At 40.0% G+C, this 144,179-nt stretch overlaps 3 protein-coding genes across 8 annotated transcripts; 1 reads left to right on the top strand and 2 right to left on the bottom strand.

Moving 5' to 3' along the window:
- Positions 1-18,074: 18,074 nt before the first annotated feature.
- On the bottom strand, positions 18,075-27,776 carry LOC119065523 (cytochrome P450 7A1). The gene is made up of 6 exons (XM_053660808.1): positions 27,614-27,776; positions 25,831-26,071; positions 23,934-24,502; positions 22,163-22,293; positions 19,743-19,918; positions 18,075-18,923 (listed from the first exon to the last, which is right to left on the bottom strand). Exons 1-6 carry the CDS (start codon positions 27,691-27,693, stop codon positions 18,624-18,626), a joined length of 1,497 nt encoding a protein of 498 aa, XP_053516783.1. The 5' UTR covers positions 27,694-27,776; the 3' UTR covers positions 18,075-18,623.
- Positions 27,777-62,157: 34,381 nt separating this feature from the next.
- Positions 62,158-84,301, top strand: SDCBP (syndecan binding protein). 2 transcript variants are annotated; one of them, XM_037167593.2, is made up of 9 exons: positions 62,158-62,267; positions 71,407-71,472; positions 75,103-75,181; positions 76,182-76,291; positions 78,303-78,461; positions 78,984-79,159; positions 80,336-80,507; positions 82,010-82,101; positions 83,116-84,301. In XM_037167593.2, the coding sequence occupies exons 2-9, from the start codon at positions 71,422-71,424 to the stop codon at positions 83,168-83,170; spliced, it is 894 nt and encodes a 297-aa protein (XP_037023488.2). In that variant the 5' UTR covers positions 62,158-62,267; positions 71,407-71,421; the 3' UTR covers positions 83,171-84,301. The 2 variants fall into 2 exon arrangements, with proteins under 2 accessions (XP_037023488.2, XP_037023484.2); XM_037167589.2 differs by having other exon boundaries at positions 78,300-78,461.
- A 629-nt stretch (positions 84,302-84,930) lies between these two features.
- On the bottom strand, positions 84,931-143,116 carry NSMAF (neutral sphingomyelinase activation associated factor). Of its 5 annotated transcripts, none has more exons than XM_037167544.2 (31): positions 142,784-143,113; positions 125,653-125,742; positions 123,326-123,404; positions 123,172-123,239; positions 123,055-123,091; positions 118,911-118,961; positions 116,334-116,405; positions 115,975-116,022; positions 115,818-115,870; positions 109,777-109,906; positions 108,139-108,210; positions 105,455-105,563; positions 104,318-104,494; positions 103,137-103,216; positions 102,490-102,580; positions 102,333-102,396; positions 99,396-99,447; positions 99,176-99,296; positions 98,691-98,822; positions 97,657-97,699; positions 97,187-97,350; positions 95,324-95,432; positions 94,157-94,215; positions 91,312-91,379; positions 90,456-90,523; positions 89,911-90,034; positions 88,985-89,068; positions 87,909-88,059; positions 87,270-87,372; positions 87,017-87,126; positions 84,931-85,609 (listed from the first exon to the last, which is right to left on the bottom strand). In XM_037167544.2, exons 1-31 carry the CDS (start codon positions 142,840-142,842, stop codon positions 85,515-85,517), a joined length of 2,763 nt encoding a protein of 920 aa, XP_037023439.2. In that variant the 5' UTR covers positions 142,843-143,113; the 3' UTR covers positions 84,931-85,514. The 5 variants fall into 5 exon arrangements, with proteins under 5 accessions (XP_037023439.2, XP_037023449.2, XP_037023474.2 ...); XM_037167554.2 differs by having other exon boundaries at positions 143,031-143,099; XM_037167579.2 differs by lacking the exon at positions 142,784-143,113 and adding an exon at positions 134,768-134,787.
- Positions 143,117-144,179: the final 1,063 nt, after the last annotated feature.

The raw sequence follows: 144,179 nt of genomic DNA, 5'->3' as shown, positions 1-144,179 counted from the left end.
ACAACCTGAGAAAAGCTGCTCCATCTTCTTAGAGCCACAGGTTACACAAACTTGCTTTGTCAGCTTTTTTAAAAAGATTTTATTTATTTATTTTTAGAGAGAGGAGAAGGGAGGGAGAAAGAGAGGGAGAGAAATATCAGTGTGTGGTTGCCTCTCAGGCAACCCCCTACTGGGGACACCTGGCCCGCAGCCCAGGTTTAGAACTGACTGGGAATAGACCTGACGATCCTTTGGTTCACAGGCCGGCACTCAGTCCACTGAACCACACCACCCATGGCAGGGCCTTTTCTTTTATATCCACTTATTTCTTCTCTGTCAGCTTCAGCCTTCTCTCTCTATGCATATCAGCCTTCTCAACATCGAAGAAAATAGAACAACTTCAGGACCTAACTGAACCTGAACGACCTTCAGGACCTGACTGGCCTTAACAGCAACAACCTTCCGGGAGCACAGACTCCCTGGAGTCCTCTTCAGATATGACCATGAGGACAGTGAACACCTGGTCAGAGGGTGGATCCAAGGCCCTCAGAAAATGTGCACAAAGGGTTTGCCACAGAGAGCCAGATCAAGGTCTGCTTGAGGGACTACACGCTCACTCACACCGCCGGGGCAGAAAGCCTGCTGATACCTGCCCTGTGAGAGTCCATCTTTGCTGTGCAGCAGCGACTGCTGTGTGGACTCTTATTCTGAAAGAACAAGACTTCTGGAAGTTTTTATTACAATCACCAAGACTTGTTTCACCATGTCCTCGGTGGGAATATAACACAAGTAGAATTGCTTTGCGGTCTCATCTTCTTACAGTGTTTTTTAACCATACAGCTCTGCAGACAGATGCTCCTTGACTTACAATAGGGTTACAACCCAATAAATGACTTGTGAGTTGAAAATATCAGTTGAAAATGCATTTAATTAACCTCCCAAACACCGTAGCTTAACCTAGCCAACCTTAAACATACTCAAAACACACATTAGCCTACAGTTGGGCAAAATCATCCAACACAGTGAATCCGCTGTAGAGTGTGTGTTGTTTACCTATGCGATCAGGTGTCTGACCAGGAGCTGCCAGCCTAGCCGATGTCCAACATCACTAGAATGTATCTTATATCTTACCAAATATCAAATATCGCTAGCTCAGGAAAGGTCAAAATTTTATGTTTTTCTGATCTTTTGTGAACTTTTTAAAGCATTCATTAGTTATATTTTATCTTTTCATTAAGTATTTTATTGTTCTATTGTGGTTGTCCCAATTTTTCCCCCTTTGCTCTCCTCCACCAAGCCTACCCTCACTCCCCCGCCATCAAGCCCCACCCCGTTGGCCATGTCCATGGGTCATTCGTGCATGTTCCTTGACTAGTCCCTTCCCTTTCTTTCCACCCTCATCTCCCTTCCCCCTCCCCTCTGGTGTCTGTCAGTCTATTCCTTGCTTCTATGCCTCTGGTTCTATTTTGCTCATTTGTTCATTTTGTTCATTAGCTTCCCCTTACAGGTGAGATCATATGGTGTGTCTCTTTCACTGCCTGGATTATTTCACTTAGCATAATATTCTCCAGATCCATGTTGTCACAAAGGGTAGAAGTTCCTTCTTTCTTTCTGCTGCATAGTATTCTATTGTGTAAATGTACCACAGTTTTTTGATCCCCTCATTTGACAAAAGAGGCAGGAGCATACAATGCAGTAAAAATTGCCTCTTCAATAAATGGTGTTGGGAGGTCTAGACTCTTATATGCAAAAAAAAATGAAACTAGACCACCAACTTACACCATACACAAAAATAAGCTTAAGGTGGATAAAAGACTTAAATATAAGTTGTGACACATAAAAGTCCTAGAGGAGAACACAGGCAGTACAACTTCAGACATCCCACGCAGCAATATTATTGCCAGTGCATCTGGTAGGGCAGGTAAGTAAAGAAAAAAATTAACAAATGGGCCTGCATCAAATTAAAAATTTCTGCATGGCTAAAGAAACCATCATCAAAATGAAAAGGAAACCAGCCATATGGGAAAACATATTTGCCAATGATACCTCAGACAAGGTTTTGATCTCTAACATATATAAAGAACTCACATGACTCCATACCAGGAAGACGAACATCCAATTAAAAAATGGGCAAAGGACTCAAATAGACACTTCCCCAGGATTATACAGAGGGCCCATAGACACATAAAAGGATACACAACATCACTAGCCATCAGAGATGCAAATTAACACCACAGTGAGATACCTGTCAGAATGGCCATCATTAACAAATCAACAAACAAGTGCTGGTGAGGATGCAGAGAAAAGCGAACCCTAGTGCACTGTGGTGGGAATGCAGACTGGTGCAGCCACTGTGGAAAATAGTATGGAATTTCCTCAAAAAAACTAAAAATGGAACTGCCTTTTGACCCAGCAATTCCACTGCTGGGATTATACCCTAAGGATCCTGAAACACCAATTCAAAAGAACCTAGGCACCCCTATGTTCATAACAGCATTATTTACAATAACCAAGTTCTAGCAATGGCCTAAGTGTCTACCAGTAAATGAGTGGATCAAAAGTTTGAATTCAAAGTAGGGTTTACACTGATTGTGTATCATTTTCACAACACTGTAAAGTCAAACTCATAAAGTGAACCACTGTTAGTTTGAAACTGTGCTTGACTCCTTTGTCCCAGTCTCCATTCCCTATATTGTTCCCCAGTTCTGTCCAGGGAGGGTCTGGGACAAGAACAAAAGACAGCACTCCCCCTTTCTTCCCATAAGTATTCTTGTCAAACCTTGCTGTACACCTCAGGTTTTTTCTCAGAAAGAATTCCTTCCCCATCTAATCAGTGGCTAGTGACTTAAGATGTAGCTCTTGGTTTTCCAATATCTTTGCATGTTAGTGCTGGTCTTTAGGGACCTGGTCTGCTGGGTGTCCTGACATTCCAAAGGCAAGAGTACATCCTCAGCGCAGGTCTTGCCTCTGAGAGAAAAGTGTTCATAGCCCCCAGCCAACTGTCACTGAACAGCTTCTGCTTTTCCCTTCATACCAACAACAGCAGAAGGGGATTGGGGCCCACAGGGTTCAGATCATTACCTAGCCATGAGTTGGATTATTTAACTTCTCCAAGTCTCGGTTTCCTCATCTGTAAAAAGACATAATACATCCATTAGAAGATGGTCATGAGGGTCAAATAGGACAGTCCATGACAGCCTTCCACACAGTGCCTAACACATAAGAATCGTGCAACAACTTTACTGTTGTTATGGGTCTCAGTTCAAAATACCAGATGAAATTATGCATTTGAGGCTTCCATCTGATTGAATAAATCAAGAGGTCTAATCTGTAAAAGTCTCAACAGAATTCCTATGTTGAGATTTCTGTCACTAAACCTCATTAATAACAGAGACTTCTGGTTGATTTGTATAAGCATTCTCCTGAGCCTGTGGATTGATGGATGGAGTGAAGTGTTTGTAAAATCTTTAAAGTTCTCATACTGCTGTAATTTGAAGAAGACATATTTTGGAAGGTGTAACTCTGTGCCTTCTGGGCCGATCCTTTTTAAGAAGCTGGGGATGGCTCTCTGACTTCCCCTGTTCCTATACTCTCAAGCCTGACAGATTGTTCTTCATGTTTTCCTTGTTGGCAATTGCATGGTTTTCTGGCCCGGCAGGGAGGCATGGCTGTAACCCTGGAGTCAATAGTGACTCGCAAAGACATATTTACTTTGGCTTTTGTTCTATCATGATTCTGTAACCTTGGGCTAAAATGAACATTTCTCAAACATATTCTTTCTGAAGGGCAAAGTCAAGAGGTTCCCCACCCCTCCCTCCCCCCTACAGAGTGAGAGAACCATCAGAAACAGGACAAAGCGTCTGCTTTTCAGATTCTGAGAGTTTAGATTTGCAGGAATTTGCACAATGACATTTTCGGTTCGTCCAGCCCAACGTTCCCTTTCCTCAGAGGCCTCTGCATGAGGGCAATCCTGGCTGCTCTCTGCTGGGGAGCAATGCAGAGGCTGCTGTTCTTGATGTTGAACCATTTCCTTGTCCTTCAGCCCCACCTGTCTGTGGATAATGCTTTGAACAAACAGAGTTCCACTATGTAAACTAGTACAGAATACAGAAAGCTCTCTCTTTTGTCCCTATAACATTCTGAAATCTAAAGCATGAAGTAAACATAATGAAATCTTCTACAAGACTTACTTAATACTATGCAATGTTTTAAGCCCTCACTGACTCCTAAGAGCTTTATGAGGTAAGGAAATCAAGGCAGAGAGAGATCAAGATCATGAGGCCAGTAAGTGGAAGAGCAGAGAAGTGAATGCAGGAATCACGGTTCCGAATCCAGGCTCCTAGCCACTGTGTCAGGCAGGTTCTAAGATGATCCCCAATGATCCCTGCCTTCTGGTACTCACGTCTTTATGCAGGAGATAAAATTTTTGACTTGCTTCTAACAGATTACAGCAGAAGTAACGGGATATTACTTCTGAGGCTAGGTTATAAAAAGACTGCAGGATCCATTTTGGCAACTCCCTCTTTCTGTCTTAGATGACTTACTCACCCCAGGGGTGGCCAATTTCTATGGTGAGAAGCAGCCCAGGGGAGACGCCCACACAACTGAACTTGGGTGTAGATTTCTCAAGTCTGCCAACAGCTACCTGAGTGAGCCTGGAGGCAGCTTCCTCAGTCCCAATCCAACCTTGAAATGACTACAGCCTCAGGCAAGACCCTGGGCCATAGGCACCCAGCAAAGTAGTCTGGACTCCTGGCCCACAGACACCCTGAGTTAATGTTTGTTCTTTTAAGACACTAAATGTTGGGGTAATTTATTATATAGCAACAATACAACTGCTAAACTATATGGCTAGGTATTTTGTTTATTTGTTTTAAACAATACATTACAATGAGAAGTTGCATTTCTTAAAAAAGCCTATAGTGTGTGAGAGCACTTCACTATTTGTGATACCAGTGTTGATTGATTATTTCAAGCAAGTTCCTTCTTCATGTTCAAGCAGAATTATTCCTGTAACAATTTCATGATGAATACTTTTTTTTTTTGAAACTTACCAAAGGCTTTGTGAAATTCTAAATACATTTCCTGCTTTGGTTATCCCTTTCCTCTCTGAAAGGCATTTATTTGTCATACACACCTCACTGGAATTATGTGGGCAACTTCTGTCTGATGAGGAGCGGTCGTGCCCTGTAGCACGGGCCCTGTGAGCTTGGGCAGCATGAAAGTGTCATCCAATAATTGCCCCCGCCTCCTTTCCCTCGCTGGTCCTGTCAGTGTCTTTGTTTCACTCTCTTCTTACTTTAATTTCTTTCTTCTTCAGGTGTGTGTGAGTGTGTGAGTACATCTGTGTGTGTTTGTGTATAGGAAATCCTTTTGTAGTCTTCTCATCTGACACAAATAAACATATTCTGACCAGAAATATTTCCTTAGATTCCTACAAAAATATCAAATTATTTTTATCTGGGTTAAGTCATTTTTTGAAATAATTATCAGTTTTACTTAGAAATATTAAAGAACTATCACATGATCTTGTCCATTCAGCTTGTATGTTTTATGAATAAATTTAAGCATAAGAACTTCTTTAATGTCCTGGCTGGTGTGGCTCAGTGGATTGAGTGCCGGCCTGTGAACTGAAAGGTCACTGGTTTGATTCCCAGTCAGGGCACATGCCTGGTTGTGGGCCAGATCCCAGTAGGGGGTGTATGAGAGGCAACCACACATTGATGTTTCTCTCCCTCTCCTTCTTGCTCCCTTCTCTTTCTCTAAATAAATAAATAAATAAAATCTTTAAAAACAGTTTTTTAAAGAACCTCTTTAAATCTTCCTCAATAAAAATAGAGGTCAAGGATGTATTTATTCTGTGAATCATCATCACCTTTTCCTCCTTAAGACATGGCTCCATCATTATGACAGGGATACAGAGAAACCTCTTCAAGCCTTTGCCAGCACAGTTTTGGATATTCAGAAAGGTTTCCCACCATCCATAACACTTAGTACTCTGTGGTCTGGCCACCTGACACTTGTGTACAGGGGCATGGAATTTACCCAGTGAGTCAACACCTGGCCATCAGCTCAAGGTCAACATCCTAACTTACTTCATTGTGGCAGGCATATTTTACGGAGGAATGATACATTACAGTTGCATTTATAAGGTTAGGTGGTTTTTAAAAACTTCTACGTGCCCAGGGCAAGAAGTTTTCATCTTTCATTGTTATTGCCCTCTTGCTTCTTCTTCTCAAAGTCCTTTGGCTTGCATCAGTTTTAGTTCTAAGGCCATGTAGTCTGAAGATTTTCCATGATTAAAAAAACACTTTTTCCACGCTCTTCTTTTGTATAAATACAAAGTGTTACTTAGATCCTGTGAGGGGAGAGGATGTTAAACATGCCACACTGGGGAAAGATTTCAGTTTTGTACACTCTTACCGATTAGCCTCACCACTGCCCTTAAATGACTTTAGATGCGAAGGCTGCCTGACTTGCCAGAGATACACCAATGAGTACAACATTTCACCAGAGGTAGTCAACATGCCAAGGTGAATACTTTGCAAACAACTGTTGACTCTAGATCTCCTGCCACAGTTTCAAACATTATGAATCAGCATTGGAAGACACCCAGTGAGAGTTTATAGTCTGGAGCACTGAGCACCAGGGTTGTTTTGCAGGAATCGTATGGCACATGAGAGCTGGTAAGCACAAGGGTTTTGAAAAATAAAGTAAACAGCTTCAAAAAAACAGCTCTGTTGTTTTGTAACTGAGCCATCAGGTAGAAAAGGCGACCACTGTGCCCCTGAATCAGGGCTCGTATCTAAAGTGCATTTGTCTCTGGACCTGACTGTGGCACCTTAGAAAGACACCCTTACTCTTTATAAATGTACCACCATCTGCCATTTAGATTCCTCTAATATAAAATGGAGTCTGTTTATTCTGCAATTAGAGATTACATTTTAAATACACGCCCCCCCACAAATGGTATCATGTTATTTTAAATTCATGCTTGGGTATACATGGTGTTGGAATTAGATCTTCCTGGATTTCTAAAATTGTTGAACTAGAATCTGAACTATTTATGTAGGAGATTACAAGTGGGGAGAGGTCTAGATATGTATAGGTAATTATGATATCTTTCTTATTCTTAGGTTAGAGTGAACAAATGAATAAGTTGACCACAAAGCAACAATGGTCAGGATCAGACCAGATCAAGTTGTTGCCTCTGTTCTCATAGAAGAGTTAAGCATTGAGTGGGAGAAAGAGCTGTTGCTGGAGGTTCTTAGTCTCTCTTTCATGGTTCTGAGCAGATCAGCCAGATCTTCTATTTTCCCATTTATTTCCCTAGAAAGCAATTGAATGGACAATAGCCATTTCTGGAATGTGCCCTTGAAGGTCTCACTCCTACCTCCACCACAAACAACCGATCAAAGAATTCCTGAGGTGAATTTTGGGAAATTCACTTTTCTTCATGTTCTTGAATTTCAGTGTTTTTGGTGACTCTCATGAACTGGCTACCAGTTGGACTTTGATTTTGATTCAGATGCAGTGGAGGGCAACATGGAGAAGCAGACTGAACTCTGGGAAGTATAAACTCAGGTCAGCTGCTTGTGAAAGGAAATTGTTCCAGAGTTTTGGAGAACAAGCTATGTAGTAGACTAGGAAAAGTGAGTTAGCACATGGGACTGGCTGGAATGTAAAAGAAAACTGTTTATGAAAGTAACTATCATGAATGATGAGAAAGAAAATAATCAAGGGAAGAATCTTTTTAAAAGTTAGGCAATTTCAGCACTAGAAAGGGCTATGTTATGCCAACATTTCAGTGACTTAACATAACACACATTTATTTCTCACTAATTGCAACATTCAGTGCAAGTCAGGCAGCCCTTCACCAATGCACACTTAGCTCCAGTATTGCGATACGGAATCACCATGGCAAAGAAAAAGACAAATGGCTTGTCTCGAAGTTTTTAAAGGCCAGCTGGGAGTGGCTTCCAGTTATGACTTCATCCTGTTAGTTAGAACCCAGTCATTTGACCCCAACCTAACTGCAAAAGGAGCCAAGACATGTAGTATTCTCATGTTTCCAGGATGAAGATGAGGAAATCGAAGTCACTGAACACATAGCATTATTTCTACAACAATCCACACTCTGATCACCTTGTAAAAAGTCCATTCACACTGAGAGAATACACTCACACTTTCCCAAGGGAGACCCCTAAGGAGCTGTGAGTCCTATATCCAGTTGAAAGTCTGGGGACTCTCTGGCATAGACTCCATCAAGTCAGCCTGCTCTGATCTGGAGATTTATGAACTGAAAATACTCACACTTGCCCCAGCCATGTGGCTCATTTGGCTGGAGCATTGTTACTGTGCACCAGGGTCATGTGTTTGATTCCTGGTCAGGGCACAGTGCAGAACCAACCAATGAATGTATAAATAAGTGGGACAAAAAAGATCAATGTCCGTCTCTCTCTCTCCCTCTCAAAAAAATCAATAAATTTTAAAATAACTTTAAAAATACACAATTCAACTGGTGAACCAGACTAAAATAAGGCAAGAAAATACTCTCATTTAGAACATGGAAGAGCAGGAAACACACAGTGGTCACTGCTCTGAAGCCATTCTGAAATTCCCCTGCAAAGCATGGGGAAGGCCTTCTGAGAGGTGGGCGAGTTCCTTGACTGGTCCTGTATCACGTGGCCTTGGAGGGGGTCCCCTGGCCATTGCTCTCTGCTGGCCACGTCTGAAATGTGCACTTGGCAGTATGCCCTCACTGGGGACTGCACAACCATTTTGGCCAGCTCCCTGCTCAAGATAAAAGTGTCCTTCGTGATAGCATTGGGTTTTAGGATCCCGCAGGAAAAAGTAAAATTCATGGGGATGAGAATTGAGGCTCTTTAGTCTTTAGCCTCTTTAGTTACCTCATGCAAAAGCTCTCAGCTCTCTTCTTCCCAACCACCGCTCTGTGCCTTGCCCTGTTCACACGGCTCACTGGCAGCACTTCAGCCTCTTTAATGTGCTTGTTTTCTTTCACTTTTATGAACCAAGTTGTGCTTCACTGAAAACTCATATGTCAAAACCCTAACTCAAAGTACCTTGGAATGTGATTTGGAGATAGGGACTTAAGAGGCAATTAAGGTTAAATGAGGTCACATACGTGGGCCATACCCCCATTTGACTGCTTCATTATGGGAAGAGGAAGAGGTACTAGTGATGTGCATGCACAGAGGAAGGGCTGTGTGAGGACAGCGTGCATATGGCCACCTGAAAGCCAAGGAGAGAGGCCTGAAGAAAAAGACCAAGAGGTCTGCCAACACCTTGATCTTGAACAGTTAATTTCTGTGGTTGAAGTCACCCAGACTATGGTGTTTCCTTATGGCAGCCCTAGCAAATTAATACATGGGCCTGTCCCACTGTCTCAAATTCTTCTTCACATGCCATTGGCCTTCTCCCCTCCACCATGTCACCTTTAGTAAGAAAAATAAATAAAATTAATGAGCTTTGAGGTAAAATTAGAAATAACCATCCGTTTCTTATTTTTCTCTGCTACAAAATAAGTATTAATAACTTGGAGACTACACAATTCTAAATCACCTCCTTTGAAAGAATCTAGATAACTCCTTCACAATCTTTTTTAAAAATGTATTTTATTGATTATGCTATTACAGTTGTCCCCATTTTCCCCTTCGCCCCCTCCATCCAGTAGCCATCCCCTGATTCCCTCCAGCAATCCCTCCCTTAGTTCAGGTCCATGGGTCATGCATATAAGTTCTTTAGCTATTCCATTTTCTATACCATTTTTAACATCCCCTGGCTATTCTTTACCTACAGATTTGTACTTCTTAATCCCTGCACCTCTTCCTCCATTCTCCCCCTCCTCCTCCCAATTGATAACCCTCCAAATGATCTTCATATCTATGATTTTGTTTCTGCTTGTTTAGTTGGTTTTTAGAGTCAGTTGTTGATTGTTGTGAATTTATTGCCATTTTAATGTGTTGTAGTTTTGATCTTCTTCTTTTTCTTAAATAAGTTCATTTAACATCTCATATAATAATGGCTTGGTGATGATGAACTACTTTAGCTTTAAGTTATCTGGGAAGTATTTTATCTACCCTTCCGTTCTAAATGATAACTTTGCTGTATAGAGTAATCTAGATTGCAGGTCCATGCTTTTCATCACTTTGAATACTTCTTGCCAATCCCTTCTAGCCTGCAAACTTTCTTTTGAGAAGTCAGCTGATAGTCTTATGGGAACTCCTTTGTAACTCTCTTCTATTTTCTTGATGCTTTTAAGATTCTGTCTTTATTTTAATCTTTTGCACTTTAATTATAACGTGTCTTGGTATGGTCCTCTTTGTGTCTATCTTGTTTGGGACTCTCTGTGCTTCATGGACTTGTATGTCTATTTCCTTAATCAAATTAGGAAAGTTTTCTTTCATTATTTCGCCAAGTAAGTTTTCAATTTCTTGCCCTTTCTCTTCTCCTTCCAGCACCCCTCTGATTTGAATGTTTGAATGTTGTTATGTTTGAAGTTGTCCCAGAGGTTCTTTAGCCTACCCATGTTGGGTTTTTTGGGGGGGGATTCTTTTTTTCTTCTTGCTTTTCTGATTGAATGCTTTTTTCTTCCTTGTATTCCAAATCATTGACCTGATTCTCAGCTCCTTCCACCCCATTGTTATTTCCCTGTAAATTTCCCTTTATTTCACTTAGTGTAAACTTCATTTCTTCCTGGGTCTTCTTCATGCTGTTGAAGTACTCAGTGAGTTCCTTGAACATCTTAATAACCAGTGTTTGGAACTATGCATCTTGTAGATTGCTTTTCTTCATTTTGTTTAGTTTTTCTGGAGTTTTCTTCTGTTCTTTCATTTGAGCCATATTTCTTTGCCTCCTCATTTTGGCAGCTTCCCTGTGTTTGTTTCTATGTGTTAGAGAGGGCTGCTTTGATTTCTTATCTTAGTAGCATGGCCTGTTGTAGAAAAGTGCACCAGTAAATTGTATGGGGTGGAGCCTTAGGTAATCGCCAGGGGAGGGCAATCTGTGTGAATCAGGCTGATGGAGTGTCTAATATGGTATTGCCACCCTGTGGCTCTGTTGGGGGAGGGCCCAGAAAGGAGATAATGACACTGCCTGGCCTCTGGAGTTTTGTCCAGGAGAGAGCTGTCCCCCAGAACTCACTCTGATGCCAAACTCTTCAATTTATTCCTATATGCTGCTGGTGTGCTTCAAGCTGCTGTAAGGGTGCTGAAGCCCAGAGGGAGTGAATCTGCCTAAGTCCTAAGTCCATTGTGGGCTCTTTAAGAAGATACTCGAGAATCCCATGGTTTCTTCCACCGCTCAAATATCCACTAGTTTTTACAGCCAGACTTATGAGGACCTGTCTTCCTAGTACTGGAACTCTGGGCTAGGTGATCTGGTACCCCAAGTAATCTATTACATGTGGGTGTGGGACCACATATCTGTACCTCTCCATCTCTCTGTGTGTCTCTACATCTCTGCCCCTCCTACATATCTGGATGAATGTGACTTCTTTAATTACTTGTTATCAGACTTCCATACAGCTCGATTTTCTGATGATTCTGGGCAATGTTTGTTTTGTAGTCTAGTTGTAATTTTTTTCTGTGGTTGTGCAAGGAGACAAGCCATGTTTACCTACTCCTCTATCTTGACCAGAAGTCACTCCTTCACAATCTTAATGTTTCATCTCCCACCTTTTCTTTAATCCTCTCCTAAGGATATGTTTATTGATTTTAGAAAGAGAGCGACACTGAGAGAGAAAGAAAGAGAGAAGCACTAATGTGAGAGAGAATGATCAATGGGTGCATCCTATATATGCCCTGACCAGGGATTGAACCAGCAACCTTTTGGTGTATAGGACAACACTCCAACCAAATGAGCCACCCAGCCAGGCCTCCCATCTCTTTTAAGACAACTGTTTTCAAGGTAAATTAAAATTATTTCTTAGTTGATTTAAAATATTTGCATTTCAATAGCATTTTCCCTCTTCTTTTGCATAGCAAAATTACTCAAAACAGAATGACCCATGTGATGTTATAAATTAAATTAGCTTTTATTTGTTACTCTGGGTATTTAAATTCCACTTAAAATGTAGTTTCTTCAGTAAAATATGTTCTGAATCCTTAATATTTTATTTACAAGTGAATACTTGGAACATATCACTTCCAAATTGGGACTCTCTAAACATGGTAGAATTGAATGAAGTCATAAATCTTGATGCTATTTGTCAATCCACTTTAGTTATTATGAGGAAAGTAGCTTGACCTCATTAGAATAAGACCAGAAATCTAAGAGAAGACTGACACCTCAGTTTCATCCTCCAGCCCCAGAAAACTGCACAATGAATGACTTCATTGTGTTACAAGCAAAGTCCTGGTTATAACCAAATGTAAGTCCAGACCCTCAGCAGGCTGAACATTTCTAAAACTTCATAACAAAATAGAGTATAAATGTAGAGTCTGCAGTACATTAATGAGTGAACAGGAGGAGAAAGAGTTCTGTCTCATGCTGGCTTAGCCTCGGCTCTGCTTCCTGTGTCTGTCACTGCCCACCTATCTTGGTCTCTCTGAGACCCATCAGCAGCCTGCTCCACTGTGCACAAAGCTCCCCTCCTGCACTCTATGTTAGTAGATAGTAAATGGGCCCTATCACGCCATGTGGGCCTGATTGAGCTCAGGCCAGCTGTGCTCTCAATCCTGTGCGTAACTCTTTCTCAATATTTTAAATAGCGTGGGAGATCAAATAGAGACAAAAGTCTGCCAGCAAACAGCCAGCAAAGCACTGACAACATGTTGGAGTCTGGACTGAGAAAAACAGAGACCACAGGGTGCAAAACACCTCCACACCACTCATTTATTTACTTCATGGCTGTCTTCAGATGTTTGGGCTCTTATTGTGTGTAAGACACCCATTAGGAGCTCTGGCGGGCTATAGTTGTGGGCTACAGCATTCACTCAACCGCACTTACTCTTGTGGGAAGCTGCTATTCCCTGAAATCACTCCAAAAAACCGATGAAGTAAGGGCACTTTCAACTACATTTCTGAGAAACTGCTGACCCTGTTTGACTGCCATGTTTTTCTGGCCAAAGCACAGACAGAGGCACCTGGCTTCATTCTTCAGGTGACTCAGGTAGCTCCCTCCTCAGGGACAGCCACCAGCCCTTGAAAGACACACCATGTTACTTGGAGCACTGAGCACCTCGGTTTGTGTTTTTCACCATGTTTCTTAGAACTTCTCCCTAACCACATTCTCACCAATGCACTCAAAAACAAAAACAAAAAACAAATGAAAAAACAACAACAAAAACCACCCTCTGGAGGAAAAGGCTTTCCTGTGCATATCTCCCTGCGTGTATATATTTTATGTTGTAAGAGAACTATTCCTGTTTTCAGGAAAGTTTAAGTGAATGTCACTTTTTTTTCCTGCCAGAAAAGTGAAAAAAATATGTTTAGATGTAGCATCAGGGACAGTGAGGAAAACTATCCCATCAGCATCTCCCTGGTTGCCTCAGCCCTTTCTCCGCTGCAAAGGTTTGGAGCAACCAGATAGAGCCCCAAATTGGGAAACTTAAAAGAAAAATACATAATGAGAAACTCTAACTAAAATCGCTTTTCAAACCATCTTTTGTCGTAAGAGTGAATGCGGTAACATGGGAACAATTGGTGGATTGAGATGAAAGTGAAGTATGTGTTGTGCTCTTTCACCTCCCAGGGTTGGAAATTTGGCAAAAGAGCAAGTGGGGACGTGGGTCACCCTTTCCCCTGCCAGCCCTCCCTTCTCTCATAAACTCTCTCTCACAGACTCTTAGAGTTCTTACAACTGCCCTCCCTTAACTCATGCTCAATTGCTCCAAGAAGGTTCAGTGTTGCATCTATATTCTAATTACCTTTGCAGCAGACTGCTGGGTAACTTTCACGTGGAAATGATACTTTGGCAAATGAAGTTGAGAACAGACAATGTCAGTATACTTTTTTCAATAAAGGTGGAGATTTGTAAATATATAGTAATGTTAACGTTTATGAAAGTGCTTTATATTTCTAAGCTCTTTTTCATATATAACTTGATAGCTGAAGAAATGGGCTTTGTGGAGTCTGTGAAACCTAATGCCCCTGGTTTAGAGGGTGAAGTTCTTAATGTTAAAAGTATACCAGTTAATTCAGCAGTTACTGCATTTGCTGTACAAATAGGAAGATTCAGACCTGTCCTGTAATTGGCTGTGCTAGCTGCTTAACAGAATCATTTCTTTCACCAGATGTGGGTTTCTAAGTCAAACGAGGCCTTAGACTAGAGGACTGTGAATGATCTGTGATGCTCCATGAAGCATCAGTGCTGCGAGATGACTTGATGTCACTAGAGGTCCAGTGTCTAAATTGGTGTCAGCCAATGTGGTGTGGAGAGCGGGCTGGTGAGTGTGATGCTGGTATTCTGTTATCTGTTTAGGAGACCAAACCCAGTGAGCCATAATCCCAACCAGGTCAAAGAAGTTGAACACTGATTATAGAACAGCACTTGTCAATTCCAGAATTAACCAATCTAAGCTATTGGTGAGTTAAAAGAATGCCTTTCTGTGTTGCGGGGGCAGAGGGACTGGGGATCATAATTTAACACTTCAAATTCTATGTGATTATACAGATGCTCCTCACAGGCTCACTGAGCCATTGCCAGGTGGGAGTCCTCAGCGTCCTGGTAGCCTTGGACAAGCTGAGCATGGCAGCTGTGGTGTCCTCGTCCTCTGGCTGGATGAGACTCCTGAACAGTAGAAACTATGGGACAGAAATGACACCATGGATTTTGTTTACCATAGACAACCTTCCATGACCTGAGTCAAGACAGTCTGTCACTTGGACTCGCTACAGAATGAAGAATGCTGGCTCTGGAGTCAGAACAACCTGGTTCCAACACTACCAGCTCTGCCACTTGCCAACAGTGTAACCCCAGGTCAGAGACTGACTTAACCTCACTGGTGTTCCCACTCTTCCCTCTGTAATATAGGGACGATCGTGACAGGCACCTCGGAAGACCTTTATGAGGGTCAAATGAGATGATGCTTGGGAAATGTTTAAGTCTGCACCTGGTTCACAGTAACTCTGAATACATTTAGCCATATATATAGTTGAGGCCTATTTGATCTTACAGCAGGTTATTATAATTTTTCCTTCATTGTAGGCCCTTATTTCAATAACGATCTCACCTAACTAAAATGATTTAGCCTTCAATAAAGTTCTAAGCTAAGATTGTTTACAAGAAAATCATATGTGTTGTATGTTTTAAATGTACTCCTCTCACATGCTTTTTTAAAGGTGAAAAAAGATCTCATGCACTGGTGCTTTTTTTTTTAAGTTGGTAAAAGTATAGCACAGAATAGGTTTTGAGATTACTGTACAACAGGGGTGGGCAAACTTTCCTGTAAAGGAACATGTAGTGAATAGTTGAGGCTCTTGCAGCACCGTGGCCTCCACTGCAGTTGCACTGTAAAAACAGCCCTAGCCGAGAGGACAAGTAAGAGGGTGTGCTTGTGTCCCCACGGAACTTTACTTCTAGTCGTGGAAATCTGAATTCATAGAATTTCCATATGTCAAGACATCTTCTTTAGATTTTTTTTTCCTTCAACCATCTAAAAATGTAAAAAGCAGGCCCTGGCCAAGTAGCTCATTTGGTGAGAGTGTTGTCAAGGTAGACCAAGGTTGTGAGTCCAATCCCCCGTCAGGGCACATACAAGAATCAACCAATAAATGCATAGATAAGTGGGACAACAAATTGATGTTCCTCTCTCTCTCCCTGCTCCTTCCTCTCTAAAATCAATAAATATAATTTTTTAAAGTAAACATAAAAATGTAAAAACCAATCTTGGCTTTCCAAAAACAGGTGGAGGGGCACCTTTGGCCTCCAGCTCCATCAAAGGCCACCCCGTGCTCTGCAGGAATAAAGAAACGCAAAGATGCGTGCGTGCCTCCGGCACGTTATGAAATAGATTAGGAAGCTACACCAGAAACTTAGTTTCAAATCATTTGCTATAAATAGAACTTCATTCATCTTAAACTACATCTAAATGAGTTTAATTTTCTTGATGTGAGAACCCATGTAAGTGGTAATTCCCTGACAATAGGAAAAGGCAAGGTAATGAATTTTATGAGATACAATGGGAATTTCTGAGTGAATGTATTTTGATTTTCTACGAAATGAATAATGAACAAAATTGTTGTAGTTTAGCATAGGAGAATATTTTTAACATTCTGAATATTTGAACATTTAAGACCAGGGCCAGTTCTGTCCTCAGCCGCAGTCTGCTGTTGCAGGTGAAGTCCTTCGCGCCAGCAGCACCCCTTCCCTGCAGCCAGCAGTGGCCCGGTCTTCATCAGCTTTGGATACCAGCTCTGCCCACCTTCCCGTGATTTCACCCAGCCAGTCCCCCATCCCCAGACAGAGGCCTCCTCCTTCTGGGGCTTTGCACCCTGTGCCCTCCCTCAATCACCCTCCCCAGGGAAAAACAGTCAGGGCAAGGTGTGGTGTGAGGAGTCCCAGGAACTCAGCTTCTTAACGTTTTCCCCTGGGCATTGAGAATCCCGCAGAGGGGCAAGGGACACTCCCCATTGCCATGGTGACTGCCATGGGCAGAGATGGAGCGACAGAAGCACAGGACTGACAACCCAGGGGGAAGACATGTCCTCCTGCCCCTGCACCCTCACCTGCCTAGAATAGCCGGGTAAAGGCTGCAGGGAGAGAGAGGGTGCACTTACAGTTCTAGAGAAACCCGAGATCCCAGCCATCACCACAGTTCTGTCAAGGTCTGAGGGGCCCCTTTGCATCCCATCCACCATCACCCCTAGGTTTGGAGAGGGTTCTCTGGGCTTGAGTTCCTCACTTGACCTATCTCTTGCTGAAGAAGGGGGTCTTTGCGTCCATCTTGTCTCCTGACTCCATCCATCCCTTCCCAGCCCCCACCACACTAGGGCGTGGGGAGATGAGTCCTTGGGTTTGTCTCACCTTCAGAGGGAAGCATTCTCAGCTTCCTGTTCTGGAATGATAGGATGCCAGAAGTGGGGCCCACCGTCACCGACTCCTCAACTCTCCTTGCTTTCCCTGGCTGGCTGCCCACACCAAATATACACATAGAGGGGAGAAGTGATGGGAGAAGCCGTCATAAGAAGGGGTCAGCAGAGGCCAAGGAGGGAGCCGGGGGCAGAGCCTAATCAGGAATGGAAGGACCCCTCCTCCTAGATATTCTGCTTGGTTCCAAAGGCGAGTCTGGGGATGGACCTGAGCTGTCTGGTCCTCCCCCTCGTTTTACATGCGCTCTGAACTCCTGCTCACGGATTCACCACCAAGGAGCTGGTGAGCACTGGCCTTTTCTGAGGAAATTTTCTAAGCACTCTGAAGTGGGGGTTGCAATAGCAATTTAGCCTACCTCCCAGGACACAGGTGAGAAACTGGATGGAACAGTCCTTAGGAGAAGAAACGTGCTATTAGGAAAGAGGAACATGCCATGATGAGGGGAACTGGAGGAGAGGCAGGTGTGGATGAGAACAGGAGGCCCAGTAGGGTGACCCACAGGCAGGTAAGGGACATTGAAGGGCTGTGAGAGGGAAGGAGTGGGGGGCAAACGTGTGCAGAGCTGGGGATGGGGCAGAGAAAGTGTCTTGGAGATTCGTCTTTGAACCCCCCAACACTGAGGAGGGGAAGGAATGTCCCTGGCAGCCTTGCCCCCTTCTCCAGGGTGGCCTTCAGTGACTCCACAGCCTATGTCACCCTGTTTAGGTTCTCCTCCTGTGCTCCAAGCTTCTTCAGCTTCCCGTGGTGGGCGGGGTAGGGCTGGCTGTGAGTGGGGAGGGCCCTCATCCTGTCCAGGTTGGCCGGCCTGCTCAGTGCACCCCTGGCTCCGCCCTTGTCTCCCCCTCCCTCGCCTTCATCCCTTCCCTAGGAAGGGGAGTGTGTGTGCATGTTAGTGACTCAGAGAGGTGGGGCCCATAAGTTGTGGTCCTGGTTAGTCCCAGACTCATAGTGTGACCTTGGACAAATGAAAGCATAAAGGGAAAGTGTTAAAACCATTTTAATATTTTCAGAATAACAGATCATCATTTTTACATCCCTAAAAACTGGATCTTAGGAAAACTGAACAATGTTTTCTTTTCATTAAAAAGCATAATTTAATCTTTTAAAATATCCTTAATAATATACATGTACACCTGAAGAGTTCTACATCTAGACAAAAATCCATGCGGTTTCACTAAAACGTGAATTTGTAACTCTTCCACAATTGCTGAGTGGTTTTTATAAAAATAAAGCAGTTTCCTTAGGAAAAAATATTCTTCCAATTGGAGTATCTTCATTCTGGAAAATAAAAGACTTTTCCCTCTGAAAATAATGAAATTTAGTCCCGAGCTCTATGAACATTCGTTGACTTATTCAAAGGAAAACACATTACAATGCTTCTAGAAACTAGTTATCTTCATGAACACAGTCCGAGAGAGCTTCTGGAAACCATCACCAAAGTGTTCAGATTCGCAAGCGCCTATCTGCAAACAGAACCGAGCCTGCGGAATCAGCTCCACTACCAATACACGCGTCTGCCAAAGGGACCAAGAAGTGGAGACATTCCACAATTTGTCACGTCAGCTAAGTTCCTCTTTTCCCAACCATGTATTCATGAACGTTTGAATTTATATTTAAACTCGACATCGTTTGACGGAGGTAAAATGCCCAAGCCGGCTCGGGACTGATCCAAAGGGGGGCATTGAACGTGACTCTCCACAAGCTCTAGTTCAAAGAGGGAAAGCATCAGAATCAAAAATTGCTTGATTTCCTGGACAGCGAATAATCTTCCAGGACATATTGTCACTCCTGACCCAAAAGGCATGTAGTAATATTTCAACCTAAGTCCATTGCTATAGAAGGTGGTCTTTGTCCTCCCGTTTTCATCAAGATAGCGATCGTATTTAAATGTCTGCAATGAAAATACAAAGAAAACAAACCTGGAAGTTAGTTTTAAATCAATGTATCTGTTCTTTGACCTGGAAGCTCCAAAGAATAATTTTCTTTTTTTTAAAATCTAATTTATTGGTAGTTGAACAAATACCCCACCATGAATCAAAAAGCAATGAGGAGCCCTGGCTGGTGTAGCTCAGTGGATTGAGCACGGGCCTGTGAACCAGAAAAACGAGGTTCGATTCCCAGTCAGGGCACATGCCTGGGTTGCAGGCCGGTTCCCTGCAGGTCAGTTCCCTGCAGGGAATGCACTAGAGGCAACCATACATTGATGTTTATCTCCTTCTTTCCTTCCCCTCTCAAGATAAATAAATAAAATCTTTTAAAAAATTAAAATTAAAAAAAAAAGCAATGAGGAACAGGAGCTTAACAAGAACTGATAGGAACAAGGGAGTTTTGAGCTGCCTCCTACTCTGCCCGGGTGACGAGTTTCTCAGTTCCGCAGAACTAGAAAAAAAGGTTCAGATAACACACTAGAAGCCTCTAATTTCCTGGGTTTTGGAGCAGGCACTTTTCAAGGAATAGGAAAGGCAGAAGCTTGATTATCATGACTGCAAATATAATCTAACAGAGATTATGTGATGGCAAATATCAGAGAAAATAATGAAAAGTTCAGACCATCGTCCAGATTGTCCAAAATATATGAATACTTGACATAATAAATGAGACGATTCCTATGACTTCAATAATCAAATCAATCCTGTCATGGTAAATTTCCTCTTTATTTCAGTCTGGCTAGATATCACCTGGATACTGACTTTGATGAACGGGCACTTACCAAAGGGTCCGGGTAGATTTCTGGATCTAAATGCATTAGCTGAGGATACAGAGCTATGATGTCGTCTTTGCGGATATTATAGGAACCGTCCTCGAGGTGCAAAGTGAAATCCTGTTTAGCGGTCCGGATGTTCAGGGAGGCGCTGGAGAGCCTCAGAGATTCCTTGATGATACTATCTAAATATTTGTAAAGGAGGAGAGGAGGGGAGGAAGGGCAGGAGAGGAGGGGACGGAGGAAGGGCCGGAGGGCAAGAGGAAGAACAAATTAAGTATTTAAAGGCCACATAATATAGAATCTGAAACACTTCTAGCAGCCCAGAACACAGAGCTGAGCAGGTTGTGGGAAGCTGGCTGAACATAAAGTTCCCAGCTTTTTTCTGTTACTACTATGCTGTGACCAACAACTCAGCTGTGTCTGAATGTATTTTTTAATCTGATAATCTGAGTTAATAATAATCTTTTGATAAAGTTATAATCTTCTCGGTCATCAATAGGAGCTAGACTTTCATAAATTTATGGGAAAATAATCTTCTTATTTACACACATCACTAGACATCTAATACAATTGGCAAAAACAGTAAATCAGTTTTATGTGAATTATTCAAAGTTTATCACTTTTGATACGCAATGTACTGATAATATTTGAGTATAGAACTATTTGGCCGGATGGTTAACGCAACTTCAGTTCAGTGCCGACAAGACCGGTTTTTTTTTTTTCATTATACTGCCTGGTGCCTCACGGCAAGGCCCCACTGCCTGGTAAAGACGTAAAGGGACAATATGAACAGTGAAAGGACAGCAAACTCACAGTTATAAACAACCACACCTAAAACAAAAGCAAACTAAGTGGACAGCTAGAGCAGGAGCTGAACCATAGAAATGGAGATCACATGGAGGGTTAGCAACAGGGGAGTGCGAGGAGGAGAAGGGGGAGAAGGTACAGAAATAAGTAGCATAGACAGTGGATAGAAAATAGATAGAGGGAGGGCAAGAATAGCATGGGAAATATAGAATCTAAAGAACTTGAGACACATGGACATGAACTAAAGGGGGAGGGGTATGCAGGGTGGAGGGGAATGAAGGGGGGGAAATGGGACAACTGTACTGGCATAATCAAAAAATATTTTTTAAAAAAGATGTAAAGGGACAAAAAGAATCACCCTGTGAGTAGCTGAAACATGACAACCTAGTGAGAAGGTCTAGCCTGTCCTTCCAGCCTCTATCCTTTTAAATTGTCATGTTTGGGGTGCTCCTCACGTGATTGTGTGTAAAGTGTTAGCACTTTATTTTACGAAGGAGAAAAGTAAGGCCCCCGGAAGTGGTGACATGTCTAAGGTCTCCCGGGACAGAGCACAACCTGGAACCTATGCTTCTGGACTCCTGGTCCCTCCTACTAACACACACTGTCCGTAAAAGCATACATTAGTTTCTCTCCTACAGTCAGAAATAACAAAGACAGCCCCGGCTGGTGTGGCTCAGTGGACTGAGTGCCATGCCAAAAGGTCGCTGGTTCGATTCCCAGACAGGGCACATGCCTGGGTTGCAGGCCAGGCCCTCAATAGCGGGCGCTCCAGAGGCAACCACACACTGATGTTTCTCTTCTCTTTCTCTCTCTCTTCCCCTCTCCAAAAATTGAAATCTTTTTAAAAATTACAAAAAGAAAAAAAACTCTTACAATAAAAACATACATTTTGTGTGTTTGTGTAAAATATTAAAAAAACAAAAATAAGAAAAAGCTTCAATTTCATTACCCAATTCATGCATCTAACTGTGATTTTTTAAAACGCGAAGTATTATTTTTAAATTTTTATTTATTTGATTTTAGACAGAGGGGAAGGGAATGAAAAAGAAAGAGAGAGAAGCATCTCTGTGTAAGAGAAACATCAACCAGTTAGTTGCCTCTCACACCCACAGCTGGGGACCAGGCTGGCAACCCAGGCACGTGTCCTGACCAGGAATTGAACCAGCGACCTCTTGGTTCACAGGCCAGCGCTCAATTCACTGAGCCACTCACCAGCCAGGGTTAATTGTGGTTTCTCGATGGTACTTTTTTCCCCCTTGTTTCATGAAAATGAATAATACGCTCCCAGTTAATTGTAGAATTCGTGTAAGAGTCATAACAAGAGAGACAGAGTAGGAAGTGCAGAGAAGTGGCTGAGACGTGGGGTCTGGAGGCCACGTTTATGTTTAGTTGGTTCTCCATCCGTGCGGGTCAGCAATTGAGCTTCCAAGTGTGGGTTTCCTGACTCGTTATAAAGAAATGGAAACAGTCCCTAATCATAGGTCGCTGTGAAGATCAAAAGAGATAACACATAGGAAATACTTAGCGTTATGCCTAAAACAAGCAAGTGCACAATATATACTGACAATTACTGTTAGCAGGAAGCAGTAAATGAAATGAATGCAGTCAGTTATGCATACCTAGTACTGGCATGTCATTCAGTTGCGCTTGATTCAAACAAATAGGTATGTCGTCAAAGCTGATTTTTTGACCAACATCTTCTAGTGTTTTATTCACTTCTTCAGTAGCTGCTTTCATTGCTTCAGGGCTCCTATTAAAAGTTAAGAGAAAAGAAAAGATGTACAGCAAATACATTTTTTCTGTACCAAAAAATTTGCAAATACATAGGCTTTCCCTCTATTTTGTAAATAGGTGGTCAAAACACCAGAGAAAAGGTGGAAAGGGTATATTTCCTTTCCTTTTTAAATTTTATTTTGTAATTGTGTGTAAGTCCTTGTGTATCAGCAAGAATAGCTACCTTAAAAGGGTCTTGCTATGTAGAAGTAAAACTGGCCAAAGTTTTATAAATGATTCTAGTAACGATTAAAAGGTCAAATTAGTAATTTACATAGTAACCGACAAGAAAAATTGCATCTAAAGTAACAATTGTATGGTACTGTCTAAGTTACAAATGGAAATTTAAATTTACTCCTAAAATCCATACCACGATTTCAGGTAGAATGACAGCTTTTCCATTTAAAATTGTTCTAGCACTTGACTTGCGAAATGATGCTACTTCCTTTCACAAGTCAAAGTAAACTTTAATGCATTGAAGTTTACTGGAGCCTCAATGCCACTGTGAGAAATCTATATCATGTGATTATAGGTCACTGATTCTCAGAAATGTTTGATATCTGATAAGTACTTATGTGATTACTGTAAAATGGCTACATGACATTAAATTGATGCTGCAACCTTACTGTAAATATGTGATTTTGTTCTGGACAGAGCTCTCTCAAGTAAAAACTCTGAAAGACATTGAGCATTTGAGACACATTGATGATGTTTTTTTAAAATCTGAAATTGTTTTGACAATAGTTTTTTATATTACAGGCGCAAAACTATCAGCTATCAAAGGAAATTTGCTGTTTTCAATCCCAGGAAATAGTGATTTTGTGTCTATGTGATACAAAATATCCAATTTAACTGTAATAATTCAATAAACTATTTGAATGTCAAATTTCCAAAACACTAACACTTTGGAAATAAATCATGTTTATGTAAAGTAACATGTTACATACAGTTTTTTTGTTTGTTTGTTTTTAGTGACATACAGTTGTAAAAGGCAAAATCTAGCTGAATCCAATCAAGAATAATGGATCCATAGCTATGATATTTGGTCCAATAGACAATAAGACAGAGGCCCTGGCCAGGTGGCTCAGTTGGTTAAAGTTATGTCCCCAAACGCCGCAGTTGTGGGTTTGATCCCTGATCAGGACACATACAAGAAGCAACCAGTGAATGCATAAATAAGTGAAAGAACAAACTGGCATTTTTCCTTCTCTTTCCTTCCTCTCTCTCTCTCTCTACAGATCAATAAAAAACATTTAAAAAAATAACAGTAAGACAAACAACTAATTGAGTGAAAACACATACTGTTAATGCACAAGTGAATAAGGCATAGACCCTGCCCCTTCGTTCTCCATAGTCATTAATCACTTGGATATATTTTAATGGTTACAAAGACCGAATTCATGGACTTAATTGGTGTCCTGATGAACAGCCTGGGGTTAGAGCAAAGGCGCTGAGCCCAGGGGGCCTGAATGGACCCTGCACCAGCGTGTTCCTTTCCCTGGGAAGTTCTGCTTCTGTAAGACACGTTTACCAGTCACGGCTGCTTATGACTGTTTTTAAGAGTTGAATTTCTGCCTTCTTCTGAAAGAAAGAAAGAACTGAATAAGTTGCTGTTACCTTATCATTTGAAATAAGCTCCAGAAAGTGGCCGGAATGGTGTTTGCTTGCGATGCCCACAAAACTGCGAGTTGCGTCTTGGCCTTGTCCATGTCATCTAAGGTGAAGAGCATGTCATTCAGGAACCTGACCAGGTCTGACCTGTGGTCTCTCTTTCCCAGGTTCTCGTCGCTCAAGCCCTCTGCCAGTTTTTCCCGGGCTCGGTGTGCGGTCTTGAACACATGAATGGGGAGCCCTGCTACCAGGGCCGGAAAGATTTTGTCAAATTGCTTGAAGTTGTCAAGTTTATTTAGAATGAGTGCGTCTTGTTCTGTAAGATCTCTGCCAAAGAGGGTTAAATACCCAGCTTCAAACATCACTCGGTAGCAGAAGGCATACATCCCTTCTGTCACCCAGGCAGGCCTCTCTGATTCAGAAGTGACTAGAGGTCTCAGGACTTGTTGGAGGTTTTTCATCATGGCTTCTGTGAGGGAACTCAAGGCATCGCCCTGCAGGTTTTTGACGAAAGCTTTGCTTATGTTCTCAGTGGTATTTCCATCGCTTGGGTCAATGCTTCTGTGCCCAAATACCTGACAGTAAACAAAACATGTGAAAAAAAGAAATTAAACTTGACCCAGTGCTAATAAATGGCTGAAAAACAAATTAGATACTTCGATAAGTGGAAAAGTTTCATTTAAAAAAAGTCTACTTGTTTAAAAAGAGGGATAGAAATTGCCCTTTCCACATTCAGTTTTGTAGCATTTTCTAATAAACGACCAAATTATACCCTTTCTTTATGGCCATGTTTAAACTCCAGCTCCTCAGTGAGACTTCCCTCACGTACTCTATTTGTCTGTTTATTTTTATTATGCTAAGGCATTTATTTCCATGTTAATTTGGCACTAATCAAAAATGGTTTTTAGTCATTAGTTCTCTTTTATATTCTTTGTAGATGTATTTTACCCAGATTTTAATTTACTTAGAGGCAGACACCATGTCTAATATCTCCTTGCAGAGACACTGTTAATGTTGGTTACCATATTTTGCCATGTATAATGTGCACCCAAGTTTTTGGCCCAAACTTTCAGGAAAAAATTTTTCATTTTCACTTTTTAATTCAATTAATTATTTATTTATACTTAGAGACTTTTTTTGTATTATAAAGGAATTGTAGCATTTATTTTTGAACACATGGATACCATTATTACTTTCTAGAGTTAACAATAAGCATAAATAAAAGACATTTTTGTACATTTTTTGCATTACCACTGGTTTGTACATTTTTGCATTACCACTGGTATGCCAATGTTAAAGATATGATTCTGCGATTAAAAACATTGATATAGATATGGAGTTAGTACTACCTGTGTATGATGTGCATCCTTATTTTTCCCTGAAAAAATGTGTGCATTATACACAGCAAAATACAGTAACAATTTTCTCTATAAAAGAGACTCTTAGATTACATATCAGTGATGCCAAAATATCTAGTCAATTCCTTAGTAAAATTAAACAAAGTTGTGGCATGGTGTGGAAAAACGATTGTTCCATATTAAGTTCTCACCATATGCACTCTGGGTGTTGTGTAGACATACGTGGCTGAATGAGTGAATTTGCACCTATCTCACTCATACAGTGTCATCTGACTCAGTAAAATACTTCATTTTGATTTCACCTTCATCAGCTGCTTAAGAAATAACAAACCTATATTTACTCTGACTTTTTTAATGATTAGTACCAAAAAGTTATGTCTAATTTGATTATATCCCCAAGAATGTTCATGCCAGGGTAACTCTCTTTCACATCTCTAAGTCAAAGTATCTCAAATATCTCAAAGTATCTCAGAATAACTAGGTAGACTGGCATATTTAAATAGCAGAAAATAAACAGAATGCTGCATAAATGCAAAAGCAGTTACCTTTGCAGAAGTAGTGAAATGAAATTTTTTCCAATCAAAGTATTTTCCATGGCACAACACTTTATGGTATGACAAGGGATTTGTGATGAAGTGGACATAGTTTCCCATTAGTTTGCAGGTGAAAACAGGACCATATTTCCTTTGATTGGCTCTGAGGAACTCGAGAGGATTGGCGCCAAACTGCAGAGCACATCCTAGGTACGGGATCAGCCCATTCTCCAGAGGCGGTTCACCCATTTTTCTTAAGACACAAACATATGGTAAATATGAAAAATTATACAGCTATATATTCATACCAGGTTTTTAAACTGTTACCATTGACTTCAGACTTCAAAACTCTATAGATTATAGATACTTTTTAGTTTTGATGGGGCCCTGATCTTTTACTAAAATAATGGGCTATATTAACCTAGTAAGATGTTGGTGAAAATGGTTACGATACCCACCCATCCTTCCATGGTTACTCTCTGTGGTACTTACTGAACGTCTGCCGTATGTCAGTCACTTTTCCCAATAATGAGGATGCAAGTATGAACAAGACCAACAAGATGTTTGCTCTCAATACAGAGATCAAAATACATTCTAGCATTAATATTTTCCTAAGCATAATTTGCCTAAGTAATTTATTGTTTTCCTTAAAGATATAGAATACTGAATAACGGGGGACTAGAGAATTGAAGTTTTCACAATCTTCATAGTTTAAAGATATGATTCTGCGATGATAGTTAAGGAGAATCTCATTTGAGAAATTAGCATATAAAATAAAATTAAGTATTGACAGAATCATCTACTGTAATTCAATACTCCTTCATGCAATTTTAAATGTTTTTTAAAAAATATAAACATTTATTTCCCAACATAAACTACTATCCTTCTTGATAGAATAACATAGCATACAATAATTATTTTTTATTTTCCTATTTCAAAGATAAGTAGTTTAATTAAAATTAGGGACCATCAGGTCTGAATTAAAACTTTTTAAGGGACAGAACATACTTGTAAAAGGTATACAACACATAACAATTTACATAATTGAAGATATGTTGTGGGTAATTCTATCCTTTGGAGATTGACGCCACAGAGAATATTTACATATTACCCGCCCCTTTCCCATGAATATTCTTTGAGCCAATCAAAAGTTAAACTATGTCTATATATCTGACTCTATTTGTATTTCTTGCTTTCTTTAACCAGCTATAAATAAATGACAAATACAAATAAAAGTGATGTCACACACATGTAGCAGTTTCCCAATTCATCATGGTCAAATGTCTTTAATTAAAAAAAACAATAGATTGATCAGTGCAGGCTCTCTGCTCTGGTCTACACTTAGGCTGAGTCTCTACCATGCACAAGAACTGGCTGAAGGAGAAAAATTATTTAGTCAGAACATCTACTTGATCCACATGATGGAAAGAAATTCATTTCATTGCAGATCCCACTTATCACTTGTATCTTTACTAATCCAGACTTCCTCTTTATATGGCCACACAAACATACACAGAGACCTCACAAATTTCCATCAGTTATGTTTAACAAGTTTGTACATTTTTGCATTACCACTGGTATGCCAATGCTAAAAAGAAAACTGCCATTATATCTTTTGTTAAATATAACTTAAAAGATACCACTTTACATTTTTAAAAATTTTTTAATTTGAGAAAAAAATTAAGAAAAATGTTAGTGTGAGTACAGAAAGCCAAATTTATTTTATAAGAATGAATGTAAAAAAAAAACATTAACTGAATGAACTTAGATTCAATTTAAAGATAATTTTTTTTACCTTCTCCTCATTCCAAGAATGAGCCACAAACAGCAGCACATCGCTATTACAATTCCCCAGATCAAAGATATGGTCATCATTCAGCAAATCTACTGCCAAACCTGAGGAGGAGAACATGAATAGAAAGGTAAGGATGTTGCTGACCAGAAACTGCAGCTAGACTTTTTATACATGGTAAGGTCTTGCATTTGAGTGACCAAAGCAAACAATTAACCATTTGTTCATCCTATTAAAAAAAAAAAAAAAAGCTGGCCTTGAACTAAGTCCACAGGTATCAGAAGACGTTCCAAAACAATCAGAGACTTGCAATACTCGATAAGTTGAAGGTCTTCCAAACACATGCTGACATAACATTCAGACCTGGGAATGACAGCCAACGTTACAAAGTTAGTATGTTTATAACACAAAAAGGAATAAACCTGTTCAGGATGAACACATTAAACAGAAATGCAAAATATAATAATTGAAAGAAAAATAAGCATAAGTTCTTACGAAGCTAATGATCTGATCTGTCACCTTTTGAAGAAGAAATCAATTTGAATGATTTATGAAGTGGTCAAGTTCAAAGGAACAAAAACTGGGTGAAATGTTTCTGGGGCTCCATGTTTTGGTGCTTATACAAAACCATAGCTATTTTACTGTATACAATAAAAAGTTACTAACTTAACACCCTGAAGAAAGTATCTCATATAAATGCATCTCTCAATTAAACTGCTTTATGTAAGCATCAACTTTGTCAATCAATTTTTCCAATTGAAAATATGTATATTGATTTTTCTCATTTCTCAAAGTAACATAATCTCATTTCAAATAACTTAAAACATATCTTGATAGAGAGTGAAAGTCAATTCATAATTTACCTTCCCTACAACATCCCACTCGAAGGTAACTGTTGTCAACCATTTGGTATATACCCTTTCCAACTTCATTTCTATGCAAACATTCACGTGTGCTTGCACACATGTTTGTACCTATTCTGTGTCTGCAGGAACTCTTCAAAGATGCTCTGGTTATAAGTGTTCATAAGATGGACAGATTCTCTAACGGAGGCTCTGTTTTAGAAGAGACAGGTAATGAAATATAGATGTTATGGGTACAATAAAATCAGGTGTACAGGGCTATTGGGGGATGAGAGCTACTTCAGACAAGGCAATCAAGAGAAAGCTCTCCACTGAAAGGACGGCTGAAATCTGGGTGACGAGAGGAAATTAGCCAAATAAAAATCAGAGAGAATAAAACTTTAGGAAGAGGGAGCACAGGATGCAAAGGTCCTGATCGAGAATGAACTTGGTTGTTATGTCTAGGAATGAGAAAAAGGGTTGAACTGAAGCAGACTGAGTGAGGGGAAACGTGGTTAGGATAGAAAGACAAAAGGCAGTAGAGAGATGAGTTCATGCATAGTAGTGCATTAGAGGGAGAAAGGTTAAAAATACTATTTTGGATATTTTAAATATCCAAATATCCTGGCTTTTATTCGAGAGATCTATTAGATATCCAAGGACCAGTATCAGATTGAGTGTTGAGCTTAAGAGTTTGAAGCTAGAGATAAAAGCCAGGATCGGAAATCAAATTCTCAAGTCATAAGCATTTGGATGGTATTTAAATCCCAAAGACCTTATGAGATCACCCAGGGAGACAATAAATCCTGAGAAAAAAAACGAGAGCCCAACACCAGGGCACAGAGCTTTCCATTTACTGAGAGCAGGAGAAGGGGGGATGGATAAGAAAGAATCAGAAGGAAAACTAAGAAAATGTGGTATCTTAGAAAGAAGTAGAGAATGCATTTACAGAAAATTGAGTGGTTAAATGCATCATATGCTTCTCTGAAGTCAAATAAGATGACAAAGAAAGGCCACTAGATTTGACAACACAGAAACAGATGGTAAGTCACACATACACACACACCTAGAAATAGATGGGGTGACATTAAAGATCTTTTTTATGGTACATAAAACAATGAATACACAGTGTGAACATTTCCTGTAACAACATATATCTATGTATTATATATGAATATGTTTACATACTTTCATTTTCAATGTGTGTATATCCTTCCATTGACTAAATATACTACAGTTTACTATAGTACTTTTTCTGATTTGTACTATACTTGATTTGTTTCCAATTTTTGGCTATAAAACCCATCAGTTTATTTCATGCCTTTTTGTTGCCTCCTTAAACAAAGAACACTAATTTTTTGTGTGTGTAATTCATGATCATTGTCATTAATATCAGTCCTTGTATGGCAGTACATAGATCTCCTGATCTATTTAGGTTTTCTGAGACTGTGTATATTAACCGCATTTAGTCTGATGTGCTTTTTTAAGTTGTTGTATCTGCTTTCTATATTAAAAGGTAAACCTTTTCATGGCCTGTCACAGTTGGGGAAAACACCAATCTACTATCCAAACAAACCTTTAGAGCCATCTCTCAAACAAATAAACAAGCCAAAAAAAGAAATCAAACACACACGAAAAGGAGTTGGTATAAGGGACCTCTAAGTACTATTCCTGGAACTTCCTGTGAATCTCTAATTACACTGAAATGAAAATATTTTCCAAATGGTAAAGGCAAAATACATTCACAGCCCCAGGAAAACTTCCTTAAGTCTTGTCTTTTTTGCCCCCTCTCAGAACACCATAAACTTCTTTCACATAGAGCCTGGTTGGTATTTCTCTCAATTTCCCTTACCCAGACCTATTCACACTTCACTTACTGCCTATCTTCTCCTTACTCCTCCATCTTACTCCTTCACTGACTGTCTATCTTCTACACGGCAAAAGCCCAGAAACACACATACACACAGTTTTCTTTGTGGGCTGAGGAAAAGCAGCAACTTGAATATTGATAATCATTTTTGTTACATATGGTTTATGTCTTCCTTCCAAAGATGTCACTTCTTGCTACTGTCCCATGTCCCTAAATGGCACTAACACATTCCTAATATTCTGCTTCTAATCTGGTGAGTAGGAGTTCAGATGTTTGCTATCATTGTCAAAACTTAATAGGCTGCCAGGAAATACCTAAAAGGTTCCCTAATAAGTCAAATGCATAAAGTTTCATACAAGGATTTTATGAAATCTCCATGTATTTATCATAGTGCTCAGAGTATCAGGTATTAAATAAATGCTGGCTGAGTTGAAGTCCTTTGCTTGATATTTTATGATTCTGCTCTTTCAAATTGTAAAGATTTATTTTCTCCCGTCACCTCTCTCTCCCTCTCTCCACCCATGCATACACACACCCACACACACAGAGCACTTATTACGTGTGCGGGACACTGTGTCCACACTGCATTCAACAAGGGAGCCCTGAGCCCTGAGCTGGGGGTTGCACCGCAGCAGGGAAGGTATCAAGTGCTCCGACGAGGAGAGGAGTGCATCTTAGTTGCCAGAAGGCCTGCTGTAACAAACTGGTCCATCCAAACTCTTTAATGCCTCCATGGCTTGTCAACTTCCTTTTTTAACTTTAGAGACTTGTATACACGCTCACTGATGTGTTGAGAGAGAACTTATTGGGGACCTCAGAGAATATCTTGGTGTTGCCCCAAGTCCAACACCAGATACTCATGAAGAGACATATACACAAGAAAACTCAAACTAGAGAAACAGAAAGCAAAACTGAATGAGTAAAGCGATTAGTTTATATAAAGTGATGGCCCATTTTGGTGGTTTCCACTAAGAAATGCAGTAAACACTATCTACATAGAACTCACGCAGTAATATGATTGCTTTAAATAAAATGAACTGTGAATGTAGTTAAACAATTGAGCCAAACCAGTTGTTTTTATGAATTTACAAGCCAAACCTACTCTCCACGGTGGAAGGCAGATTGCCTCCATTACTGTGATGCTTGGCCAAGAGCGTCCCAGAGTCCCCGTAGATCAAGACTGCACATCAGGTTCCTAATTCAGGGCCAGTTAGTGGGTCAGCAGAGTGGAGTGGGCTGGTGAGGTCTTTTTTTAAAAATATATTTTATTGCTTATGCCATTACAGTTGCTCTATTTCCCCCCTTCATTCCCCTCCCCCCCTCCCCCACCATTCTCCCCCTTTAGTTTATGACAATGTGCCTCAAGTTCTTTAGATTCTATATTTCCCATACTATTTTTGCCCTCCCCATCTATTTTCTACCCACTGTCTATGCTACTTATTTTCTGTACCTTCTCCCCCCTTCTCCTCCTTCCACTCCCCTGTTGCTAACCCTCCATGAGATCTTCATTTCTATGGTTCTGCTCCTGATCTAGCTGTCCTCTTAGTTTGCTTTTGTTTTAGGTGTGGTTGTTAATAACTGTGAGTTTGCTGTCCTTTCACTGTTCATCTTTTTTATCTTTTTTCTTAGATAAGTCCCTTTAACATTTCATATAATAAGGGCTTGGTGATGATGAACTCCTTGAATTTGATCTTATCTGAGAAGCACTTTATCTGCCCTTCCATTCTAAATGAAAACTTTGCCAGATAGATCAATCTTGGATGTAGGTCTTTGGATTTCATAACTTGGAATACTTCTTTCCAGCCCCTTCTTGCCTGTAAAGTCTCTTTTGAGAAATCTGCTGACAGTCTGATGGGAACTCCTTTGTAGGTGACTGTCCCCTTATGTCTTGCTTCTTCTAGGATTCTCTCCTTCATTTTAATCTTGGATAATATAATGATGATGTGCCTTGGTGTGTTCCTTCTTGGGTCCAACTTCTTTAGTACTCTCTGAGCTTCCTGGATTTCCTGGAAGTCTATTGTCTTTTCCAGATTGGGGAAATTCTTCTTTATTATTTGTTCAAATAAGTTTTCCACCAGTGGCTGTTCCTTTCCCCCTTCTGGTACCCCTATAATTCAGATGTTGGAGCGTTTTAAAATGTCCTGGAGGTTCCCAAGTCTCTCCTCATTTTTTTGAATTCTTGTTTCTTCATATTTTTCTGTTTGGCCATTATTTTCTTCCTTCTAGTTCACTCCCTTGATTTGAGTCCCAGTTTCCTTTTCATCTCTATTGGTTTCCTGTGCAATTCCCTTCATTTCAATTAGTTTAGTCTTCATATGTTCCTCTAATTTGTGACTAAAATCAAGCAGTTCTGTGAGCATCCTGATCACCAGTGTTTTCAACTGTGCATCTGAGAGTTTTGCTATTTCTTCATCACTTATATTTATCAGCTCTGGAGCTCCGAGTTGTTCTTGATCCGAGATGTTTTGATCTGTTTGTGTCTGTTTTATGAGGAGCAGAGCCTTAGATGTTCACCAGGGCGGGGCCACCCGGGTCACTGGTTTGTGACACTGTATATTGGGGCTGGGTCAGAGAGGGACAATGGCAGTCACCTCTGCTGCTTCCCAACACTGGGGCCTGCATGGTCCATCTCACTGCTCCTCCTTCACCAGTTTATCTGCATATGAATGTGTGACCACGATCAGCCCTCAGTGGGTCCGCCCACTTTTCCACACCTGGGATCCGCCCACGGCTGCTGGCGCACCTGGGTCGTGCACCAGGTTGGTCCAGTGGATCTTTCCTGCCCGATCCTGCTCTGCTGCTGGCTCTGCCCCTCTTAGTGATTTGGCTGAAGGGTTCATTGTTATCAGACTTCTGTAGAGTTCAGTTTTCTGTGGTTTGCCTGCATTTTTGTTGCTAAAACTTTGTTGTTTTTAAACTTGGTTGTGCGAGGAGGTGCAGTGCTTCCACCTACAGCTCCATCTTGGCGGAAGTCCCTGGTGAGGTCTTGTTATGATTAATTTGGGTTTTCATAATAAGCACTTAGGAAACACAGGCTCTGGCAGAAGTAACACCCACTTGAGTGTGGTTGGTTGGGTAATGATATGAGTGTAATAACTTATAGTTTAGTTTGAACAGTTCACCTAAAGCACATGTGGTGTGCTTAAGTGTGATATTGTTATGTTACAGAACCACATGCTTATGACATTGTAATAAAAGATTTTGTAATAAAAAGGGGTGTTATTTGTCCCAGACTGTGTATGTCTTACATTTGAGCCACATCTTCAACTTTTTGTAAGAAAAAATGTTATGTTATGACACATATGGAATATCTATTTCTCCAATATAGTTTTACATCTCAAGCATGGTGTCGAGGCTATAAATGCCTAGCATATCTAAATGTGTCCATTGAATAAATACAGTATCATAGGACTAGAGAATAGGAAGATGTTGAAAAGTTCTATTTCAGAGAATCATAGTAGTGTTTACATTAATTTGAAGTTTTGTAAAAAATGCTTTTGAGCCCTGACCTGTGTGGCTCAGTGGGCTGAGCTTGTCCTGCAGACAGAAAGGTGGCTAATCAGTTCTCTGTCAGGGCACAGGCCTGGGTGGGGAGTGTTGGTAACTGATTGAGACACATGAGTGTTTCTCTCCCTCTCTTTCTCCTTCCCTTCCCCTCTCTCTAAAAATAAATAAGTAAATAAATAAAATCTTTTTTTAAAAAAGATTTTGACATATATGTATTTCCCAACTTGAAATAATCAACTCACACAGGACAGCATTTTAAGTATCTTAAAGGTAAGGAAACAGGGACATGAAGGTTAAGTGACTAATGTCACATAACATGAAATTGTACAAATGGAATAGAAGCTGAAATTGAACCTGGGTTTATATGTTGGCTCTGCCACTGAGTAAGTGTATTTCTTTGAACAAGATGCTATCCTAAGTCTTTACTTTCTTACCTGTATAGTGGGGATAATTATAGTGCATGACTCCTAATAGAGAGGCTGAGATAAAGGAAGACAATGTGTGTGAAATATTTAGCCTAGTGCTTGGCACAGTCTATGCTCAAAAGTGCCTGTTGTAGGTAACTCACTCAAGAGCTGGCCCACATCCACTCAGACGCTACTTTTTGCTTCTTTCGTAGCAGCCCCTGTACTCTGGCATCTTTTTTTTTTCTCTACCTGAGTAAAACTTGCTTTGTTCTAAAAAAATTTGTTGTGATTATTAAGTGGCAAACCCAGGACACTCCAGATTTTTCTGAGTTGCAGCCAGCATTCCTCCTATATAACTCAGAACTTCACAGGAAGTTCAGTGGAACCAAAGAGTTCAGGGGAGCTGGCCACAGATTTGGGAAAGGGTAAACATACTAACTACACATTCAGATGTAAAACTGATTCATCAAACATGTTCCAAACACCAAGTATGTGGAAGGTGATGTTAGGTAATGAGGGAGAGGTAAGTAGGTCATTCAGCAAGCATTACTTCATACATTTCATTCATTCATTCATTCATTCAAACTTAGCACCCACTTTGTGCCAGGTGCATTTTTGGTTCTGGGTTTACAAAGGTAGATAAGACATGCAAAATTCTCTGGTCAAGTTGATACAACCAGTCAGTAGGAGAACAAAAGGAGAACAAATCTGCCATTTGATTTCTGATAAAATGTTTTTGTTAACAAAAAAGGGCAGGCTTATGCATCAATGTTTTGTTCCAAGTTCTTCACATGCTTGTCTCACGTAAACCATATGGTAGCACTATGAGATGGACACTGTTGCCTCCATCATTAGATGACTTAATGCTAAGAAGCTCTGGCTACAGGCGCCAGTTTAATCCCTGCTATGCTATGCTCTTTCTCAGAGAATTCCTTCCCCCCAAGTTAAAGGCAGGACTGAGGACTTAGAATCAAAGAAGGCTAAGTGCTTCTCTGCTTTTTATGATCTTCCTTTAATCTGAACCTTCTGGAATTTAGGCCAGAAAGCTCAATAGCAAAAAAAAAAAAAAGAGCAATTATTCATTGGACTCACCGGACCACCTCAAGCTCACCAAGAGGTTAAGAGAGCTCAGAAAGTTAGAAAAAGGAGAGAACAGCCAGGGGAGAGCAAGAGAGCTGAGCCTCTTCCCACTTTTTACTTATAAATAGTATTGCTATGAATATTCATGTTCAAGTTTTTATATGAGCATATGTTTTAAATTTTCTGATTATATAGCTAAGAATGGATTTATTAGGTCAAACTGTAACTATGTTTAACTTTTTGAAGAACTGCCTGACTGGTTTCTAAAGTAACTGCACCATTTTACACTCACACCAGTAATGTATAAGGGTTTGAATTCCTCCATGTCCACACTTATAACTGTCTGTTTTTTATTATAGCCATTTTAGTGGGTATGGCATATGATGGCTTTACTTTGCATTTTTGTAATGACTAATGATGCTAAACAACTTTTTATGTGATTATTGGCCTTTTGTAAATCTTCTTTGGAGAATATCTGTTAAATCCTTTGCTAATTTTTTAAACAGGGTTATTTGTTTTTTTATTGTTCAGTTAAAGAGTTCTTTCCATATTATGGATTCTATACCCTTATCAAATATAATTTTCAAATATTTCCTCCCATTCAGTGGGTTTTCTTTTCACTTTCTTGATAATGTCTTTGGCTACACAAAAGTTTTTCATTTTGATAGAAGTCCAATTTATCTAATTTTTTATTGGTGACTTATACTTTTGGTGTTACATATCTAAGAACCATTGACTAATCCAATGTCATGAAGACTTAACATTTATGTTTTCTCCTAAAGTATTTATAATTTTGCTCTTATATGTAGGTCTTTCATCCATTTTGTATTACTTTTTGTGTATAGTATGCAGTAGGGTGTTCAGCTTTAGTCTTTTACATGTGGATATCCAGCTTTCCCAGCAGCATTTGTGGAAAAGAATGTTTACTTTATTTTTGGCACCCTTGTTAAAGATCAACTAACCATATGTGTAAGGGGTTATTTTTTGGACCCTCAATTCTATTTTTGGTTGACCAATATATCTAGTCTCATGACAGCACCACAAAGTCTTGAGCAGTGTAGGCTTGTAGTAAGTTTTGAAATCAGGAAATATGAGTCCTCCTACTTCATTCTTTTAAAAGATTGTTTTGGATATTCTGGATCTCTTACATTTCCATATGAATTTTAGAATCAGGTTTCAAATTTCTGCAGAGAACAGGAAGCTGGGGTTTTGATAAGGATTGCATTCACTGCGTAGATTCATTTGGAGAGTATTATGATTTTAATAATATTAAGCTTTCTGATCCAGGAACATGGGATGTCTTTTCATTTCTTAGTTCTGGTTTAATTTCTTTCAGTGATGTTTTGGGGTTTTCAGTGTACAAGTCTTGCACTTTTTTGTTAAATTTATTTCCAATATATTTTATTTTTACTGATGTTATTCACAGAGAATTGTCTTCTTAATTCAATTTACAGATTTCTCATTGCTAGTGTATAGAAGAAATAAACTGATTTTTTAGATATTAATTTTGCATTCTGTAACTTTGCTGAACATTTTGATTATCTCTAAGGATTTTTGTGGATCTTGAAAAGTTTCAATATAAAAAATGAATATATATTCTAATATAGAGATAGTTTTCCTTTCAAATATATATGTCTTTTATTTCTTTTTCTTGCCCATCTTCCCAGACTATTACTTACATTACAATGTTGAATAGAGGTGACAAGAGCAGATGTCTTTGTCTTGTTCTTGATCTTGGGGGAAAAGTTCCAGTTTTTCACCATTAAGTATCATGTTAGTCATGCGTTGTTTATAGATGCACTTAATCACATAATGGTAGTGCCCTTCTAATTTCCAGTTTTTTTAAAGTGTGTGTGTGTTTATCATGCAAGTGTATTGGGCTTTTGCAAAATAGTTTTTTTTGCATCTACTTATATAAATATGTTGTTTTTATCCTTATTGTATTAATATGGCATATTTCATTGCTTGATTATTGTCTACTAAATCACCTTTGCATTCTTGTGATAAATCACTGTTGATAATGGTGTACAGTGCTTTTTGTATGTAGCTATATTCAGTTTGCTAGTATTTGTTGAAATTTTTTACATGTTGATCTGTAGTTTATTTTACTTATAATGTCTTTATCTGATTTTGGTATCAGATAATAGTGGGTCCAAAGAATGAGCTGGGAAATGATCCCTCTTTTTCTAATATTTGGAGAAATTGTGAAGGACTGGTGTCATTTCTTATTTAAACATTTGGTAGCAGAATTCACCAGTGAAGCTATCTGGTTCTGAGCTTTTCTTTATAGAAAATTTTTAAAATTTTAACTTCAGTATTTTTTCTTGTTATAGGTCTACTCAGATATTTTATTTCTTCTTCAGTCAGTTTTGATAGTTTGTGTCTTTCTGAAATGTGTCCATTTCTCTAGATTATGTGATTTGTTTGCATACAATTGCTATAAGCACTCTCTTATCTCTTTTCCCTTTTTATTTTTTCTAATGTGGTAGTAATGTTCCCTTTTTTATTCTTCATTTTAGTAATCAAGTTTTCTTTCTTTGTATTTCTCTTTCTTCCTTTGGCCAGTCTAGCTAATGGCTTGTCAATTTTCTTGATCTTCTCAAGGAACCAACTTTTGGTTTTGTGGATTGCATCTATTTTTTCTATTCTCTATTTCATTTATTTCTCTTCTGGTTTTTATTATTTTCTTCTTGCTGCTTGCTTTGGGTGTATCTCCCTGTTATATTTTTCTAGTATCATGAAAAATTAGGTCAACTTGAGATCTTTCTTTTTTAATACAGGTGAGTTGTAAGTTTCCTTCTAAGCAATGTTTTCACTGCATTAATTTTTGGTATGTTATGCCTTCTACTTTCCTTTGTGTTTTCTTCTTTGAACCATTGGTTATTTCTAAGTGTGTTATTTAATTTCCATACATTTGTGAATTTCCAAATTTTTTGTTATTCAATTCATTCTATATGGTCTAACATATATCTCTCTTAGAGAATATTCCATGTATACTTGAGGCTTTGTATTCCACTGTTGTATGGAGTGTTTTATATAGATCTATTAAGTTTAGGTTGCTTATAATGTTGTTAAAGTCTTCCAGCTCTCTGTTGGTGTCTTACCTAGTTGTTCTGTATATTACTGAAAGTTAGATATTGAATCTCCTAATTACTGTTTTTGAGTTTTCTGCTTCTCCCTTAAGTTCTGTTGGTTTTGCTTCATGTATTTGGGGACTTTCTTTAAGGTGACTATATATTTATAATTGTGATAATTTCATGATGGATTTATCCTTTTATCATTCTAAAATATCTAACAATAATTTTATATTAAATTTGCTTAATTTGTTCCTATTAATGTACATTTTTAGAGAAATATTAAATATGTTCCAACCCTAGCACAACCCAAAAAGTAATATGAAAATTGATTAAATTTGGGTTGTTTTAGAGTTTATTCATTTCTTTTTTTTTCATAATATGCTAATACATTTGTGCAAGAATCTGGTTTGGTCTGGTTTTAAGTTAGGACTCATTTCACCCTCTGGTGGACAACCATGTCCATTGATACTTCCTCTAGTTAAGTCAGAGGAAACTACCAACCCTCACCAAGGGAACTAAACCAAAATTAATTTTAGACTTAAAAAGTAAAAAGCATTTACTTGAGCAAAAGGAACACAACCTTGGAGACACAGACTTAGACAGCAACCTAAATTGCATTCCACCGAGAGAAAAGGGAGGCCATCTTTTTGAGAAAGTTTCCACCCAAGTCCCCAATTTTATGCAGATGAAGTTTCCAAATTATATGGTTCTGATTGCTCAGTATAGATGCAAATAAGGATACAATCTGTGTAGTTCCACTTGGACAGGGCAGGTCTCAGTCCATTGGAGGAAAGACAAAAGCAGGATTTCCCTGCAGGGTTTGACTCAGCCAGCCTGAACAAGCAAGGGATAGTGGGGGGAAACTCAGCTTGAAGCTCTTCCCCTGAATGCAGAGTATGAGAGGAACCCCTGTCAGCAAATGACTACTAGACTGTTATTATCCATAAAATCTGAACCTTTGTTGATCACATGGGGAATCCATCTCAGCAGATCAATTTCTTCTTACGGTTCAGAGAACCCTAAACTGGAATCCTGGAGAGCATGTATAAACTCAGCTTACAGAAACAGAGCTCAGTCTCTCATCCCACATTTCAGAGCCAGCAAAACCTGGGCTTGGGGAAACCATGATTTTGTTGTTGTATGCCAAGGCCCTGGTATTCACAAATGACACAGTAAGGCCATTAAGGGGCAAACCCTGGAGGAGCTCCAGACTTAAAGATCCCGGAATAAGTTCACATGAGTTTTTCTGTTTTCATAGCATGTGGACAAAGATGAGAAACCCAGCATCAGCCAGGCTGCCAGTCACAACCGCTGCCTGCCTCAGGCCAGGCTGTGGTGCTGCTCTACTTACAACGTTGTTCCCCATCTGACTGCCTTCGAGATTTTTCTTTTAACTTTGATTCTCAGCAGGTTGACCATGCTGTTTTTAGAGTTTCTTTTTTTCTTGAATCTCTACCTTGTATTTTGTCGTTAGTTTTAGAAAATGTTTGGCGATCATCACTTCAAACATTTTGCTACTATCCTTTCACTCTTCTTCTGGACTCCAGTTAGATTTATGTTAGTGTTTCTTATGGGCTTATTTTCAAGTCCACTGATCCTTTCTTCTGTTGTTTCCAGGCTGCTATGAACTCAGAGGAAACTTTTCATCTCTGGTCTCAGGTTTGTTATTTCTAGCATTTCCACGTGACTGTTTCATTGCATCTGTCTTTCTAATGACATTTCCCTTCTGTTAGTGCTCATTGTCCATTTATCCCACCAGAACTTTCAACATAATAATTATGGTTATTTAAAATTCTCTGTCTGTCAGTACCAACATCTTGAGTGTGGATTTGTTAAATGTTTTGTTTCTTGAAGTTAGATTGATTTTTCTTACTTCTTATAAAATCTCATATATCTATGGTGAGATTTAAATTCATCTAAATTGGCTGGCAGGAAATAAAAAATCACCAAAAGAGAAGAGAGAATCCATACTGGGGACTATGGTTTAATAGAAAAACTTGGATGTTTATGGTCAAGAGCTATGTCTGGTCATTTTATACCTGAGACAGAAAAGACCTCTGAATTCAAGGCCTCTAGGTAAGACAGCTAGACTTTGAAAAAATAACTACATATGTGAATATAAAAATTTTTAAAGCCCAAAAGAAAATATTAAATCTAAGATATCCTGCAGGCTATGAGAAAAGATTCAGACAAGTGGCAATATCACAACAAGGATATATCTGGCTCTATAAAACCAATTTTTTGTTTGTTTGTTTGTTTGTTTGCCAACTAATAGGTTTTGTTTTTAGGACAGGTTTAGATTTACGAAAACAATTAGGCAGAAAGTCCAGAGAGTTCATATATATCCTCTCTGCCCGCAGTTTCTCCTATTATGAACATCTTGAATTGATGTGGTATGTTTGTTATCATTGATGAAGCCATATTGACACGCCGTTATTGTAAAAAGTAATATTAAGCAAGTCACTTTAAAATGGAGTCAGAGCTGCCATCCCAGAGGAGCGGCTTTGCATGTCTCACTCCTCAAATCTTTGGAATGTTAAAAATAACCTTTGAGGTTATTTAGGCCAAAATAACCTTTGAACTGGGCTTAAAGAAGCATAGTACTCCAAACAACTATTTGCAAAGCTAACAGAAAAGCAGATATGACTAAGGGACTGAAAATTTAAAACATTCTTTAGCACTGGCATCACTATGTCAGCTTCTCTAAACCCATAGAAATTCCTTTCTTCTGTTCACATAATAATTCCCCTTCCCCTTCTCATAAATTCCTCTCTGCCTTCACCAGCTAACTAAACACTGTTTAGGCTTCTGCCTGAAGAGGGCTTCCCAAATTCTTTTGAATCTCCAATAAATGCCTGTAGCCTCTTTGTTTGGCCTTTTGTTTTTAGGTTAGCATTATTACCTAAAGTTCATAGTTGACATCAGGATTCAACCTTTGCATTGTAAAGTTTTGAGTTTTGATGGATGCATAATGCAGTATATCCATCATTATAGGAGGGATTCATTACTGCTTTCCACACAAATCCCTGGCAACCACGGATCTTTTTTCTACCTCTAGGTTTTTCTTTTCTGGAATCTCATGGAGCTGAGATCATATAGTATGTAGCTTTTTCAGATTGGCTTCCTTCACTTACAATATGCATTTACTGTAAGTTTTCTGTCTTTGAATGGCTTAATAGCTCACTTCTACTTATTGCTGAACAATATTCCACTGTGTGGATGTTGTGAAGTTTCATTTTATGGATCAACTTGACTGGACCATGGGGCGTCAGATACTTAGTGAGACATGATTCTGGATGTGTCTGTGAGGGTGTTTATGGATGAGATTGAAATTTGCATCAGTAGACTGAGTAAAGTAGGTAACCTTCCCTACTGCAGGCAAGCCTCATTGGATCCGTAAATGCCAGGGTAAAACAAAAGACTGAGCAAAAAAGAATTCACTTTTTCTGCCTGAGCGTCTCCAGGCTGGGGCATCAATTTTTTTCTGGTTTCAGACTGGAACTTACACCGTCACCTCCCCTGGTTCTCAATGGTATATATCTACATATACATCCTTTCGGTTGTACATCTCAGAAGAACCCCTTCTAATGCAGATGTACCGCAGTTTGTTTAGTCCTTCACTTATTGAATGACATCTTGGTTGTTTACAATTTTAGGCAATTTTGAATAAAACTGTCATAAACATTTGTGCAAGGTTTTTGTGTGAACATGTTTTAGACTCATTTGGAAAAATACATAGAAGCATGATTATTGGACAATATGGTGGACTGTAATTAACTTTGTAATAAATTGACAAATGGCCTTGCAGGGTGGCTGTACCATTCTGCATCCTAATCAACCGTGAATTAGAGTTCCTATTTTTCTGCACTCCTCTCAGCCTTTGGTGTTGTCAGTTGGAGCCAGTTTCTAACAGTGCCATAAAGTATAGCAACAGGTTTTTTGTTGTTTTTTTAAATCAGAGAATGTTTATTTAGAACATTGCAGGGGTAGAAAAAGTGAGTGGTAGAAGAAATGGGCTCAGGAAACCAGTTGCAGAGACCAAGGAAGGGGCTTTCGGAGCTTAGGAGAGAGGAAGGTAAAGGTAACACTCCTGGAGAGGGAAGAAGAGGGGGAGAGAAAGGGGAAATGTGCCCATGTGCAGCTGGGAGGGAGAGCGCCTACAGCAATGATGTTTTAAAACCATACTCCAGCCCTGGCTGGGCGGCTCGGTTGGTGGGAGTGTCCTTCCAATGGAACAGGGTTGTGGTTAGATCTCCATTGCCAGCACCTGCTGGAAACAAGCAATGGGTGCCTGCGTGGGTGGGACAGCAGATCCATGTTTCTCTCTCCCTCCCTTCCTCTCTCTCTCTCTAAAATCAATAATTAAACAAAGAAACCAAAAAACTAGAATATACTGGTGAACCAATGGGATTTTGTACTTGTCTTTCTGTATGGTGCTTGGGAAGAATACTAACTTCTTTGGATTAAGTGGTTCATTTGGATTCTTATATCTTGTTGATGATGAGAACTTACAGTAGGGGCACTGGATGTTCTTCTCTTTTAGATAGGTGGGTACTTGAGAAATTAATTGAAGACATAAAGGTGGTATTGGCATAATTATATCTCAAATAAGCAAAAGGGGTAATGCATCATAAAACATTGGTATTTACCTGGAAAGACATTTTATATGTGCTACTGAAATGCTCTCCTTTAAGAACCCAGCTAAAACCCGAAAGTTCAAGCAGCTGACTGCCAAGTGAAGCCATGATTACCTTCCATTTGCCTTTGGCCCTCCACTTCCCGCCCTTCTTTTACTGCTCAGCAACATTATAAATGTCTTATAATAACTCCAGTTCTTAGTTGTTTATGGTTATTTATAAATAATGACTCATCCTAGACTTTGGCTTTTATAAAAAAATTGAGCAAATTAATGATGACATTTAAATTTCACAATAAGAATAGTCAACTTTGGGTAACGCTCTAATGGGTATGCAGTGTTTTTTTATTTTTCTACATTTGTACATATGATCTGTGTTGACCCAGGTCACACTTGCTCAGAAATTCAGTAGGCAAACAGTAACAATAATAAAATAGTGTTTCCCTTATTCATATTTGCCCTGGAAGTTAGGTGTTTTCCCCATCCCTTCTCCAACATCATCCCTCCAGTTCCATACACACCTCCAGCATGTATTTCCCAACTCCAGCGACACTGTTCTGGGTGCTAGGCTGCACTATAGAAGTGAAAGGAGAGGAAATGGTCAGGGGCAAACCAGAGTGAGATGGAGAATCAGAATGGTGCAGGAGCTGGGTGTCCTTGATTTGCTCAGGTGGAGCACTGCAGCCAAGGCCTGTAAAGCCAGGGCACTTAAGAGGCTGCATGCACCCTAAGAGAAAGGGTTGACAAGAAAAAGTTGCCCAGCTGGACATTTGAAAGGAAAATTACCATGTTTTATTGATTATTTTAGGGGTTTTAGTGGAAGTCAGGACATTTTTTGAGAGAGGTCAGGGAGGAGGTTTCTTTGGTGACAATTGTCAATGTGCTTTGTGTTCCCTCAGGTGGAGGAAGGCTGAGGGCTTTCCTCCCCTTACCTCAAACCAAATGAGATTTCAAAGAACAACTCCAGAAGGTTGGCCTGAGCCCACAGCGTTCAGATGACACAGCTAAGACCTGCTGGAACCACTAGGGTGACAGAGAAGAAAGAGGGCTTCATTAGAAGCAGCCTACACTCCTAGAATTGGGCAGGGCCCAGTCTCTGGTGTTGTCACTTTGGTAAGGTCTTGCCCACAAAACGATGGCCAGGAGGAGGGCTATGGCTCCAATAGGAAGGGTCTTTGTAAGATAAAGCTCCAGAATACAGAAGTTGATGGTGGGTTACAAATAGGGGCTTGCTGACCAGAGATGCCCTAGGGTCAGAGGTATAAGACTGCACCAAACGTACCATCAGAGAAAGCACCGAAATGGAAACGTGATCTGAGGCCAGATGACAGCTGCTTCTGCTTGTAAGACTTTACCCACAACTCTGCTACCTGACTTGGAGAGGAGGATGGGTAAAGGGGAAGTACAAATAACAATCATCCAGTAAGAGAGGAGGTGGAATGAGGAGATAAATTCCACCCTCCCTTTCTTTTTTCTTAATTTTTAAAAATTATATTTAATTGATTATCCTAAAAATCAGTTGTCCTGATTTTTCCTTCTTTGCCTCCCTCCGCCCATCACCCCCCACTCCCTCAGGCAATCTCCCTACCATTGTTCATGTCTATGGGTCATGCTTATAAGTTCTTTGGAATCTCCATTTTCTATACTGTACTTTACATCCCCATAGGAATTCTATAACTACCTGTTTGTACTTCTTAATCCCCCCACCTCTTCACTCTTTCTCCCTCTCCTATCTGAAACCTACTGGTTACTAACTTCTTATCTCTTGCTTTTAAGAGTCCCTCCTGCCCTGGCTGGTGTAGCTCAGTGGATTGAGCACGGGCCTGCGAACCAGATAATCGCGGTTCGATTCCCAGTCAGGGCACATACCCGGGTTGCAGGCCGGTTCCCTGCAGGCCAGTTCCCAGGAGGGGATGCATGAAAGGCAACCATACATTGATGTTTCTCTCCCTCTCTCCTTCCCTTCCCCTCTAAAGATAAATAAATAAAATCTTAAAAAAAAAAAGAGTCCCTCCTAACCTTTGGCCTTTTAATAATGATGTGTCTTGGAGTAAACCTCTTTGCCTCTATCATAATTGGAAATCTCTGCACTTACTGGACTTGTACATCTATTTCCTTCACCAAAATAGGCACATTTTCTTTCACTATTTTTTCAGATAGATTTCCAATTTCTTGCTCTTTCTCTTCTCCTTTTGGCATCCTATGATGTTAATGTTGGACCTCTTGAAGTTGTCCCAGAGGCTGTTTTTACTATCCTTATTTTTTTTAATTCTTTTTTCTTCTTGTTGTTTTGAATGATTGCTTTTTGCTTCCTTATGTTCCAAATCATTGATTTGATTCTCAGCTTCATCCATTCTACTGTTGTTTCCTTGTTGTTCTTAATTTTAATTAGTGTATCCTTTTTTCCTGCTGCTGAGGTCCTCACTAAGTTTTTTGAGTATCCTCATAGCCAGTGTTTTGAACTCTGTGTCTGATAGACTACTGATCTCCATTTCATTTTTCTAGTTATTTTTCTTTTCATAGCTCTTTCTCTGGAGTTTTGCTCTGTTGTTTCATTTGGGCCATGTTTCTTTGTCTCTTCATTTTGGCAGCCTCCCTTTGTTTGTTTCTGTGTATTAGGTAGAGCTCCTTTGACTCCATGTCTTGGCAGTGTGGCCTAATGTAGGTGTCCTGTAGGGTCCAGTGGTACAGCTTCCCCTATCACCCAAGCTGGGTACTTGGGGTGTGCCCTTTGGGTGGGTTGAGTACACCTTCAAGCTCTTGTAGTTGAGCCTTGGTTCCTATTAGCAGATCAATGGGAGGGATTCACTCAGGCCAGTCAGCTACAAGGACTGGCTATGATCACTGACCACCAACTTCCGCCCTCCTCTGAGGATCAGCTATGCAAGGGCAGGGTGGTGGCGCTCAGATGTGGTATGTGACTGTGCACTGGCTGTGGTGACCCTGGGGTTTCCTGGGTGGTACAGGCCAAGGCCAGCCTCTACTTGCATTTTGCCTGGGGCCACCCTGCCCAAGTTGTAAAGCAATCTGAGATGGCTGCTACTTGTGCTGGGTTTGGAGATACCCAGGTGAAGCCACACTGTAACTCTAATTTGGCTGCTGCTAGGGCTTACTGAAGCCAGCTGTTTATTTGACAGGATTTAGGAGCCCAGACCAGCTATTCATATGGAAAAGCAGGGTGAGTGGGCCCATAAATTGGGTCTGGTAGAGCTTCTGGATCTCCAAGGTGGGTCACACAGTGTAAGCCAGGTTGATGAAGTCTCGGATATGCCACCAGCCTTCTGGCTCCATGGGAGGGAGGGCTCAGCAACGGGACGATGGCCTCTGTTCACCTTGATGCCAGATGTAGCATCCACCAACGCGAGCAGCAAATGGTCGGAAGCTTTCAGGAGTTTAAGATGGAACTTTATTGTCCAAAGCTTTACCTGCGCATGAGGCGAACTCTTGAGGTGTCCGGAGACACGGTGCCCAGAAAGGGCTGCAAATGAGAATCGCGCCTGGCGCTTACAGCCTAGGGTTTTTGTTGGGGTGAGCAAGCAAGCAAATACAGAAGCAGACGTAGCTGTTAGCAATTGGCTATCTCGAGAGAACACACATGGCTATGTTCTCTGCTTGCAACAATGGATACTTTTCTGCAAAGACAAGGTCATGCACAAGGCGGTTTATCTTGTTCAGCACTCTTTGTACTTTCTGTACTTTCTATCTTCCTTGCTGAGTCAGTCTGGAGCCTGCCTCGGGTTCCTCTTGGCTACTTTTATCTAATTCCGGGCCTGACACCAGACACTTCAGTTTCTCCCTGTATGCCACTGGGGCCCTTTAAGCTGCCACCCTTGGTGCTGGAACTCAGAGGGAGAGAGTTGGAGTTGGTGGGTCTGTGTGTGGGTTTCTCAAGAGAAGCTGCTTAGGGCTGAAGCAGCCTTCTCCACCGACTCAATCCCTGCTGGTTTTCACAGCCAGGTATTGCAGGGACTTATCTTCCTCGCACTGGAAACCTGGGCTGGGAAGCCTGGTGTGGAGCTGGGACTCCCTGCTCCTGATATATCTCTCTCAAATTTTTATCCATGTGGGTGTGGGGCCAGTCTGTTCCACATCTGCACCCTCCTACCAGTCCAGATGGATGTGGTTTCTTCAGTTCTGTAGTTGTCAGACTTCCATTCAGCTTGATTTCTGACATTTCTAAGTGATGGTTGTTTTATATTTTAGTTGTAATTTTGAAGTGGTTGTCAGAAGAGGAAAGCCACGTTTGCCTACGTCACCATCTTGACTGGAATCCTGCCTACCTCTTTTTTACTGCAGGTTTCCTAGCTTGTGTCAGATGTTATCTGGTGGAGGCGAGGGACTTGAGTTGCACAAGAAGTCAAACTGAAAATAGATAGGACTACAACTAAGACAAGAGGAAATATGAGATCTGTCAGCAAACCTTGGCTATCCAGAAAAAGGATAGCCAATAACCTTGGCTATTTCAGTCTTTCATCCCTAAAAAGCAGAGCTTATTCAATATACTTGTTCAGTACATTTTTCTGGGTTATTATTTTATCTAAATTTCCCAGCGTGTTGATAGAGATATACAAAATATTTTCCCTGGCTGGTGTAGCTCAGTGGATTGAACGCGGGCCTGCAAACCAAAATATTTTCTTATAACATTAAAAGTCTCTATACCTGTAGTTATACCCCTTACTTGTTTTTACTTTCATCTGTATTATCTTCTCTTCCTTCTTGATCCTATCTATCTATTTTAGTGAGTTTTTAATGAACAAACCTTTCGATTTAGTCATGTCTATGTTCTTTGTTAAGTCCCTTTCCTTAAGTTCTGCTTTTGTATTTATTGATTCCTTTCTTCTGTTTTCTTTGGGGGTGGTTATTTTATATTCTCTGCCTATCTTTCTGAATTGTATACCTAGTTTTTTTCAGCCTTTCTATTGTTCTAATATTTGCTTTTAAGGCTCTATTTCCACTGGAATCCTATTTAAGTCTTGCTTTAAAATTATTTCTGACAAGAGGTTGAGAGAACACTATTTTACTATATCCAAATTAATTATTTTCATAAAGCAATAAGATTCAGAATGCCAAGAGAGACCTCAAGTGAAATAGTTTTTCAAGATAGTTCCGTTAATTTTTTACTTAAGATCCACTTAAGTACATGGATATTCTTTGCTCTGATTTATCACTGATCTTATATTTAGACCCCTTCAAAATGTTTTAGAGCTCTCTATGTAGTGAAGAAGCTTCCTTTTTATATTTGTGGAGGGGCACGAACAAAAGAAGTAGGTTGATAATTGGCAGGGATAATGTTTAATTACATAACTTCATTTTCTCAGTAGGAGCACTGAAAAACAGATTTCACTGATTTTCTAAAAGATATGGTCCATAAGAGCAAGCCTGAGTTAATTATCATGTCTTAGAACAAGCTATAATGATTTAGCAATGCATCACATATGTGTATTTTTTTCTCCTCAGCTATAATTTATATAAATTTCCTCTTGGGGGAGAAGATGGCCTCAAATTTGGTGGAACTGTGCTCTCCTAAGTAAAAATTTAGGTCATCTACACTTTTTTCCCAGATGAAATATTGTGGTATGGCAAACTGCCAAGAAGCCTTAGCTTGGAAGACACGATTTCCAAAGATTCCTTGGTGTGTTATACCTTACAGCATTTTTAATTGATAGGAGAGTGATGGGTGTATAGTTAGTGCATGGTAAGTCCTTATGTTTGGCCTAAGACAAAGTGACAGGAGATAACCGTTGTCTAGCTCAGCTGCAACATAAAAGTAGTGAAATAATGGCATACACGGGTGGGGTTTATCACACAGGGTCAGCTTTACCCATCTGCTTACAGACCACGCCTTTCTAGTTCTAAATAGGTTACTAATTTTGCAATGTGTCTACCCTGTTGTTAGCTTTGTTTAAAAAATAGTTTATGGCCTGTCTATATGGTATTGATATCTTTATATAGCATTATAGAGTGTTTTATTTTTGCTTTAAACTGATGAAAAATCATCTAAATTTGGGGCTAGTGGACCCATGGGTGTTATTTCTGGCTTTCGTAAGTTTTAACCCGAACATCAAATTCTTTGTCTGATGTGTTGTATTTCCCTTCAGTGGATGAGGAGTTACTTTCCCTAGTCTCTCAAACTGTTGCCTTCAAAGCAATATTGACGATGACATTAATTGCTTTCATTAAATCCACATTCATTGTTCTTCAAATCAGTGTAAGACCTGTTCAGTATTGTCCCCAGCAGTCATGGGATGATATGGCCCCCACGGTCCCTTAAGCTTAGAGCAGGGCGGACATGCTTCTGAAGCGACGGTGATCGGATGCCAGGGCTCTGAGACTGAGCCAGGAAAATGTCCTGTGGAATTAGCAGTGTAGAAAGGGAGAACATGAACCCCCAGGATAAGTTAAAAAATGAAGACATCTGGTTAGAAGAAGAGTGGAGAACTGATACTTTAGTGGATGTTGAAACTTCCAGGGAAATGTCACATTTTTATACGCCATGGGCTCCTGATAGCCTACTCTGAAACTGATGCATATTTTTGACCACTCTATTAATTACCTTGCTTTTGTCGATTCTGCTTCCCATGTGACATATACATTTAGCATACTATGGCTCACTAAGGAACATTAATTTCCAATTTATTTGAACATGTGTCATCATTCCACTGGGTGTCCGCATCCATTGATTAGGCACAAGTTGTATTTTGGATAGCTTCACCCTTAAGAACAGCTAAACACTGATATTCTAACACATTGCACTGTAAGCGGTGCACGGCTGCAGCAATGATACGAATGTATTGACTAAACTGTTGGATCTCAAGTTATATTTACCACATGTCCTTATATCTGCCTATTCAGTGTTACTCATTAATTCTCTGCTTTGTGGCTTGGTTCCTAGGTAGTCATGAGGTGGTCTTACTTCTGAATCTCTTTTTTTGTGAGAAAAATTAATGTTTATTATGTTTAAGCCACTTTATTTTAGGTTTCTGGGTGAAACTGAACATAACCTTAACTTAGTCAAACATACTTTCCTTGGTTGTACAGGGAAAAAAAGGAAACAGGAAGAGAAGATTGAGGAAATATTTTTAAAAAAGCATACCAAAACAGTGGTAGGATTCCAGGGGTAGTGTATTCCCTGAAGTCTTTCAAAGAACAAAACCTAAGGGCTCTTCTGCTGTCACAGGTGTTTCAGCAACGTGATTTAGTTCAGACACAAGTAAATGGGGAATCATATCAGGGTAATGATGCTGAGGTTGTATTGGTTCATGCACAATTTTTCCCAGCATGTGATTTCCAAGAAATCAGGAGACAACTTTCTCCACAATTAAAAAACAAGCCTTAGCAATATATAAATACCTTAAGGAAGAGAACCTACAGAGATTCCTTCCCTCACAGAAAGCAAGGGCTGGGGCAGTGGTTTAAAGAATGCCATGCATTTACTGACATTAAGCCAGTCAGTGAAGCCATGAAAACAGATTAGAAAGCTGTGAAAATATTTCCCTCTGTGTTACAAAAAAGATGAAGCTTCCTGAATCAGATTTTCAATTTTGATAAATCTGGTCTTCTGGACATAAATGCCCCTAAATCTCTAGTGGAAATTAACTGAACCATTTAATAAAAAAAGATGTTTATTTTTTTGTTGTTGCTGCTGCTCTTATTATAAAGTTGAGCAGTGTGGCATGCCTCAACTCTATTCATCCCATATGCCTTATTATTTTTAGTGTATGCTTCTGTAGAGTGCAAAGCTTTAAATACATGCATGCATGATTTTATAAAGAACTGACTCTATTAAGGAAACAATACCTTCAGAGCACACTGTAACTAATAAAAGGTACAGCTTTTTTTGATCATCTAGAATACCATCTTAAAAATGCAAAGCCTTAAACATTTCACCTTTCATGATCCTTTGTTCAGGAAGCTACCAGAGGGTGTGCTTTTTCAAAATGAGAGTAAATGAGGTGATGCGGAAGTCAGGGAGTCCTAGGACGGTGGGGTAATGTCAAGGGTGAGGACGATGAAAGTCTGGAAAAGAGCTCTGTGGCTGCTGGAAGAGAAATGGCTCGAACGAAGCTCTGAGAGGGATTTTCCCAGAGAAACGGAGCCGAGGGGATATGCTTGAGTGTACAGAAAAGTAACAACTAAAGGGCTTTTGTGCATCTTTGTGGGCCACCAGGAAGAATTAGCTGCACGACTATAGAAAGCCAGTCCTCCCTTGATTTGAGAACCAACAGATATGACAGTGCTTGACACTCCCACTATGGAGAGTGGATTACACATCCTACTTTGGCTCTTAGGATTTAAGAATGAAAAAATGGATGTCATCCTGTTGCTTTTGAAGAGTTCTAGTAATACCCCTGTACTTTTAATAGGAAATTCATTTATACTAAACACATGGATTTCTTCCTGCTTTTGTGCCAGTGGCATAGCTCAGAGGGCTGTTTTGCCTCCACAAATCCTGGTCAGGTCGTCCTACCTCTGCACCTCTCACACAGGTATCAGATTCTGAGTCTTCCACGCTGTTCTTCCTCAGTATCCTTATCTGCTAGAACTTTGCTTCAAGTAACAACAGTACGCCTACTTCTCCTGACTTCCTGTGTCTGGCCCAGATCTTGCAAGCTTCTTCTGAACATTTTACACAGGTGTTTAACAGATGTTAGGTTTATTGTGATGTAGGCCTCCCTTGCAGAGGGTGGGCCTTCACGGAGTTAATCGCCGGAGAACAGGCTAAACCTCAGAGAGGAAACTAGATGTCCAAAAACGCGTGCAGGGTACGATAGGGAAATCCTGTGTCTTGGTGGCCTTGTTGTGTTGTCTTTAATTGTACAGGCAATCTGCTTTTGATTCTAGTGGTTTTGAGCTACACCATTGCGTAATCTTTTTGAAGGCGTTTGCAGTGACAACGGGAATCCTAACTTAAGCAAAACATGTAACAGTTGGAAGTGCTGCAAGTGCAAATAATGCAACTAGGTGACAATCTGTTCAAGGGGTACCTTCTGAGCATGGTTAAGGAGGATAGGTGAGCAGGTAAGGAAAACCCTCAATTTACTCTTTGATCTGGCAGCTGAAATAATCCATTAACACGGATTAGGACGGAAACCTTGTGTTCCGAAGAGTTGGAATATGAAAAACAATGTGGATCCTAGAAACAGAACGGCATGACAATTCCAGAATTCTAGAAACCTTTTCTGTTCCTCAGGCATTGTGCTGGGCTTTGAAGACCACCCTTTAAAGCATAGCTTCAGCCTTCCTGAAGTTTCTACAAGGTGAGGTAATGATTAGTACAAAAGAAACAACAGGGATAAAAAAGAAAAGAAAAGACCATTTCTGCTTACACGTAAAATTATTTGGTAAGGACAAAAAAAAGAGCTGAAGGATAAGGGTGGGATCCAAAGGTTCAATTAATGTAATCACATTATTCACACACAAGAGACTAAGTGAATGAAAGAAACTATAGTGATTTTTTTCACATGAGTACAGTTTGGAAGTTATGCATTTTCCTGGCGATGTAAATAGAACTAATAGGGTTGATTCTGAACATCTGGAACACTTCTGACTGTGTGTAATTTGGAACAGAGCATTTGGCATTCTTTTGAAGGGTGTGTGTATTCACAACTTAGCAAGGAATCCCAAATAGAATTCCAGAGTTAAAAGCAAATATAATCTTTAACACACTGCAAGTGTACTGTCTAGTGTGGTAGAGTAACATCAGCCAATGAAACTGGGAACACAGGGTAACCCCAAATGTCAGTGCTGCGCATCTCCTGTGAAATGTGCATGTGTTCAGAGGTTTCAGTGATTTTACCTTCTTATACCAGACGCAGATGCTCTTAAATAGCTAGAAGGTATTACAAATTAAACTAAATATAAGTGGCCACAAATTCTAGTTAGTGTTCCTATTAACAATCATTTTGAACCCTGATGTAGAAAGAGCTGTATCCTTTCACCAACGTGGTTATTTCAACCCTACTATAGTAAATACTTATGTATTACTGATCACCTCTTTATATTTTCTGTTAGAGGAATCCCGCATCAAGTGGGCTAACATACATTTAAGTATCTCTCCTTGTGTCAGCAGAAGGTGTGGGCATCAATTTAACACCAACAAGAATCCCCAATTTGGGGTACAGTGAAGAAAGAAACTTTATTTAGTGCAAACAGCTCAATTCTGACACAGCACAGCAGTGAAAACAGCACAGGTTTGAGGAGGCCCTTGGCCCAGGCCCCTTTCTGGCTAGGCAGTTCTGCTCTGTTCTCTGCTGTTCCAGTCTGCTCCGCTACTGCGAGACGTCTTTGGTGTTTCAGTTCCAGGACGGGAAATGCAGTTGTTAGTCTCCCCAAAAAAGGGAAAGTGACCTCAAAGCCGGAGAAGAGATGACTTACACGGACAAAAGTCCCCGCCCCTGGTCCCTCCTGATTGGCCCATCCTCGTGTAAATAAGCACTCCAAAATCATTGCAGTTTGTTGGTGACTGCCAAATGACACTGTTCTGATTGGTCAGAATGGAGCTGCTCTGATTGGTTGATTAAGAAGCTGATGGGAAATAGAGCTCTGGCAGCTCCAATTGGATGGGAAAAGCCTCAGTCCTACTGGTTGAAATAAAATGCCAAGATTTCGGTTATAAGGGCTGGCTCAGATAGCAGAAACAGAATGGGCAGGCAGTTCAGTGTAAAGGCAGATAAGTTAATGCAGGCTTCTCCCTGAAGTGCGGTTTGCATTACAGGCCCCTGTGTAGTAATGGCTGCTAGTGTCTGTTGTTGCTATTTTTTTCCAGCCTTGTTAGCCATCAGGAGCCCTCCTTAGACGCTATCTTCTTTCTCAGGGTCCACATAACTAGGATCCATCATGGCCAGTGCAAAAAGGGTGAAAATAGAGCCTTGAAATAACAAATGACCCAAAACTTTTTTTTAAAGTCACAACTCACGTTACCATTGCCTTATTTATTTATTTATTTATTTATTTATTTGGGATAAGCCCACAAAATATGTCTATTTTGTGGAGGGAAGGATTTTATATGGTAAAATTTATTTTAACTTCTTAGGAAAGCGGAATTCAACACACACCTTTCAAAGGGGATCCAAGTGCCATACTATAAATTAATTTAACTTATGTTTGCAAGCTATGCTTAACTTACTGGCTTGTCAACCAACCATATTTTTACAACCTCAAAGGTGTGGCTTGTGATTGTGATGGAATTTTTAGTACAAGTAACTACTTGACTATGGATTAGTCATCTATGATGGAAGAACTTTAAAAATAGCTTTGTAAACACTGTAAATACCTAGGGAAATGGTAATTTAGAAACAGAGACTATTACTATTACACAGAAGTGTTCTATTATAAAATAACCAGCTACACAGAAATGTTCTGTTACAAAATAACCAGCTACACGTATCCAAACTGAAAAGGTGATACTTACTAAGGGATAGTTATTTACTTTCACAAGTGTCTAGGCTTTAGAAAATGATTTCTAGGGAGGAGGAGATGGGGGGAGAAGGTACAGAAAATAAGTAACATAGACAGTAGATAGAAAATAGATGGGGGGGGCAAGAATAGCATGGGAAATATAGAACCTAAAGGACTTGAGACACATGGACATAAACTAAAGGGGGGTAATGGTGGGGATGGGGGGGCAGGGTGGAGGGGAATGAAGGGGGGAATAGAACAACTGTAACAGCATAATCAATTTTAAAAAAATAAATTAAAACAATTTTTAAAAAAAGAAAATGATTTATTTCAATGTTCGTTTTAAATAAGGAGCACTGCTTGTGCATTTAAATAGTAATTGAATTGAGCAAATAAAATTTGCAGCACATTTATTTTTTCAGGAACATATTGTCTTTTAAGTGAGATTCTTTAAAGTATGCATGAACAAATTGGTTCCAGGAAGTGTTAGCTGTGGAGTGTTTTAAATGGTGGTTCCATTGTTTAACACAACGTTAGTAATCTTGTTGATACAAACCCCTAGGACAGAACTGTGTTCCGGAATAAAGGCTATAACAATTAAAGGAGTTTAGGGAGGTCCGGTTTGCCATGTGGCTGAGATTTTTAAAAGGGAGAAGAGGAAGTTACATAATTCAGTGGAGCAAGTGACCTGCAAATGGTCGACTGTTTTTCGTCCTTTTGGTAAAGTTAAATCTTTAGAAATAACAACAACACTAATTACGATAGTACTATTCACTGTGAATATTTTTAAAACCTTTAAAAGATAAAATTCTCAGTTCTGAAAATGGAATTAAATGCAATTATTCTCATCTTTACTCCTTCCCACAATCAACATTATAAACCAGGAATAGATCCAAGGAGATATCCTTTTAAATAAGAGCTTTGTACTTTAGGAATAGCATGAAATATTTAGATATTTTAATATATAATTCTCAATAAAAGAGATTTAATATAATCTTTGATTAGTTGTAACCTACTATAGTAATTGTTATAGTGTATCAGACCACTGAAAATCCTGAAGAAATAACATGTTCTGGAAAAATAACTACATTAGCTTCTGCAGCTGAACTATGATCATAGTTTGGGTCTAAACTATTAACATGTTGATTTTCTTATTCCTGTGTAAGTATTATTCAAAGAAGAGTCATGTGGCATGATATGATTACATTTCTTTTTGGTCAATTTGCCTCTTTTTTAAAGAATTCTTTTTACTTAATTTCATATCATTAATTTATATCCCTGCCCCCAGAAGCAAGGATTCCCCTGTATGTTCAAAAGTATTACTTTTCCTGGAGACTCCCTCCTAGAGCTCTCTGTCATCGAATTTCAAATGGGACTGCTGCGTTCTAGCACTCTTGGCTATTGTCACCCCAGCAGCTCCCTTCAGCATTATTCTTCCATTCTCTCTGCCTCTCTTGTCCTCCGTGATGTGGGAACATTCTCACACCCATTTCCTTTTTCTTTGTTGTATTCTTATTTTTGTGAAGAAAATAGAGATACAATTGGCCATTTACTTCCTGAAAAAGGGTGTATGAGACAAACCTTTTGATTCCTTGTATATGTAAAAATGTCTTCATTGTATCGCAGTTGAATAATATAGTTTGGTTCAGTATAGGCTTCTAGGTTAGAAATCACTTTCGCTTACAATTTTGAAGGCACTGCTCCACCGTCCTCCAGCTTTAAGCATTTCTTTTACTTTTATTACTTTTTCTTGTGTATGTATATATGTATTTATTTATTTATTAGCTTCAAGTATGTCTGTTGAGAAGTCCAGTACCTTCCGATTCCTAGTCATGGGTATATGACCTACTTTTTCTGCATGGAAACCTTTAGGATCTTCTCAAATGTTCTAAAATTTCACAAGAAGGTACTATCATGTGAGTCTTTCTTAAAATTGTTCTGGGCAGTTAGTGGGGTCTATTAACCTGGAGACTTCTGTTCTCCAGTTGTGGTAGTCTTCTTGCATTAGTTGTTTCATAATTTCCTTCTTTTGTTTTCTCCTTCTTTTCGTATTTGGATGCTGGACTTCCTGGAAAATTTTTGTTATTTTTCTGGGAAGCTCCAGGTTAATAAGGCTAATATTTAAGTCTAAATAGGACTAAATAAAACTAATAATAAAGTCTAAATACCAAATAGGACAAACACTAATACTAAAAAATCTTATTATTTCTCTTCTATTTACTGTCTTTTTGTAATTTTTCTTTCTGGAAGATGTCACTGACTTTATCTTATCTGCTGAACCTAGAAATCTTTTATGTTTTTATTATAATACCTTTAAATTTCAAAGATCTTATTTTTATAATGTTTTAAATATTTTTTAAAAGATCATCCTGTTGCTCTTTTATGAATGCAATAATTTGTTTATCTCTCTACGAAAGATTAATGATGGATTTTTAATATTTTTGTCATGGTTTTCCCCCATTTTTTTTCTATTTGTTTTTTCATACTTAGTAGTGTTTTCAAATTTGGGGGAATCTTCAGTATCTGCTCCTTTTTAAGTGAGGCCTAAAAACAAAGATGCAGCATGTTAGGTGGAAGACTCTGTTATAGGATGATTAGGTCAACTATCAGAATCTTGAACGTTGTTTCACTTGAGTTTCACTTGAATGATGCCTCCTTCAACCGGCTGCCTGAGCAGGGACAGGGAATGGCTAAGAAGCTGACTGCAAGCTTCCTTGAAGCCAATGAACAGGTGGAAAAAAGGGCCCAGCAGTTTCACTATTCAGAGTATCAATTTTCACTCACACGCCCTTCATTTGCTAGGGAGTAAGTCTACAGTTTTCTGCAGACATAGGTGATGGACGCATCAAGGTGATTCTGCAGATGGAGATGCTGACAGATTCGTTCCTTTGGGAGTCTCCAGAAAGGAATGTTTCTTATCTCTTCAGACTTCTAGAGTGTCTGCCAGCACCCTTTGGCTCATGGTTACATCATTTCAATCGCTGTTTATTCCCGTCATCTTCTACTACCACTTCGATTCTCTCACTCATTACCACTCAAGGCCCCTTGTGATTATATCATGCCCAACTGGATAATACAGCACAATCTCCCCATCTCAAAATCCTTAATCATGTCTATAATGTCTTTTTTTTTGCCATGGAAGGTAACATATTTATAGGTGTTGAAAATTAGGCCATGGGCATCTTGGGGGGCCAATGTTCAGCCTACCACAACTGGTAACTCACATGCCAATTCAAACAATCCAAAAACAATCTTCTAATCTTCCTGCCTTTTATATCTCATGCTACTGTACCCCAATCAGCATGTGTGCCAACATCTATCTGTTTGCTCATGCCAGAAACTTGGTACTTATCTTAGCTACCTCTCATATTTAATTCATACCCCATCAACCACTAAGCCTTCCTGATTCTTATCCTAATATTTTGTGGATTTTTCTGATTTTCTGCATTTTCAGAAACCAGACCTGTAGTAGTTTCCTAATGTGTCTCTGTGCATCCCAGAGGTACCCACACATTCAATCCATCCTCCCAGCAGTAACTACAGCAATCATCTTAAGTGTAAATTTAATCATGTTACTCTTTTCAGTAGATTCTGTGGAGCCCTGCCTACTTCTCTAGCTTTGTCTTAAGCTATTCCTTCTCTGATGATTGTGTTCTGGCCAAAACGGCCTTTCAGCTCCTGAAATGCATCAAGCTTCCCTTTAACCACAACACTTTTGTATTTGTTGTTCTCTTTGCCTGAAATGCTTTTTCTCCACTTGTCACTTGGCTAATTCTTACTCTTCAGCTTAGAAGCCATATTTTCAAGGATGCCTTCTTCAGACTCTTAAACGTCTTTTGGTTCTCTTGTAATAACTTTTCATAGTTCTTAATTTTTTTCTTCAAACACCCATCACAGTTCTACTTGTGTAATTATTATATTTTTATTAATAGGCTTCATTTTTTAGAACAGTTTAGGTTTACGGAAAAATTGAGCAAATAATACAACGTTCTCATGTATTACCATCTCCCCCAACACAATTTAACATATTCTTTTTTATCCTCACCAGAGGACATTTCTTCATTGCTTTCAGAGAGGAAAAGGCTGGAGAGAGGAAGGAAGAGAGAGAAACAGCAATGTGAGAGATAAACATTGACTGATTGCCTTCCATACACACCAGGACTGGGGATCACATGAACCCGAACTGGGGATCCTATGTGCCTGGACGGGGATGAACCCGCCACCTAGGTATGCGACCTGACCAGGAATGGAACTCACAATCTCTTGGTTAAGGGGCAATTCTCCAACCAAATGGGACACATAGGCCAGGGTTTTAACATCTTGTATCAGTGTTGTATATTTGTTGTACTTAATGAACCAATATTGATACATTATTATTACTAACAGTACGAGATCTGTTTGGAAAAAAGCTCAGTCATTGTTAATATAATGACAACAGTATCATGACATCAATGTAAAGTGGCAGCCAAGGAGCGTGGACTAGAATGCACATGCATAAACAATGACAACTTCACTGTAGCAGTCAGTGGGGTGGTAGACACTGTCGAGTGAGATGTGTGCTGTGTGGCTGTTGCATTCAATATGACTGTGTAGAGCAACAAATCTGCATCAAATTTTGCATTAAGCTTTAACATTCCTCTGTGGAAGCTCTTTGGACAATTCAGGAGGCCACAACTTTGGGCACCTGGTGATTGGCAGTGTCATCAGGACAACACACCTGCTCAGGCATCACATCTTGAGCAGAGTTTTTTGATGAGTCATCCAACCACCCAGGTGACTCAGCCTCCTACAGCTCAGCTTTGGCACCCTGTGATTACTGGGCTTTCCCAGAACTAAAAGCACCTTTGAAAGGGAACAGATTTCAGCCTGTCAATGAGATTCAGGAAAATACAACAGGACAGCTAATGGCAATTGGGAGAACTGTGTGAGGTCCCAAGATGCCTACTTCGAAAGGAACTAAGGCATCATTGTCCTATGTACAATGTTTCTTCTATCTTGTAACTCCTTCAGTAAATGTCTACATTTTTCATATCACATGGGTAGATACCTTCAAACAGCCCTCATATTAAGTATTTATTTATTGTCTATGCTGTAATAGTTGTGCTTTCTCTCTCTTTTTCCCACTTCCACCCAGTACCACCCCTTCCTCTGTCAGTCACCCCATATCATTGTGTGTGTCCATGGGTCATGCACAAATGTTCTTTGGTTAATCACTTCATCTTTTATCTAGTCCCCACCTCCCCTTCATTATTATTAACTGAAATCCACAGTTTACATCGGTGTTCACACTTGGTGTTGTACACCAGTATGTGTGTAGTGGTACCTCATTATTCTTTTAACTTGCTTTTGAGACTTTTTAAAAACACTTATCTGCCATATGTATCTCTTCTTTGGTGGGTTGTTTTCAGATCTTTTACCCATTTTCTTATTGTTGAGGTTTAGTTGGTCTTTGAATATTTCGGATAAAAGTCCTTTATCAGATATTTTGCAAATACTTTCTCCTAGTTTGTGGCTTGTCTTTTCACCTTTTTAAATCCTCTACAGAGGACATGCTTTATTAATGTCAGTGCAAGGGTAAGGGAGGCATGGAGGGAGGAGATGAGAGAGAGAGAGAGAGATAGGGAGAGAGAGAGATGGGGAGAAAAACTTCAATGTATACACACACCCTAACTGGGGACAGAATCCACATCCTAGGCATGTGCCCTGACTAGGAATCAAGCCCAAGGTGGGATGGTGCTCCAACCATCTGAACCACACCAGACAGGCCTGTCTTATTATTTTCTCAAAAGTGTTTTTTTCCAGAGCAGAAATTCTAAATTTTAATGAAGTCTTAATTTGTCCATTTTTTCTTTCACTCTGGTTTTGGTGTTATATCCAAAACTTATGACCAAACCATAGGTCGCCTAAATTTTCTCCTGTGTTATTTTCAAGAAGTTTTATAGTTTTGCATTTTGACTTTAGTTCTATGATCCATTTCAAGTTAATTTAGTTAAAGGTGTAAGGTCTGTGTCTAGATTCCTTTTCTTTTTTTTTTTTTATTTATAAGTCCAGTTGTTCCAGCATCATTTGTTGGTAAGGCTATTCTTTGTCCTTGAATGACTTTACTCTTTCGTCAAAGAACTACTGACTGTAGTTGTGAGAGTCTATTTCTGATCTCTGTGTATTCCATTTTATTCACCCACTTGTCTAGTCCTTTTTCCCAAATCCACATTGTCTTGATTACTGTAGTTTTATATTAAGTTTTGATGTTGGGTCCTGACAGACCTGAGACTTGGTTCCTCTTCTTTGATATCATGTTGGCTTTTCTGGGACTTTTGTCTTTTCATATAAACTTTAGATCAGTCTGTTGATATAAAAAGTTGCTTGCTAGGATTTCTATTGAGATTGTGTCAAATCTATCAAGTTGAGAACTGACATCTTGGCAATATTGAGCCTTCCTATCCATGAACATGGAATACCTGTCCATTATTTGGATTTTCTTTGATTTCTTTCATCAAAATTTTAATGTTTTTCTCATATAGAACTTCTATATACTTTGTTACATTTATACCTAAATACTTCTTTCTTGTGTGCTAATGTAAGTGATAGTGTGCTTTTAATTTCAAATTCCAGTGGTTCATTGCTGGTATACAGACAGTAGGTTTTTGTATATTAAATTTGTATCTTGCAACCTTTCTATAATTGCTTATTATTTTTGGTTTAGTTTTTTTAAATTTTTGGTCAATTCTTTGCAAATGGCTACATAATCATGTCATCTGTGAAGAAAAACAGCTTTCTCTTTCCCAATCTATTGTGTATTTTTTTAAATATATGTTTTATCAGCTCAAGCTGCTATACCATAAACTCTATGAGGGTGAAGTTTTCATCTTATAGTCATCTCTTTTCTGCTCACATTTTTATTAGTTTTACAGATTAAATTATTATAGTACTAAACAGCTGGAAATAAAATGCTTCTAAGTTAATGCTATTTTACATTCCATGTTACTATATGGTAACTATGACAAACAGGTAACTTGGGTGAATTGTGCCTCAATTTCTTCGTAAGCCAAGGCAGATGAATCTCTCTATCTTATAGATTGATCTTAATGATAAAATTAGACTAGGAACATCAAGGTCTTAGGAGAGTGCCTAGAACATAGCCGTCAAGAAATAGTTTTTTAGTTTTCATACTAGGACACAGCTCTTCTGTGCAAACCTATCCAAAACCTTCAACAGCCAACGGACTTTCAGTTCAGTTGGACAAAGCGATAAAAGCCCAAGTAGAAAAGTTGTAGCGCAAAGAGGGCTGGAGTTTAGAAGGATTACTGGGAAGAATGTTCCTGGGCCTGTGGGCACTGAAAGGTAGTAACTACAGTGGTGGAAGTGCCAAGGCGAGCGGAGGAAATTTCTAAATGATTTCAGGACTCTTTGTATATATTTTGTCCTGAAATTGTACAATTTCAGGACTCTTCAGGACTGATGTGTTGGGACCCTGAGCTCAGAGTAGTGAGCCGGTGGCGACGGGCCCTTAGGCACAAACTACTGGCAGGGTGGAAAAGGTGTCCAGGGTAACGGATGGCAGTGTGGGCGGCTCCACCTCCCCCAATCCCTGGAGTAGCAGCGGCTGCGGCAGCCTCTCTCACAAACGGCCCTGGTCACCTCCATCACCTAGCTGCCCTGTTACCATGGGGACGGGTCACCTGACCGCGCTCGGTGCGCCTGCGCAAGGGAAGGCGGGGGGCGGAGCCCTGGCGCGCCTCAAGGGCGGTCCTCCGGTGCCCGCTTTCTTCCCCTCGAGTCAGAACTCAGTGCCAGTGACCCGAGGCTGGGGCGGTCGTGGTGAGTGGTTCCTTGTGGCCTAGGTAAGCCACCGTTGGGGGGATAAGTGGGGTGTTCCCGTCGCTTCCCGGGCGCGGAGAGGAGGGACGCAGGCTTGGGGACCCCGCGTCACTTAGCGGGAAGTGTCTGGGTCACAGCCGTTTTCGGGAGGTGGGGGCGGCGACGCCCTCTCCGTGGGCGCCGTACTCTTCTGTGCGCCCGGGTGAAAGTTTGCGTGAGCGGCGCTCTCGGCCTGGCCTGCGTAGGACCCCCCGGGTTCCTGGTCCTGACCTGGCCGGGGTCCGGGGCTGGGGGTCCGGGCTGGGGACCCGGGCTGGGGACGGAGCGCGGCGGTCGGTCCCGGGGCGCCGCTTTTAGCTCCCCTACCCCCCACCCCCGGCAGCTCTGGGACTCGTTCTCATCCCGGTTTGCTCCTTTTCCTTGAAAATGGGCCGCTGGCTGTGGTTTGTCGGGGAGCTCCGTGTTGCTTGGGGCTGTACTTAATCACCTTCCGAGGCAAATCCGAACGTCCGGGATTTGGAAGGAGGGGGCGGTGTTTGTTGAGGGGGTGGGTGGGGGGAGCCTTGACTTTCTGGAAGGGGGTTGGGGAGAGATGGTTCTCTGTGCGCCCGTTTCCCGAGAAGTTGGAGGGAAGGGAGGCAGTTTCCAAGGAGGGTGTGTTCAGAAGGATTTGTCTGTCCCTTGAGATCTCATGACTCAGAGCTTTCGTTTCAGGATTTCCTGGTAATAATGGGACAGTGAAGGCATATGGACTTAAAAAGTTTTCCTCTTCGTTAAGTGGAGCTTCTTAATCATGAAGTCTTCTCATGTGCCAATTTGGAAAGGAATTTATAGGTTTCTGTAGTCTGTATAGTCTACATACACATTTACTGTTATTTCTCCCATTGTGTAACTCTATTACTTAGAAAGTGCATTAGTTTACCAAACACTTAAGGTGCACTTGCCTCAAAGAAAAAAACAATTTGATTAAAAAGGCAAAATGACATTAAAAACAGCTTCAGTCTGGTAGCTTTATCTGAAATTCATGTGATTAATTTAAACTCAAATTTGTCCCCAGTCTCTGGTTTTTCTGTTTGTGGTTGTGGGTAAACAGTAAAAAAAATTTTTTTAAGTTTTATTTTCTCTGTTAACCTACTTACTTCTATAAACTTTGGGGCTTAAAATGGTACGTAAAAAGGATAGATCAAGTGATGTGCCACAGAATAAAAATAAGGAAGTGGAATGTCATTTAAAAGGTTCAGGAAATAGTTATTGCCTTAATCTGAATATAACTTTGCCAACATTAACTTTCAGTCATGTTTATGCATTATAAGAAAGAATGTAAAGACCTGGCTGGTGTAGCTCAGTAGATTGAGCGTGGGCCTGGGAAGCAGAATAATCGCGGTTCGATTCCCAGTCAGGGCACTTGCCCGGGTTGCAGGCTGATTCCCTGCAGGCCAGTTCCCAGCAGGGGACCCAGGAAAGGCAACCATACATTGATGTTTCTCGCCCTCTCTCCTGCCCTTCCCCTTTAAAGATAAATAAATAAATAAAAATAAAATCTTTTTTTAAAAAAAAGAATGTAAAAATCGTGACCAAAAGAGGGAGAATTTCCTAATTGCAGAATTCGAGTGTACTGTTCAATTCAAAGCAAACAAAAACCACTTCCTTAAACTGAGCATGACTCAACTGTTGTTTGTTTCCTTTTTTTTTTACCAGATTTAAATACTCTTTTTTAAGTAGTAAAGTAAATGCCACAGGTTCCTGAAATGAAAGCTTCCCCCAAACAACTTTTAAAAATACTTCCTACATATGGTAATATTTATTTTAGCACTTTTAAATTTCTAATTGCTGCAAACATTTTTTGTACGTGTATTTCATTTTTTTAGGAGGTAAACAGTAACATGACTAAAAATGTAAATAATATAAAAGGTATATAGTACAGTTTTCCTTTGAGGTTCTCCAGCCATCAAACCATATTCTCTTTGTGTAGGAACAAGCTTTTTTGTTTCTTAGGTATCCATCCAGGAATATTGAATCAAACAAATGTATAAATATGTTTCCACCCCTTTTTTAATTGTGGTAAAATACTCGTGCCATGTTTACCATCGTGACCATTTTGAAGTGTACAGTTCAGTGGTATTAAGTATGTTGCTACTGTACAGCCATCACCACTACTGTCACCATGCATCCCCAGAACTCTTTTCAACTTTTAAAATTAAACTCTGTACCCATGAAACTCCCCCTTCTCTCTTCCACCAGCCCCTGGCAACCACTGTTTTACTTTGTGCCTTCATGATTTTGACTGAGTACCTCATATAAATGGAATCATGGTATTTGTCTTTTTGTGATTGGCATTTTTCATTTAGTGTAATGTCCTCAAGGTTCATCCATGTAGCATATTGCAGAATTTCCTAGCATTTTAAGGCTGGGTAATACTTTATTGTATGTATATGCCACAGTTTGCTCATCCACTCATCTTTCCATGGATACTCATCTTTCCATGGACACTTTGGGTTGCTTCTGCGTGTGAACACTTGTGAATAATGCTGCTATGAACATTATTGTCCCTATGAGGGCATTCTGCCTCTGCTTTTCTTCATTAAATGGTCTTGACACCTTTGTCAGAAATCAGTATATGCTATATTGGAGGGCTTATCTATCTCCAGGCGCTCTGTTCTGTTCCATTGGTCTGTACATCTTTATGCTAACACCATACTATTTTGAGAACTATTTTGAGTATGTTTTGAAATCAGGAAGTGTGAGTCCTCCAGTTTTGTTCCTTTTCAAAATTGTTTTGGATATTTGGGATGCTTTGAGATTCCATATAAATTCTAGGATGGGTTTTTCTGTTTCTGAAAAAAAGTCATTAAGATTTTGATAGGGATTGCATTGAATCTGTAAATTGCTTTGGATGGTATTGACATTTTAGCAATATGAAGCTTTAATTGATGAACATGGGATATACTTTCATTTATATCTTTTTAAATTTTTTCAGCTTCGTTTTACAGATTTTATCATAGTTTTTTCACCTCTTTGATTAAATGCCTAAGTATTTTATTTTTTGATGGGATCTTTTTGGAATTTCCTTTTTAGATTCTTCATTGTTATGTATAAAAATACAACTAATTTTGTGTGTTGATTGTATCCTGCTGAATTTGTTTATTAGTTCCAACAGCTCTTTTTTGTGTGCGCGTGTGTGGCATCTACCCTAAACACAATAAGATGATGTTTAAACAGATAATTTTACTTCTTTTCCTATGTGGATGCCTTTATTTCTCCCCTCCCTCCCTCTCTGATTGTTGGAGCTAGAACCTTGGAGCATAGAAGTGGTGAAAGTGGGCATCCTTGCCTTGTTCCTGATCTTAGACCAAGAAAAGTGTTTATTATGTGGAAGAAGTTTCCCCCTATTTGTATTTTGTTGAGTGTTTTTATCATAAAAGATTGCTGAGTTTTATCAAGTGCTATTCTGCATCTGTTGAGATGATCATGTAGTTTTTTTCCCTTCCTTTTGTTGATGGCGACATATTATTTTGACCAGTTTTTCTATCTTGAACCATCCAGGTATTCCAGGAGTAAATCCTATTTCCTAAAGGTATAATCCTTTTAACATGCTGTCCAATTCTGTTTGCAGGTATTTTGTTAGGATTTTTGCATCAATGTTCATGAGGGATGTTGGTCTATAGTATTTTTTCTTGTAGAACCTTAGTCTAGCCTTGGTATCAGGGTAATGGCGGCCCTAGTAGAATGAGTTAGCAAAATTTTGAGGGGGATTGATATTCATTCTTTTTTAAATGTTTAGTAGAGCTCACCAGTGATCAGGTCCAAGGCGTTTCTTTGTTGGTAGATTTTGATACTGATTCCATCTGTTTACTAGTTACAGATCTATTCAGATTTTCTGTTTGTTTGCGTTTTAGTCTGGGTAGGTTTGGTGTTTGTAGGAATTTGTCCATTTCATCTAGGTTACGCAGTTTTTTTGGCATATAGTTGCTCGTAGTACTCTCTAATTCTTTGATTTCTATAGAGTCAGTGTAAATTTACCATTTTCATTTCTGATTTTAGTATTTTGAGTTTTCTCTTTTGGTGTCTTAATCCATCTAGCTAAAGATTTGTCACTTGTGTTGAATAGTTTTGGTTTCATGGCTTTTCTTTATTTTTTTCCACTTCTCTATTTCATTTATCTAATCTTTATTTTCTTATTTTTGCTAGGTTTGGATTTAGTTTGTAGTCTTTTTCTAGTTACTTAGGTTCCCCCCTTTTAACATAAATGTTAGCATGTTTTACTGTACACTGCTCTAAATCATGCTTGCTTTGCCACTTAATGATAATGTTTGGAACCTCTTTCAATATTAGTATATATAGTACTTCCTCCTCTATTTCATGTGCTCTGCTGTTGCAGTCAGTGCTTCAGCGAATAAATTTTTACATGTGTCACTTTTTATGTTCACATATATTTGTAGGCTCAAGACCTGAAGTGGTATGACTGGGTTGAAGGGTACCTGCATTTATAATTTAGGTAGATACTGCAACTCTCTCTATGGAAATTGTTCTAGTTTACACTTTCACTATTAATGTTTGAGCATTTCTCAAAGTGTTATGATCTGAGAGTGTTGTCAAACTTTGGATTTTTGCCAGTAAGTCCAGCATAGTGCCAATAAGTCCAAAATAAAGTCCAATAAGTGTGAAATAGACTCTTTTAGATAAGAAGAAATTATTCTACTTACTGTAGACTTTATATGGTCATATTTCTCAGTGGCTTATTGGAATCTCCGTGGATGTTGATTAAAAAGAAGAGTTTCTATGTTCTTCAAGAGATGTGTGTCAGCCTGAGAACTATTTTTAACTAGCGCGCAGGTAATTCTGCTCTGATGATCAGCCACGTTTGAGAAACATTGCTCTTGGCAGACTATCTAGGGCTTTATTTCAGAGTATGGGTGTTGTTTGACACCGTATATGAACCATCTGGAATGCTTATTAATCCTCAGTCCTCAAAACAGTCATCACTCTCTACCATTGGGGTCCAGTGAACATTGTTTGTTGTTATTTTTTAATATTTTAGGCCATTTTATGAGTGATTTTGTGGAAGTGAAGATAAAGGGGCAGTTAAAAAATTAGTAAAATTTGAACATAAACCCAAATGTTTGTTATAAATTATCTAATTTTGAAGGTATAAGTAGCTGAAATGGGCAACATCTTTGAGTACAACTAATTGCTAAACTGTCATGCATAAATTTGGAACGTACACATTATATAAATATTGTTCCAAATTTCAAATACATCTCTAATATTTTCTAGTTTATTATTAGTTTTGGTTCTTTATGCATTTGGGTATCAAAATACAATATGGAGACCTATTCAGTTGTATACTTTAAAAGAATGAATTTTATGGTATATGAAGTATATCCATTTAGAAATGTTACTGAGCATCTAACCAAGAGACAGAAACCAAATAGTAATTGGAACAGTGAAAGTTTAATGTACAGAATTGTTAACTATAACATGATTGGAGAAACAGATTGGCTAGTTAAGGGTAAAGAGAACTTTAATGAATACAGGAAGAGCAGATTTAGTGAGTATCTACTAAACACAGGGCTGAGATAGTGTTGTAGGGGCTGCCTTCCTTCTATGTCTGAAATCCAGGCCTTGGAGAGAGTACAGGCATCAGTCAGTGGATGGTAAAATTGTCCACATAACTTACAGGAAATTCTCCCTTTAAGTTAATTGGGGAGGCTATTTACAGGGAGGTGCTATAAGGTACTTGAGGGTATGCTAGGGAAAGCTACTCAGTGGGGGGAGTGCTTTGTTGGTGGCACCATGCTGGGAACCTGCTCACCAGTGAGTGACAGGGGTTGCTGTGCATTGCAGGAGCTGTGTGCTTAAGAAGCTGCTCCCTGCTGCAGGAAGATGCTAGAGACGCAGGTACTGCAGGAGCCTGGCTGGAGGAAAATCTCTTTCTCCAGTGTATCTCCAGTGCCCTTTACTGACAACACCTAACATCTGCCAGCTGGCCAAGGAGCAGTAGAGCAGCCAATAATGGGTAGATTTGGAGATGAGAATTAATAAACTAATAACTAGCTCAAGAATCATTGTTAAACCCTATACAGTTTAGGATATATGTTATCCTGGGTTTAAAGAAAGTACCAGGTATTCATCTTGAAATAGCTAAACAAAATTTTAAAGTAGTTATCCTTGTATTACTTCAAGAAAATTGTTTTAGACTACTACAAAAAACAATTCATGGTGACTAAAAGAATATTGAACTATGTAGAAATATTTAAAACCTAAAAATTTCCCTCTTATTCCTCAGGCCTTTACTATCTATTTCATTCATGTCTCCTGAAGATAAAACTATCATTAATGGTTAGAGTAGAGTATATTGTTTTTTCTGTGTACAGTTGACCCTTGAACAAGGAGAAGGTTAGGGGCACCAACCACTGTTGTAGTTGAAATCTGAGTTTAACTTGAGTTGGCCTGCTGCATACTCAGTTTCCTGACTGCAGATGGAAATACAAGTTGACCCTTGAAAGATCAACTATACCTATATTTGTGTATTGGGGTGGGCAAAAGTAGGTTTACAGTTGTACTTTATTAATAGAATAAGTAATAATACAAGAATAGACTGTTTTGTGCACTCACAACAGTGAACCTACTTTTGCCCACTCCTATGTATATATGTATTTCTCCCTAGTAATAGAGGTTTTATAGATAGGTAGGCTAGGAAAAGTAACATACCCGTTCTTTTTTTCTAAACTTTTGAAATGAAGGGATTTGATTTGAAGGGAAGTTTAAAGTTTCTAGTGGATATAGTTTAATAGTAGTTGGAAGGAGAGAGAGTTTGGTAGCCATTAATCAACAATTTTTATATAACCTAGATGTTCATATTTTCCCATGTGTTTTGCAACTTAAAGGTATTGTGTTAAATGTTTACATGTGTTTATGTGTATGTTGCTCATTACGGATACTATTTAAATTTCAGTGATATATGAATCACAAATTCTTTTTTTAAGGTGTATTTTATTGATTATAAAATATGATTGTTACAGTTGTCCCATTTTTTCCCCTACCCTTTTATTCCTCTCTGCCTGGTACCCTCATTCACTCCAGCATTCCCCCCACTCTTAGTTCATGCCCATGGGTCATGCATGTACGCTTTTGGGCTTCTCTATTTCCTATACTATTCTTAACCTCCCCCTGTGTATTTTGTACCTACCAATTAAGCTTTTTATTCCCTGTACCTTTTCCCCCATTCCCTATCTCCCTCCCCACTGATAACCCTCCATGTGATCTCCATTTCTGTGACTATGTTCCTGTTCTATTACTTGTTTAGTTTTTGTTTTTGTTTCAGGTTCATTCCGTTGTTAGTTGTGAGTTTGTTGCCATTTTACTGTTCATGTTTTTTATTATCTTTTTCTTGATAAGCCCCTTTAACATTTCATATTAATAAGGACTTGGTGATGATGAACTCCTTTAACTTGACCTTATCTAGGAAGCACTTTATCTGCACTTCCATTCTAAATGGTAGTTGTGCTGGATACAGTAATCTTGGATGTAGGTCCTTGCTTTCCCTAACTTTGAATACTTTTTTCCAGCCCCTTCTTGTCTTTAATTTTTCTTTGGAGAAATCAGCTGATATTCTTATGGGAACTCCTTTGTAGGTAACTGTCTCCTCTTGCTGCTTTTAAGATTCTCTATCTTTAATCTTAGGTAATGTAATTATGATGTACCTTCATGTGTACTTCCTTGGGTTCAAGTTCTTTGGGGCTTTCTGAGCTTCTTGGACTTATATATCTTCCCTTTGCCACATTGGGGTTTTCTTTCATTATTTTTTCAAATAAGTTTTCAATTTCTTGCTCTTTCTCTTCTCCTGGCATCCCTATGATTCAGATGTTGGAACATTTAAAGTTGTCCCAGAGGTTCCTGAGCTTCTCATTTTTTTGAATTCCTGTTTCTTCATTCTGTTCTGGTTGAAAGTTATGTCTTCCTTCTGGTCCAAACCATTGATTCGAGTCCCAGTTTCCTTCCCTTTACTGTTGGTTCCCTGTTTCTTTCTTTATTTCACTTTTTTTTTTTTTTTAAAAGAAAGTGCTAATAAGAAATCACTTTCTTTTTTAAAGATTTTATTTGTCTTTATAGGGGAAGGGGGGAAGGAGAGAGGGAGAGAAACATCAATGTATGGTTGCCTTTCGTGCGTCCCCTGCTGGGAACTGGCCTGCAGGGAACTGGCCTGCAACCCAGGCATGTGCCTTGACTGGGAATCGAACCTTGATCGTGTGGTTCTCAGGCCCGCGCTCAATCCACTCAGCTACAACAGCCAGGGCTCTTTATTTCACTTTGAATAGCCTTTGTTTCTTACTTTGTTTTGTGCTCATACTCAACCATTTCCGTGAGCATCCTGATTACCAGTGTTTTGAACTCTACATCTGACAGATTGGCTATCTCCTTGTCACTTAGTTCTGTTCTTTCATTTGGACCTTTTTTTTTTGTCTTGGCAAACCTGTTACATTGTCAGGGGTGGAGCCTTAGGTATTCTTTATAGTGGAGCAACCCCCATCCCTGCATTGTGGTGCTGTATGTGGGGGAAGGGCCAGAGAGAGAACAGTGTTGCTTGCCCAGCTATCCCTTGGGTTTCAGTCACTTCCCCCTCTACCAACAAATGAATTGTTCCCTTTCAGGTGCTGCCCTGGTGCTGATTCCCCGGTGCTTGGGCTTGTGTATGTTTTAGGACCCCATGGGCCCCTTCAATAGACTCTCCTATGACTGGCAGTTTCACCCTTGGCAGCAGCCCCCACTGGTTTTTATAGCCAGAGGTTTTGAGGCTTTAGATCCCCACACTGGAATCCTGGGTTGCATGGACTGTCTTGCTCCCTAATTGTTCCTTTCTGTTTATCTGCACCAAATGTGGGGCCAGCTGGTCCACCATTGCTACCTTGCCCTTTGGATCTGCAATCCTCTGCCTTGCCCATGCATCCTGTTTGCCCCTCCTACCAGTCTGGATGAATGTTTAACTCCTTGGTTGTCGGACTTCCATATAGTTTGATTTTCTGGCAATTTTGGTTGTTTTTTGTTTTTAAATTGGTTGTTATCCTTTGGGTTGTGCGAGGAAGCAAAGCATATCTACCTACGCCTCTCCATCTTGGCCAGAACCTCCTGAATCACAGAAATTCTTTTTTTTTTTCCCCTTAGAAAAGTCCTGCAAAAATGTCTCTATATCCATCTCTTGAAGATTTGAAGGTAGACAAAGTAATTCAGGTACGTTTAAGTTAAATACTACCCCTTCACGCCCCACCCACCCAATACACTATGCCATACATTTTAGTTACAGGCAAAGTGAAGCAAGAACCTAGATAGATTTGCTCATTTTTATACATCACACACCTTTTTGAACTTATTAATTGCAGACTAAAAAGTTACAGAAAAGCCAATGTTTTCTTTTCATTGTACAATGAATTAATGGGTATGGGATATTGCTGCTTTAAAACTTAAAGTATTCAGTGATAGCCAGATTTTATGACAAATTTAACTACAACATATATAAGTTGGTAAAATGCACTTTAGCTTTTTGATGTCCTAGTTTTGTTTAAAATTAAATTGTTTTTTTTTATCTTCAGCTTTGACTAGTCTTTAAAATCTTTCCCTTCTCTTTGAAGTTAAAAATTAGGGAAATAGTGACATGTACATGCTGCTTATGGAAGAGTAGTCATGTGAAAGCCCGAAGAAAGTGTGGGGATTTATTTTCTTTTAGATGTAAGCAGCAGACATTTCACATGTTCATACTCTAAAGGACTATTAGAGATTACAGTATTTCTCAGCTCAGTAAGTCAAAAACTTTTTGGAGTCCTTCATATAAATATTCGCTCTGGAGACATGTTTCTGCTAAGAAGGTTGGGGGTTGGGATCCAGTCTTGCCATTTTGTACATGTTTACTATGCTTTTTAAACAGATATAACTTGTAGTATTTAATTAGTCCACCCTGATTCCAATTTACTTTAAATTTTGATGTCCTGTAAACTTAGAATTTTTTCAGTGGTTGTTTATTCTTTTAATTTTGCAACATAAATCAAACTCTGTCTTGTACTTATTTCTAAAATGTTTTTAATATGATAAAATTCTTTCTTGAGTTTGGTATTTCAAAGCTTCTTACTCTAAAGATTTCACTTGAGGCCCTGACCTCAGTTTATTCTGAGATTTACTTAATAATTATTTAATAAGCATAAAAGGTTTATTTCAAATTTGTGAGAAGTAAACAAGTTCAAGAATACAAATGTTTTTAGATGAAATGTTAGCCTTTTTAGGGTGAAGCCCCCCCGAAATAATAGTAAGAAATAGATGGCTGGAGTTATCCTTAACCTTGTAGTAATGATTGGTTACATGTGGGGGGAGATCCATGAATGCATACTTTCCACCACAGATCCACTGTGGATATTAAAATAAGGGATGTGAACTATCTGAAATGTGTTGCTAAGCTGCCAAGGCGTTGATGCCTCACAGTTTTAAGTGGCCTGTTCAGTCATCTTAAATGTTTTATTGCTTTTTTCTTCAGTGTTCTCTCATGTGGTTTTTATTTCCACAAAGTCCATTTGAACAAACACATTTGTTTCTTAAAGAATTTATCTCAAATATTTAGCCCTCAAGAATAACAATTAAGCAATTAATGACATCAGAGCACTGGATTTGCAGGTGGCTCTGGAACAGTGACCACCATATTTTGCTGTATATAATGTGCTCCTGTGTATAATGCCGCACCCATGTTTTTGTGTGCATTATACACGGGGATTATTATGCCCTCTAGTATGTCCATGGTATATAATCATTATACCCACATGTAATGCACATCCTTATTTTTCCCTCAAAAATTTGGGCAAAATGCACATTACACATGGCAAAATATGGTAATTTCTGTTTTTATCATTTTTGTTCATTTTTAGAGAATTGAACTCTTGAATTAACCATAACTGACTTTGAGCAGAGGTTTTTGATTTTGAAAATAGAAACGAGTTGATATTGACAAATGTTGGATTGGAAAACAGAGGGCTACAGTCTACATTAGGCTTACCTCTTTAAGGAGAAGCCTAATGTACAGAAATTACATGGACATTTCCATTAGAAGACCTTTTATTTTTTGAGCAAAAAGCTAGCTGCGTAGAGATGTAACAGTGAGTAAAAGGGGGAATACAGATTTTTTTTGCTTGTTTTGTTTTTGTTAAATTCTCACTGGATTTAACAGTATTCCTAGCTACTAAAGTCTTGGGATATATGTGTGCCTGTGTGTAGTTAATTTTACACAGTAGTTGATGTAGTTGATACTTAAGTTTATTTTTGTTCTTGAGATGTCTCTGCAAAGATGATATTTATTTTCTAGTCCTCTGTCTTTTTACACAACCGATAAGGTAAATGCAGCAATGTGAACTGGCAGTTCATATATTGTAAACTGTTTTTACAATATCCATTACAAATCCTTAACAGGAACCTTTAGCGGCTGTACCTATACAAAATAAGCTTTTAAAAAACCATGCTCTAGAGACCCAGTGCTCATCAGTTTTCTAATGCAGTGAGCAGAGTTTGGAAGTGTTGGCTCCAGGAGCTTGGTCTCTGCTCTCCACTTGTTTTCTGTAATGGCAGAAACAGCATGTCCCAGCAGTAACTGGGTGCTCTTTGGGTACTTCCCCCTCCCCCTTTTTTTATAGTGTGAGATGTCAGATAAGTGTGAAATAATTTGCTGCATTTAATGACTCATAGTCCTTAAGCCCTTACTGTACCATCTTTGTTACTTTTATTTGATTACATAATAAAGATATATCTTGTAGAGATATATCTTTATTGCAGAGAACTTTCTGTATGCTTACTTCAGTGTTCCTTGGATCAGAACCATAGCAATGAATGAAAAAATAAATAATAACCAATCTAAAAAGGAATACCTTTTAAAATTAATAAATTCTATCTTTTAGAGTAGTTTTAGGTTCATAGCAAAATTAAATAGGAGGTATAAAGAGTTCCCATTTTACCTCCCCCCTATACACAATGCACCTATTTGTGATTATATAAAGAGTGGTTACTAGAGGTGGGACATACACTTCATTATTAACCTTGTCCAAATGACATGGCTATTTCAGAAAGTCAGATCTATCTGTAAAGGAGAAAGAATCTCCGTCAGTGGAATACTGACTAGTGTGGGCTGCGTGGGCAGCCCGGAGAGGAGTTCCTGGTGTATGTGAACATGAGTAACATTGATACTGTGTAATGTTACTAGAATTATTTGGGCAAGTTTAATAATTATAAATTATACTGTCTTTTAATTGTTTTATGTCAGTGATAAAGTATGCATTTTGTATATTTCGTAATGTTTCTGTATTTAGTGTAGTGTAGCTGCTTCTTATACTTGCTAAAATGAAGATTAAAGTTTGAGTACCTTATGCTAAAAGAGCAAAATATTAGCAACTTACTAAATATTTAAATGTGTAGGTATTTTTCTGATATGTGGCTTTTATATGAATATGGTTGAGCTTGTTTCTTGTGCAAATAAAATATTTTTAGACTGATTACTAAAAGAATAATGAAAATGTAAAATGGGTGGTTGTGTATTTTATAATGCATTTTGCAGATATTTATTAATTTGCAGCAGCACTATGAAATATTGGCATAAGACATGTGTAATTGGTACTTAGTCAAGTTTTATGTAATAGTGCTAAATATTTAGAATATGAAAAATATTTTTGATTTGCAGATTTTTTTGAAAGCTATATTGCTGAAATATTTGAAATTAAACTTTCTTGAGTACAACTTCAGTGTTGTAGTTTCTTTGTGGATGTATTGAATTGTTAACATGTAAGAATTTTAAGTACATATATAACATTATTGCTAGAGTTTTCTTTTCTTTTTCAGGCTCAAAGTGCCTTTTCTGCAAACCCTGCCAACCCAGCAATTTTGTCTGAAGCATCTGCTCCCATCTCTCAAGATGGAAGTAGGTTTATACTTTGGGTTCATTTTCTCTGAACAGAAATCTTTAAGCATTCTTTGGAAGAAATAAGGAATCCAAGAATTTAAAAATTTTCTGTAGCATAAAATTGGTGGTTTTAAATCTCTAGTAGTAAGAAGAAAAAATGTTTATTTCACAACCTAAGCCTTTAATCAAGAAAGTGAACTATGAATATGAAGACATGTTTTATGGCTTAATGAAAATTAATTACATTAAATTTTAGCCCTCAGAAGTTCCTAACTTAAAATTCATTCATGTGAACTGTGCCCATACTGCCACTGTTGAACTTCTGAACTGTCCTCTGTGTGGGGCATGGGGAGTAGTTGCAGTTTCCAGCTGTCTCCCTTTGGGGGCCTTCCCAAAGCCTGGAATCTACCCAGTCTCCATATCCTCTCCTTCGATTCCCTTCTGAGTTCATTCAGGAGACAGCCCCTAAGTAGGACATGACACAACAGGAATGTTCAGTAAGTTTTCGTGGCCTCTCATAACTATAACATTGTTCTTCTGGAAAATCCATTTTAAGTCACAAATAAATCATGTAGAGAGGTTTGGGAAATAGTGCCTAACTTTACTACTAAGTTAAATACTGTTAATGTTTAAATATAGTATTTCCAAGAGTTCACTGAAACATGGTTAACATTATTAAAATGATATGATACTAAATAAATTTGCAGTCTTTGGTTTTTTTTTTAATCAGAAGAGTCATTTCATAGCCATGTTGACTAAATGAGTTATAAAGTAGCTGCCCTGACAGTAGATATTTCAGTCAGTTCTATATTGGAAAATCAGTGGTTTACAAAATTGCTAATCAGGTCAGTATATTTTAAGAAACAGTTAAGGTAAGATACTTTATTTGGGGTACTGTATTTGAGTTGTCAGAAGTCTGAGATGATTAATGCATGTAGAAGCCTATTATGACAACAGTTTTCATTTTGAATATTCTACCAGTGTTTTTCTTCTTTATTCATTCATTTATTTGTATTAGATCTCTATCCTAGATTGTATCCAGAGCTTTTTCAGTACATGGGCCTGAGTTTAAATGAAGAAGAAATACAGACAAATATGGGCATGGTCCCTGGAGCACCAACTCAGGGGGTATGTAGAGTATAGTTAATTTTTAATTAAAGAAAACCATACTTTACACACAAATACAAGTTCTCTTTGTGGCTTACTCAAAAATTTATAAGTTTAGCATTGACCTCTCTTCTCAGAAAACTTTTGACTCCTTTCTGAACATTATCTCTGAGTAGTCCACTTACTTTCCTTATGCTCTTACCACTTTTCTAATTTATTAGGAGTTAAAAATTCACATGCCTTGGACTCCTCCATTCCCCTTTGTCTTCTGCATTTAGTCAGTTACTCAGATCCTGTGATTCTGTCTCCACCATGCTTCTTGTATTCATTTTATCTATTCCAGTTGTACTATAACCCTGTTCAGAGTTTCTGTACTTCTAACCTAGATTACTACAGTAGTCTCTCGTACATTTCCTCTAGTGACTTCTTACAATAAACAGCACCAAGCTGCCGCTTGAGTAATCATCATGAAATATAGGTCTATAATACTTGTTGCTCATAATTTTTAAATGTTTTGAGATCTAATGTTTCTTTTAACTAGATCTCAAATTCTAATCTTAAATATGTCGTATCATGTATTCTTTTATTAAGGTCATTGCCATAAGACCATAGCACTTTATGGCACTTATTAAAATTATAGTTAAATACTTTATGAAGACAGGTTCCATGTCTAGCTTGTTGCCATAACCCCAGTGTTTAATAAAGTAACTGATATTTTCTATTTATTTACCAAATAGTTATTGAAAACTTGGCTTGTATCGAGGTTCATTTGGGAAAACAAATCACAGTAGATATTTTAACAGATAATTTAATAAATTAAAGAGGTTGAAGAATTGAAAAAAGCAAAAATGGAATACAGTTGTAGCATAGGGAAGCAGTGGGAGTTATCAGAGTCTAGAAGCATGGGGGAAGAACTCCAGGGAGGTGGGCCTCAGACCTTGGAGGAGGACACAGCATTGACGGTACTGGTACCTCCGAGGGGCTGCAGTGAGGGTGGTTCTGGGCGCATCAGTAAGAGCTGGAAAACGGAATTAACTGCTGCCACCAGGGTTAAGGCCTGTGCCTAGGCACTGCTGACAGGAACCAGAAGCAAACAAGAAGGAGCAAGGCACTTGTCCCTCCTCCAGCCTTCCTGCCCCCCTCCGGTGCCACATGTGGTACATGCTGACCAGAAACCTGTTGGCATAAGAACATGTAATTCTGCACAGTTCCACCCTGGCATCACCAAGTAGAGTCTAGAAGGGTGAGTTCGGAGCTGTCAGGAATTACCATGAATTCTGAACGGAAAATCTGCAGCATGGGTGTGTGTGTAACTGAGGTTCCTCTTTCCCTATGACTGCCACTCTGAGTGTCCCGACTTTTAGGTACGTGAGACCTTTTTATGACAGATTCCAATTAAACCTTGTTTCAGCTCTTCCCTCACTGACTTTTTGGTTGAAGAAAGGGCCCATTTACGATAAGAAACCAGTTAAGTCCAGAAAACTTGAAATCTGGTACCTGACACAAGTCCCTGCTATTCTAGAGCAGTCTGGTTTGTGCCTGTTGCCGGCTGATCCATAGCTGTTTATTAAAGGGGTTGGGAAATAATATTTGACTGTCCGGTGTGCCAGCACTCACGTAACATGCACTTTTAATCCTCACAGTGGCACTGTGAGGTGAGAAGTTTGCCCTTTTATAGAAACTCTGAAAGGATAAGTAGATTGCTAAAGATCAGACCATATAAAAGAACCCTCTGGAAAATATTGCATAAGCTTCAAAAGTATGATATGGTTATTAAGTTCAAGGATCAACACTTGAGTTGAAAAGCCAAAGCACACATGACACAAATGGCACTGAATTTAGAAGGCAGCCAGTAGAGTCATTGAATCTATTGCAGATGATAAACCTGGGAATAAGTTACCTGAGGAATTAGTAAATTAAAGCAGGGTCATTTTTGCATAAGTTGAATGAGTATATTTGTTATTATTCGTGTAAAAAATTTTTATTACCTTGAATGTTTATAAATATGTCCTGTATATCTTTCTGGCAGCAGTTGGTAGCAAGACCTTCTAGTATGAACTATATGGTGGCTCCTGTAACTGGTAATGATGCTGGAATTCGTAGAGCAGAAATTAAGCAAGGGATTCGTGAAGTCATTTTGTGTAAGGATCAAGATGGAAAAATTGGGCTCAGGCTTAAGTCAGTAGATAATGTAAGTATTTTTCATGTCTATTTGAATTTGTCCAAATAGCTTATTAGGATATTAAGTGAGCAGTGTTATAATGAAATACATTAATAAACTATAATGGTGTATCTATAATTGGGAATACTTTAAATCTGCTAACTTTTTTCCACTTGGAAATGTCCTATTCAGTATTGTCAGATTCCTAGAAGCTTAGTTATGGTAATAATCCTACTTTATTTTCCTTAGTCTTTTTATTCCAAGGTGAAGGGAATGATTGAGGTTGGGCAGATGGCTCATGATTTGAGATATAAATTACTACTGAGATCTTACCTTTTTTTTTTTGCCTTATTTCTTGGGATTTTTGCCTTGGTAAAATTTTCTATTTCTTTTTTAGGGGCAATGACATACATACTCATGTAATTTTAAAAAATTACTGGAGTAGATTACTTACCTAAACAGTGGGTTCCTAGTTTTCTGGTATTTTAAAATACCAGAAATAACTGTATCATAACAAAGTTAAATGACCAAAGTTATTTTTTTACCCTCTAGGGTATATTTGTTCAGCTGGTTCAGGCAAATTCTCCAGCCTCATTGGTTGGTCTGAGATTCGGGGACCAAGTACTCCAGATCAACGGGGAAAACTGTGCAGGCTGGAGCTCTGATAAAGCGCACAAGGTGCTCAAACAGGCTTTCGGAGAGAAGATCACTATGACTATTCGTGACAGGTAAGCTGACTGAACAGTTCAGATGGAAATTCAAGGCCAGTTTCCCATTTCCTGGGGCTTTTCAGATTCTGTGAATATCGTGATTTGTGGTAGAAGATAGTCATGTTATAGATGAGCCTTAGAGTCTTTAAAATGTGTGGTGCAGATTTTTCTTAGTTTTTTTTTTTTTAATGGCACTCTGGTTTTGTATAGAAATTTATCCTAAGTTACTTTCCTTTTTTAATCTGTTTCTAAAAAATTCAAAATGTATGTTGGGAAAGTAACTAAGCCACATGGTGTTTCTGGGCTCACTTGCCAGTTTCCTGCTTAGACATACAGTCTAGGGAGGAAGTGCCAGGGTCCCTGTGGAACTGCAAGGACATGTGAGCTCTAAAAACAAATCGGGGTTTTGGGGTGGTTATGAAAGTCTTGTCCAGGTGGGCAGAAGGGACATTTTATTTAGCAGTTAGTTTGTTCATAACTTAAACATTTAGCACCTGGAATATGGGCCTCCATTTATTTTCTTGCCCTGGTCCTAAGTGTTAAGGGCAGACCTATATCATGTTGTTACAGTTAGCTTGTAGGTTTTATTCTTCTCAGTTAAACTTTTTACTTTTGTGTTTTTAGTTTCTCACAATGTGGTAGGTATTTAGTAAACATTTCATAGACAAATGCCATTTTTGCTTCATATGTAAGGAAGAGTGATGTAGACCGATAGGAAGCTAAGACTGTTCTGAATTTTATAAAAAGAGGTCTATCACCAAACCCGTAATGACCTGACAGCAGAGTCAGAGAGAGGGGAGCACAGTGGCTTCTCAGAGTGGAGGGAGCGGCCTTGTCATCAGTCACTTGTCTTTCTTTCTACAGGGAACACCACTTAAGTCTTTGATACTTCAAAGAAGGAAGTCTTGATTAATAATTTAGGCAAACCATAATGGATAAATTAAAGATACAGTTGACCCTTGAACATGGGTTCGAACCGCGCAGGTCCACTTACACATGGATTTATTTAATGTGCAGGCCCATGCAGTTCATTGTTGAAGGGTCAGCTGTAATCTTTTACGCTAAGATATTCGGTCAGTGTGCAATATTATGGCCATTCTTAGTTGCTCTTACTAGCATTAATGGCATCCAATATGGCAGAAGTCCATGAAAATGTTTACTATGGAATTTTTAATTGAACCATTATGTTTACAGGCCCTTTGAACGCACCATTACTATGCATAAGGATAGTACTGGACATGTTGGTTTTATCTTTAAAAATGGAAAAATAACATCCATAGTAAAAGACAGTTCTGCAGCCAGAAATGGTCTTCTCACAGAACATAACATCTGTGAAATTAATGGACAGAATGTCATTGGATTGAAGGTAAGGAACGGAACTTGCATCTTGTTCTGCTGGTTTTACTTTTAGCAAATGCCTGTTTACTTATCTATTTCGGTTATGTCGTTTTCATATTGAGCTCCAAAATGTAGAAATGCAGTGGAGAGATGAATCACATGGCACCTGGGGCTGTGTTCTCTGCGAGTTGTACTCTGAGGATATAGGAATTTTTGGTTTGGCTAAAAAGTTCGTTTGCTTTTTCCTGTCAGGTGGATCCAGTACTGCTTAGTTGTTTTTAACTTCATTCGAAACAATTTTGTTGGATTGTATTTTGATAGAGCTGTCATATCAGTGCGCATTTAAAAAAAACCAAAATTGGTGAATTTTTATGTAGTCATTTTAATACTAAAGATGGAAGAAAATAAGCAACTTTTCAGCATATTATGCTTTATTCAAGAAAGGTAGAAATGTAACTGAAACACAAAGATTTGTGCAGTATATAGAGAAGGTACTGTGACTGGGTGTGTCAAAAGTGCTTGGTGAAGTTTCATGCTGCAGATTTCTTGCTGGACAGTGCTTCACTGTCAGGTAGATGAGTTCAAGTCAGTAGGGATCAGCTTGAGACATTGAGAACTATCAAAACCCAACCACGGAGAAGATAGCTGGTAGATGCAAAATATGCAAATCAGTACTGGTGAAAATGAAAATGTCTTTTATGGAAAAAACTAAATGAATTTGTTGGCCATCCCATTATCTGGAATTATTGTTCCTGTAACAAGGTGGTTGGACTAGTTGCTCTCTGTAGTCTCTTGAACTAGAATTCTGTGGAGACAGGCATTGAAGATTTTAATGGCATTTTCAATGAATGATTGCCCAACTTTTCTCCATCCAGGTTGTGGGAAATGAGTAATAGTTGCTCTTCATATTAGTACTTCATTTATATAGTTTTTTTTATTGCAGTTTCCTAAACAGGGCTATTTTAAGGTTTTCATTATGATTTTATTTCATAAACTTTGGTTAAATGAGGGGATGTGGTAATACTATATGTGGGGAAAAATATTTAATCCTAATAAAAGGTGTGGGGTGGTTTTTTTTTGCTAATATATTCAGATCAGTTTATTTAGCAATTTTGCTACCACCTATAAAACTACGATTCTACAGAATTAAACTTAGTAAGGAAAACTACAAAAAAAAAAGCCCTGACCAACCGGTGTGGTTCAGTTGGCTGTCTTCCTGCAAAGGAAAAGGTTGCCAGTTTAATTCCCAAAGCACATGCTTGGGTTGCGGATTCAGTCCCTGGTGGGGCACACATGAGGGGCAACTGATTGGTGTTTTTCTCCCTCTTTCTCCCTCCCTTTCTCTATAAAAATAAGTAAAATCCTAAAGGGGAAGAAAGAAAGCTAGAAGAAAGTTATAAATACCAAGGGTCAGGATTTTAGAGATACTAGCAAAACATAAGAGGACATATATTTATTTACCAATAATAACATAATTTTGTTTATTGAATAAAAATATCTGTGGAATTCTCACCCATGTGTTTTTAACAGGACTCTCAAATTGCAGACATATTGTCAACGTCTGGGACTGTAGTTACTATTACAATTATGCCTGCTTTTATCTTTGAACATATTATTAAACGGTAAGTAAACGATTCTTTAACTTGATGCTTATGGTAATGTGACTTAATATAAGCACTGGGCTTTCTTTTAATTCCCAAACTCTTGATTCTTTACCTAAGTTGATGTTGATATTACCCAGAAATTTGGATTACATTGTTTAAATCAGAGGAAGTGGTTGGTAAGGATGACCCCTCACAGCTTCCCAAGTATGGAATGGAATACACCACACACTTTCGAAACTTTGACATTTCCTAGTAGGAAAAGGGTATATGAACAGACGTGGGCCGGCTTTCACTTCAGCTCCCACTTTCCAGTGAAATGGATGGCGGTTGCATGCTGCCTACGGCTCCTTTGCTCAGTAGAAATCTGCCCCCTGGGGGTTCAGGGTGGCAAATTCTTGTTTTCTGGATATTAGGAGTCATGGTTTTTATTTTCTCGATTGTCCCAGGAGGAGGGTAGAGGTGGGCAGGGGTGTGGTGTGTTGGGGATGAGGCCTGGAAAGCTGAGGGAGGCTAGAGAAGGGGCATCAGGATTTCTCATCTCTGCAGCTTTAAAATCCTGGCTCTCGCAGAGCTGTTTCTGCCAAGGGAACTTAGGATCCTTCTTTCAGACTCAAGTTATCTTGCATGTGGTAATAAGATTTAAAATATTACAAAAACATAGCAGCTGTAATGAAATTTTTGTTGGTTTCAGCTTCTGGGTAGAAAATAACTAGTTACTCTTGGAGTATTAAAAAAGGAGTTACTGGCAGGATTCCTCATTCTAAAGTTCTCTCTTAAATGAGTGATAGGAGTCACAACTCCCCTCCTTCAGTTCATAATAGAGTTCTCATTTTCTTTCTTTTTAATATCATCAGCCTTAATTGTATCTCATCTAACTTTTCTAGCCAAGATTCAGATAGCCTTTCACACTGGAAATTTACAAACCAAGTAGATTACTGATACCCTTAGATCAGAACTCATTAAAAAGAACTTATTAGCATTTTTGAAAAAAGCCCCAAACTTCAGTGTTTAACAAAACTGGCTCTCTTGTAGGATGGCACCAAGCATTATGAAAAGCCTGATGGACCACACCATTCCTGAGGTTTAGAAGCCATGACACAGTGGAAACTTCGCTGAACTTCTCCAGTTTACTACTTTGGCAACTTAACTTTGTATTATGCACGTGAAGCTTTCTAGGAGCCAGACAGCATATGCTGCATGAGGTCCTTTCTATCTGACATTATGGCTGGGAATCTTAACTGATCTGATACCTTGTTCAGACTTCAAAATAGTTGTAGCCTTAACCAGGTTTAACCGATGTGAAACTTTGAAAAGATTTACTGACTTTCATAGATGAGTATCTCTACTGGAAACCTGATGCTTTTATAAGCCATGCTCTGATTAGAATGACTAATGCAGGCTTTAGCTTTGTGTTAGAACCAGTCAGCTTCTTTCTAGAAATCAGTGCTGTCATACCACTTTAGTTCTGAGGTATACTTGCATATTTACTGTTACCGTAGTACATTTAGAATGGTTGCTTTTGATAGTGGTTTTTTTCCCCCTCTTGGTTCTGTGTGTGAATGTAGTGCGTGTCTGTAAAACACCAATTAAATGACACTGGTTTCATTCCATGTAAGCATTACACAGTGTATGTAGGTTGCAACAGATTGCATTAGTATTAAATTCTCAACTACCTTCACTTAATATGCTTGAACTGTCGCCTTAACTATGTTAAGCATCTAGTATAAAAGCCAAAATGTAACTATTGCTGCCTTTCTAAAACCCAAAATGCAGTTCTGCATTACATTAAACTGAAATGTACGCTAGCCCAAACAAATTATTGGTATATACTAAGCTATACATAGCATAGCTGCTTAGATGCATTTGAGATTTTCTAGTCATTGTGTAATGGAAATAACTTCTCAAAGTTACTGGTATCATTTTTCTGAGAAATTAATCACTGTATATTTAATGTAAAAATTCTTATACTAAACAGATAAACTTTTGACTTTTTTATTGTAGATTAAGTAAGATTAAGTAGCCTAATTTTGACATTTCACTAAACATGATGTAACCTAGCTACTTTGGGATGGTCTTAAAATGTTGTCCTGGTAATTAGTTCTATCTCCTGACTTCTCCCTGCAAACAAACCGCATTGACACTTCATCCTGATTTTCTTCTTTTTTTGGTTTATACCTGTTCCAATTAAATATGTACAAATAAAGTTAAAATTTAGTCAGACTGTGTACTATCGCATCATTTGGAAACTGTCCGTGGCTTTCTCCGAACTAGTGCACAACTTAGAAAACAGGCATGTGAAATTCACCCAGGGCCTGTGGGCGAGTCCTCTCTACTGCAGTTGACAAGGGACCCTGGGCAAAGCCCTCAGTGCCAGGAGAGTAGGAGTGTCGGGCAAGTGCTTCCAGCTGTGAACAGGACTGCCCGTTCTGACCCCTCAGGCAGAGGACCAGGAACTCAGTGAGTCTGTAAATTCTCCCCAGCAATACCTGAGAAAAACTGAAAATTCTATCACCCTGGTGCGATTCAAGTTTTTCCCTCATGCCATACTGCTTACGAGATAGAACCATGTTTTTAGAGTGCAGAAAAATTTTAAATCACATCATTACTGTGGTCCAGAAAAGAGTCAGTGCCCCCACTTTATAGCTTACCTTGAAATTTACAAGAGCAAACCAAGTAACGTTTCCTGGTTTGATGATCTACTTCGCTGTCTGGACCTGGGTCCAAAGATGGTGCCAAGTGTGAGAACAACATTCATACCACCATGGTTTTCTAGGAGGATTGATGTCTGAAGTTCTTAAAAGGTACTAGTTTTAGTTTCTATAATATTTAAATAAAACGAAAACTGGCTTAATTACAGAAAAATATTTTTAATGTTTAGAAAAGATGAACATTTAATCGCTGCAATGAAATAAACCATTCCTATATACAGTAACTGTTATAAGAACTCCTAATCCTTCCCCGGGTTCTTAGAATCTGGGGAAAGTAGGTTTAGAAAATAACCACTCCATGAAAACAGAAATACCCCAAAAGTCAATGGCAGCAATTGTGTAGATCATGAAGACAAAATCGAGTGACTCAGAATAGTATTGTATACTGCACGTTTTCTTGGAAAAATTCCCTATTGTTAAGTGCTTTCTGAAAGTTTCCCCAGGTCAGTTTCGATCTCCCAGGTACTATCTGCCACTCAAACCTGTCTTCTGACCATCAGCACACTGGGATGACCATCTGCCTTGCAGATGTAACTGCCTCAGAAGATGGCAACTAAGAGTTCTCGATGAAGTTACCATGATTTAGAAAGTTTAAAGCCACAAATTCCTTATGTGGTAACACTTCCAATAATTATCATTGCACATTCACCAGTTCATTTAAAAGTTTGGTTTAAAAATACATTAAATAGAGTTCAATTTAATATTCAGGAGAAGAAAAGGCACTTAATACTGCAATTTCCAGAACATAATTTGTCTGTCTTTCCCTCCTGTGATGATGCTGCTACACTGTTCGTTCATCCACATACACGTCACAGCACCTGAGAGAAGGAGGCATTGTGGTTAGGGAGTGAGTGGAACGAGAGCCCAAGGAACACTAGTAAGTACATTAATAAGGACTACTACATTATGTTGTCTCACCCTATTAATAAAATCGTTAGAAATTAAAAATAACTGCTTGGTACAAAGAACTTGGGGAGAATAAGAAACCTTTAAATGTAAAGCTAAAACAACTGGGGATTATGGATACAGAACAGAATGCAAATATGTATTACTAACAGAAGTAAGGAAGCAGATGAGGAAGGAAATAGGGAATAAGAAGAACTAACCACACAAAACAGTGACAGAAGGGATGAAGGTGAGAAGTTACATTCACAGTGGGAAGACAGCAGAGACTTAACTAGACACTAGAAGAATTAAAAGCCATAAACAGTCCATTCTGTGGGCTGCATGTGGCCCAACATAAAATCATAAATACACTTAAAAGCTTTTTTTTTGGCCCTGGTGGGTGTAGCTCAGTGGATTGAGTGTGGGCCTGTGAACCAAACAACTGCGGTTCAATTCCCAGTCAGGATACATGCCTGGGTTGCAGGCCAGTTCCCAGCAGGGGACACATGAGAGACAACCATACATTGATATTTCTCTCCCTCTCTCCTTCTCTTCCCCTCTAAAGATAAATAAATAAAATCTTTAAAAAAAAAACAACACTTTCTCTTGCTCATCAGTTTTCTTTAGTGTCTGTGTATTTAATGTGTGGCCCAAAGACGTCAAAAGGTTGGACACCCTTGCTCCACATGATCAGGAGGAAACCATGCAAGTGTGAACAACTATAGTGAATCTCCAAGAGATACTATTAAGTGGGGAAAAAACCCAGAGAACAATTATATACACATGCAAACACACCCTCTCAACAATAAGGACCCACATCCAGGACTCACTGGAAAACCAGTGAGAAGATGAAGAGAGGTATGGGAGGCGGGAGACAGTGCTGGGAAGATGACTTACCTTTTTTTATGGTGATTCAGGTATTGAACTATTACAGCTTTCACTATGGTTTTTAATTCTCTGTACGGAACTTAATGTAAAAACTTCCTTTTTGGAGTCAAATGTCAACATAAATCTAAATCCTAAAGGACCCCAGAAACTCGGACCACCTGGCCAACCAGGATGCGGGCTGGGAATGTAGACAGCGTGGAGGGCACGTGGGGGGTTTTCTGCTTGAGAAGAGCATGTTCCCCGAATTCATTCATCAGTTCTACTGGTGTTTTGGTGGAATCGTTAGGATTCTCTACATACGGTATGTCATCTGCAAATACTAGTTTTACTTTTTCCTTTCCAATGCAGATGTCTTTATTTCTCCTTGTCTGATTGCTGTGGCAAGGACTTCTGGGAAAGCAGATTTGAGTTCAGTATTTTAGGAAGAAAGGTCAAGTCAACCAAATAGCTACCTTTATGGCCCTGGATTTTCTCACTGATTTTTCCTCCAAGAAGGTCCCAAACAAGCAGTTCACCAGACTGACTTCCAGATAAAACAGTATTTCCATCCCAGATAAAGCACCTGCAAGAATGATTTAGAAATAATCATTTCATCATTCATCCTGAAGGAAGGCCTATATTACACTGGCCAAAAGCAAGCCCAAAGACATGATCATGAACTTGCGTGTAAACGTCTTCACTACTGGTAGGCCCCCCAAACTGTACCTCTGAGGCTCATCTGAAGTCATAGAGGAGATGAGCATCCCTGTCTGCACATCTATTACATTCAGACCGCCATCTTCTCCTGTGCTGAGGACATGGCGACTGTCTGTAACAAGGTGAAACACGGACACGGGTCATAGCTGCAGACTGTTTTAGACTGTTCTGAGGTTTAGTTCTGATCCAGTGACCTAGTACTCATTTTCCTTGAGCTGCTTGTTTTAACTCCTTGAGTTGACCAATGACCGCCCTCTCCTTGAAATGCTCGATTTGGACCATTTGAGACCTTCCTCCCCCACATGTCATCAGCTTGGCTCAAATCAACTGTTACAGGGACGGAAGGGGGCGGGGGAAAACATGCTTTTGTTTCTAAGACAGTGGGTTGATGACCCTTTGGTGTGGGTTCATTTACATCTTACAAATTAATTTCTTGAGTGAGCTGAGGAATAAAGAATAATACCCAATGCAGTTTTTCTACCAGGTGCAAATTCCACAAGTACACCTGCATTCTGCAGTAAAGCAGGGTTAGCCATATAGGCAAAACATCTTTTATCAGCCGAGTATTTTTCTTTTAAATTCTCATGTATTTCAAAGTGATAATTCTAATGCCCGCACTACCATCTGTATTAAAAAGGACAATACTACCTGGGCTAAAAGCAGTGTCACACACAATCCCTGAGTGGCACGGAATCTGGTGCAGCACCGTGGCGGTCGTGAGGTCCCAGATAGTCACCGTGCCTTCTCTGGTGCCTGAAACCAACAGTGTGCTTGCAGCATTTAAACTGATTGTGTCCACCTGAGGAAGGAAACAGAAGTATCTCATTTAGGATTATGGTCCTAAGCTGTTTCCCTCGGCTCGTTCACGTAAGTGGATGTAATGGTGCAGACTAAACTCTATGGCACAGTGCACTGGTGCAGTTAATGCAGAGGTATTCCGACATCTCCTACTGAATGATATTTAAAGACAAAACTCTTTGTGTGCCAGGATTGCTATTGGAAATGTAATTCTGTTTTAAAATAGCCTAAACTTGTCTAACTCCATGAATAATAAGTTGTAGCAAGGTGCCAACCTGCCTGAAACAGCAGACTGGTGACTACTGGAGGGATTTGGGAGAAGGGGGAGGTCTCAAGGTTCTACCTGCATCTCCATCTTGAATTATACACTGAATAAATATTTCTCAACTTCAGTTCACCTGTCGACCATGCAAACTAGGCATCAATTCCCAACCTCGGAGAACGGGCAGTACTGGGAGCTACAGCCTAAGCTGCCACAGTGGGACCCAGTGGAAACAACGTGTGAAAGGTACCAGGTGCCGGCCCTGGGTCTGCCCCAGGCTGCACACACTTGGGCCATCCAAATATCGGGTCAGTGTCCTCAGCTGTGGCTGTGCATCATCCTAGACAGATGGTCCCTTCTACCTTCTGTGTCAGAAAACATGAAAGACAATGGGTCACGTCTTGTTGCCCCAGATAGTCTGAGGACACCCAAATATTCAATGCCGTGCTCGGGGAAATAGCAAACTGAAGAAAAAAAGATAAAGTAGACTCGGAAACCCAAAAAGTCAACTCAAAGAAAAGAAATGAGAGTCAGCCTACAATCTCCACTAAGCAAAACAACACAAAGCAAAAGGTCATAAACACTTAAGTAAAACCAAGAGCCCCCCTCAAACGCCTGGACTTCTGAAGCTCGGGTTTTGTGCACGTTTGTCGCCGGTACTCACACTGACATCATGTTCCAGCTCGGCCATCACGTCAAACTGGTGTCTTCTGGTGCCTGTCATTTCTGCAGAAATACCAGACCACACCTAGAACGGAACATAATACAGAAGATACTTACAAACATAATATAAAAACATTTCTAATACAGTGAAGAAGAGCTCTGGACTAACAACTTCCATTGAACATACTTGCCAACAGACAGATGCACTGCCCAAGGCTCCGGACCCCGTTCTGCAGTTCTAGTGCCTTCACGCCTGCCATCCTGTGTTAACCTGTGTCTCTTTCCGCCCCTTGTGGGATTTAAGTATTGTGTGAACTAAGGAATATGAGTGTTGCATGTCTATTAATTTTTTTGAAAAGACTACCAAAAAATTGCTAAAATGAGGTGCAGGCAAGAAACTTATCCACAAGAATGGGGGACAAATCTTGAAGAAATTTTGAAGCAATTATAATGGTTCTAGGTTTCTGACTTCTTTTTACACAAATGCAGATTGGAAATGAAGATGATGAATAGCGATGTAGTTTATACACAGCCCTACATCAACAGAATGGTGAATTGAATGTGCAGTTGGATGTTTAAACTTTCAATAAAATCGATTATCTTTTAATGATTCCCCACTTCAACTTGAAATTTTCTGATTAACTGATCGACTGCTAGTTTCGACTGTGTTAGATGAAAGGGGCTATTTCTCCATAACTCCGCTGTCTAACAAATACTGGACCATTCCACCCCCAGTTGAACACACAGTGGGAAAATCATGAAAAATTCCTATCATACTAAGAAGTGTACACATTTAAAAAGCAGTAATATTCCATATTCTTATATATCACATGCTTTGTGAAAATCAGGGATTGCACATGTTAACAGGTAGTTAAATGGTTTACAGTATTTTTACTATACAACATAAGACAGAAATATCACATAAACCTTCACTGTAGAATCCCACGATGCAGAGTACAGCCTGTTGTCATGCCAACAGATCTCACTGACAGCATCGTCATGTCCCATTAATGTGTCTTGGCATCTTCCGAATGCTATGGAATAAAAATAACTAACATAAAAGATAATGAGAACTATTAAAACAGCATTCAGCTTAATTGTAAGACTCTTAAATACATATTCAAGAAACTTACTGAGGCCCATTAGAATTACAAATTACTTGTTCTCATGTTATCAAACCAAAAAACCTGAAAATTTTAATTTGAAACTAGAAATTTCCAGGTCTGGCTCATCTTTGCTTTCACCTCAATTTAAACTATAGAGAAACACAGGGTTCAACTGGAGAAATCATTAGATTCAAATAACCACATTCAAATCCAACAGAAATATCCTCATCTAACACTTGTTCCTTTTTATTTTCCTCCCAAACACTGCCCAGTGTCCTGGCAATGGGAGATTCTGTCCTCACTGCTCTGGGTCCAGAGGGGGCGCGATGCATGTATGAGTACAAAGAAGCGTGCACAGGTACATACATGTTATTGTCCCATGAAGAACTTATGACAGTGGCGTCTCCTGGTAAAAGTAAACAAGATGATAGGGCCTGAAACACAAATGATTCAACATTAATAATTTACAATAGTTAGTCCCTAATGTGGTAAAACTATCTTATAAGATTGCCCAAATTAATGTTCATATTCTGTTTTTGTCAGCCTTCTGATATTTACAAAGCTTTTTTCCCAACTGGCAGCTAATTCCAGACGCCTTGGTTCCTCCCAAGTGTAGGAAAGTCAAAGTTGTGTCCAGTGCGCGAGGGTCTGGCCTGACTGTGTTCGGGGCTGTGGGAGGGTCTCTCACGTCCCTGGGCGGGGGGAACTGCCAGGGACACTGGAGAAAACCGTGCGGGAGGAGGGGCTGGGGATTATCCTCAAGAATGCAGGCACAGTCTCAGGGTTACAGATTAATGCGGGTAAGGAAAACTTCCAAAATTCTTTAGGGAGTTTCAGAATCTTTTAGGTGAATTACATTAACAAGAAAATGTGCTTTTTCAGAATCACTGGTTTTCTAGTATTGGGTATCCCACCAACTCAGAAATGTGTAAGTTACTTAAGTAGCATACATACATTTAGTCTGAAAATTCCAAGGAGGAAGGATTTATTAAGGAGAACCCTACTGGGTAGCAGCAGTTCAAGTTTTTTAGGCTACAAATGAAATCTCATTATGAGAATGAGGCAACTTGAAAAAATTTTAACTTGAATTTAGAAATAATCTAACTAAGGCATTCTGTCAATACCACACAGGAATAAACCCAACTGTTCTGAGAGAAACAAAATGTCATGATATGTGCGTCTATATTATCATGACACTGACTTAAAATTAAAATGCACTCACCATATTTGAAAATGATATACTTCTCTGTAGCGTTTTGGATTCTTTAGAAAACATCTTCAGGGTGGAATCTAATTTAACAACGAGAAGGCAACTGTGTGAGAATGATGGAGACGACAGAGAAGGTCGCAGGTGGCGCGCCCCTGAACGCACCGGGTGGCGAATGGGGCCGGGTGGCCCAACTCCTCCTCCAACAGCAAGATGCTGGGATCTGTTAACTCCCTGGCAAGGAAATCGGTTTAAATCCCAATACAGACACAGCCGACATTTCAGCATGAGTGGACACAGGGTTAAGCATTAATAACTGATATGAGGTAAAGTTAAAGACGAGGAGTCCAACAGCCCCGGTTGGTGTGGCCAGTGGATTGAGTGCCGGCCTGAAGACCAAAAGGTTGCTGGTTCGATTCCCAGTCAGGGTGCATGCCTGGGTTGCGGGCCAGGTGCCCGGTTAGAGGTTTGTGAGATGCAATCGATCCACGTATCTTTCACCCACCTGATGTTTCCCTCCCTCTCTTTCTCCCTTCCGCCCCCTCTCTCTGAAGGTAATTAAATAAAAACTAAATAAATAAGTACATGAAGAAGTAAACCTTAAAAAATGAGAGGAGCAAAATAGCAAGTTAAATATTTTTAAGAAATTGTGTCAATATAAAGGTTTTTTTTTTAACCAAGAGACCAATTTTGGTGTGATAACTCTACAGAATTAGCATTTATGGAAGAGAATCAGTAACTTTCTAAAGAATAATAAAGTTGGAATTATAATGTCCAAGCTTTTAATTTCCCTGCCTGACAGAAGTTTTAGAAGTGTACCCAAACCCCTTAAAAAAACCAAGACTTGCAAATTACGATATGCTCCAAATATCCCATATCTGAAATATGTAACATTTCCAAACATACAACATGATAAATAAAGGTCAGATGAGTTTTAAATAATTCTTTTGTATAGTAAAATTTAATATTTCAATTTAATTATTGCAACACCAACACACAGAAGTCTTGAGTCTTTATAAACATGAATTTAAATATAACATTTTCCCGGATTTGGCTTGAAAACAAAAACAGAAGAATGAATACAATATCACCAAACATCTCCCTGAGGGTATAAATCACTCTGACATTCTTCCCAACCTTGCTTTTGATTCCAAAGAATGACCTTTTTATTAGGCAATTCTCAGTATTCACTACAAAGCCTGCTTAAGCTTATTAATTTGGGGCAACCTCTGGAAAACCATAGGCCAGCCTGGTATATGTCATGATGCTTTTCTTGAAATCAAAGGTTCCCACCCCATACCAGAGGTGATCATGTCACAGGTACTGAAGAGCTAGTCTCATTTGTGACAGGTTCCTGTCATGCCCACATACATAACATACATGGCACATCTGAGGAAGAAATGCAACTTTATGATAGTTATCAGGATACGTGCAAATCCGTGATATGAACTGCTAAGAGTTGGAAGAAACAAAAATGTAACAGCTTGTCACTTAAGGAAAAGGAAATCTCTCTCTCCTTTATTTGGCAAATTCACAAAGAAGCAATATAATAATAAGCCTCAGAGGTTTACACCCTTGATGCTCACGATTTACAAGGTCACACAAGTACAACAAGCTGAAGGAGTTAATGAACCACGTCAGGCCGCTCCAGCTAAGAACGCGGGCTTTGCCTAAGGAGAAGCCTTCTGTCTGCGTGACCGTGGCAAACTCGGCAGGCAGGAGTCCCGGGAAGACGCGGACTGCCGTCCTCTCCCAGGGCAGCGGGTCAGCGGCCCCGGCCCAGTGTGTGTCCTGCACAGTCACTTCCCTTGGTCTACAGCAGAGTCATTTTCTAGGCTTTGTGGGAAATTCTGTGTTATGAAATCTGAGACTGCATTTGAAAGAGAAAGGAATGACATGCTACAGATAATAAACCATGATTACGGAGTCTGACAGCAGTAACTGATTTCCCCCCGGAGGTGCTGAGTTGGATAGCATTATTTCTTAACTTAATGGATGAAAAATATAATTGCATATGATAAACACTGAATAAATACACTCAAAACAGTCGGCTGCTAACTTTGCCAGAATCAGCTGTCTAAAACCTAAGCAGGGTCGCTAACACATTCTTCTTTTCATCTCCACACCTTCGGGAGCGCCTGTTACCAGGCTTTGAACACGATGGGGCAACAGGTGGTTTAACTAAGTATATGCCGTACAGACACCAGGGAAAGCAGTGTTGTGTACAGCGGGAGATGCTTTATGCTTGGTCCCTTTTAGAGATCAAAATAGTTAAATTCTACTGTGTCATTCAAATATAATTGTTCCAAGTCATATCAACAAGCCACTGCAGGGTTTTTCATAATTTTGATAATGCAAAAGCACATTAGTGACATAGGAATTAGATTTCAAGCTAAATGCTACAGCGAACACCCTGAATATATACTGGGTGACAAAAATGAAAACCGTAACAGCACATCGTCATTTCCACGTGAAAACGTGCACACCCAGGCCCCGCGATGCCCTGGGTCCGTCTGACGGGGCGGCTCCAGCCCTCCTTCCCGCTCTCGGCCCTGGCCCACCCACCGGAAGTCAGATGTGCCTCCAGCGCTGTTGGGAAAGGCTCCTCCCAAGCAAGAAGGTGGGAAAGAAACTCTTTCAGGCTTTCCCCTTAAATTTTGGGAAACCACCTCAGCAATAGGCATTTTTCATAATTGCTTTTGGCAAACCACAATAACATTGTATGTGATATACCACAAAATAATTGCTCAACATTTATTTTATGTGGGGGCAGCAGATGCAAGTGCAGTCCTTGACTGAGAGTGAAGAAACATGGACACTGTGACTCTAGGAAAGCCATTTCTCAGGTGGAAAAACATACCTTGTGAGGTGGTGAAGACGGATGATCCATTGCAAGAGACCGCTATTCCGGTAACCGCCCTGTTTAAAAACGAAGTTTTAAGAATCACCACCAATCCTGCACTAGAACACTGGCCTCTTTCAAGGCCTCGATTTAATTTTAGCAACTTTTTGTAACTGTTTTCTTCACAGCCCGCCTGCTGGATCTGTCCCACACGACACCTGCCATTACCAGGTCACAGCTGGCGGCTCCTAATTCTCTGCTGGCCATACCTGTGCCCAGAAAATATCCCCACTCTCACTTCCCTGGCTGCCCCATTTGAAGTTTAATACATTGCTGACAACTGGAAAACTACTAATGCTTCTCCTTCAATTCCCCTTTATTTGACTGTCACCCGAATGACTGAAACTCTTCTTTACAATCACTTCACCTGCGTCATTAGTGTGTTGAGTTCACCTAGCCCTGGGCAATGATGACACCACTGAGTGGTTCCAGCATGACCTGTTAAAGTTTCACTCATGTCTTCACTGCCCTGCATTACAAGGCCCCTTTCTATGTGCCAGAGAATTTGAGAGAAGAAAGGGCACTGTCACAACGAATAAGGAGAAACTATGTATTCTTTGCCGAGCCATGCTCTGACTGTAAACCACCGATCTAAAGCAGACTGGCACGTTCTGTTTCACCCACGGCCCACAGCGTATGCAGTGTCGGCGTACGCAAAGTCAAAATGTCAGACAGGATGTCTGTGGCTGTGCAGCAGGACACCTCGCCTCGTCTCGGGGCTGCATTTCCCCACCTGAAGCAGGACGATCAGGTGACCAGGGCTCCTCCAGTCTTTCTATCAAAATATTTTTATTTTTTATAAAAATATCCTTAATAGCAGAGGCCAGGGAACACATAACCTCTCTAGGTCCAAGCTCAAAGTCCTGCAAGTACAGGTATGTTTTTAAAATTCTAAGATGACTGACTATAGAAATGACAACATTGTAGGCCGGCACAACTCCGTTTTATGCCCCAAATTCCTTTGCCACATTGACCTCAGCGTGCTGATCACTGTGGACATTCTGGGGAGATAAAAAACAATCAAGATGACACTGAAAAAGAACTTCCCCCTTGGCCCAGCTTAAAACGACGTCACGCCAGGCGGAGACCCCAGCTTCTACAAGGGCAGCACAGACACAGCCTTACTCTTTGTGGATTTTATATTGCTCGTGTAACTGCAGTTTTGCGATGTTATTCCAGGCCAGTGTTTTGCTTTCCTCAGTCAGGTCTTCAAAGGACTCTTCGCCTGGAGAGACTACATTAAATTATCGCTAAGTGAGTCAACTAAAGTACTAACAAGCATCAGACAACAAGCATCAGGGTCACAATATTTCCTATTAAAATCAAACAACCAAAAAACCCAGAAAATATCCCACCAAAATATAACAGCTTTGAAATGTGCTTCTCAGAGAGCTCCAAAAACAATAAGGTACATAATCTAAATAAAATAAAAATCGTCTGTGAAAGGGGAAAGCCAGAACCATTTGCTCTGTGGAAATTACTGGAAGCAAGAACTAACCGCTCTCTACAGCCACAGGCAGGAGGTAACACGGGAACACAGGCAGCCCCCGCTGCTCAGGGCCACAGAGCAGCAGCCCCACCCTTTTCTAATCCAGTAAAAGCCCCCACCCCTCAGTGCTGGCGCATCTCTGCACATCCTGCCCCTGGTCCTTTCTCGGAGAGTGAATACAAACTTCATTCTCTACACTTTCTTCTCTGTGAATTCTTTCACAGCCCGTGTCACCGACCACCCTAACAATTTGGAGAATGATTAAAAAGTATATTTAAATATCAGAACATTTTTATACTTATATCAACATTTCCAAAGTCTTCACTTGGCCCCTAAATTAAGAACTTGAGGAAATACAAGCCTGAAGAACCACTTCCTTGTCAGCAATCTGTGCCAATGCTGGCTGTTTCCCTAAGAATGCTGCAGTTTTGCTTTGGCTTTGTGGGGGAGGAAGCAGAGATGAAGACAATTACCCCAAGTACCCTTGGACAGGACTAGCTAAGTAATCCCTTCACTTCTGTTTTAAGAAAGGCTGGAACGATTACCCTTTAAAATAATCACAAGACAGTGGTACAGGGCCAGTGAGCAAGCAAAATACGGGTTTAAGAGGCATCACGAGATAATCCTGTGGTCTTTATGACTTAACCCTGTGGGGTTATCTTTTAGAGAAGTACTGCCAGCCAGCCCTGGGTCATGTGACTCTGGTGAGCTCCCCTTCCACACTTGAGAGCACACTCAGCCACGTGTGCCTAAGAAGTCTGAATGTGCCTGGGACAGACAGCAGAACTGGAGATACGAAAACTACTCTCCAAGTTCCACACAGTGTCCAACTCCTAAGAGCCTGTAGGTTGGAGGCCGTCTTATGTGAAACGTAAAACACAGATAACTGGCTGGAGGTGTGGATACATTCCACCCTTCCCAAATACTAGATGTGACAACACAGTAATTCCATTTCAGGACCTAACATATGCCTGGCACAGAATGGGTAATTGGTAAATGTCTGTCAAATGGTTGAATAAGGAGATACAGTCAAGTACGGGAAACAGAATTGAATGGAAGATCTATAGGCTGGGGAGGGGAGAGGGGAGCTGGATGGAGATGGGGGAAGGAATTGGGGGACGAGCAGGGCAGAGGTGACTGTGAGAACAGCCAGGCCAGGATGTTGGTCACCTTGCCAGTAACAAGGGACTGGCTGCCAATCAAACACCAGCTTGGAAAAGCACAGAAAAGAAACAGAAGCATAACATTAACAATAAAAATACCACCGGATTTCAAATTACCAGGAAAGAACAGTAACTTGATTTCCCTTAAAGTTCACAGTTACAAATGAACAAAATAAGAACAAAAACTATTTTTTTCTAGGAGAACCCCAATCAAATGGTAAAACAACCCCTAAGCAGCACAAAGGTTCCTGTTTCATCTCCTTTTTGGAATCGTCAGAAACATCTTTGTCAAAGAGAAACAAGAGGTGCTCACACGTCTTCTCTTTGCAAATTTACCTGGAGAATCTGCTGCGGAAGCATTATAACTGGAGGTTTGGGACAAACTTTTAAGCTTGGGAGTGATCCTCCGAGGATGTGGTGTCACAAAGAGCTGTTTCGGTGTCTGCCCAAATTCCAAGATTTGGGTTAGCATGGCCACTTTCTCATCAGGGTCTTCAATGCTTTAGGACAGAACACACATAATAATGCAGTGAGCCACAGGTTCAAGTTTCTCAAAAGCACACATGTCAAATAACACTGATCAACAGCAGAGAGACTAACCTTCAAATACCAACAACAGCACTGTCCAGATCTTACCACAGATTTTTTGAAAACTTTCTGAGGCTCAGTAACTCACAAAATAGTAATGGCAAGACATACTTAGTTGTGAACTTTCCATACTTCAATATTAGTAAATAAGTGCATTAATCATTTAGTTAAAGAGGTATTGTGTAACTCAAAGAGAAGTTCCTTATAGACGTAAGTACCTGTTCAGGTCCACACCTCCTTCATAGGTCAGGGGATGAAATACTGAAAAGAGACGTAAAACACCATGAAAGACGTACTGCTCAGTCATAATACACACCCTGCTCAGAATTTTTAAAAAACCCAGTAACAACTTTACACTTTTTTTTCAAAGAAATTGATTTTCACTTTGCAAAATGGACTAATAATATCCAATTTTAGTCAATGTCAGTTTGAAGTACTCTCTTTTGCTTAGCAGAAATCTAACTGGCAGGTAAGAGGACCAATGATCTCAGTGTGTTTATCAGTCAGCATTATTTCTGCCCGAGAAGTCACTCTGCCCTCTCCTCGGGCGTGAGAAATCAAGCCTGAACTCCACTGCCTTGAGAAACCTGGAGGTAGGGAAGAGCTGAAACTGATGAGAAGGTGCTTTGCTGCTGGTTTCTTTCAGCTCAATGAAAAAGAAACTCTCAGGCCCTTCATAGCCACTGAGGTCCCTGACCTATCGTGCTCTGATTGAATAATTTTTTTATATTCACCCGAGGACATGCCCCCTGACTTCAGAGAGAGGGGAAAGGAGGGAGAGGGAGAGAAACATCTATGCAAGAGAAACACTGACCAGTGTCTCTCATACGCCCTCCAGACTGGTTCTGGGACCAAACCTGCAGCCTAGTTATGTACCCTGACTGGGAATCAAACCCATTACCTTTCGGTTTACGAGACAATATTCCGGCCAACTGAGCCACACTGGCCAGGGCCATTCTGATTGAATTTTAATTGACATTATTTAATGGGATAGAGAGAGCAGAAGCTAAAATGAGAAGACTTTGAAAAAGAACCCTTGGGATCATGGTGAAATAGATGTTCTTTAGGCATAAGTCCTTCCTCCTGTTACTCAGTATCTAATCCAGGGTCACTGAGCCAGGAGGCACTGTTCACTGACACAAAATCCTCCTGCTGAAGAAATGACCTTGACTGCTCTGCCCTCCTGCCATTTATTTTTGGTTAGTGTTGTTTTCGTCATAGGCTAAAGGAACCTTCGGTGACTATTACACACCATTATATGCCCCAACAGCCTCACTTCCTTTTTGCTTGTAGCCAAATACGAGGTCAATCCACTCATGAAGGTGCTCTGACACGTAGGTGCTTTCCAGTGCCTCTCTGCTCTTCTGAAGGAAGTCCTGGGGGCCTGTTGGGTTAGATTCGGTCAAAATGCGGCAGCGTCCACCCATTTCCTCTCATTTCTTTCATCTAGCCACATGGAGATAAAGCTTCTAGGACAGGACAGAGGCACATAGTTCTTAACGAAGTTTTGCCTTCATATAAAATATTAATTTTGTGGAGCAAGAATCATTTTCACAACATTTAGGTCTCTCAAAAAATGTTGACATTTTTCCAGCATACACTAAGAATATTTTTGATTTGGAATAGGACTGAGATGGCCTATTTAGATAGAGAATTATGCAAGTAAATAATTAATCCTGAAACTGCACGATCAGAAAGAGAATGTCTGCAATGCCACACCTTCACGGCGGGACTCACTCTGTGCCCAGGGCGGAAGTTCCACGTCATCCACCGGCTGCCCTCCTTGTCTCTTCCCCAAGTCCAGTTTCAGGCTGTTGACTAAGAAGCTGACATCATCACCATAAAATTCTGGAATCAACTGAAAGTTCCAGGGGGTGGGGGGGAGAACAACAAACCTTTTTTTAAAGCAGTTAGAAACCACCAGCCCAGTGAATCATTAGCTTTTTAAACCACTTACCTCTTTAAAATCTGTGGCACCATCCAAACAGTTTTTCCAAGTTTCTGCAATACTAAATATATAAAAAGAAGTTAAACTGATTTTAATTCTAGGGTGTAGACACAGCAACCACACTGCTTTCTCTGCACCGAGGGTACTGCTCTACATTTTATCTATATTAACTCATTTCTCTCATTAACTCAAATTCTCAACATTCATATGCATGTCTAGGCTCACTCTGCCTTGAACATGGAGTCAGAACATGGCCCAGATGGACCACCTCCAAGTCCATGTCACGAACACCCCCCCACACACTGCCTCATAGAAGGACCAATGGAGGCAGGTGCTTAAGCACTGAAAAGTTACAACTATTTTAATAGTTCATCTGAAAAAGGAATTACCAATAACCACATATAGAACTTTAAAGATTGGAAAGATAGACAACAAAGATGAACAATGAATATGACCTCAGCGTGGTCAGATGCCAAGTGAACTTTATTTTCTACTTTATATTTTCTGATATTTTTATCGTAAAGAAACATTACTTTTATAATTTAAAAAAGTTATATATTTACATACCCACAGGGAATTGTATTTAATTCATGGCATAATTATTTAAAATAGGGACTTCTGGCCAAGATGGAGGTGTAGATAGATATACTTTGCCTCCTCACACAAGTAAAAGAAGGACAACAACAAATTTAAAAACAAAAAATAACCAGAACTGCCAGAAAATCTAAATGTATGGAAGGCCGACAACCAAGGAGTTAAAGATGAAACATTCATCCAACCAGTAGGAGGGGCAGAGACAGGCAGCTGGGCACAGAGGATGCGTGGCAAGGTGGTGGCTGGCAGACCGGGAGGTCCCACATTTGCCTGAGGATAAACCAGGAGGAACAACTGGGGAGCAAGACAGACCGCACAACACAGGTTCCAATACAGGCAAATAAAGCCTCAAAACCTCTCACTGAAAAAACCTGTGGGGGTTGAGGTGGCAGCAGAAACTCCCAGCCTCACAGGAGAGTTCGTTGGAGAGACCCACAGGGTCCTAGAACGTACACACACCCACCCACACGGGAACCAGCACCAAAAGGGTTCAATTTGTTTGTGGGTGGCAGGGGAAGTGATTGAAAGATGGCAGAGAACCCAGCAAGCAACATTGTTTCCTCTTGGACCCCTCCCCCACATACAGCTCCCCAACAGCAGCAACATATGGGCTGCCCTGCCCTGGTGAACAGCTCAGGCTCTACCCCTTACTATGTAACAGGCCTTTGGAGACAAAAAAAAATATGGCCCAAATGAAAGAACAGATCAAAGCTTCAAAAACAGAACTAAGTGATGAAGAGATAGCCAACCTGTCAAATGCAGAGTTCAAAACATTGGTAATCAGGATGCTAACAGGATTGGTTGAGTATGGTCGCAAAATAGGGGAAAACATGAAGGCTATTAAAAGTGTAATAAAGGAAAATGTACAGGGAATCAACAGTGAAGCGAAGATAACTGGGACTCAAATCAACGACTTGGAACAGAAGGAAGAAATAAATATTCAAGCAGAACAGAATGAAGAAACAAGAATTCAAAAAATGAAGAGAGGATTAGGAACTCTGGGACAACTTTAAATGTTCTAATATCCAAATCATAGGGGTACCAGGAGGAGAAGAGGAAGAACAAGAAATTTAAAACTTACTTGAAGAAATAATAAAGAAGAACTTCCCCAATTTGGTAAAGGAAATAGACTTTCAGGAAGTGCAGGAAGCTCAGAGAGTCCCAAAGAAGGTGCACCCAAGGAAGCACACACCAAGGCACATCATAATTACATTACCCAAGATTAAAGATAAGTAGAGAATCTTAAAAGCAGGAAGAGAAAAGGAGACAGTTACCTACAAAGGAGTTCCCATAAGACTATAAGCTGATATCTCAAAAGAAATATCCAGTCCCTTCTTGCCTGCCCCCTTGCAGGCAAGAAGGGACTGGAAAGAAGTATTCCAAGTCATGAAAGGCAAGGACCTACATATGAGATTACTCTATCCAGCAAAACTATCATTAAGAATGGAAGCACAGATAAAGTGCTTCCTAGATAAGGTCAAGTTAAAGAAGTTCATTGTCACCAAGCCCTTATTATATGAAATGTTAAAGGGACCTATCTAAGAAAAAGATCATCAGAAATATGAAGAATAAAATGATAACAAACTCATAACTATCAACAACTGAACCCAAAAAGACTCCAAAAACTAAACGAACAATTAGAGCAGGAACAGAATCAGAGAAATGGAGATCACATGGAGGGTTATCAGTGGGGAGTGGTAGGAGTGATGATGGGAAAAGAGACACAGGGAATAGGCAGTATAAATGGTAGGCACAAAATAGACAGGGGGAGGTAAGAATAGTAACCTATTTCCTGTTCCTAAGAACAGGAAATGGAGAGGCCAAAGAACTTGTATGTATGACCTATGGATATGCACCAAGGTGGGCAGAATGCTGGTGGGAGAGGGGGTGCAGGGTGGAGGTGGGTAAAGGGGAAAAACAAGTGGGATAATTATAATAGCATAATCAGTAGAATATATTTTTTAAAAGAATTATTTCGAAAAATGAAATATTAGAAACAGTCTAAATGTTCAACAATGGAGAAATAACAAATGTATTTTGTCAGACATTAGGTTGTGGTACAATAATTTAAAAAATACACTGTTTTTAAAAACATCCAATAATACAGAAAAACTTCAATTTCTAATATGAGGCTAAAAAAGGGAGAACCAAAAAAACTGAATTTAAAATATGTTCTCACATTTATACATACACGCAAACAGAAAAAGCCCGAAAGGAATGGATATAACAATTAGTGATTTTTTTTTTGCATATCTTTACATTTTTGGTGACAACAGGTTCTTTGAAACAAACATGCTGTGCACATATAATTAGAAAGTTTAAAAAATGGTAGGTAAGGCATTTATGTCAAACCTGTTGAACATTCTATCTGCATTATCAAATCTTCCATTCTGTAGGCACAGCATATGCTCTGGTGCTAGAGGGGAAAAAAATCAGAGCTTTGAGATACAGGTTCACTGAAGAATCCACATGAAGTAACACCGACTTGGGTAATGATAAAGAACCTTACCAATCCTAACGAGATAAAACAGCACATAACCCGGGGAGGAGTAGTGACTGCCGTACATGAATTTTGGTTCTGGCATCTCCTGGTAGCGTGTCTACAATATTCGGGAAACAAACACCATTAAGCGTCAGCATGAAAATACCTGACTTAAACAGAACCACTGATTTAAGTAGTAAAAGCCTAAAAGAAATCATGGCATGCATACATTATACTCCTTAATTTCTTTCTCAAATAAGAAAAAGGAAAGATAAAAAGAAGGGGGGAAATCTGTGAATAAACATGCCATTCCCGTGTTAAGAATTTGGTTTTCTTGGCACAGTGGTAACAATGTTGGGGCTAGACTGAAATAGGGATTTTAGTCTCTGTTGCAATTTACCAGAGAGCACCTTGGTGAAAATAAGTTAGTAAGCTCATATAAATCAGATCAGCTTCCTACTTCCTGAATTGTAGGCAAAACTGCAAATGGTGAACAGCTAAATTCACAAGGCAAGGCAATAGGCAGAGGGGGAGGGGAGTAAGAAAAAGCAGTATGATCACTCTGGACCTATTTTCCCGTAAATCTTGATTAAATGAGTTCCACTTACTATAAAAACACAGGCATGGCTTACTTAGGAATTGCCTTACAGACCAAGCATCCTTACAGCACGTACCAGTAGTCTCTGTAGCCGCTCCTTATTTAGGGCTCCAACTGGCTTACTAAGGTCCCGGAAGGTTTCCGGGTTTGACAAATCTGTATAAACAAATACATTTTAAAAATTAATTAAGTAGAATAAATAAAGCAAGCAAGCTTACACTTAATAACATCACCTCCCTGAACTGATTCACATGCACACATTTATTCCCACAAAATAATTTTTGAAAAACTGAGACAGATCCATTAGAATTATAGTATTTCTGACATTTATACAGCTGTAAACATGAGAACTTCTGAGTTTTAATTTAGCAGTAGACATTGAAGAATAATTTGAAAACACCAAGAATACTGATTTTTTTAAAAGTCCTACTGACAAAAAAAATATACTCCAAGTAAAACAAAGGAACCCACATATTTTAAAAGTCATTTTTCTTCTATTAAGATTTGTGTTTTAAGTTGGAATTAGAGTGAATATATTATTCTGTAATAATAGCATAATTTGAGAAGTGGGGACATAAATATTATCAGAGAAATAAATTACTAGGTTCCTAAAAAATCTGTTATCTCTTTCAAGTACAAGGGTTCAATAAGTGAACTGTCAAAAGTAATTTATGGCTCACAATATATAATTTAAAATTACAAAATAAAGTCACAGTACAATCACTATTTTTTGTTAAAATAATTTGAGAGAAGTATTTATAACACAAAATTAAAAATGGTTACCTCTCAGTAATGTAATTTTTATGATTTTTATCTCCTTATTTACTTTTTAAAATATTTCAGCTCATTCTCAATGTCCTATAGTGAATAGTTATTAGTTTCGTAATCACATTTTTAACATACATTTAAAAACAGGATAATCTGAGACAATTTTCAAAGTGAGAAATTACAGTGTTTCAAAACTTGGTACTTCTGGATAGTAATGATAATAGAGCTTAAAATTATATGCATATCATCCGGCTATGTCTTTAAGAAGTATATGTGAGAACTTTGTCTGGATTAAAAAAAAAATTAAGAGGCAGTGTAGAAAAGCATACAAAACACATAATTTTTGCAACACTTACCCAGTGTCTTGAAATGAAAATTGCAATTTTTACGAATAAAGTCAACACGGGTTCTAATGTGTCCGAAGATCACATCATAACTGTACAACAGAACGTTTTCCTGCCCTTTAGAAACTTAGCCCGGGTCACTCACCCAGCTCTGCACTGGAGAAGTCGTGCAGCACCCAGGGGAACACGGGGTACTGGGACAGGTCGCTGCAGCTGCGGTCGGCCAGGTTGTTGAGGTGCAGCAGGTACTGGTAGTTGGAGAGGTGGCCCCGCTGCCACTGCAGCGTGTAGCTCTCGGCCGTGCGCTCCGCGACGTGGTGCTCTGCGGGGACCAGACCTGAGCTGACTTGGGCCGTACGCAAAACTGAATAGCTAGCTCAGTGTGAGAAGAAAAACACCAAAACTCGAATCGTACTGTAAAGTACCATATATTCCTTACTGAAAATAAACTATTCTCAATAGCTTACTGAAAATAAATTTCATTCCTAAGAGACAAAATTTCATTCCTAAGGGAGTATTTCACTATATATCTCATAAATGCACACTATATATCTTCACTGCACACTAGAACAGCAAATAAAATTAAGATGGTATTAGTATAGTCCCAAAATCTAATTTTAAAAATCATTCTATTCCAGTCATCTGGCAAATTTGTAAACGAGAATTAAATCATTCAGCCATCAAAACTTAATATATTTATGTTTGAAAAGAAAAATACAAGTGTTCTTCCTAATAAAGGTAGGCAAATTCACATGAAAGACTGAGGAAACATTAATTAAAAACAAATGCAGTCCCATGGGTATTAGTCTGAGCCAAGAGGTTCAAGTGTTCCTTTGCATTTTTTTTTCTAGCTTCACAATTAAGACCACAGTTAATGATCACAAATGACTGGCTAACTCAGTGTCTCACATTAAGAAACTGAACCTTGGTTTTCATAAACTAATACAAGTTATGATTGGACATAAAAATAATCATGTGGAGTCCTCATAATCCATCCAACTTGTATGTTGCTAAGGTAAAAAATAAATACATATGTTTATCAAGAGTTTTAAAATGCACAATTGAAGTGAACTATTACCAAAATTCATTTATTGTTCCCCTAGTTTTTAAAATGCTATCTTAAAAACTATAGTTACTAATAACAAAATATGAAGTAAGTAGAAACACAGAGGTGATTCTAGATATAACATTTTTCTTTTTTCTTCTCTTATTTCCTATCCCAGTTACTTAGGAGCTGGACTGCCTTCCCATGAATAGATACAATGAAAGGTGAGCACCAAACCTAGATATGTGGCGATATAAAAATAGAGGTCATCTCTATCTTGAGGGTCATAGAACTTTAGGTAGATGTCCGAACACAGATCATCTTCTGTGCAAAACACTTCCAAGCCCTATAAATTCAGGAAGAAATAAGTAAAACAAATAGCATTTTATTAATAATGCACTTGCTATATAAGCTATAATTCCAAAAACCTTCTAATCACCTACATTTAAAAAAAATTTTATTTAGTTATTTTTCAAGTACAGTTTTCTGTCTATCTCTCCAATCCCAGCCCACCCCGCCCCGTGCTCCCCACCTCCCTCCCATTTCCACCCTCTTAGTTATTGCCCCTGTGTCCTTTATACTTGTTCCTCTAAATCCCTCCCATTTTTTCCCCTTAAATTCCCTCCCCTCTCCCTTCTGGTCGCTGTCCCCTTGTTCTCTATTTCAGTGTCTTTGTTTTTATTCTGCTTGCTTGTTTGTTTTGTTGTTTAGCTTCCTGTTAAAGGTGAGATCATATGGTATTTGTCTTTCAACACCTGGCCCATTTCACTCAGCATAATGCTTTCCAGTTCCATCCGTGCTGTTGCAAAGGGTAGTAGCTCCTTCTTTCTCTCTGCTCCATAGAATTCCATTGTGTATATGCACCACAATTTTTTGATCCATTCATTTACTGACAGGCACCTAGGTTGCTTCCAGCTCTTGGCCATTGTAAATTGTGCTGCTATGAACATTGGGGTGCATAGGTTCTTTGAAATTGGTGTTTTAGGGTTCTTAGGATATAATCCTAGGGATGGAGTTGCTGGGTCAAAAGGCAGGTCCATTTTTAGTTTTCTTAGAAAATTCCATTCTGTTTTCCATAATGGTTGTACTAGTCTGCAATCCCACCAACAGTGAACTAAGGACCCCTTTTCCCCACAACTTCTCCAACATTTGTTGTTTGTTGCTTTTTTTATGATAGCCATCCTGACTGGTGTAAAGTGGTATCTCATTGTGGTTTTAATTTGCATCTCTCTGATAGCTAACGATATTGAGCATCTCTTCATGAAACACCTACATTTTTTACTTGTAGGTCTTGTATTCATATTCCCCAGCTATAAATTTGACTCAATGATGCATATACATATAAATATGTATAAATTTCCTGAGAACAAGACTTGTATCTCTAAATTTTATAAAATCCCTTTTGGTATTAAATATTTTTATTGATAAAACACTTCATGAATTTTGATTTTGGAATTCAAAACTGGCTGATCCATGTCCTTACCTATCTTCTTCAAACAGAAATGTTTATCTTCCTTTTATAACATGTCAATCTAATAAACTGATAACAATGTAACTAGTAACTTGCACTTATTCTTAAGAAAACTATGAGCTTTGGGGCTGTTGTGTTGGTAAGGCGGAGACAGGACAGGAATAGGCAAACAAATGACAAAAGCAGGACTGTCCCTGGTACAAATACAGGCTTTCACCATTTACTAGTTAAGCTAAGGAACAGAGGAAATGAACTCTTAGAATCTCAATTTTTAAAAATATTTTATTTATTTATTTTTAAAGAAAAGGGAAGGGAGGGAGAAATAGAGGGAGAGAAATCAATGATGTTCAAGAGATCACATCAATCAGTTGCCTCTTATGTGCCCCATGCTGGTGACCTGGCCCACAAGCCGGGCATGTTCCCTGACTGGGAATTGAACCAGCGACCTTTCAGTTTGCAGGCTGGCACACAATTCATTGAGCCACACTAGCCAGGGCAGAATCTCGATTTCCTTATAAAACAAGACATCATCTACCTCATAGGGACTGTCATGATAACAAAATATTGTACACAAATTGCCCAGGATGCAAAAGATACTTAATGTCAATTTCTTTTTTTAACTGTATCTCTACACTCAATGGAGAGTTTTAATAATATGGTTCCATAATCCTCTATTAGCACTAGAAATAGTAGCCTTTTAAGTTAAATAGGTAGAAAAACAGGTAAATTTCATCTATTTGAAACAAAAATGAGGTGCTTAAAATTCCACAGTGCTTTTGTAATGCTACCAGGTTACTGGCTAATCTTTAAAGGAGAACAAATGGGTTTATATTGATGTCAAGTTGAAACACCTTGGAATCATACCTTACAGGGACTGGTTTCCAAGCATGTAAGGCTAACATGTTTATTTAGGGAAGAATTGCCCACATGATTTCATTGGTTATTTTATTCATTTCTCTCACTTACCAAACTGAAGGTTAAATTAATATAAGCTAACTGTGAAGCTACTACAGTTCCAGTGAAGAGTTAATTTTGCACTAGCTCCCCAGTCTTACTCTGAGACCTAGCTGCTGTGAGCAGATGGTGGCAAGCCACACCGGATCGATGACTCTGCACACATTATCGCTGCATAAACCTGGAACCTCTGAGGACACAGGAGTGGGAAACACAAAGCAGCGCTCCCTACTCTTCTTGCTCTTGGAGCCAAAAACATTTGCACAACCTACTGCTTATGTAGAGAAAGGAGCTATTCCTTTATGAATTTCTAGCTCATTCAAAAGAAGGAGCAGCAGGACTCAGAGTCCACTTGCTTACAATACAACACACACCTTCCGACAGGCCAATCGGTGTTTACAAGCTAATAAACCCCCGGGTTAACTGAAAATAGGACGATCATTCACCTAGAACTCACATTCCACTCGCATTCCACTCGCATTCCACTTGAACTCACCAAAGGCATGAGCCCGTGCCGCCGTTTGTAAATGCGGCGGACATCCTGGAGTGTTATTTGGACCACAGGTTTCTGTAAAATAAAACCACAGCCTCACACGTCAAAATCTTGACCCAATTAAAAGTTGATCTTTAGTATCAGAAAGCAGAAAAATGACCAAATCTTGCATTCGCAATGTGTTACAAAGTGAACAACTGGAAAGGAAGTCCTTAAACAAGGCGTATCTGGGTTTCACATTCTAGTTGGCCCTTTTTCACTTTATGACCTTGGAAAAGTCTCCCTACTTCCATTGGTACCAATAAAAAATATGGTAATGCATTCATCTTTCAGGTTAAGGCAAGGCTGTTACATGATATGGAATATTAATTGGTATAGATAACCTCTCAGGAATTTCCCTAATTTTATAGAGCAATGGTTTGCTTAGTACTGACTCACCATTTTTTAGGATCCTGTCTTTTGTCTCCTTAAAAACTATAGTGTAGTATAAAGTAGGGCCTCTAATCTTTTTATGAGGAGGGCAATTTTCTTGCCTCTCTAGAACCTTAAAACGTTAGCAGGAGGAAGGAGGTTAGAAAAGGCAATGAGATTGGCTAAAAGGTGACAAGTTCATTCCTCTTTTTGAGTGGAAGGGACCAATGCCCATACTATGAATCCTGAAGCCACGGCACATACTGAAATATTTTTCCAAAGGTTTCTGGCCCCAAGTTATAGTAACAGTAACGGTCAAGCCAATTTATTACATTACTAGAGAATGCCCACCAGCAATGTCCACTGCTTCTGTTGGAGGGTTTGGTGAGTGTGCCCCACCACCTGGTGGACAGAATTTATTATAGCATCATCTTTCACTTAATGAAAGTTGAGACATTTTAGGGGCATATAATGAGTGACCAGCCTGGAGAATTTCCAAGGTGTAGCCGTCTATGGCAAAAAAACACTCCTGTTCTTTAAGCTGCCCTGCCAATGGCACCATTAGATTGTATCAGGATATCTGTCCTTTTAATGAAGCACTTCCAAAAGGCGCCAGATCTAAAACCACACATCTTCACACAATTTCGTGTAGGTATCTGAGTCCACTGTTACTGTCACCGGCTCCTCCCTCGCAGTAGCAGCACCACAGCTGCCAACTGCAGCATCTCTGTCTGCATGCACCTCTGCCCTAGCTGGGTGAGGACCCCTTCACACTGCTTCTTTGGGGAAGATGCAGACCTGATTTTGCTGGTAATAAAGGAAAAGCAAGTACCAACACAGGCATAGGTACACACAGATACACATAAAACATTCATTTCTTAATCTCAGCCTATTTCATTTGTCTGGCTCAGCAGTGTCTCCAAACAGAAAGGCACACAACTCTCACGACCCTTTACTAATAAAATTGGGAGGCGCAGGGTTTCTTTTCACAACACCGAGAACAAGTAGCTCCCAAATGAAAACTGATGGGGAAAACTCAAACCCGGATTCCTTAGGCTTACACAGGGAGACTGGTAAAGACACAGATGATGGAGGGGCTGGGGGAGGGAATTTCTGATCCTCTCTAAAAACGAGATCTCTGGTGGTGCAGTCAAGTTTGCGGGGCAGAGAGCACAGGTGAACACCCCAGCGCTAAAGGAGCTCCCCACCTGACCTGCAGTCTTCACTTACCGGGTACCCATTGAGGGGCTGAAAGTACAGGCTTGTGTCAGTGATGCACACGTGTCCGGGATTGGTCACCAGAGGGGTCACCATTTCTGCCTTGCATTCCATGTGCAGCTTTTCAGAAACATTTTGGAATCTGATGATTTTCAGCAAAAGCAAAAAAAACAAAACAAAACAGAAATTGATCTACTTTCTGATTTACCTTTGAGTTACCTTTGGCTTTACATAAAATTTGTCTAAACAATGATTTAATACAAAATAAATGGTAATATAAATTGGTTGCTTAAATAAAACTGACACTCTTTCAAATGGTATCATGAAAATTCAATTTTTCAAAAACAGATGAGGTTATGTGTTATGGAAGGAAAGATAGATAAGTGAAGCCAAGTAATCCCTTAGCTCAACTCTTATTTCTTCCAAAATAAACTGACATTGAAACTATTCTTAAATTAACAACATTTTCATTCTTGTGTCATCGAGGCCTACTTTTATAGTCACACAGGCTGTTTTTGCACAGGTTGCATTTATTTCACAGTACACACTTCATAAGGCTATAAATACGTAACTACGATCAATTGAATCAGTTCCCAAGTAGCTGTTCTCACAGCTGACCCATGAGCAACACAGTCTGTACTATGAGGGTTCATTTACATGAGGATTTTTTCAGTAAACACTGTAAATGTATTTTCTCTTGTGATTTTCTTAATAACATTTTCTTTTCTCTAGCTTACTTTATTGTAGGAACGTGGTATATACCTATAACATACAAAGTGCGTGTTAGCTGACTTTGTTGTCAGTAAGGTCACCAGCAGCTATTAGCAGTTAAGCTCTGGGGGAGTCGAAGTTACATGTGGGTGTTTGGCTGTGCAGGGGACTGTCCCCTGAACTCCCCGTATTATTCAAGTGTCAGCTGTATGTCCCTTCGTGGATGTACTGCAGTAAAGCCAATCCAAGATGATTTCTCTACCACCTCCTTATAAGTTATTCTAACAGTCAAAAAGTCCACGGTCTTCTTGCTTTACTAATGAAAAATAACTTAGAGGGGAAACAAAGAAATAATCAATATTTTAAAATAGACAATTACTTAGTAGTAAATAATTGAGTTAAAAATAAAAATAAAAATCTCCATCATAAGTAACAAGATGAAAAGGATGCTAGGTCACCTTCCTCTCCCAGCGAGGGGGTAAAGGAGCCCTCACCCCTCTCACACTAACAACGAATCCCAGCCAGATAAACTATGCAGTCCTCATTATTTTTAAAAAACCACCAGAAGCCTGAAGATGCAAAGAACCTCGAGTGAAGGGGCCAACAGCCGAGTGGCCGGAGGAGGAGCAACCTGCCGCTGCAGGGCCCAAGGGCCGAAGGGTGAGAGAGAGAAAGCCAGACCGGGACCCCACAGCAGGTACGCAAAAATGTCAAACCCAGAGTAAGCCGAAGGAAGGAAATCGTGAGTGGAAACCAATCTTATGTAAAATGGAAAAATAGAGAAAAATCAACGGAGCCAAAAAGCTGGTTCTTTGAAATGGGTAATAATATTGGCGACCCCCTGGCGACAGCAAATGCTGACAAGTACACGAAGATGCACAGAGCAGCCGCTCCCATGAGCTCAGATGCACACACCCTTCCCAGGATGTTGGCCGAGCGTCTCCAACCACACGGGAAAAGGGTACTAATTAGACACAGTGTGACGAAGTTGGGCGTATCCCATGAATACAAGCTTGGTTTAATATTGGAGACTCAATATGATTCACATTAGCAACGGAATAAAGAAAAAAATGATCATCCTAATAAATGCAGGAAAATTAGTTAATAAAATTCTAAGCCTGTTATCAAAAATACTTTCAGTAAACCAGGAATAAAAAGGAACTTCCTCACTGTGAAAAAAGGCATCTATAAAAAAGCTACTGCTAGCATCATTTAATAGTGAAACATTAAACCCCTTTCTAGCATCGCAAGAACAATGCGAGAATGTCTACTCTTACCACGTTACTGACACAGTGCAATGAGGCAGGGAGTAGGGGTAAAAGCCATCAGGATTTCCATGGAACTATCATTATTCATGGATTAAATGACTATGTACACAGAAAACTCAATGGAATCTACAAAAAACCCACTAGGACTGATGAGTGAATATGGAAATCATAAGATACAAGGTCAATGTAAAAACAAACCCAACTGTGTATCTATATTCCAGTAACAAAGAGTTGAAAAATAAAATTTCAGCAACATCCCAAACATCACAAATCCAGGAACACACTCAACAAAAGGTGGCAGCATCGTCTCACTAAACACGTCCCGGGGGGAACCCCAGTGAGGGGTGAGAGAACTGTACTAGGTTTACATCTTTCCTTTAAATCTGAAGTCATTCCAAAGTAAACTATTGTAAAAAGGGCATCTTGGGTACAGATGGGGACACTTGAATATGGAACTGTAAATTACATGACATTATATAAAATCACTACCACCTGGGTGCTCTAACTGTATGGAGGAATGTCCGAAGTACCCTTGGGACAGATGCCTGGTGAAGAAGTTATGAGTGAAGAGTCAAGATGCCTGGCAATCCAATTTCAAACGGTTCCCAAAAAATTATACTCATGTATGTTATTGTATATATGCAATACAAACACATACACATATACATATTACCTGTATATACATACAACACATATACATATATACAGACATACATACATCATGCATATATATATACACACACACAGAGCAAGTGACTTAGAATATAAACATGTAAAAACTAAGACAACTTTGGCAAAATATTAACAAATTAACACCTGGTGATTAAGAGTATCTGTGATCATAATATTATTCTTTCAACTTGCAAGGATTTAAACTTTCCATAATGGACAATAGGAAAAAATAAATGTAGTTATACTTTATTTCTTCAATAAAAATATTTCCTCAGAAATATGATAAAAGCTTGCATTTTTCAGCAAAATGTTTACCTTCTTTCTTTTAAAGGAAGTATACAATACTGGAATATCTCATTTTATACTGTAAAAATTTCTTCCCCAAATTCTTCACTCTGACATTTTAAAGACTGGATAAATTAAAACTTTCATAGTGAACAATTTTTTAAAGTAATGTTATACTGAAGCTTGGGACTGAAGTCTAAACTGCTACTTAGAAAAAAATGTGGGGGGTGGCTGGTGGGTGGAGCGAAGGGGAAAAAGGACTCACGGACGACAGGGAGGTGAGGGCGGGAGTGGGTGGGGGTGGAAGAGGGTGTAGCGGGGATAAATGGTAATGGGGAAAATACAAAAAAATAAAGAGTGATAGGCACAGCAAAAAAAAAAAAAAAAGGAAAGAAAACATGTATTTTAAGTAGGTCAAAGAAGCTAGTTCTTCTTATTCCTTTTCCTTTCTAAAATGGAAGCTATTCTCCAGGGCAATCTACTCGCCTAGTATGTCCTACAAGTACAAAAATGGAAGTGAGTGCCACACAGGCGAAACCGAAAAGGAAGCAAACTGAAACAGAGAACACATCACTGGCCAGATGGCTTTACGGGCAAGCTTTAGCAGTCACAGATCTCACAGAAACAGCGACAAAACAGAATACTACAAATTAATCTCATGTATAAACATAAGCTTCTAGCAAAAGCCTAGCATATAATAATCTATAAATGATTCTATTCAACCAGTACTTTCTACTTTGTCCTAAGCTGAAATGATTACAAATGCAAAAATATAAAATACAAATGTTATCTGGTGAATAGACTGCAATAATTCATATATAAGATTCTGTACATATTAAAGAACCTACATATAAAGTTAATGAAATTGATCACAAAGTTTAGCAGGGTTGCTGAAAACAAAATGAATACAAAAATATCTACTGCATTCTTTAAATAAACAATGAACAGAAAATAAAAATTTTCAGAATAGAATTTATTACACCATCAAAAATATGAAGTACTTGGAATACATCTAGCACAAAAAAGAACTGTAAGACAAAAATCATAAGGAAGACATTACCGAAGAGACATGAGTAAATGGAGACATTCATTACAGTTACAATCAAGATCTTAGCAGGCCTTCTGTTAGGGACCTTAACAAGCTGATTCTAAATTTATCTAGAAGTGCACAGGACGGACAACAGTGAGGACACGGTTAAAAAGCAATAAGGCATGGGACCAGCACTACCACATGTCAAGGACAGTGATTATAAAGCTACAGTAATTAATACTGTAATACTGCAGATGAAGGTGTGAACGAATAACCCAAATGCACCTAATATAAGGAAATTTACCTAAGATAAGGTACGAAACAAATAGGAGAACAGGTTAATATTAAAGTGTAATTGTTTCCAAATCTTGGCTAATGTAAATAGCACTGCTATGAACATAGGGGTGCATAAATTCTTTTGAATTGATGTTTTGGGATTCTTAGGGTATAATCCCAGTAGCGGAATCACTGGGTCAAAACGGTAGTTCCATCTTTAATTTTGTGAGGAAACTTCATGCGAGTGGCTGCACCGTCCGCAGTCCCACCAGCAGTGCACTAGGGTTCCCTTTTCTTCGAATCCTCGCCAGCACTTGTTGTTTGTTGATTTATTAACCATAGCAGTTTTGGCAGGTGTGAAGTGGTATCTCACCGTGGCTTTAATTTGCATCTCTCTGATGGCTAGTGGTGTTGAGCATCTTTTCATATGTCTCTGGGCCCTCTGTATGTCCTCCTTGGAGAAGTGCCTATTCAAATCCTTTGCCCAGTAGATGAGTGGGTAAAAAAACCTGTGGTGCATTTACGCACTGGTATGCTATGCAGCAAAAATTAAAAATTTAAAAAAAGAAGGAATTCCTGCCTTTTGCAACAGCATGGATGGAACTGGAGACTATCATGCTAAACGAAATAAGTCAGCTGGTGAAAGACAAGTACCACATGCCCTCATTTGTAAGGGGAATCTAATGAATAAAAGAAACTAATGACCAAAATAGAACTAGAGGCAGAGGATCACAGAACAGACTGACAGCTGTAAGAGGGGAGGGGAGAGGTGGGGACTGATTGAAAGAAGGCAAAGGGAGTCATCAAAGAACATGTATGAAGGACCCACGGACAAAGACAACAGTGTGGCAACTGACTACAGGTGGGAAGCAAGCTGGGTGGAAGGGAATAAAAGGTGAAAAATTGGACAAATGTAATAGCATAAACAATAAAACATTAAAAAATAAAGTAAAACTGTTTTCAGAATATATACTGTATTCTTAGAAAAGCTTAGAAAATAACAAAACATATTAGACCAGTAAAAAATATATAGTGTCTTGGTGCCTATAGGGTACCTCAGGAAGGTGATCACAGTCTGAAGGGTCAGGAAGACTTCCCAGAAAAGCGGACAGCTGAGCGGAAACCAGAAGAATATGGAAGAGTGAGCCAGGTGCAAACGAGGAAGGAGGCTGAGCGCTCTCAGCAGAGCCACCATGTACTGAGGCTCAGAGGTGAGAGACCGTGTGGCACACGCAGGAACCGCATGTAATGCAAAGAGTGGGAGCACAGAATTCAAGGGCAATCAGTGACTCAAAGTAGTGGACGAGGACTGGACCATAAATGATTGTGTGCCAAGTAAGGTTAAGATTTTACACTGAAGGCAATGGTAAGTCTTGAAGAGTTCAAATAGACAGTGACACAATTAAATAACTTCTTTAGAAAGAACATACTTTAAAACTACAATAGGTATTGGGGGAAAAAAAGACTAGCGAAGGGAAGACTGCAGTTAGGCAGACAAGCTGAAAGCTGTCACAGTGGTCTGAGTGGGAGGTGGTGGTGGCCTGGACTGAGGCAGTAACAATGTGAAAAGACAGAAGCTGGCAGTGTAGAAAGATCTTAGGGCATCAGTCTGCAGGCCCGACTGCCAGGTGCCAGGGCGGAGAAGAGTGGAGGAAGCCCCCGACACTGGTCCTGCTCGAGGCGGGCCCTTCTCTAAGAGAAGCAGGTCTGGGGCAGGCAGGTGGTAACCTCAGTGCTAGACATGCTGAGTGGGGCCCACAGAAGATGTCTGCTGCCTTCGCACCCGGTAAACAAAACCATTAAACACTTACCTGTTTTTGTCAAACGATGTTCTAGCCAAACGTGATTGCAAAATAGCTGTTATCTATTAAAACAGAATCAGTTTAAAAGGATGGATATAAGTATTTATAAGTAAAAATCAATACCAGTTAATTTATAATGAAGATACAGATCTTTGGAAACTCTTACCATAGCAGTTTGGTCCCCTAGTTTGTCCAGGCAGGATGCTCTGTGAAGCTACAACATCATAAATATACATGAATTTATTTTTCTCTCAGATGATATGAAGATACTTCCTCAGAGGCAATGAGAAGCAGCAATCATTCTGTTACTTAGTAACAGTTAAGACTGCTTCTGATAATATGTATGGCCTCTTCCTTATATACAGTTTTCAAATTCAACATAATCAAAGTAAATCGCATTCATATTTATAAAAGAGATTAAGGTTTCAGTAAGATGTAAAAATATACAATTTGAAAAAGAAGTTTCTGCCGAAGTTTGTTTTGAATTCTCTGCCCAGTATATGCCCGGGTGAGGCACTGGCTTACCTGAAGCAACGTCTCCACAACATCGTCCACTTTCCCTGAAACATCCAATTCAAAGACATATTCCATTTTGCCCTAAAAAGAAAGAGAAAGAAATGGAACCAAAAGAAGGAAAGGAGCACGTCAAAACACAGTCCTTGAAGAGCGTCGGCAGCTCCCCGCTGAACGCCGCCTGTACCCGCCCGCTGTGTCCTCCCACACGCCCCCCAGGAAGGAGCCCGGGAGCAGCCTGCGGGGTTTACTGCTCTATTTATGGGGTTTACTGCTCTATTTATGGGGTTTACTGCTCTATTTATCACGGTCTTGCTTCTGCTGACTTTGGGCTTAGTTTGCTGGTCTCTTTAGTTCCTCCAGGTGTGTAGCTGGGTTTTAAGATTTGAGATCATTCTTCTTTTTTATCATAGGTACATATCACTATAGACTTCCCTCTTAGCGCTGCTTTTGCTGCATCCTACAAGTTTTGGTATGTTGTGTTTGCGTTTGTCTTGTGATATTTTAAAATTTCCCCTTATATTTCTCCTCTGACTCACTGGTTGTTCAAGAGTGTTCATTTCCACATCCTTGTGAATTTGCTTTCTGCTATGGCTTCCTAGTTTTATTGCACTGCGGTTGCAAAAGACTTGGTATGATTTCAATCTTTTTAAAAAGTCAGTTAAGATTGGTTTTGTGACCTAACACGCAATCAACCCTAAAGACTGTTCCATGCGTATTTAAGAAAAAGGTGTGTTCTGCTGATGTTGGGAAGGACGTTCTTTGTGTCTGTTAGGTTCACCTGGTCTATAGTGTGAAGTCCTTTGTTTCCTAATTCATCTGCTGTCTCCATGTTCTGTCCATTATTGAATGTGAGGTATGAAGTCTCCTACTATTACCGTGTTGCTGCCAATTTCTCCGTCCAACTCTGTCAGTGTTTCTTTCATCTCTCTGGGTGCATATACCGAGGCTGGGTGCTTATATGCCGTGATGGTTAATTTTGTCTGTCACACACGCTTCTTTCTCCCCTGCGGGAGTCTGCTCAGCTGCCCTGGCCGCTGTCTGGTGCACCGCAGCTCCTCTGGAGCCGCAGCAGGAGGCCCTGCTCTTTCTTGCCTTTGGTGGTCCTCAGGCATCTCATGGCAATGCCCCAAGATAGGCGAGACGGAGCCAGTCCTTCAGGCAGCTGGCTCCAAAAGTCAGATGCCCCCAAAACTCAGAACATTGGACATAGATGGTCCAGGGTCTTCTCTCCCTCCCCAGGGAAAAGTTCAGAGCTGGGAACTGCCTCCCAACCGTCAGGCACTGTGCTGGGGGGAGGCCAGGAATCTTCCCACCAGCTTCAGTGAGGCTGGCTTTCTGCTGACCTGGAGTGCAGCAGGCTCTTAACTGGTTTCGAATTTCTTACAAAGGAAACTGGTCCATGTATGGTTGTTGAAGTGTCTCCGCGAGAGAAAACAAGGGTCTGCGGCTTCCTCACCTGGTATCTCTCATTGTCATCCTGATGTCCCCATCTGCCCACCCGCCGAGACTTTTGAAGACTGAGAATCCCCTGGTTTTCCAACTCACATTGAACAAAAGACTTTTTCTTTGCTTCAGGCAATCTGGCTCATTTCTTTTTACATAATTTCTCAATGAACCAAGTGCAGCTTTGCACTTCAGGAGGCTATCAGGAGAGCCTTTACAGGGAGAGCACCCCTCTAAAGGCAGGGGTTCTCAACTTGGGGGGGCTGTGCAGGTGCTCCACACAATGGGGGGACAGTGTATTAGGGCACTTAGTGGCTGAACAGGCTGTAATAAGGACAGCCCCACACAATAAAAAACTAGCCTGCCCCGAATGCCAACAGCACCATCTGAGAGCAATTACATCTCAGTATTTACTAACAGGAGCATGCAGCAGTCTCTTGTACATATAACCCAAAGGCCAGGGCAGGTGGTGTGTGCATTCCACAGGCCGCCGGCAGAGCACCTGCGCACACCTGAGGTGGGGCTGAGGCTCGGCCGTGAGCCTGCGTCTCCCCAGAGAGGGTGACTGCTCCTAATGCACAGCGGTGTCATCACGAGGAGTACTAGCCCCGTCTCTAGGTCCTGTAAAGATTCTCTTTTGGTAGAATTATCCCCTTACTATCCATTAAGCTGAAGCATAAAGAAGAAAATAAAACGCTGAATGATTAAACGTAGTGTCTATGCTTACTCGACAAGTCCTAGAAATCCAGGGACTGCATTCACGTCTACTCCTACCCGGTTAAGAGACTTTACAACTTATTACTGCGTTCTCAAGTAAGGGTATTTTATAACCCATATTCTCAACAATACCCAGTAAATAATCTTATAAATGATGTATGTTCTGACTTCAATTTTTATTCTAGTAATTCAAGCTTTTTTTTTGCCTATTAAACATATTTTCTTAAATCAAAAGGTAATTGAAATCTCTTGGACTAAAATATTTGATTCCCTTGGGTAGTTCTGCTATAACTGCTAGGCAACAGGCATTTAAATACCCCTTATTATTACATTTGATTAAAGATTAAAGATGTTAATAGAGTCACAAAGTCTTACTGTAAAAAGCACTATATTAATGTGTGGGAACAAGTGAAAAGCTTTACTTACTCTTTCTATTTTATATGGTGCAACAATGTTGTGTTCTTTAATGAAATATACCTGGGGGGGACAAATCAATAATTGTAAAATAAAAATTGTCATAGTAATAAGTTACTATAAGTTCAGGTATTATCATTGAATTGAAATCATTGTTACATAATCTCCAACTTCCAAAAGCACTTACATTAATATTAGTAGAGCTTTAAGTTTCTGATGTTGAAATACCAAATATTAAATTAAAAAGAGATGCATCAAGGCAACATGGCATCAACCATTACTAGATAAGTAAAATAGCTAAGATGTTTCATGAATGTCATTATTTGTACCAAGTAACCAAGCAGACAGGTGAAGGAAGCTAATCTAAGCGCCCGTTTTCTAAAAAATGGGCACTTAGAGAAGTAAAACAAATCAGTATGGCATGAAGTACATTCATCCACACAAAGAAACTTCTCTTCCCTAGAGGTGACCTGGATTCAGTGTTCTTACAGGCACCGGGCCACCCGTCCTCACACCGTGTGTTAGTACCGACATCAGACAAGCGCCCCCACTGCCAGGCCAACCGTCTGCTCGCACTTGAACGTCTCTCCCTGCCTTCTCTCCTGCTGTGATGGAGGGTCTTCCCGGTCTCTCAGAAACCAGAGCCTGCACTAGAGTACAGAATGTGGACCTCCCCCACCAAAAACTCTGCCCCACGATTATGCACTGCAGTCTCTCCCACTGGATACAAACGACTGTAAAAAACTGTCCATGGTGTCCATCCTCCTCTGGCCAAGCCTGTGTTCCTTTTTGTGGCAAAACGCTTTGAAAGAGCCCACTCACTCTCTCTTGGGCCCAGGAGAAGTTCTCACGCACACCACATTGCCAAGACCACTCCCGAGGAGGTCATAAAAGACGCACGGGATCTCCATGTCACCACATCCAAGAGTCCCTTCTCAGGACTTCCTTGACTGTTTCTCAGAGCGCGTGACAGAGCTGATGGCCCTGCCTGATGCAGTTTTCCACTTGGCTCCCCCGCCACCTGCTCCTGGTTCTCCCTGACCTCACCAGCTGCTCCTCCTGTCTTCCCTCCAACCTCGCTCCCTTCGCAACCTCTTATGTTACAAAGTGCTCTCTGCTCTCCGCAGGGCCTCCTCGGGCTTCTCTGGCCACACTCAGTCTCTCAGGGAAACCTCATCCCGTCCCAGGGCTTACAAAAGTGTCTGGAACTGCGGACTTCCACTTTATCTTTCTGGCCTCAGGGTCCCTGAAGCCTGGGCGAGTGCTTTTGAAGGCCTGCCAGACTTCTCCTCCGAGAGGTCCCATTCTAAACACTGCCTGCTTCTTTATCACAATAAAGGGCACTGCTGAGCTGGGACTGGCCCCCCAGCACATCTGTTAGGGTTTTATTCAGAATATATCCAGACACTGACCACCCCTCACCCTTCTACTGCTGGCACCCTGGTCTAAAACACCTGGTTTCGGAACAAACACCCTTGCTTCCATCCCTGCCCCCTACAGCATATTCTCTGCTCAGTGAGAGATTTACAGATACACACCGATCGGATCACACCCCTCCTGTGTCAGCTCTCCAACGGCTTTTCTCCTCTGGGTTTCACGCTAACTCCCCACTGTGGCCCACGAGGCCCTCCATGCCAGGGTCTCTGCCACTGCTCTAGCCTGCCCCCCTGGCCCTCTGCCCACTCCCGCACTCACCCTCACGCGCCTCCCAGCTGCCCGGACACCCGTGTCTCTGGGCCTCAGCCCTGCCGCTCTCTGCCCAAGGCACCGTTTCTCCCGATAACCGCGTGGCTCACTCCCTCACGCCCTCGGAGCCGTGTGCCTTCACGTGGGACCTTCCCAGCCAGGCACCCCTGACCATCCTACCTGGAGTAGCATGTGTCCCTTATCAGAGCCCATCCTTTTGCCCTGTTTCCATTTTATTCATGACATTTATCACTACCTGACATTAGAGAAGATATTTGCTCCTTGTCTGTTCCCCCAGTGAAAAGTAAAAATCCATAGGGAGAGGGGCTTCGGATAGTTTTGTTCTTCCCTATAGCTCTCAAATCTTGAATACTTACTGAGTACATGAATTAAAACTATTATTTACACACACACACACACACACACACACACACCCTCTTTAAACTACCAGTAAAAGAAAATTGGGAAGCAAAACTCCCTAAACCCTAAGGAACCTCATGCACAGTAGTCCTTCCGTGTCCATGGTTTCACTGCCCGTGGTTTTGGTTACCTGCAGGCAACCTTGGTCTGGAAACACTAAACGGGAACTAAACAATTCCTGTGTTTAAACTGTGTGCTGTCCTGAGAAGCAGTGTGAAAGCTTATGTGCTCCCTCCCCAAACCGCCCAGGTGCGAACGATCCCTTCGTCCAGCCTGCCCACACTGCACACACGGCCCCCCCATCGGGCACTCAGGAGCCGCCTTGGTTGTCAGAGGCCGGCTCGGTTTGCCAGCGCTCGGGCTCAAGTCACCCGTACTGCACTTAGTAATGGCCTCAGAGCACAAGAGTAGTGACGCTGGCAATTAGGACAGGCCACAGAGAAGCTGTAAAGTCTTCCTTTGCGTGAAAACGTACCACGTGCAGGAAAAACATGGCGTACACAGGGTTCAGGGCTACTTGTGGTTTCAGGCATCCATGGGGGGTCTGCAGTTATCCCCCCAGATGAGAGGAGGCTACTGTATTTCTGAAACACTGTAAACTAGCAGATAATAATAAAATATATAAGTTACATTTCTTGGTTGCGTACTTAACGCCCAGGAAGCTTAAAATAAAACTTGAAAAGAGTAGCTTGTGTCTGGTCCCCCCTTGGTGTTAGGCTGATCTTGACTTTGTCTGATTTGAGACGTCTTCTATAAACTACTAAGAGGGTGGAAAGATCTTTTGGGCTTTATTTCTAAGCCTAAAGTTATTCAAGTTTTACCAAAATGTATAGTTTTCTAATGAAAACCACACTTCCAACGGAAAAAGTACTTCTTCCTTTCAAGACACAGACTTTCTAGAATGAGACCTTGATGTTGAACGATACTATAGAAACAAGGAGAGTACAGGGGCAGACCGGAATGATTAACCATGGTGTTCCCTTCACAGTAACAGGTGGCTGCAGCTGCTTTATGTCTGCCAGTTACAACAGTATAAAGCCAAAGAGAGCCTGTGAAATGTGTTCTTCCTTAAAATTAATGGAGTCATGGATGCAGACCTGGAGAATCGCCTCATCTGGCATCTCCCAGCTTTCACTACACAATCTTCAGCACACAGTAAAAAGGGTTCCACGGCCAAAGGGTTCGGCAATGTGAACACCACTGGGAGCGCGCTCTGCCCTAACCATGTGTCCCTGAGACTCTCAATGCACTTCTGTATGTGAAGGCTTTGAGTCACGTCCTGAAAGAAAGAAATCTGTGTATCTTTGTTTCCCTACACTTACTTGATCACACACAGATTTTTCTTTGAACACTCCAAGGAACCAGGGCTCTAGTTGGTAGCTGAGGCAACGCTGATCTCCTCTAACCCTTTCATTTTAAAGGTGAAGAAGAAGTCCAGAGCCAAAAGGAAGTGGCAGATAATCTCTACTCCTTTCTTTACAAATTTTCAAAAATCTACACACAAATCAACTATATGACAGGAGAAAAACTATGTTTTAATTTATGCCTGTATTGCCAGTCCCAAGCGCAGTACTGGGTGCATAAATGTATGTGCACCAGGTAAACAAGGAATGACTAAAAAGTCACGACCCCAAGCACCACAACTGTACGTGGCTACACATCCTGAGTCACTGCCGTGGTTGTCACCACGAGTCAAGCTGAGGCCCACTGAAGTGGCGTGCCGCTGGCCTCCCCTCCAGTAAATGACCAGGAGGCCAGGGGAGCAACTGCCACCCCGTCACCTCAACCCTCGAACACGGCCAGGACCCCTGAAGATGGAGCCTCAGCCCACAGGCGTCACACACTTAGTAAACACCGAGGATCTCAGCGGGGATCACATCTTCTTAAAAAATTTATTTCTCAGTGATTAAATTGTTTAAAGGCATTTCATCTATTTCAATGGCTTCATTTGAGATTCCTACAATTTAATCATGCTTAAACACACACATACACACACACACAGGAAATGTTCATTCAGGTCAGGACAAAATATGTATTGTATGACTCTTACCTGACTGAAAATGAGTGAAATCCCCCCAGATTTTGCCCTAAAATGCAGATAAAAGTTATTAAACATATACACATTTTTGGTAGAAGTAAAATTAAATAGTTAGTGACAATGACATACTTTGCAAAGTGTCTATTGGCTCCGTTTTCTCCATGTTTCCCTATTTTCATACAGTCTCTCAACGGAATCTGCATAAAATTAAGAGAGAAATATAAAAGTAGGCAAAGGTAAAATATACACAAACAACAGAAATGTATTTTTACAGTGCATTTACCTTAATGATGGGCTGGGATATTGTATCTGGTTCAAAAATAACTGATTTTGAACATATTTTTAAGGAGCCCCTGATTCTCCTAGAGATCAAAGTACAAAGGATTATTATTAATGAACACTAACAAAAGTCACAGAAGAAATCATACTTCATTTTAACTAGAAAGCATCAACTAATAAAAGATAAACCAAAAAATTAAAGAGCATGAAAGGTAAGAAAACACAGCAAAACGATTTTCCTCAACTCCTGGAGGTTGACGAAATCTGCGCACACTGCAATGCGGACCACGTGGTGGCGCTGTCCCTCGCGCAGAAGCGACCTTGGTGTTCACGACGCACTGAGAGGGAGACGAAGGACCAGAGAGCTGACCGGTCAGAAACTCTGTCCTGCCTCCGCCAAGTCCTTTCAATTTCCTGTAGCTAAAAACTGCTCGGAAGGCAAACTAAATGTCTAAAATCGACTGTGTAAGAGAGTTTTTTCTTACTTATCATAATGGAAAAATAAACTGAGTTTGAATTTAGTACACACAACGCTTTTCACTGGTGATTTTGCGGTATGATTCAGGAATTTGTTCCATAATAATAAGCCATTTTAAAGATGATCACTTCAAATGTTGAATTTAAGATTTTTAATTCCACTTCCTGGATTTATATCTGCCATCTCTATATAGTTTAAATAATCTACTGGTTGGGAATTTATAGTATCTAAAAAACAAAAACAAAAACCATGCTGAGAAACACAGTCTTACAGTCTGAGTCCTGTCCCCCCTCCTTCTGCCATCACCAGAAACTACTCCCTGTTCCTGCGTGGGCAGGACGTATTTCTTTAGCTTTCCACTTTCAGTGCTCGATATGTATGTGTTGAATGAATGAGAAGATTCATCACACTAAAGATTCATGATTTAGTTTGCACTTCTTCGTTCTTAAAGGTTTTTTTTTACATTGTTGATTTTACATCATTTTGTTCCATGCTTTCTAAAATGTATAATTAAAAATGTTTTCAATTCTAAAAATATAACAAAAATTATTCCCCTCTTTCTCATGTGAAAGACAGCATACAATACACAGTATTCTGCCCTTTGCTTCTTGCATTTAACGTCTGCTCATCACTCCACTGCAGTATGGAACTTCCTCATTCCTTTGTTCCAGCTGCATGGAGCTCCGCTGTGTGCACTTTGCAAGGTTTGTTCAGTCAGTTCCCTGCTGGATTGTTACCAGTCAAGAAATGCCATAATAAATAAACATGTACATATGTCCATTTATGAACTTTCCAGTGCCTATCTGAGAGTATTTCCTACAAGTGGCGTGGCTAGATGAATAGGTTCATGCACCTGCAGCTGTGCTAGACACTACCAAATTCACTCCCGTGGGGCTGGAGCGTTTTACCCCAGTGATAACTTTAAAGTCATAATACTAAGTTTTGCTAGCTTATATTTGTGTTTTAATAATAAAAATGTATTTAAGCTCAAGCAAGCCATTAATATGATATAGGACACGGGAATGTTGAGAGGAAAAACTGTACGAAATTAGAGAAATGAATATGAGCAAAATTTCAGATGTAAGAGAGCAAGGTGCTACTTTTGAGGAATAGTAGTTGTTTAATTTGATTGAATGCTAAGGAAAGAAATGTCCTAAGATAATAAACATAAAAGCTACATCATTTTTACTTTGGCTTGTATTTAAACAAATACTACATGGCTTTGACCCTTTCAGGACAAATCCTGAAGAATACTAAAAATTCAGGCATTCAATATGAAAGCATGTTGCAAGCTGTAGCCAATAGTGAAGTGACATCCCGACAGGAAATCATCAGCAGAAACATTTTTGCTGGAACAGTTTTCATCTTAGCCAATTCCAAGCTGGCATTTGAAATAAAAATTTCATTGTATACTTTTGTATATACCTTTCAAAAGGTATGAGTAAAGAAACAATCTGGCTTTTTAAAGTAATAAGTAGTAATTAAAATATAGAGAAAATGTTGCTTCCAGTTCAAATGGACAGTGCTGATTTTTATACCAGTGTGTTTGGTGATCATTACTCTTAACACTGCAACCCAAATAACTGAAAGTGTAAGTACAAAAGGGAGGCAAGAAAAAAATGACGGAATGAACCAGAGTCCTAGCCAGCTGATATGAGGCACTCACAGCCTTGAAGGAATTAGCACATGCTGATTCTTAGCTTTGGAAACTATCTGAAGTATGACAGCAACTTAAACCCCCCCCTTGTCATTACTTTAACAGCATGAAAGGAGGAAAACACCTGTACGACCATACATTCAGCTTTAAAATGATCGGACTACAGAAAGTCCAGAGACCCACGAACCGTCCTTACCTTTCATTCTGACTGCCCTTATGCTGAACATGATGAGCTGCGTGCTGTTCAAAGTAGTATTCCTCCAAGTTCAGCAGGAGTAAGGAAAATCTAAAGTGGGGCAGGGAGGAAGGCCTCATGTTTACTTTTTTAATGTATAAGAAAGCAGAATATATAAAGCATCCATTCCCAAAGTGCTTTTCCATACCATAAATCAATAAATGCTTACTAAATATGTATGCTTATTAAGTGCATTATATGCCAGGCACTCCTCTGTACCCAGTGAGGAGGAGACAACAGACAAACCAGCTGGCTCTGGCAAAAAAATAAATAAATGAACAAAGTTGTTTACCAGGCAGATTTATTATTTCTTTACAAAATGCCCAAACTTCATGAACTAAAACTTACTCTTGCCTGAACAAGTCTGGAGTTTTCCCACGTGCAGGTCTGACTGTGCTCCCCCGCCCCCTTTCCCACCACTCCCATCCCCGCCAGTGCCAAGTCCCTGGGTTCGTTGAGTTCATCTTGCTACTCCCACAGTATCCCCTGTAATAACCAAAGCAATGTTTTGTACACAAAGGGTGTTTAGTAAATAAATAAGCTGAACTAAATGGGATGGAAATACAGTTCTTTATAAAGTTTAAATGCTTTAAACTTTTCAAAATGAAATAAGGTAGTCAGAAAAAGTACAAATGTAGTTGTATGGCCACAGAAACAAATATAAGACAAAGAACTGCAAACAAGTGTGTTTGTTTGTGTTAGAGAAAGAAGCAGGAAATGTCAACAGCGTCTAGAGTCATGGGGAAAAGCTTTCCTGAAATGTGTGGGGCTTGAGATGGGTCTTGAAGTTCTGGTGTATAAAGATATTTAGATTAAATGTGGCAGATTAAACATATGTTTATTTCTGCTTCCCCTGGAAACACTGCTAAAAAGGTAACAAAAATATTTTTTAAATGGTAAAACCCACGGACCAAGAAAATTGCAGGGACATAAAAGCAGAAGAGAGATATCAATAAATCTGTCACTAATGTAAAGCAGATGGGAGGAGTTAGGAGTGATCTGAAACCAGAACAGCAGTGACTCCAGAGAAAGTACCAATGAGGAGAAAAGCAACCAAGTCACAGCACTTCCAGAAAGCCCACGACTGCAGGTAGCAGGTCCTAAGAAGGCAGGGATGGCGCACAGGTGGATGACTGAAAGCTTGAATGAGGTCAGTTGCCTAGATTCCTCCCCAGATGGTTATCCCCATTTTACTCTGGTAGACGCCTTTTCTACATAAAAACTGAAAAGGCTCCAAACTAGACATCAGGTACAGGGGAAAGCAGGGCTACGGAGCAGAAAGAGGGTGATTAAGCAAAAAGCAGGAAGACAGGTACCACTCCCAGCAATAGTCTGTTGGATTCTTTTTGGAAAAAAACTAAATAGCTGGAGAGAGAAGACCTATGAATTTTTTAAAGAGCCAGGTCTCCACAACATCATCCCACAGAGAAGCCCAACACATAAGGCCTGCCCACAGTGACAGAGAATTACACACTTCACGCTTAAGTGTGAATACCAAGTCAAGATCACCGGGCTCTAACACGAGAGAACTAGACCGAAACAAGCAGAAACAACTTGACTACAGACAATGCAGAAAAAAATTAAGACTCATGAGTATCCTTACAAAGAAGAAATTTCATCCATGAAACAAGATACTGCTCACTAAAAAAATCTGAATCAAAAGAAAAATAACTCATAAGTTAAATATAAGGAGAACAGGAACCAGTTTACCATCCTAACACACAACTTTTATTGGCCTGTCCTACATTTTAAAATACATGAACAACAATTAATCACAGGCTAACCTGCTAGAGCTCCATGTAAAAGGCTCACTATTAACACTTATTCTGAATTTCAATATAAGCACAAGAGTTAGGATTGCTCAGAACAGTCCTCTCATATATCAGATAATTTCCAGAAAGGTATAATTCAGAGAGGTAATATTTACAAACTACCTCACCCCTTATTTTTGGTTTGTATCTTACTAACTCAAAACCCTTTGCTTGGGCTGGAGCTGTACAACTCCACCTCCCGCTCTTGATCTCCCTACTCTTTCTCTTAGAGAGAAGGTAAAATAAAATAAGCATTCTTCAACAAGACAATGGCATAATTTTACTGCTTTGAAATTCGAATAGCTTTCACAGAAACCAGTTCTTCCACATAGTATTAAAATATAATCCTACCCTTAATAATTGCTAATATATCCAGACTACCTAAATCAATCTATAGATTCAATGCAATCTCTTATCAAAATCTCAATGGCATTTATTGCAGAATTTTTAAAAATTTAAAATGCATATGGAATCAAATAGCCAAAACAATTAAGAAAGAGAAACCAAGCTGGAAACATCACGGTTCCTGATTTTAAAACATATTATAAAGCTACTGTTTCAAAATAAGCGTGGTACTGGCATAAAGACAGACATACAGACCAATGGACCAGAATAGTTCAGAAATAAACCCTCGCATATGTGGTCAAATGAACTTCGACAAGGGTTCCAAGCCCACACAATGGGGAAAGAATGGTCGCTTCAACAAAAGGTGCTGGGAACTGGATATCCATATGCAAAAGAATGAAGCTGGACCATTATTTTATACCATATACAAAAATTAACTCAAATGGACTTGAGACCTAAATTGAAGACCTGAAACCATAAAAATCCTAGAAGAAAACATAGGGGGAAAGCTCCCTGACACCGAATTTGGCAACGATTTCTTGAATATTAATTAACCAATAGTACAGGCGACTCTGGTACACGGCTTTTTTACATAAAAACTGAACAAGAGGCTCCAAACTAGACGTCAGGTACAGGGGAGAGCAGGGCTATGGAGCAAAAAGCAAAAACAGACAAATATGACTAATCAAACTAAAAAACTTCTATGCAGCAAACAAAAACAAACAAAAAAACAATCCACAGAATGAGAAGGCAACCTACAAAAATGGAAACAAATCATGTATCTGATGAGGATTTAATACCCAGATTGTGTATAGAACTTAACAACACAAAAATTAACCCAATTAAAAAATGGGTAAAAGCCTTCCGTAGACATTTCTCCAAAGATATCCAAATGGCAAAAAAAGTGTATGAAAAGATGCTCAACATTAGTAAACGACAGGAAAATGCAAATCAAAACTACAATGAGCCAGTACCTCATACACTATTAAAAGAAAAAAAAACAGAAAATAACAAATGTTGACAAGGATGCAGAGAAGCTTGAACTCTTGCGCATTGTTTGTAGATTGTGAACTGCTACAGCTGCTTCATTAAATAGTATAGGGGCTCCTCAAAAAATTAAAATTAGACCTGCCATATGATCCATCAGTCCCAATTCTGGGTTTATACCAAAAGGAATAAAAATCGGATCTCAAATAGACATTTGCATATCCATGTTCAGTGTAACATTACTCACAATAGCCAAGATGTGGAAGCAACCTAAACATCTATGCACAGATGAATGGATGAAGAAAATGTGGTATATATAAAAAATAGACTATTATTCAACCTTTAAAAAGAACCCTGTCCTATGCTACAACACAGATGAACCATAAGGGCATCATGCTACGTGAGACAGGACAGTCACAAAAAGACAAATACTACATGATTCCACTTATATGAAGTACCTGCAGCAGTCAAACTCTAAGAGAAAGTAGAGTGGTGGTTGCCAGGAGCTGGGACTAGGGGCAAAAGGGGCACTGTTGTTCAGCAGGCAGAGTTTCCGTTTTGCAAGATGAAACGGTTCTGGAGATCTGCCAGGCGACAGTGCGAACATACCTAACACTGCCGTGCTGCACACGTAAAATGGTTAAAACGGTAAATCTCTGTTACATGACTCTTACCACAATAATAATTTAATTATAGGAACTGTTACAGAACAAGAGTCATTATTTTGGTAAATGAATTATATCTTCATTAACTGATATACATATTTTGTAAGCAATGTAAAACACATGGTGAACGGATAAAACAAAACCATATTATTGAAAATTAAAGGACTAAGCAAATTTTCTGAGGTTATTTTTTCTATTTACCTAAGTATTCAGTTATACCTGTTTAAAAATTTTTGTATGTAAAAATGATAATAAAGATTTATACATTTCGGCCCTGGCTGGTGTAGCTCAGTGGATTGAGCACAGGCCTGTGAAGTAAAGGGTTGCTGGTTCGATTCCCAGTCAGGACACATGCCTGGGTTGCAGGCCAGATCCCCAGTAGGGGGCGTGTGAGAGGCAACCACACATTGATGTTTCTTTCCCTCTCTTTCTCCTTCCCTTCCCCTCTCTATAAAAATAAATAAACAATATTTTTTAAAAAGATTTATGCATTTTGAACAATGATTTTTTCAAACTACATTCTATGCATAAAGGATTCCATGCTTTAAATTTTGAAAAATATTTTGGGTTGGCCAAAAAGTCTGTATGGTTTTTACTGTAAAATACAAGACATTTTTCATTTTCGCCAATAACTTTCTTGATCTGGATATTTTGAGTGTGTCAGATATCTTCCATGTGATATAAACATTCATTTTTCTCGATTAATGTCTCGATTTGATCACTATCAACTTCAGCTGGTCTATCTGACTGTAGAGCATCATCCATTGAGAATCTCCAGCACAAAACTTCACAAACCACTTTTGACACATTCCATCAGTCACAGGACCTTCTCCATACACTGCACAAATCTTTTTTTGTCATTTAGTTGAGTTTTTACTTTTCTTGAAATAATGAAGCACAACATGCCAAAAATGTTGCTTATTTTCTTCCATCTTCAATATTAAAATGTCTATGCAAAAATTCACCAATTTTGATCAATTTTTTAAAAAATGAGCCCTGGCTGGTGTAGCTCAGTGAATTGAGTGCGGGCCTGCGAACGAAGGGGTCCAGGTCCGATTCCCGGTCAGGGCACGTGCCTGGGTTGCAGGCCAGGTCCCCAGTGCAGGCCATGTGGGAGGCAACCACACACTGATGTTTCTCTCCCTTTCTCCTTCCCTTCCCCTCTAAAGATGAATAAATAAAATCTTAAAAAAAAAAAAAAGAACGATGATATGACAGCTGTCACAATAGAATCTAATGGAATTGTTTCTAATGAAGTTAAAGACAACTAAGTGTTCCTAGAGCCACCTTGGCAGAAACAGTAAACGAGCTTTTGGGCCGACCCAGTAATTTTATCCCCCAACAAGAAAATGAATGCACACTACCTTACTAATGTAACACCAACTTAGAAACACAAATCAGAACGTCTTTCATTACATGATCATATGAAATTGGGCCAGTGGGAGATTATGCAGTAAATAATATTCAGGAAAATGTGCACCTACATTCTCTTCGTTTTACATATACAACATTCTGTGCGACTACACACTGTAATTCATGATCGCTTTCTTAGCAGGAATTGGCCAAGCCAACAGAGCACTTTATACCAATCATCAAAACTGTTACTGAAAAGACTGCACACATCTTCAGGAATTTTCTCCTCAAGTAATGTGCTTAGTCCAGAAAGCTGTATTTTTGTGGCCCACCAAGGCAATCGGTGGCTGAGTTTCTGACTGCTCACTCACTTTCTTCACCACAGCACACCAGTCTTCTAAAATTCTCAAAGCCTGGATAATTTGTAACATCATATACCAAGAGGATTCCCTGTGCTCCATACGTGTATTATTTACCCCGCCTCTTGCCTCCTACTGTCTGCCCTCCCATATCCCAAACTTCAAAAGTAACATTCAGGTTTCCTGGCAATGTTATCCTTCTGAAAAAGGAATCCAGTCCTACACACTGAGCTGTTTCCAGTTCCTTAGCTGAGAAGGAGACTTCCCGGAGGTGCCTACCCTGCACGCCCTGACTCTCCTCTTCAGGGTCCTACACTGTATCCCGGAACCAGGTCCGGCCTCCCCGCCCCCAGTAGAAGCAGGGAGCAGGAAGGGGCGGGGCTCCGGGATCCCAGGACCCCAGGTACCTGCACCCCAGGAGAAATCCCGGGCAAATCACTGGCCAGGCGCCACCTTGCCCACCCTCCCTCCCCCTCCATGCAGCCCTGCCCCCTTTGTACTACCTATGCCTTGACGTTTTTTAATTCCTTTCATAATTTTATGATCTCATTTCACTAGTATTTCATCAGACTATAGATTATTTCTTTAAGGAGGCTCCTGGTCCTGCCCCTGGTATTCCTTAGTTTATTCCGTGTTTACAGAGGCATGGTGGCATTCTCTGTAGATAAATTTACTCATTCAGCAGCTTAACTTCCCTAAAAGATGATGCCCATTCTCGCATCACCTGAATTCTAAAGCACAGTGTGCAACACTTAACAACATACAGTAAGTCCATTTCAGGCAACCTTTGCACTCATGGCCACTCAGCAGTTATTCAACAGTACTTATTATGGATCCAGAAGATCTTGCTAGTCAATCTTTTGTCTAGACTGCACATGTAAAACAAGCCCCACGGGGCTGAGGAGGACTGTGATAGGGGCTCCGTGGGAGAAAATGCCCTCCTACCTTGGGGCTGTGCACACAGGCACAGGAAAGGGCAGGAATGTCTCGCAGCTGCCATTTCTACTCTGAAAACCCCAACACACCCCCTGGGTCAAGCTGGACTGCAGTGCCCCGCCTCTGGAGAGAGTCAGTTTGCCTAAACTGGGCAGTTTTGTAAGCTTCCTACAATGGCCTCTGAAACAAGGAGAAAATTAGGGAAAATGTTGAACAGACTGAGTAAGAACACAGTCCTAGCATCCATCATTAGAAAAGTTCCCCCAATCATACATATGACAGCAACCTCTGAATAGAATCATTCACACAAATATTCCACCTAACTACACTAAGTCATTTCTCCTGTCTCAGATCTGCTGTTAAGACAGCACAAAAACAAACCTTATTTTCTACCAAAGATTAGATGAACTAAATCTAGTGCATTTCCTGATCTACCAGGCAGAACTCTGTGAAAGAGAGAAGGGGAGCATGACAAGACTTGGTAGTGAAAATTCAGGCTGGAGACTGGCGACAACAACTTCCCCTTCCAGTGGTTCGTAAAGAATCTGCGTGATCTAGAACTAGCATTAAACCTACTTGTGTTCTTTCTGCACCTTTCAAAGTTCCTAGATCACTGAAACAGTTCTGGTGCTCCAGACTCAAACTCTCCCGGAGTTTATGCCAGGAGACACAGGTGCATGGGTGCCCTTTGCATCTTCACCCATCGTATGAAAGTTCATGCGTCACTTTCAGTCTGGTGGTCGGCATGAACGGAGACTTTCTCTGTCATCAGTCAACTTTACGCTACCAGGCTGGGCCTGAGGTAGCAGCCAAGTTTTAGACACAACTTCAGGGGACTTTAAAAACTGCTTTCATCTACAGCATTTCTTAAAACCACCACTCCTTTTGGGCTTCAAGTTTCATTTAACCTTTTCTCAGTAGGTTTCTTGATGTTAATTGTGCAAGTCTGTAACATCTCATCTACACTTGTTTGCTGCCCTGTTTGTACTACCTGGAGGAACAGGACTTATACAACCATTCCATGTTTCTCTGCTTGTCCGATTTTTTTCTAACTCTTCACCAAGCTCCACTGCATTGGATGTTCTGAATTATATTTTTAATAGTTGCACAAACCTCCTGGTTCAATATCCTTTCCAGAACTATCCCGTAGTAACACTTATATTTCTTTCCCCTTGAAACTTTCCATAACTGTCTTCCAAAAAATCTAGGTTCTATGTATGACAAAATCTTCCTTTATGCTCCAGGACTTCAAACAACAAGCAATTGGATGTGACTGCCTTTTCTGAAGGTTTCTGTCATTGCTATTTGGTTGATTAATTTCTCTTTAACATTTGGAATCCTGTAAAGTTCTGAAATTCTCTACCTTAAGATAAATAAACTTCAGCAAAGGAAGTCAAAGAACTGTAACTATAGCTCAGGAGACACTAAGTAAGGTCTCCTGCTGTTTTGTTTTTTTTTTGTATTGCCACTTCCTATTTTCAATCTACATCAGGTACAGATCTACCATTTTTTCTCCACCCACTGAGGTGGCCTGTAACAAATGAACTCAATTATGTTATTTCTGTTCCTCTTTCCAGTAAGTTCTCTGTTTCCCCTCTACCTCTGGTTCATGCATTCCCCAGCAGATGTGTATTGTCCTGACGCTCAGATCCCACTGCTTCACCTCCTAGGAGGTCTTTCCTGTTGAATGGGTCTGTAGTTTTTTAGCACTAGATTCCAAACTTGAGACCCATCCTAACAAGCTTCAGTGACACTTTAAACATACATTACTCTCTTTCGTAATAAAATTCCGCTGATTTTATTATCCATGTTCTACCCGCTTGCATAGTACCATCTGAGTGACTAAATGTTATTTCTAGTCCGTGAACCAATAGTTTTCTCAAGTAAATTACTAGCCCATCCTCTCCTGAGCTAGCATTTCATCACATGCCTGCTGTCCTACGGTGTAATCAATTTCACTAGTTCAGCTAGCCTTTTTATTTTGTAATATTTACATTATTTTATTTTAGAGAGAGGGCAAGTGAGAGAGAAAGAGAAACAATGACATGAGAAACATCAATGATTGCCAATCACATGTGCCCCGAACCTGGGACCAAACCTGCAACCCAGGCACGTGCCCTGCCTGACCAAGAATCCAACTGGCAGCCTTTTGCTTTGCCCTCAGTTGAAAGGATGCCCTACCAACTGAGCCACACTGGCCAGGGACCATCTGGCCTCTTCATCCGTTTGCTTGGGAGTAAGTTTAAAGCTCTATCACTGGGCCAGAACCTAGGAAACTACATTCTTCTCTGACTATATGAGATGCAGTTATTTTCCATGGTGCAGACATCAGAAACACTTTCACTGAAGCAAACCATAAAGGCATGTTTTTACTTTCAAGTTTCACTATCTGTAAGAACAAATGGCAAGAATACCACCCATGCTCTCAGAGCCTTTCAATGTCCTCATCAAGGAAAAAGCCCTGGGGAGAACCTTCTCAGTAGCTCTCACTACTCTATCAAGATGAAGAGGGAAGTCTAGTTTGAAGGAACCGAAACAGCAAACAAAAGAAATCGAGGTAAGTGCTTACTGACTGTTATCTAGAACACTGCTTTACAAACTTTAGAGTGTGTGTAACTACCTGGGGATGTTGCAGGTCTGGACAGAGCAGATCTCCAGTGGAGCCTGAGATGAGTTCGGAGACCACACTGATGCTGCAGACCCGTTGACCACACCTGGAGTAACAAGACTCTAACATCCACAGAAATCAGGCTTCTGAACATTCTTGCAGATTCTGAATTTCAGAGATACTATAAAATTAAGCAGTGGCCAAGCATTTAAAAAAGAAGCATCCTGTTATCACTGAAGAGGGGCCAGGCTTGGATCAGAAAACATTTGTTTTAGCCTTAGTTCAGCCATGACTTGGCTGTTGAGACTTTTAAGCAAATCATTTTACCTGCTCAGACCTCAACTATAAAGCTGAAGGGAGGGAGGGACAGACCAGATTACCTCAAAAGTCCCTTCTTAAACCAGTGGGTGTATAGACTTATTAAATAAATCTATACTTCAAGAATCAGCAGGAATTTCTTTTTTAGGCATTTGGCGGATTGGATGACCAGAAAAACAATCTCAGTACAGATCCTCTATACCGCTGGATCAACTCTTCAAATGCTTGGCTGAGGTGATTGAGAAGTAAGGGAAAATCTCAGAAGAGAGAAACAAAGAAGGTAGCAGGCATTGGAGCAGTCTTTTCCCCCCGGGGCTCTGCCCAACTCTTTGAGTATTTAGAGCCTGAACTGATAGAAGACCATGTATATGCCTTGAGGGGATGGACACTGGTGAAGGGGGGGGGGGAGCTAGGAGTTAAGGGGAAGCATTTAGAAAAGCTAGGATCCCTGAAGGTAACAGCCTTTAAGGATAGAAAGAAGAACCAGTCGCCCCACCTTCCCCAGAGGGAGAGGGTAGGACCTTGGCTCTGGGCTGGGGGCAAAATAATTCTCCCTTGAGAATGAGAAACCACAAGCCTGCCTTGACACACATTTGGGGCTGGATTTCACATGACCTGTGTACCTCAATAAAACTCAGGAAAAACCCATGTGAGTCCTCCCCCTGACCTAGGCAGAAGTAAGTGCAAAGACTTTCTGGAAAAAGACACTTTTTTTTTTTTTTAAATTTATCTTTAGAAGGGAAGGGAAGGAGAGAAACATCAATGTGTGGTTGCCTCTCGTGAGTCCCCTGCCGGGAACTGGCCTACAACCCAGGCATGTGCCCTGACTGGGAATCAAACCGCGATCATGTGGTTCGCAGGCCCGCGCTCAATCCACTGAGCTATGCCAGCCAGGGCAAAAAAATACACTTTAAACCCAGGCCTTTAAGAATCCCCAAGGATATACTCCAAAGAACAAGAGGCTACAATAAAAAATCCTAAAACACATGAGAAAGTAAAATTACTGAAGTTAATACAAGCAACAAAATAATCAAAATTGTAAAAGCTACAGACTGTTGTCTGTATATGATCATTCCAATAAATAAGTTTAAAGAATATAAGGGCATCAGAATATAACAAAAACATACTTTTATAAAAAATGACCAGGAACTTAAAAATGGCTCAAATAAAACTAGATATTTTATAATATAATAACTGAAGTTCAAACTTAACCTCATGGAACAGACAGAAAATTAAGCAACTAGAGAGAAAACTAGCAAATTGTAGTGTGGATTTAGATAACCGACAAAACAGCACAGAGAAATAAATATTAATGAGTAGTTATAAGACAGGGAAAAGCAGTATTCCAAGAGCTAAAGGCCTGACTCCACATTTTTCCTGAACTGTTTCAGAATCAGGTAGATGAATAGAAAGAAATCTCTATTTCAAAACTCTACAGAGAGATCTTAAAAGCAGCCAGGGAGAAGGCATTATAGGGAACAATTAGAGTTAAATGATACGGGTTTATTGCAGGCTGGTCTCCCTGAATAGAAGGTGGCCTCCTGCAAAACTACAGGGAAAACTGCTACGGTCTTGTGTTAAAGCAAACCGTTCTGGTCCACCACCAGGCTAGGACCCCAGGGTGTTAATCATACCAGAAAAAGGGCTGGTGGTCTTCCAGCCATGAACACAGATACAACAAACACTGCTCAGTCCTGCCACATCACACAGACCTAAGGGCAAAGGCTTGGATGGCCCCCAAAAGGCCCGGAAAGCAGCAAGACCAACCCACAGTCACAAAAGCGGAGCTGGATCTGATGAGACAAGGTTCCATCACAGTGTAGCTCTACTGTGTCCTAGCCTGGACCACTAGATGGGATGCAGGTTTCTCCTGGAGTCTGAAGCCTGACCAGGGCAGCTCAGTGCTGCGTGCCACAGGGGGGGAGGCACAGCTGTTACCTAACCTTTTCCCTGTCCAGTTCCCTCCTTCAGATGCCACTCCAGCAAGCATATTTCCTGGACATTTGCCTGCGTTTACACAATTTTCAGCATGCTGAGAGAATTCTACATCTAGCAAAACTGATTTTCAAAACAAAGATAACACGAGGACCTGTTGAGGCAGGCAAAAACAAACATAACATACTATCACCAGACCCTCATCGGGGGAACTTCTAGCTGGGGTGTCCAACCTTTGGTGTCTCTACGCCACACTGGAAGAAGAGTTGTCTCGGGCCACACACTAAATACACTGCGACACGTCATCACACACAAAAATCTCATAATGTTTTAAGTAAATTTACAGTGTTGTGGCGGGCCACAGGGAAGATATGACATGGAAGAATGAATGCTGAACTAAGTATGCATGTAAAACTATGTGAGCTGTAACTGGACGGTTATACAGTAGACCCCCCCCCTTGTTGGCAATTTCACTTTCTGTGGTTTCAGTTACCAGGGGTCAATGGGAGTCCAAAAATATTAAATGGAAAATTCCAGAAATAAACAATTCATAAGCTTTAAATGGTGGCACTGTTCTGAATAGCATGATAAAATCGAGCGCCATCCCACTGGGTCCCACTCAGGATGTGAATCACCCCTTGGCCCAACTCCTCTCACCCACTAGTCACTCGGTGGCTGCCCCAATTATCACACCAACTGTTGAGGTGTTGCTGTGCTTGTGTTCAATAACCTTTGTTCTGCTTAATAATGGTCTCAAAGTGCAAGATCTGCGATGCTGGCAATTTGAATCGGCCAAAGAGAAGCTGCGAAAGGTATGCATGTGTATGAAGAAACATAGTGTATATAGGATTCAGTGTTACCTGCAGGGTCAGGGATTCACTGCAGTTCTTACAATGTGTCTCCGGTGGACAAGGGGGGACTAAGGTAGTGTCCAATTTGTAGGTTTAACTATGCATGGAAAATTCTGGACAATAACAAGTTATAATTTAGGATGGGGCAACAGGAGTTAACTATTCTAAGGTCCTTATTAGGGAGGACGGTAAAGAGAATAATTGGTTTCAGACCTTAAGTTAAATATAAATATAAAAATATCAAGGGTAAGCACTAGAAAAACAGAAGCAGAATATGTGTGTGTGTATACACATATGTGTGTGTGTATACACAATGATGCAAACTTTGCCTTGTATTTCCATCAAAGTTTGCTGTATGTATTTTCGGTGTATGTTATCTGTGTAAGTTTAGAATCGATATTTCTTAGTCAATTGAATTTTTCATCAACATATAATGACCTCTTCTAGTACTGATTTTTTTCTATTTTGTCTGATGTTAATATAACTATATCAGTTTTCTTTTGATTATTTGCATTATATACAATTTTGATAGAAATACAAAGTATGTATAGACACACACACATACACACACACACTTCTTCTATATGCTCCAGAAAAAATGAAAGGGAACAAAGGGGGAAGGGTCAAAACAAAAAATTATCAGAGTAAATTATTTAAAAGTCCAACTATAAGCCTTCAGAGAAATATGCCTAAAACCTATGGACACACAAAAGTAGAAAGTAAAAGAATGAAAAAATTCTATATAATGCAAATAAGAGAAAACTGATATAGTCATATTAACATCAGACAAAATAGGAAAAAATCAGTACTAGAAGAGGTCATTATACGTTGATGAAAAATTCAATTGACTAAGAAGATATCAATTCTAAACTTATACAGATAACATACACTGAAAATACATACAGCAAACTTAGAAATACAAGGCAAAGTTTGTATCATGAAGCATCTCTCAGTAATTGATAAGTCAATCAGAAAAAATTCATTAAGGAAATAGAAGATCTAAGCACAATTAATAAACATAATGTAATTTCTTCCAACCTATCAGCAGTCCTGACTAAATAAGTACTGATTCTGCAATTTACCTCCATTTCCAATACTTGGTATATCCCATGGAGATATTAAAAACAGCATATTCAGTTTTAGAAATGAAAGATTAAACAGGAATATAACAAATCACTTTGCTTTCTGACAAGTATTTTTAGTATAAGGAGTACAGAATCAACTGATAAAATAAACATATGAAGTAGAATCTATTTAATATCCACCAAGAAATTTAATATCAGCATAACCATGAGAATCACAAACATGGAATGTTTGAAGAAAAGCTGAAGTCTTAGAAATGCCTGTAAAACTATTCATGTTATATATGTGCCCAATACAGAATTCATGATCACTAATGTTTTATCCTGGAATGGCAGTTCACAAGCCACAGCTAGGCAATCTGTTGTATGACCTCACAGAGAGAAAACTGTGATCCACACCCCCTGTGGGAACATGCCTCAACTATCCAAATTTATACTTCGCCCAATAAGAAGAGCTTTGGTCCCCCCACACCACTTCTAGACATAAAGATAAAAATCATTTAACAATTTCCTATTCTTAAATCTTAAAATATAAATATCTTTTAAAAAGATGTTATTTATTTATTTTTAGACAGAGGGGAAGGGTGGGAGAGAGGGAGAGAAACATCAATGTGTGGTTGCCTCTAGAGCACCCCGCTACTGGGGACCTGGCCCAGCAACCCAGGCATATGCCCTGACTGGGAATCAGACCAGCAACCCCTTGGTTTGCAGGCTGGCCCTCAATCCATTGAGCCACACCAGCCAGGGCTAAAATAGAAATATCGTAAATAGCAGCAGTTTGTAGAAAATCCTTATCTGCTAACCTACTGTAAACATCTGCCATGTCTAAAAATTCCAAAGGAAGATATGTGAATTGTCTTTAAAAATTTTTCCCCTTTATCTTCATTAACACCTGCATGGGATATTTTTTTAAAGTAAAACCAATATGGTTCCTACAATCTGAATCTTAACCAGGATACTAGTGTACCTAATTTGAATGGCCAAGTATCTCTTCATTTTCTAACACTGAAAATTACCAAAGCAATTCTTCATAATCACCAATAAATAGCATCACAGTTGCTCACACCAGAAACCTGAGAGTATGATTGCAACATCTACCTAATAAAAATGGAAAACACCTAGTTAAATTTGACTTTCAGATAAATTACAAAAACATTTCAATATAAACATATGAATACTTATATCAAATATTGCACAGGATATACTTATCCTAAAAGATTATTTGTTGCTTCTCTGACAACTGTAGCTGAGGTTCTTCCTGTTACCTCCTACACCCAATCCATCGCACCAAGATCTGTCAATGCTCCCTCCTAAAAACACGTAAAATCCATCCACTTTTCTCCATTTCTTCTGCCACCACTTTGATGTAAGCCACCAATCCAAGAATCTCCCAGACTCTCTGCTTCTACTTTGTAGAAATTTCACTTCCTTGCACCAACTTAACAGTAAAGGAAATACACACTAACTTCAAGTTTCTCTATCTGGGTCATTATTTGGTAGCAGTAGAAATCTAAAATCTTTAAAGCAGCATGACAGGGACCAATGAACTCACAAGTCTGAAGAGGTGAGGCCTTTTCATGAAAACAGTCCCAAGGAAAGTAACAGTTTCCTTGGCTATATGCCTAAACCAATGAGCCATATCAATCATTTTGCTAATTAGTGATCACTGACACCAAAGAATTTAGTCAGGAAAAATCTGAGTGAAAACAGTAAATTTGGGACTGAATGAAGTTGGCTGAAATATTCTTATCTCTCAGAATGAACTCTAAGATCTATGGAGAGAGTGCTTCTAGCCCATATCTGATTGTGAGACAGATTCCTGTCATTCAAACTGATTCTATGGACACCATCCATTCTGGTTCAACCCTGCCCATCTCAAAGGTCCAAAGTCAAGTGGCAGAGAGCATTAAAGAATCTGGGCAGTCAGCAAGTAGGTTTCAAATAATATAAATATGTGGCACTAGCTTTTTCAGGAAGAGTTGCTGCCTCCTGCCTGATGAATAAATGTTTTGGTTGGGAGAGCTAGCTCCTACGTGGAGAGTTGCTGCTAGCCTGCCATGTTGTCTGATCATACCGACAAAGCAGACTGCACACAGAAATGTAAGTGCAGACTCCTGTGACATTGCAGAGCTGTACAAGCTATCCAAATTCAACACAAATTACTGCCATCAAAATAACTGGCAGATCTAAAGAAAACAAGGTTTCCTGTATACCAGTGAGGCAATGGAATTGTTCTAAGTGACCCTTAGATCATAGAACAGGATGGCAATTTAAGTGTTTCAAAGTTCTTACAATGTAAAATTTGAACATTCATCTATTTAACACAGAATACCATCATGTTCTAACGTTGTTGGTACAGAAAAGGAAACTCTACTCAAATTCTTTCTACATGAAGCAAGCAGTACAAATGAAGTCAGAAGAGCCTTTTTAAGCAAGTGTGAGTACTTTACAGCCCAGTTATTATTGAATAAGCAAGATTTTATGTGGCTAAAACCTAGTCACACTGCTAAAAACGTTCTTGGAAGCCATACCCAAGATGTTTTTTTTGGAATATCTTATCTCCTTCTCTACACTAGTGAAACAAAATGTCAAACTATGGACATTCTGACCAGGCAACAGTAGATATTTAGAAAGGGATATGAAAGTTCAGACGAAACAGGTCCAGTCAACACCTATAAAACAAGTGTGGATGCTGGAAGATCACACAGACCTTGAAGTCTACACTTGTACTTGCTTGTATTGGCTGCTTTGTTGGTGTCCGCCCATCACACGACGTGACAGGTTAGCCGCACTCCGACATAACTAGCTCCCCCAACTAAAACAGTATGTGTAAAATAATTCAGCCCCAGTTCCTTCTCCCACCTGGGGCCCCAGGCCGGAGGATCCATCAGCAAGTTGCCTCGGTCACCTTAAATGCATTGGCAGGTATAATTGGGCAGAAGTGAGCTTTCTTATAAGACACTTCCCCTGGAGACTGAGGATCAGAAACTCTGAGAGGGCACGGCCCTGGGACTATTTTAGCTTCTCCTGGGACCCCAAGTTCCTCCAGGGCTACAGGTGGTGACTGCAGTGCCCCGCCAAGCTTTTGAATGCAAAAGCTTCAATGACACAAATAGTAAGGTTCACCGCTTAGAAGAAAACATTTGGAGGATTGGACCCTGGCTTTCCCAGAATAAGGCCTTGTTTGTGACCCTCCCCCTGACCAGTGGAGCATCTGCTTTACGTCTGAAGAAGTAGAAGTTGTACGAAGGAAGGCTCGGTTGTGTGAAGCATCGGCGACTAGAGCCCCCCACCCCGCCCCACCACCGGCGCATCCACCTCCCCGACCCCGGTGCACACTCTGGGGTCGCCCACCAGCCAGCAGCTTGGCTGAAGCCTCTCGGCCCATAAACGGTTCCCTGGGGGTGGGAGAGCGCCGCATCGGGGCGGAAGAAGTGAGAAGGAGGGGGAGTCCGCCGACCTCGCTTCACGCCCCCAGGGAACGCCAGGGCCCGCGCGCAGAGGGGCGTCCCCGCGTTCCGAGGCCGGACGCCCGCGGGAAGAGTCCGCCCCGAGCCCGCGCGGCCTCTTCCGGGTGAGCCCGGACGCGGCCGCCGGGACCACGGTGGCCCGCGGGCTCCGGCCCTGGCGGTCCCAGGCCCCGACCAGGCCCCGGGCTCTGACCCTGACTCCGGGCACTGGCCGCGGCCCGGGTCCCGGGCGCCGAACGAGCTCGCGGCCGCGGCCTCCGAGCGCGCGCCACACCGGTCGGCCCCTCCGCTCTCCCGCAGGGAACCCGACGCCTTCCCCAGCGTCCGACGCCCGCTCGGGCGTCCCGAGCCCGTCCCGGGCCGGGCGCTCACCTCTCTTTGGAGTAGAGCTGCAGCTGCTGCTCCTGCTGCTTCTTCCGGATAAACGCCATGGAGGGCGGGCGGGCGCGGGGAGGACGCGCGGCTCAGACCGGCTGCCGCCCGCCGAGAAGGAGCCGGTCTGCGGCGTCCGGGCCGGGAGGCGAGCGCGGCTGCCGGCCCAGCTTTCCGTGCGCCGCCACTGGGCGGCCCAGAGCCCAACGCTGCGCCCCAGGGCCCGCGGCGTCCCGGCCTCACTCACCGCATCTCCGCGTGGGGACTCCGGCGCCGTGACTCAGGGCCGGAGGAGGGGCGCCCGGCGATCGGAGGCGGCCCAGGTGCTCGCCAAGGGCCGGAAGGTCAGCTTAGGATCTGCCCTTAAACACTCAATGCTCGCGCTTCACCAACCAATGCACAGCTCCGTGTTTGGCATTTTATACGTGGAAACGGATGCTTGCCCATGAAGGATACCACTTTGTTGGTCGCTGGAAATAACGTTTGGGGCCCTCAGTCTCTTGGTAGTTGGTTATAGGTCCCAAGACTTTATTTTTCTAACTTCATTGAGATATACCTCACACACCAGGCAATTACTCATTTGAAGTGTACCATTCAATCATTTTTAGTATATTCGCAGATATGTACAACTATCACTCTAATTTTGGGATATTTTTATTACCTCAAAAAAATCCTAATACTAATTAGGATTTTTAGTGTTAGATGTTATATGTTATCTAATATCTAATTCGTAATGTCTAATATATCTTAGTATTAGATAACTAATACTAATTAGTTATCTCACACACACACACACACACACACACACAAATATCCTTCAGTGATTACACACGCCCCCCAAGCCCCACACCCCAGCCCTAGCAAACACTCATCAGTTTCTGCCTATGAATTTGCCTACTCTAGACATTGTATGTAAATGTAATCATACAATGTGTAGTGTTTTATGTCTGGCTTCCATCAGTGAGCATAATATTTTCTAGGTTTAGCCATTTATCAGTATCTCATTCCTTTTTATTGCTGATGAGTTATTCCACTGTATGGGCATATCTATAAGTGCAATAATATGTATTCATTCTATTGATAGAAATTTTGTTTTCTTCTACTTTTTGGCTACTACGAATAATGCTATGTCCTGGTTTCTATGTGGACATGTGTTTTCATTTCTATTGACTACATTCCTAGGAGTGGAATTGCTGTATCATATAGCCACTCTATGTTAAACATTTGAGAAACTGTCTAACTATTTTCTGAAGTGGCTGCATCATTTTATATGTCCACCAGCAGTGTGTAAGTCTTAACTTATACACTGTTCTTCACATCCTCACCAACACTTGCTACTGTCTGACTTTTTGATTATAGCTATCCTCCTGGGTGTGAGCAGTGCTTCACTGTGGTT

Source organism: Artibeus jamaicensis, unplaced genomic scaffold, assembly GCF_021234435.1.
Source record: "Artibeus jamaicensis isolate MK-2021 breed Jamaican fruit bat unplaced genomic scaffold, CSHL_Jam_final scaffold_916, whole genome shotgun sequence".
Taxonomy (NCBI): domain Eukaryota; kingdom Metazoa; phylum Chordata; class Mammalia; order Chiroptera; family Phyllostomidae; genus Artibeus; species Artibeus jamaicensis.
Note: the sequence above shows the minus strand (reverse complement) of the source record. Positions and strands in the feature narration are given on the sequence as shown.

What these genes read in the sequence shown, in the direction of transcription:
- SDCBP (XM_037167589.2), top strand. Translation starts at nt 71,422, where the DNA reads ATGTCTCTATATCCATCTCTTGAAGATTTGAAGGTAGACAAAGTAATT. An exon ending in TCCCATCTCTCAAGATGGAA is followed by an intron (nt 75,182 to 76,181) that starts GTAGGTTTATAC and finishes TATTTGTATTAG; the next exon opens with ATCTCTATCCTAGATTGTAT. An exon ending in CTGGAGCACCAACTCAGGGG is followed by an intron (nt 76,292 to 78,299) that starts GTATGTAGAGTA and finishes TCTTTCTGGCAG; the next exon opens with CAGTTGGTAGCAAGACCTTC.
- NSMAF (XM_037167544.2), bottom strand. Translation starts at nt 142,842, where the DNA reads ATGGCGTTTATCCGGAAGAAGCAGCAGGAGCAGCAGCTGCAGCTCTAC. An exon ending in TCTTCATGGGACAATAACAT is followed by an intron (nt 90,035 to 90,455) that starts GTATGTACCTGT and finishes CTTTTATGTTAG; the next exon opens with TTATTTTTATTCCATAGCAT. An exon ending in ACTTCAGATGAGCCTCAGAG is followed by an intron (nt 87,127 to 87,269) that starts GTACAGTTTGGG and finishes TCATTCTTGCAG; the next exon opens with GTGCTTTATCTGGGATGGAA.
- LOC119065523 (XM_053660808.1), bottom strand. Translation starts at nt 27,693, where the DNA reads ATGATGACCATATCTTTGATCTGGGGAATTGTAATAGCGATGTGCTGC. An exon ending in ATTTCACTACTTCTGCAAAG is followed by an intron (nt 24,503 to 25,830) that starts GTAACTGCTTTT and finishes GTTTACTGTCAG; the next exon opens with GTATTTGGGCACAGAAGCAT. An exon ending in AGCTTATTTCAAATGATAAG is followed by an intron (nt 22,294 to 23,933) that starts GTAACAGCAACT and finishes AACTTTTAATAG; the next exon opens with GAGCCCTGAAGCAATGAAAG.